Raw genomic sequence first — 144,179 nt, 5'->3', positions numbered from 1 at the left:
TACACGCATACATACATGCACACACGGCATGCCTACACACTCACACACACATAAACACATACCCACACACACACACATACACACAAACACACATACCCACACACTCATGCCTGCACAGAGACGCAAACACACGCCTACACACACGCATGCACACAGACACAAACACACACCTACACATACACATACCCACACACACGCCTGCACACAGACATAAACACACACCTACACACACACACTCACACACATACCCACACAAACACACACATGCCTGTACACACAAAAAAACACGTGATTGCGAAAAACATAATTTGAATTCAAGATGTCTAAATTCAAATTAATTTTTTTTTTTTTTTTGCCCTAACCACTTTTTAGTCCCAATCCCCGCCTCTGACCTGGCGGCATACGATAAATTCAAGGGAGACACGAAAGCTTAAAAACTAAAGTTATTAAGTCAAACTCGCTTAAACTGCTGAATTTTGTGGTCACTATTTTCGGCAGTATCACCCTTTTTTTTTCTTTTTTTTTTCAAGGTTTTTAGTGCCGCTTTCATCTTTATCTATCTCAAAACATGAATTTTCATCATTAGCATATATGAAGACAAAACTTCAACCAAATCTGGATATTGAAATAACCTGAGCTGTGTTTTTTTTCAGTTATAGCCTAAAATTCAAAAACAAAACGGCGGTAGCCCTACCATGGAAGTTGTGAAAGTGACTAGCATGACATGCCAACCTCATTTCATCTGGATCCTAGATTATTGAAATTTAATCTGCATTTAGATCGTTGATTTCATGTACTCTAATAATATTATTTTTTTTTCTTTTTTTTTTCAAGGTTTTTAGTGCCGCTTTCATCTTTATCTATCTCAAAACATGAATTTTCATCATTAGCATATATGAAGACAAAACTTCAACCAAATCTGGATATTGAAATAACCTGAGCTGTGTTTTTTTTCAGTTATAGCCTAAAATTCAAAAACAAAACGGCGGTAGCCCTACCATGGAAGTTGTGAAAGTGACTAGCATGACATGCCAACCTCATTTCATCTGGATCCTAGATTATTGAAATTTAATCTGCATTTAGATCGTTGATTTCATGTACTCTAAAAATATTATTTCAAAGTTATGTGAAGCAATATTAAGTTTTGTATACGAACTTATCTATATTTTCATTTTCTAACTAGCTTCAGCTACCCAAATCAGTTTCAGCTTCAAAACTGATAAAAAAATGATCAAGGTTGCTTTTTTTTTTTTTTTTGGACAGGAAATGAGCACATAGATTTAGTGTAAGATAATTTTTGTAATTTGAGTTGTGAGGGGGGCGGGGGGGACGGCTATGAAGTTCCTTTCAAATTTCAATATTCACTCGAACATCAAACTCATACCGAGATCCAGCCGCAGACAAAAAGTGCACTTAATATAAGTAAGGTGCAGTGCATGAACTTCAACCTTTTCATCAATTTACATTTTGTTTTTACCTTTCAAATTTTTAGAACTAGCGTGACTCTCATTACCATCTTTTCAAACTTACAGGATTCTTAATGCTTTCAGTACATAAAACATATTTTTTCTATCAAAAAAATTTGTTTGAAATTCATATTTGGGCGGCTTCTAGTAAGTTAATTTTCTTTTTGTTTAAAACGTTGTTGTTCTTAGTAATATGTGTTGAGTTTTGATTTTTCCTCAAATTTTTCCCAAAACATTACAAAAATATTTTCAATTTTTAAATTTGAGTATAGGTTCATTTAATGCATCTTTATCTTTATTTATCTTTATTTATTTTGTTTGTTTCTTGGGCCGTTAGTCCCTTTGTGCCCGCGCAGTCTGCGAGTACGTAGATCTCGGCCAAGGGCGCCCATATGGGGGAGGGCAAGTGGGGGCTCAAGCCCCCCCCCCCCCTTGAAATTAGAACTTCCTTGCTTTTAGTACTTTTTTCTTTGCAAAAATATAAAAACATTTCTTCTCCACAGCCATTAATGAATAAGTTAATTCTGTCAAATTTTAATAACTCTAATCTGTACTGAAATCGGTATCTATGGGGAAAATATCCTGCTAAACCCTGGGGAAACTATCTGAGCCCTCTCCCCCCCCCCCCCCTTTAAAATTTTGCATATGGGCGCCCTTGATCTCGGCTAAAACTCACAGGTGTCAGACCAGAGTCAACATAGAACTGACTTTTCGCATCATGTTTTAGTGAATATATACTTCCATAGATGGCGACACTACGTTCAAACAAAGAGGACTTCGACTCTTGGGATGGAAATTGGTCAATATAAAACTTCATTAGATTAATGATTTTCTGGACTGCAATTTCACGAAGTAAACTATATTTAATTAACTATAAATATTGATTTTAAATATTTATTGACAATGTTAAATATTTGATTATCTTTGACGAACCCAACGCCGTGGTATAGTAGCTCTTTATTAAGAAATCCAACACAACAGTCACTAAAAAAAATTCCTTTCAAGTAATTTTACTTCCTCGATCATTGCTTTTATGCCTACAAAGAGACATCATATTGAACTTGGCTTTTCACTTCCTTTTACAAAAAAGGAAATATTGTATTCGCGAAAAAAATTTCATTTAAAAATCGGCCTTAATTTCCATTTTGCTCGCTCCGGAATGAATATATTGAGGTTTTTTTTTTTCTTTTTTTTTTTTTCTTCAACCCGACCACACGTGGATATGTGCCTAAGATCGTATAGCCACCCGAAGTATCCATTTTGACGATCCCCGATTTAATTACAACGAGTTTTCTCGTGATGTCCGTACGTACGTATGTATGTGCGTATGTTGGCGAAAAAACTTGGCGACCAAAAGCTTGGCAATATATCGCCAAGTGTTTGCCACCACTTGGTGTATAACACGACTTGAGTTTGCATTGAAATTAACAATGGTTTCTCCCCAAAAAGTCGTAAGAAACCCCTTTTGGAGCATTTGAATGCAACCAAAAGGGGAGGCACACAACTAGACCCCACTAGAAGTCTACGCACCAAATTTCAACTTTCTAGGAAAGGACATACCATTTTTGAGTTACGCGAGATACATACGCACATACACACATTAGCACATACATACGTGCATACAGACTTCACGAGAAAGTTCGTTGTAATTAATTCGAGGATCGTCAAAATGGATATTTCCTGTGTCTATAGGTTCTTAGGCATATATCCACGTGTGGTCGGGTTGAAAAAAAAAAACTCAATGTTCATTCGAGGGCGAGCAAAATGGAAATCAAGGCCAATTTTTGATGAAAATTTTTTCGTGAATACAATAACTGCTAAAAAAGCATTTTTTCAAAAAAAAAAATCGCATTGTGACTAACGTAACATACATGTAACCCAGAAAAATGATGGTCACATTATGAGGCAAATTTCTCTAAGAGTTCTGCAGGCATTTAAAATTGGCTGCGATATATATTTTAAAAAGGTGAACAATTTACTTCAAAAATATACTACACATTCATTGAAGCTGAAACTTTTTTGTTCCTGAGTGTAACTTTTACTAAAGATTGCGTGTGTTTAACGTGACGATCAAATCACGAACAATTCATAAATATTCATTGAAACTAATTTCCAACACTTAAAGTACTTTTACACTCTTTAAAACTTTCTATAGTGTATTATGGCTCCGTTCTTTTATTTAAATCACTGTAAGAAAGTTGAATAGAAATGAATAGAAGGCTTTCCTTTAGTTAACTGAATTTGGAACGGTCAAAAAAAAAAAAAAAAAAGGCTTTTACAAGTTTAATAACATCAGGTTTGAGTCAATTAAATCCTTAATCTTTTTCTTTTGAAAATTAAACTTTATGCAAGAGACAAGCCTCTTACTCTGCCAATAGACTAAGTACCGTCATAAAATCCTCTGTAATAGTTTTCAATAATCTACACTATTTTTTAAGATTTACTGATTTGTCAAACGAACAGTTATAATACATCTGCGGAGTTAAAATGTAATATTGAACAAGATATTTAAATATTTTTTACACAATGGGCAGACTGAGCGCCATTAAGTGACTGGACACTTGTCATTAATTCTCTGTACTTTGGCTAGTAACAAAGTCAGAGAGTGTAACAAAGTCAAACAATTTTTCGTAATTGTTTGACTTTGTTACACTCTCTTTCTTAACCTTATTTATTCTGTAATTCAAATTCTGAATACAGGCCTTTATTCGATGTATAATAGCGAATGATCGAGTAACGCTCCTGGCGTCACCAACAATGAAACTCGCGCCACGGCGTGATAATTTGATAATATTTTTTGTTAATGTTTGACATGCAGAGGAATGCTTTATTTTTACACTAGTGGTACACCCGCACGGCTTTTCCCGTAGTAGAAAATTAAAAGGTCATTTGGTTCGCCTGTATATTTACAAATAATGGATGATGAATTTCTCGCCAATTGGCCAAGTTTATTCGCACTCCCATGTTACGGTTCCACGTCATGATAATTTCGTAATTTAAACGTCCATCTTATGATAATTTTGCGCTAGTGATCTATACTATTAAACGTGGTAACTACCTTATTCTCTTTTGTGTGTAGAGTGACAAATATAAAGTTTAAAGATCAATATAACATATTAAATTGATTTTAATTGAGAAATCATCTTTAATTGAAAGCAGTAATAAGCATTCACCATTAGTGCACAATTATTTTTTAAAAATCAAAAGAAAAATCAATTATTGAATATTCATGAGACAATACTGAAGTTAACTAAAGATGTGTTAAATAATATATGGGAATATAAAAGTGCTACTCTCAGAGCTTTGGATGTAGCACATTTATTGGACTGGGTTTCGGAAGGAAAAGTCATGCGTTACTTTTATGCAAAGTTACATCAATATTTGCTGGGGCGGGGGGGGGGGGGAGCTCTTTTTTTCTTCACTGCATTGCATGAAACAACTCCAAAAAGAAAAGAATCCTGTTGCACTAACACCATATATTTCAGAGAAAAAGTACAATAAAATTGACGGCTTTAAGTTAGCATATCTTTGTGTTTTAAAATCAAATATAAAAAAGAAAAATTAATTTGAATTTTGTCATCTTGAATTCAAATTATGTTTTTCGCAATCACGAGTGTGTGTTTGTATGTGTGTGTGTGGGGGGGGTATGTGTATGTGTATAGGGGCATGTGTGTTTGTGTCTGTGTGCAGTCATGAGTGTGTGGGTAGTTGTGTGTATGAGTGTTTGTGTGCGTGGGGGCGGGGTATGTGTATGTGTGTGTAAGCATATGTGTTTGTGTCTGTGTGCAGGCATGAATGTGTGGGCAGTTGTGTGTATTTGTGTGTATGTGTAGGTGTCTGTATGCATGCGTGTGTGTATGTGTTTGTGTATGTGTATAGGGGTATGTGTGTGTATGGTGGTGTTTGTGTATGTGTTTGTGTGTGCAAAAACGGCGGGGTATGTGTATGTGGGGGCGGGGTATGTGTATGTGTGTGTGTAAGCATATGTGTTTGTGTCTGTGTGCAGGCATGAATGTGTGGGCAGTTGTGTGTATTTGTGTGTATGTGTAGGTGTCTGTATGCATGCGTGTGTGTATGTGTTTGTGTATGTGTGTGTATGGTGGTGTTTGTGTATGTGTTTGTGTGTGCGTGTGCGTTGGTGCGTGTATGTATGCGTGTGTGTGTAGGATATGGACGCAACCTGGAGTCGGTTTTCGCTAGAGGAGCAGCATCGTGAGGCCGGCCGACGCGACGGGTGGTGCTGGCAGAGGGTGGGAAAAATGATAGCACGCCAAAAACAGTCAAATGAAAGCAATAAGCAATCGTGATTGCTCAAAAAAAAGTTTGAATTTTGACGTCTTGAATTTAAATTATGTTTTTCGCAATCACGAGTGTGTGTGTGTGTAGGCGTGTGTGTTTGTGTCTGTGTGTGTATGTGTTTGTGTGTGCGTGTGTGTTGGTGCGTGTATGTATGCGTGTGTGTGTAGGATATGGACGCAACCTGGAGACGGTTTTCGCTAGAGGAGCAGCTTCGTGAGGCCGGCCGACGCGACGGGTGGTGCTGGCAGAGGGTGGCGCCGCGCCGGTGGGAAAAATGATAGCACGCCAAAAACAGTCAAATGAAAGCAATAAGCAATCGTGATTGCTCAAAAATAAAATTAGATAATCTTAAGCAAAAGTATAATTTTTTATTCCTTTAATCAATTATTTGTTTTATTTTGTTTTTATGTAGAATGCTTGTTTAGCAAAAAAAAAGAAATTGTTTAATGCAGGAATTTCATTATAGCATGTATTGCATATTTTACTCTTAGAAAACTAGTGCCTGGAAAAAATTTAAAAGTATATTTGAAAATATAAATTGTAAAAAAGTGAAGATATGAAATGAATCTTTTGGTAAAATCAATTTAGTATATTTTTTGTTAAATAATTATCTTTGCTTTTTTTGCCCTAAGTTATTATTATTATTATTTCGAAACATGTGTAACATGAAATGAAATAAATGTATAATATACAAACACTTAGAATATTGTTATGATTATGGAGATTTAAGAGAAAAAAAGTTTTTAAATTATGGGTGGGGAAGTTTGGTCCGGTCCAGCGTGCCCCACAAAGAGTGGACCAAAATACCCCGTCTTCTTGGTTTGAAAAAGTGCTGTCGTAATTTTTTTTTTTCTTTTTGACAAAAAATGAAAACATTGCCTATTATTGTGAACTAAAAGAACTTATTATAAGAAAGGAGTTCAATTTTTTCCCCGCAATCTTGATGAAAATCATTAAAAAAAAAAAAAAAAGTTACAGTTTTCCGAAAATTACTCAGGACTACTGAAATAACACTTTCTGGAATAAAATTTGTTCAATATTACTATATCATATGATTTCATTATAGGATTTGTACTACCATAGGTGCTATTTGTTGGTCATAAAATAAAATAAAAAATATTAATAGTATTAAAATAATTGAGACCGGTCCAACGTGCCCCACGGTCCAACGTACCACACCTCCCCATATTCATTTCTAAATTAGTGGAACGATTTTACTTCCTAAGTATTTTTTACTTAATTCAATATGTTTATTTATTCAAATTAGTAAATAAGTTTTAAATAGTAAGTCATTTTTTAATCAAGTCACATCTAAACTGTTACGTTACTCACAGCTCAACTGTTAAGTTAGTCACGCTATTTTTTTATATCTACTTCATATAAAATAAATATCTTGCACTTTTTAAGTAGCTACGAGACGGATGTAGGAAAATATAGTAAGTTTTGTCTGTCTACTTTTTTAGTTTAGCTTTGAAATAGAAAACAGAGTACTTTTGTGACTAACGTAACACAATATCAATCAATCTGATACATTCTAAGCAAAATAAAAAATTAAACTGTAAGACTTGAACGCACTTCATGTCAGTGAACTTTAGAAAAAAATTTGATAACAATATTTTTGAAAATAACGTAGCGATATATAATTGAATTTGTATAGTGTGAAAAAAATCTTTTTTATTCAGCATCTTCCAAATAGTGAACTGACCATAATAAAGTTATAAAGCGAGTCTCTTATTGCTTGACATTTATTCATTTGGCAAAAAATGGAATTGGAAAGATATGATCCAGCATCAATGTTTGCAACTTTTCCTTTTATAATTATGCACAAAAACAAGATTGGTTAATTATTCCTTAATCTTATTTAAATGTACGAGTTCCTACTATTCGTTTTACCTCCCCCCCCCCTTTCCTGCCCTACCCCGGCGAGCACCCCTGCATTGACAGATGAAATTCATTTCCTTTCGCGTAAGTATAGACTATAGAGATAAAAACTTGTTAAACATACCGAATTTATATTTTCAGTGTCAATAAAAGAACATCCTGATTTTTTACACCTTGTTTAGAATACAAAGTTTTCTCTCGGTTACACTTTCACCAAATATCATCGAAGCATTTTCCCAACTAACAGTTGACACGACTAATGAATCTATCTAAAACTCAGCTTAATAATTAGCTAAAGACGATATTTTTCCTCAAACATTAAAGTACTTCAAATAGTTTGAAGCAAAAAATGAGCAAATTACATTAAAGATGCAAGCAATAAAAACCTTAAAAATATTAGTTCATTTTGAAACTGGTTTAACAGTTTTGAACTCGGTTAAACCTCAGCAAAAATAAAGCAGAACGAAACTCCTCTTGTGTTTTACTTTTAAATATATAGAGGACGCCACGACTGTTCCAATAAATCGGATAAAAATCATCGTTTGAAATGACTACTAAAGGAGCGGCAGATTTACAGAGGCGCGTCGAAATGCATTTTTCAGGCCCCAATTGTCTATCACGAAATTTTGTTAAACATTTACCATATGCAGTTCAATTTTGACTCCTACGGGGCTCTATGGTCATGGGGAAACCTCGCTATTTCGACATTTGCGTTAAGGTAAATCCGCTGCTCATAAACCCTTTTAAAGTATAAATTACAAAATACTGATACATAGACTTTTTTTTTTTTTTTTGGAAATGATAAAAATTTAAACTTATCGAGCGTATAGGTAACGTCCTCCCTAGTTCGTAAAAACGTACTTTTAAAATTTAAACTCAAAAAATGAAAACAAAAAGTAAACAACTTTTGATCATTTTGTTAGATATTAATCAAAATGGGTATATGTGTATGACTAAACTGGAGAACCAGGGCTTAATTTGCATAGAAGGGCGGGAGCTCCGCTCCCGCCCTTCTATGCAAATTAAGGTTCAAATTTATTCTATGCAAATTAATTTACTCGATTGTATGCGAGTTTTAACATTTTAGACGAATTTCTAGCCATTCATGAGTGAAAACAATTTCTATAAGGACTTTAGGGCTAGGGCTCCAGCACTAATATTGTTGGAAACTAAGCCCTATAGACTACTCTAATCATGTTCTTAAAAAAATGTTCATTTCAGCAGTAACGATGCCAATAAAGTGCTTGGAAAGCCTTTCTCCAAGAAGATAGTTTGAAGCCAGGATGTTTTGAAAATCCTTTTTGCGGTATTTCAAGCTAGCGAGTTTCCATTAAATATCAAATGTAATAACTTATGAAAGCGTATTCTCGTAAAACTTGCACGAGACCCATATGTACGTTTATTTTGTAACTAGAAAGTTGCCCCTCAAGATATGACGGGAGAAAATTGCTTCTACTCTTCTACATTTGAACTAAACAATTGACTGCTTGGTGATATTTTGAAAGTTGAAATTGTAACCCTATTCCATTGGATTAACCCTAAACTCCAGTAGGTAGCGTTCATTGTTGACCGTATTTTCGTTTCTTTATTCCCCTGAAATGAGTCTCACCAGTAAAACAGTTAAGTTACCAGATCGAGTTCGCCCTTGTCACAATAAAGCCTTTCCCTGCATGTTAAACATTACCGAAACATATTATCAAATGATCATGCCGTGGCGCGAGTTTCCTTGTTGAAACACGCGGGTTACTCGATCATCGGCTATTATTTATATGAGGATGTAATGAAGGAAAAAATGTTATGCAAAGGGCTAAGTAAAAGGGCTTATACTCAAATTTCTGCGGGAAGAGATCCAATTTAATCTAGCTAATCAGAGAACTTGGCGAACAATTTTAGGTGAAAATTAAGTGTAAAAATTTTCATTTCATTGCTGCAGAAATTTTTACAGCAATCAAATGTGTAATTTTCACAAATCTTTCAACTGTAAGTCTTCGATCACACTTTGTCAACTTAGCCGGTTGACCTTTTCTTACCTTGTTTTCGGTCCGTTTCTTTTTTTAAAGCATTTTATCAAGCACTGCACTATAGAATGGAATAAATAAACTAATTTAGAGACATTTCGAACCAATTTACCGATACTGTGAGGAAAAAATTCAAACTTCAAATGGTGTTTGTGGTTTTTACGAATACCAGCCATTTTAAAGTAATAAGCACAATATTACGGTATAAATAAATAAAAAATTAAAGCCAAATGACTTTTAAGGGTCAACACAATGCGAAAATAATAAAAAAACGACGTATGATAAATTTTAATCATGAATTTATTCGAAAATATCTGAGTGTACGAAGACTTTTGTGGCGTATTATTTCTCTGTCTCTTCGTTTTTTGACCCATTTCAAGAAGAAGATCCGTCAATATTTTGAAAAAACTACAGGGTTTTATTTAGAATGACATAGGAATGATGCGAAAAAATATTGGACTTCATATTCGAATTCAGTTTTACGTTATTTCGATTTTACTAAAAATTTTCAAAGTGTACGAACACTTTTGGGAGCCACTGTAAATGCTGCAGTAAAATAAGGTTAGTTAAATTACTTATTTTTGAACTAGGCAAGGATGAAAGTTCTAATTCTTCTGCTAATGTTATCAAATCCTTCTTTCGAGCTTAAAAGATTAAAAAAAATCCATATTGTTACAAATTCACACAAAACAATAAAAATAAATTTACCTGATATAACGTTATCCTCTTTCAAAAAAGAAGAAAAATAAATGCATCGAAAGGACGAGCATATTCGTTGATAATGCGAAGTTTTTTAATCCAGAGTTTTCTTGTGTTTACGCTTTCGCCATTTACGAAAATCAACTCGCTTTTTAGAGGGAAATAATGCAAACTAACATTATTTTGAGACGCTCGAGAATACGATTACGGGACGAAACAATTTCTGTTGCTGAAGGCAATCTAAGATACATCGAATGCGTTAATAACTACTCATAACAAACTGCCTGTGTTTACCAAACAGACACACGTGGAACGCAATGTTTTACCTTCTTTAATTTTGTAAATCACCGCAAGGTAGCGTATTCGAGCGCTGGAGTTGCGAATAACACTAAGCTATCCTACTGTTGCTCTGAGACGACGATATATATATTAGCTGTTAGAACTAAAATGTAGGGCTCGTCACAGATCTTGATTTTAGATCGTATTTTTGCGTGTCAATGGATTTTTATTTTATTTATTAACAAGATATTTTGTTCGTAACTCAAGAGACTGAATACGTTACCTTGCGGTGATTTATGAAACTACCAAAAGAAGTAAAACATTCAGTTAAACAGTCTGCCTTTGTGGTAAAATACAGGCTTCAGGCAGTTTGTGTTGATCCCCCCCCCCTCCCATAAACATAATGAAAAATTTCTATCATTCACTATACTTGAAAGCAGGTTATAAGTTACGGCATTTGTTTGTTTTCCTTCTTCCAACTACCATTAGAGATTACAGCGCCTTCCATAGTTCGTTGAAATTTTGAATCATATTTTTATGTAATCCCGTGAAATTTCGATGATATAAGGGGAAGTAAGGAAGATTAATAGGTAAAAATTCATTTAATTATTTTTTGGCAGTAAAAACTTTTATATTCTGAAAATTCAATCTGCCCCCCCCCCCCCCCCCCAAACGGTGCTTATTGATGCAGCTAGCGGGGAGCACTTAGATACCGATTGAATATGATTGAAACAAAGGATATTATATTTCAACAACAGTTATTAATGCTTATGTTCCAATTGAATCATGCCATAAATCGCGCACAAGGAACAATACGTCTTATTGTAGTAAATTCTTTGTGATGCTTCATAATGACACATTAATAATTTGGTATAGCAAGAAAAAAAAAACATTAAATACGTTAAGACGGGATCCCAAAGTGAGTGCCGCGGCAGTCTGGGTTGGCGGAGAGATAGGCAAAGGGTGCCGCGAAGTGTCCACGGTGTCAATACATGCATATGCAATAGGGTTCGTTGGGGTAATTTGGGTAGTCGGGATAATTTGGGTATAGGTTATATTTTATTGAATAAAATGAAAACTATTCATTTGATACACCTGCAAAAATTCACAGTTATAAATATCATCGTTACCTATGAGTATATGCTGAAAAAAAGTTGTCAACACTCTTTTTGAAATTGATAAAAAATAAATTCAACTTTTTGGAGATGTCAATGCGATGCAAACCAATTACTTCCAAGTAATGCTGCTAATTAACCTGCCACTCTTTGTTTTTCAAGTTTAGGTATGTAGACATTACATATGTTTACTTTAATTTGGCATTGAATTGAAACATTTAACATAATTAGTTTTCATGTAACTAATGATTTAAAAATATGGGGTAATTTGGGTATACATTACATTTTACCTATCAGAAGGACAAATAATAACTTTATTGGACTACAAACATAAGTATGTATGTGCATCCTCACTACTCAAGGTAATATATGTATGTTAAAAATGAATTGGAAGGTTGTTTAAATTTTCTTAAATATTCCTGAAACAAAATACCACTTCCCGTCCATTAACGGCTTGCCATATTGTGCTATTTTCAAGCTAAAATCCATCTTAATACTTAAAAAAATAGTATTCATACTATTACATTATTTCTATTGTACCTACACTCAACCTAAGTTTGAAAACATTGAGTAAGATTGTTATTTAAACCATGCTTTGCCCTTTAACCATTTCTATACCTAAATTCCCTCATCCACGGGGTAATTTGGGTATAGTGAATCTTATGTTTGGCACTTATATATAAATGAGTCTATTAACATGTAATTTGTAGAAAACTATTCTGGAAAGTCATAATGCTAAGCTGAAACAAGAAAAAGAAAAAAAAAATAATTTGAATTTTGACATCTTGAATTCAAATTATGCTTTTCGCAATCACGAGTGTGTGTATGTAGGCATGTGTGTTTGTGTGTGGGGGGTATGTGTGTTTGTGTGTAGGGGTATATGTACAGCCTGAGTAAAAACTTTAAGGCCAGTATAATTTTCTTTGAAAAAAGGAAAATGAAATTAAAGGGTTTTTAATATTATTGTATTATTAATTATTAATGTTCATTGGTAAGAAATAACACAACAGACAGGATTTGTAAAGCATGCAATAACCAGAAAAGCAGTGGTTTATTCAAAGTTAGCATTTCAGCTTGAGTAAAAACTTTAAGGCCACTAGTATTTTTAAAAAACTGCAAGTACTTATCTTTACTAATAATAAAGCTGAAAGTCTCTCTGTCCGGAGGATGTCTGGATGTCTGGATGTCTGTGACGCGCATAGCGCCTAGACCGATCGGCCGATTTTCATGAAATTTGGCACAAAGTTAGTTTGTAGCATGGGGGTGTGCACTAGGGTGGGCCGAAAAAACTTTTTTTGGAAATCTGTTTTTGGATAGTGCGGAAAAGTTGCTATATGGACCCGTTATTACCCATAAAAAATTTCGCTAAATTTGTTTAATATTTAGCCGGCGCTATTTGACCTTGAAAAACTGAAAAAAAGGACAAAAATGCACTTTTTTCAAAAAAAAAAGAGGGGGGGAGGCAAAAATAAAAGTTTGAAGCTAGTTTCAACAAACATTAGAAGTATCTGTCAGTGCATTAGTTGAAATCCTCAATGATTTTTATACATTTCGTAGAATATTTAGCTACAATCCTTTAAGACTAAAACATTGGAAAAATGAAAAAATAAAAAATAAAATAAAAATAAAAGTAGTTTCGAAATAAGTAAGTACTGAAATGTTACGCAATACGTTACCTAGAAAAAACAGTGAAAATTCAATCAATTTCATGCGACATTTGTACGCGAATTTTAAAAAATGCACACACTCAAATAAAAAATAGTTACATAAGATGCTAATTTTTTAATCTTTGGTTCCAGTAGTTTCTTCGGGATAATAAACGGCGCTCAACTACTTCTATTATTCCTAAGATTATTTTATAACTATTTTATATATATTTGACAAATAGAGCCCTTGAGTATTAAAAAAATGTGAATCCTCTGAAGTCCTTTAAACTGATTAATGAATTGAACGCAAGTATTCTTCTTTAAGAAATGCTGTAATTCTACACCTCCACAGCTGGGAGTTAAGCAATTAAAGGGGTCCTCTCTTGCGTCCAATGTCCACAATGAGTTGCCACTGAGGCATCTTATACTGGAATTGGACGGTTGCACAAAGTGGCCACATTCATATTCTGGAGCTATCGAACAACTTCTTAGAGATTGCAAAAAAATCCGGTGGTCAAATATGATAAAATTGACTGCAATCTTCTGGTTTTGGACATAGAAGATGTAAAAAATTTAAGTATTAACAACAATATTTGTATAGAATCTGTCTTGCCGTAAAAGATGGTCAGTTGTCCTTCAAGCGTGGCTGACAGTAGCCCAGGCAAACTCAGTCAGTCGAGCGCGATGGCTGACAACTGCAAACCATTTGTTGCGCTTGTATATAGGCACTCCAACTCCATCAGAAAATCTTACAATACTTGTAAAGTACGTAATGTTAGTTTATGCTCCAATGTGGTTTGAAATAAAAATAAAATCGAACTGCCAGTACGGCGCCCAACATTTTTGGAAAATGATTTCTCTTGGAAGGCAGTTTCCAGACAACGTTAAGGAGATAATTTTCAAAGTTCTCTCAAGTAATGCATATTTCGCTCATCCTGAACAGCTACTGTTGACAATGTTGTTTGACTCAAGAAAATACATTCGGGAATTAGCTGTTAGGCGCATTCTGAACTCTAGAAATAAGAAGACGAAGAGCTCGGATGGTGTACGATTTTTTGAGCGTCCTAAACTCAATTTTGAAGCCGTTGATTATGTTGATTTAGTTGATTGGGCAAACTGTGTTGTAACAGAGCCAACTCTTACAATGCATCTAAAAGACCAACAATGGAAAGAAATTTGCAAAGAACATTCTACAGAGTTTACTGTCGAGAAATTTCCCTGTCACACGCAAGCTGTGAAACGTTGTGTGAAACTAATAACCGAAGCTGCAATAAAAGTTCGTGGTGAAACTGCACGAGATGGATACATTCGTGCAAAACTTCATGCTAGGAAAGAACTTCCATCATTTGATAACAGGGACAATATTATTCCAAAAAATAATATTCATTATGCTTGAGGTATTATAAATCAAATTTGAAGATTTCTTTTTTAAAATTTTATTATCTATATATGTAATTCTAGAAAATGTATGATACTATTGCGTGATAATAATTACTATGATTAAAAGTGCTATTTAATTAATTAATCTATGATTTAATTTTGAAAAATAATTTTCACATTGGTTTTTAAAGAAATTCAATATTTTTTCATTTTTCTCCAATTTTTGATGTCGGAAAGGAGCGGTTAAATGCTCATTAAAATCAATGAAACATTTTATGGCTCGAACTGGCTCATTATATAACATTTTCGGTGCATTCCAGCAAAATATTTGGAATTTAGTTTTTAAAAAAAAATTTCGACAAAAATTCATTTTTCTCTTTTTTTACGGTTTTTCAATGTCAAATAGCGCCGGCTAGATATTTTTTAATATCCAAGAAATTTTTTGTGAGTGCTAACTAGCTCACTACGCAACTTTTGCGCGCTATCCAAAAATTGATTTCGAAAAAAAAAATTTTTCGGCTTATTTCGGCCCACCCTAGTGTGCACCTCGAAGCGATTTTTCGAAAATTCGATGCGGTTCTTTTTTTATTCCAATTTTAAGAAAGAAACTATCATAAATTACGAAATTATCATAACGTGGAACCGTAACATGGGCACAAGCCAATTGGCGAGATACGAAATTATCATAACGTGGAACTGTAACGTCGGTACAAGCCAATTGGCGAGAAAATTCACCATACATTGTTTGTAAATATACAGGCGAACCAAAAGACCTTTAATTTTTCTATTACGGGCGAAGCCGTGCGGGTGCCACTAGTACTGTAATAAATGTCACCTCAGTTAACAAGATTGTGGAAACCCTTCAACTTGCAGTCTTGTGATTAATTTCTTCAAAGTGTTTGTTCTATTTGTGACGATATCGTAAGGTAAAAAAGGTAACTGTTCAAGAAAAAGAGGGCAGATTGAAGCTTTTTCTTCAACAAGGATAAGTAGGCGTACTATTGCGAAAAAACAGGAAGATCGAAGACTGAAATCAACATTTTTGTTTGATTTAAACACAGTTAGGGTAAAAAGAAAATCCGTGAAAACTTAAAGCTTTGTTCTCGCGTCATGGAAGAAGAGTTTGGAAATTATTACATTACCAGAAAAGTACTTAACCAGGAAACTTATTCAGACGATAGGTTTAAATGTTTGTCAAAAACGATATATAACACAAATAGAAGGTGTGGAAATTTTATTAATGCTGCAAAATTGCTTAAACCTCATTTATTGAAAATGCACAATATAGAGCGTTTCAACTTTAGCTAGGAAATCATGACCTGGGGTAACCAATGAATACAAATATTTTTTTCTAACGAAAAGAAGTGGAGTTTGGATGGACCAAACGGACGGAAGTACTATTGGCATGATTTACGAAAAGAAAAAAATAATCTACAAGCGCCAATTAGATGGAGGCTCTGTCAGAACTTGAGAGTGCTTTGCTTACAATGGTGTGTGCTCAGTTGTGTTTGTTTTAGGTAAAATGAACTCACAAGCATATCAAAATGTCCTCCCAAGTCATCTTTTACCAAATGCTGAATTTATTGCTGGAGAAAATTGAAAATATCAGCAAAACAATGCATCTATCCATCCGAGTAACAGTGCAAAAAATAGGCTCCAATTAAACAATGTTGAAACTTTGAAATGACCAACTAAGTCTCCAGATCTTAACCCGATAGAGAACTTGTTGGGTGACTTAGCAAGAAGATTTTATGCAAAGAAGAGACATTTTACTTCATCAATAGTGCTGAAAAATACCATCGAAGATGAATGGTAAAAAATACAATCCCGAATTTTGTCAAAAACTAGTTTCATTCATGAAAACAAGAATATTTGAAGTAATTTGAAGGAATGGCTCCCCCACAAGCTTATAAATATTAGAATTTTTGTCCTCATATGCTTTTTTCTATGTTGGCCTTAAAGATTTTACTCAGGTTCAAATATTGATCTGTAATATTTTCTGATAATGAAACACTTACAATTAATTTGTTTGTCTTTTTTACTTGTATTTAAGGTTAATAATTATCACTCATATGACTTTTTTATCCTAAGTTTAAGGTGTGTCCAATTTCTCAAAAAAGTGCACTGGACTTAAAGTTTTTACTCAGACTGTATGTGTGTGTAGGCATGTGTGTTTGTGTCTGTGTGCTGGCATAAGTGTGTGGGTAGTTGTGTATATGAATGTGTGTGTGGGGGGGGGGTATGTGTATGTGTGTATAGGCATATGTGTTTGTGTCTGTGTGCAGGCATGAATGTGTAGGTAGTTGTGTGTATGTGTTTGTGTATGTGTGTGTAGGTGTTTGTGTGTGTGTGCGCGTGTGTGTGTGTGCGTGCGTGTGTGTGTGTGTGTTTGCGTGTGTGTGTGTGTGTGTGTAGTTGTGTATGTATGCGCGTGTGTGTAGGACATGGATGCAACCTGGAGACGGCTTTCGCTATAGGAGCAGCATCGTGAGGACCCGGTCGACGGTGATGCTGCAGAGGGTGGCGGTGTGAAAATAAAATCAAAGGACATCAAAACAGTCAAGTGAGAACAATAAGCAATCGTGATTGCTCAAAAAATATGTACATATAAATTTATTACAAGACTGGAAAGTTCAAAGTAGGTCACTTTTATACCCAAATTACCCCAACAGACCCTACAGATAAATGGGTGCCGTGAGAAATTCAAATTCTTCAAAGGGTGCCGCTCTGCGGTAAAGTTTAGGAACCCCAGTGTTAAAAGGTAATGACTAATGTACACTACTTGGGAAATTTAAAACACTAATCAAGCCATGGATTCAGACAGGGAGCACATTGAGCATGGTGTTGTCTTGTTGTATCAAATTACCTCGATGTACTTTTCTAAAATATGACCAATTAGTACTAGATACACTGAATTTTTAAGAAAAGTATCGCTCATATTGATTGAAGAATGCATTCAACTTACCTTTGGAATATTTGAACACCACACAGGGCCGTGCCAAGCCTGATCGGCGCCGTCGTGCAAATGTCTTGTGAGCGCCTCTATGCTTTGGCGTTCAGGGAAAATATAGTTAACACCTGAAGGCAGGTTTTGTACACAAATATGAAATGGAAGAAAAAAAATACGTTTGGCATTTAATTTATACAAAAAATAGTGTGTGAATATTAGTTTTGGAAAATGGCGTACATTTTTACTTCGTACCTCGAAATCATTTTGAGTTCAGCAGCTCCTCTGGTATGCTAATAATGCGTTTTGGAAAAGGAAAATATTTTAAATATCAAAGTTAACGCCACTTTGAATATCTATCTAATCTCTAAGTGATGCATAATTAATAAAACTTTTATGCCTGTTAAAACATCACAACAGGACAGGAGCAGTGCACAACTAGAAAATAGTAATAGACGCACATTGAAAAACCATTCTCTTTTAAAAAGAGGGGACCAGGGGTTCTCCTCGGAAAAATTTTGAAACTTGTAGTTTTAATAACGCAATTTTTAAACAGTCTTTGGTGGTGTTATGGGGAAAAAAAGTTCAAGGGGCTACGTGGAAATTTGTAGAAGTAAAAGCCTTAAAACGCGATTACAGGGCATATTTATTGACGTTAGAACAAGGGAGGAAACTCCTGGATTCCACCCGATGGGTTTTTTTTTTTTTTTTGAAAAGTACATAGAAATTAATTAATCCTCTCCCCTCCAATTTTTCGAAATTGAACTTTATAAACGCAATTGCAGACAACTTTGAAGATTTTTACAGGAATGGTATTCTGGAGCTCCTCCCTGGAAAATTTTTCAAAATTAAGCTATACTTTATGCTATAAACAACTTAAGCTATATTTTATGATATTAGTGGAAGATGTTCAGAGCCTATTCCACTTAAATTTCTCGTAAGTCACGTTTAAAAAACCTATTTTTTGATGATATTAAAGGAAAGCGGTTCGGAGGCCCTTGCCCGAATATTTTCTGAAATTGAAATCTTAAAAACACAATTGCAAGACCATATTTGGTAACATTAGGGCCAGGAATCTTTCAAATTGAAGCTCCAAAAACGCAATTTTAGCTGATTTTCGGAAGTAGTTCAGTCTTGTTTGGTATTCAGGGGTTTTCCCTGGAAATTTTGCGATATTGAAGTTCTGGAAACGAAATTTGAGATGATCCGTAATACTTTTGGTGGTGGGGGGGGGGAAGATTAGGACGAATAGCATTTCAAGACTTTCTTACATTCATACGAACTAGAAAAAAGAAAAATAATAAAGAAAAAATAAAAGAAATAGGACGGAGGGGACGAGTAGCTGACCAATTAGCTGTAACTATTGAAAAATTTTAAGTCAAAGATTTCTTTTGAAAAAAAAAGTTTTACCCCAACATCATTATTTTTTTCTTATTAAAATCACTTGGTTTTCCAAAGACGCGTTTTTTTCTCCATCAATAATAAAGCATATTTCTGAAAAACATTTAACTCGGCATTCTGGAGGGGAGTGGGCATGGTGTGCAACCAGAGGGGTGCCCTGTGGATCCCCCCCTCCCTCTGGTTGCGCCACGTAACAGGAGGGTACTGATTATATTTCTAAATTGAAGGATAATATTATAGAGGATATTCCACTTTAAAATCTGAAACTGAAACTTGCCGGTAAAACGAAAAATTCTAAATTATGGAATCGTTAAAAAAGCATTTAATTTAATATCTGAAACAAACATTGTCCAAAAACTCTTTCCTTAACTTAATACACAAATAGTTGAAGAAAAAGGATGGGGGGGGGGGGGGGGGGGGGGGGGAATCGAATAATTATGGTTAAGTTGTTATTTTTCGGAACGAAAAAAATTAACCTAAATTTTTGTCTACAATTTATGGTGTATTATGCACAAGTAAATTATATGCAAACGTGCTTACCGTATTTTTTAACCGACTTCAAAAAGGAAGCGGTTATCAGTTCATACCGTATGTATGTTTTTTTTTTTTTTTGTCCACTCACAGCGTATCACCTAGTGAACCGATTTTGATGATTTTTTTTTAATGGATAGGGGATGGCTCAACTTAGGTCCCATTACTTTGTTTGACCATTTTTGTCCTTTAGAAAAAAAGTTATGGGCAAAAAACAATAAATTTCATGCAACTACCATTAGATTTGCCTCAACTACAGTAGTATTTTTTTCGTTATCATCTATGCCAATAACAAATGATGGGGGCTAAGTAAGAAAATACAGAATTGCATCATGAGCAACTTAAATGCTGTGAAATGTAAATTAGTTAGGAAAAACGTAATACTTAAATGGTTATAGTTAAATTAACTACACATTAATTCTTAAGAGGAACAAAGATAAGTTTTTAGTGCCAATCGCTTAAAATTTAACTCGTGTTTATAGTTTTTTTTTTTTTTTTTTAGCATGGAGCATTTTTATGAAAAAAATAAGTGAAGTTTCGTGATGGTAACTTCTTACTATTTCTGAAATACCTACATTTACACTAAAAAGAATGAAATAAAAAAAAAAATTGAAAAAAAAAAAAATAGAACCGACTTCAAAATTGCTCGAAAAAGTGAAAAATAATTTTAGTCTTTAAACACCATCGATAATGCTTTTAAACATAATTTTTGAAGTTGGCGCAAAAACGATAGATAAAATCATTCACAGCCACAACTCAACTACAACTATAAATTTAACCAGGCCCAGTTTCTTCACTATCACATAAATTATGCATTGATGACAACATATTTGAATAACGATATAAATGTTTCGTTCGTAACTTTGAATGCTTTTCTGAAAAAAATGTGAACAGCATGGTTACACTGGATTTTACGTTTTGTTTTTGCGCCAACTTCAAAAATTATGTTTAAAAGCATTATCGATGGTGTTTAAAGACTAAAATTATTTTGCACTTTTTAAAACAATTTTGAAGTCGGTTCTATTTTTTTTTTTTTTTTTTCAAAATTTTTTTTTATGTATGATAACATAAAAAATGCAGTACAGTGGAATTACCTCGAACAATAGTTAAAAAACACCAAAAGAAATATTGCACAGATTATAATACGTACAACATCTTAAGAAGCAAAATGGGAAATAGCAAATTTCTTGCGCTTCGTAAGCTCAAACTTGTGAAATTCTAGACACACTTAAATAGCAATCATGGCTCCAAATAGGAAGAAAAATGCAAAAGTATGCATTAACTAGTATCATGTGTTTTCACTGTAAACGATTGCGCTTTTGAATAGTATGCTTAGACACAACATGTGAGCAGTATAATTTCACCACCATTATTAGATATAAGGAAAACTTAAATTTTATTTTTCTGGTTGGAGATTTTTTTTCCCTCATTTGGAGCATTTTTGATTGGTAGAGCTCGGCGCCTTTTTGACTCTGGCGCCGCCGTGCGCCGCATGACCTTGCACATAGGGACGGCGCGGCCTTGACATCACCACGACAAAAACCTTAAGTTACGTAAGATATTTAATACTGTTCATCACTTCAACACATTTAGGCTTTACAAGACATCATATAAATAGCTTAATAGCTAAGTATGTGCATATAAAGATAGTATGAAGATTGTTCTTTGTGAAATTGCTCCTTGTCCTATTACTGCGACAAGGCACAGCAGACGATGTAAAAACTTGTTGTTGTTCTGAGTGTTGCCACTAAAGTTCTACTAAGTTCTGAAATATGTTGCAACTTAGAAACAAAAGTTTTGCGCAACCACACTGGAAAAAAAAAAAAAAAAAACTCTCAATGTTGTCCTACGACTGGTTGTTGAAACGCTACAAATATCTACTCCGGTTTCTGAAATTGTAGTTGTGTATAAATATGCTTTCTTGCGTCTATATGCCCCGCCTCCCCTTAATAATCAAAAACCTATTTTGAAAAGATTATTTATAATAATATTTTTACTAATGGATTGCTATTACATTTTCCCAGACAGATGCTATTTTGAATATTTTAGCTATTAGTTTTGCGAAAATCAAAATTTCTGTTTGAAAGTTATTTTTTAATGCTTTTGCTTCCTGTTTTGATTTATTTTTTCATATATCAAGAGCCTTTCCTACAAAATTTTGCAAGAAGCAACTCGAATTTTTATTTCAGAAATTATATAAACTTCACCTTTTCTGTTAGTCGCAAATGTTTCGTTATTGGACTGTTATGAATTATCTTCAAAACAGAATATATATATATATATATATATATATATATATATATATATATATATATCTTTTTTGACCACAATTTTTTTTTTTTTTTTTGCAGTTCATTTTCTATTAATAGTTAAGTTTTTTTTTTTCCTTTGCTTTGTACTATGCTCTGAGTACTTCTGTTTCATTAAAAAATGTTTGAAACGTACGTTTCGACGCCTTTCAGCTGGATAAATTATAATGCAGATTCTTGCATGTTCCGAACGATTATTGAAAGATTTTCTTTTAAAATTTTGTAGAAAAAATACTTTTTCTCACTTTTATTCCATTTGATCGATTATTATTAATGTTTCAATTTTTCAAACTACGCAGGTTTTTTTCTTTTTTTTTTTCTATCATCACTAAAATCAAATTGGCAGCCTCGTTTCTGAAAAACTGGAGGGCGCCCCCCCCCCCTCCCTTGCTTGCAAGAAAGCACTTTCACTGTCTAGCGATCTTGGACCGAAGTTTTCATGTAGCCCCATCAGGACAGGAGTTTTTGGCCGGTCAAGTGATGAGACCGCCCCGACAATCCAGTGCTCTGGAAATGCACCATCTACTGATAAAAACGTACATGCGCGGGGGTAAGGAAGTGGCGCTCCGTCCTTTTGGTACCTCATACGCGCTGGTCACGGAAACATGTTGCAATAACTGTGGAAAAACTTCTCTTGAAAAAATGTGATGAATGTTCGGCCACCCAATCTAAATAGATGGTATTGTCCAATCAAGTGTTCACCAAGGTTTTCAGTCCAATGCAATGGATTTCTAATAGGGTTTCCAATCCCGCACCGAATTCGATCCCGCAGGATTTCGGGATTGTAAGGAGCCAATCCCGCTGGATCCCGGGGGATTGACTTTATTCTTCTAAAAATTAAATTTTTATGTCAAATAGAAAAAAATTTGCTTTTCAGGAAAGGAGTGCTTTTATCACTTAAATCAGTGTTGGGCATCAACTAAAAAAATCAACTAAATTTGTAATTGATTGATTAGTTGACTAAAGTAATCTGACTCCCATTTAGTTCAGACTAATATTTTAAAAATTTAATTCAATTGCAGACGAAGATTAAAGTTAGTTTAAACTAACTCGTTAGTTGACTAAAAAAACTAATTTAGTTCAGATTGATTTAGTTCAGATTAAATTAATCAGATTGAATTTAATCAAACTAAAAGTAATCAGATTAAAAGTAATCAAATTGATTTGATTACTTTTTTAATTCAGATTAAATTCGTTAAATATAAATATCACATGAACAGAGGCACATTTGTATTTCTACGTGTATATATATATTTATGCAAGCATACACGAGTTAATGCGTGTACATACGACTACGTGCGGGTATATACGTATATAAACGTGTTATCCCGCGTATGTTCGTGTACGGAGGTATATTTGAAATTTTAAGTAAATATACATATTTATGTGTGCATACACGAGTAAATACGTGTATATACGAGTATGTACGTGTATACAAGAGAATATGCATATGGATACGTGGAACCCCAAGTATACTCGTGTACAGAGGCAAATTTGCTTTTAATTGTGTATACACATACTTATGCGTGCACACAAGCGAAAATACGTTTATATACGTGTATACATGAGAATATGCTCATAGATACGTGTTACCCCGAGTATACTCGTGTAAAGAGGTACATTTGTATTTCGACGTTTATATACATATTCAAACATGCATATACGAGAAAGTACGTGTACATACAAGTATGTTCGTGTACACACGAGAATATGCGTATAGATATGTGTTACCCCGAGTATACTCGTGTAAAAAGCTACATTTGTATTTGTACGTGTATATAGATATGTATGCGTGCACAAACAAGAAGGTACGTGTATATAAAAGTATGTTCATGTACACACGAGAATATATGTAAACATACGTGTTACCCCGAGCATACTCGTGCACAGAGGTAAATTTCTATTTAAACGTGTATATACACATTGATGCATGCATATACGAGAAAATACGTGTATATACGAGTAAGTACGTGTACACATGACAATAGGTATATAGATACTTGTTTAACCCGAGTATACTCGTGTACGATGGAACATTTGTATTTCTACGTTTATATGCATATTTACGCGTTTATAAACGAGTAAATACGTGTATATACGAGTATGTACGTGTACACATGAGAATATGCGTATAGATACGTGTTACCCCGAGTATACTCGTGTAAAGAGGTACATTTCTATTTCGACGTGTATATACATATTCAAGCATGCATATACGAGAAAACACGTGTACATACAAGTATGTTCTTGTACACACGAGAATATATGTAAACATACGTGTTACCCCGAGTATACTCGTGCACAGAGGTAAATTTCTATTTAAACGTGTATAGATAATTGTTTAACCCGAGTATACTCCTGTAAAGAGGTACATTTGTATTTCTACGTGTTCATGCATATTTAAGCTTGCATATACGAGAAAACACGTGTACATACAAGTATGTTCGTGTACACACGAGAATATGCGTATAGATATGTGTTACCCCGAGTATACTCGTGTGAAAAGCTACATTTGTATTTGTACGTGTATATAGATAATTATGCGTGCATAAACGGGAAGGTACGTGTATATACAAGTATGTTCATGTACACACGAGAATATATGTAAACATACGTGTTACCCCGAGTATATTCGTGCACAGAGGTAAATTTCTATTTAAACGTGTATACACACATTGATGCATGCATATACGAGAAAATACGTGTATATACGAGTAAGTACGTGTACACATGACAATAGGTGTATAGATACTTGTTTAACCCGAGTATACTCGTGTACGATGGAACATTTGTATTTCTACGTTTATATGCATATTTATGCGTTTATAAACGAGTAAATATGTGTATATACGAGTATGTACGTGTACACATGAAAATATGCGTATAGATACGTGTTACCCCGAGTATACCCCGAGTATGTTTATATATATATATGTATAAATATATATGTATATATATATATATATATGTATATATATATATATATATATATATATATATATATATATATATATATATATATATATATATATATATATATATATATATGTGGTGCCGACTCTGGTACACCCTGGTACACTTGCATAGCCATTCTTACATTTTAGCCTTCCTATATGGAAAACTCGCCAATAGATGACGACGTAGAGTCCGGCGACAGAACGAACAGCGCCAAGGGCGGTAAAACTTTTTGATGAGTGAATCACTTTTGATGAGATGAAAGACGTAAGACGTGGTATAAAGACGAGCAGCAAGACGGCTGCACTTCTGCATTGTAATCATTTTTGTAAATATTAGTTATGTGTAGTTTAGTTATCATTAAATGTTTAGTAGCTAAAATTATATTATCAATGAGTGCTTCTATAAGTGAATACAAGCATTTTCATAGTTATTACCAGTAGCTCGGCTCCCACATATGTATATATATATATATATATATATATATATATATATATATATATATACCTCTGTGCACGAGTATACTCTGATTAAAACGTATCCATACGCATATTTTTTGTGTACACGTACATACCCGTGTAATCACGTATTTACTCGTGTATGCACAAATAATATTGTACATACACTTAGAAATTACACATACCTCCGTCCACGAATATACTCGGGATAACAGGTAGAAGTGCAAAAAAAAAAATTGGGTTTACACTTATCTACTCGTATATACACGTATTTACTTGTGTTTTACACGTACTTATAGGTATATACACGTTGAAATACAAAAATTTCCAGTATACACGATATTCGGGATAACGCGTATATATACGGATATGCACAAAACTACTCGTTAATACATGTTTTTTACTCGTAAGTTGTATGCGAGCATAAATATGTTTTTTAACGTACAAATACAAATGTACCTCTGTACACGAGTATACTCGGGTTACACGTATCTGTTCGCATATTCTCTTGTGTACACGAACATACTCGTACATACTTGTCTTTTCTCGAATATGCTCGCATAAAATTGTATGTACAATCTTAAATACAAATTCTCCTCTCTGCACGAGTATACTCGGGTTAACACGCATCTATATGCATATTCTCGTGTGTACACGAACATACTTGTATATACAAATACTTTCTCGTATATGCAAGCTTAAAATATGCATGAACACGTAGAAATACAAATGTACCTCTTTACACGAGTATACTCGGGGTAACACGTATCTATACGCATATTTTCATGTGTACACGTACATACTCGTATATACACGTATTTAGTCGTTTATAAACGCATATATATGCATATACACGTAGAAAATACAAATGTGCCATCGTACACGAGTATACTCGGGTTAAACAAGTATCTATATACCTATTGTCGTGTGTACACGTACTTACTCGTATATACACGTATTTTCTCGTATATGCATGCATCAATGTGTGTATACACGTTTTAAATAGAAATTTACTTCTGTGCACGAATATACTCGGGGTAACACGTATGTTTACATATATTCTCGTGTGTACATGAACATACTTGTATATACACGTACCTTCTCGTTTATGCACGCATAAATATCTATATACACGTACAAATACAAATGTAGCTTTTTACACGAGTATACTCGGGGTAACACATATCTATACGCATATTCTCGTGTGTACACGAACATACTTGCATGTACACGTGCTTTCTCGTATATGCATGCTTGAATATGTATATACACGTCGAAATAGAAATGTGCCTCTTTACACGAGTATACTCGGGGTAACACGTATCTATACGCATATTCTCATGTGTACACGTACATACTCGTATATACACATATTTACTCGTTTATAAAACGCATAAATATGCATATAAACGTAGAAATACAAATGTTCCATCGTACACGAGTATACTCGGGTTAAACAAGTATCTATATACCTATTGTCATGTGTACACGTACTTACTCGTATATACACGTATTTTCTCGTATATGCATGCATCAATGTGTATATACACGTTTAAATAGAAATTTACCTCTGTGCACGAGTATACTCGGGGTAACACGTATGTTTACATATATTCTCGTGTGTACATGAACGTACTTGTATATACACGTACCTTCTCCTATATGCACGCACAAATATGTATATACACGTACAAATACAAATGTACCTCATTACACGAGTATACTCGGGGTAACAAATATCTATACGCATATTCTCGTGTTTACACGAACATACTTGCATATACACATACTTTCTCGTATATGCACGCTTAAATATGCATGAACACGTAGAAATACAAATGTACCTCTTTACACGAGTATACTCGGAGTAACACGTATCTATACGCATATTTTCATGTGTACACGTACATACTCGTATATACACGTATTTTCTCGTATATGCATGCATCTATATGTATATACACGTTTAAATAGAAATTTACCTCTGTACACGAGTATACTCGTTGTAACACGTATGTTTACATATATTCTCGTGTGTACATGAACGTACTTGTATATACACGTACCTTCTCCTATATGCACGCACAAATATGTATATACACGTACAAATACAAATGTACCTCTTTACACGAGTATACTCGGGGTAACAAATATCTATACGCATATTCTCATGTGTACACGTACATACACGTATTTTCGCTTGCGTGCACGCATAAGTATGTGTTTTCACAATTAAAAGCAAATTTACCTCTGTACACGAGTATACTCGGGGTAATACTTATCTATACGCATACTATCGTGTGTACTCGTACATAATCGTATATATGTATTTACTCGTTTATAAACCCATAAATATGCATACACACATAGAAATACAAATGTGCCTTCGTACACGAGTATACTCGGGTTAAACACTTATTTTGTCTTGTTTACATGTACTTACTCGTATATACACGTATTTTCTCTTATATGCATGCATCTATATATTTATACACGTTTAAAATAGAAATTTACCTCTGTACACGAGTATACTCGAGGTAACACGTATGTTTACATATATTCTCGTGTGTACATGAACATACTTGTATATACACGTTCCTTCTCCTTTATGCACGCAGAAATATGTATATACAAGTACAAATACAAATGTACCTCTTTACATGAGTATACTCGGGGTAACAAATATCTATACGCATATTCTCGTGTGTACACGAACATACTTGTATATACACGTACTTTCTCGAATATGCACGCTTCAATATGAATATGCACGTCGAAATACAAATGTTCCTCTTTACACGATTAGACTCGGGATAAAACGTATCGATACGCATATTCTCATGTGTACACGTATATGCACGTATTTTCGCTTGTGTGTACGCATAAGTATGTGTTTTCACAATTAAAAGCAAATTTACCTCTGTACACGAGTATACTCGGGGTAACACATATCCATATGCATATTCTCTTGTGTACACGTACATACTCGTATATACACATATTTACTCGTGTATGCACACATAAATATGTATATTCACTTAAAAATTCAAATATACCTCCGTACACGAACATACGCGGGATAAACACGTTTATAAACACTATATTTACGCACATAGTCGTATATACACGTATTAACTCGTGTATGCTTGCGTAAATATGTACATACACGTAGAAATACAAATGTGTCTCTGTTCATGTGACATTTATATTTTACGAATTTAATCTGAATTAAAAATTTAATCAAATTAATTTGATTACTTTTAAATATGATTACTTTTAATCTGACTAAATTCAATTTGATTAATTTAATCTGAACTAAATCAATCTGAACTAAATTAGTTTTTTTAATCAACTAACGCGTTAGTTTAAACTAACGTTAATCTTCGTCTGCAATTGAATTAAATTTTTAAAATATTAGTCGGAACTAAATGAGAGTCAGATTACTTTAGTCGATTGAGGATTTAGTTGATTAATGCCCAACACTGACTTGAATTAATAGTCTTCTTGAATTCCGTGCAGCAATCGTAAAGCACTACAAAGTCAGATCCTAATACTAGCAATTATTGTTTGGTAAGCTTCTTTGGCGTGCACTCTTTGTAACTTAAAGGTTTTGAGTGTATTACTAAAGTTTACAGAAGTACTCCAACATTGCATTCAGGCTACTCCAGCGGGTTTCGGAATATGTAATACACTTTCTCTATTTTTCTAAAGCATAATTTACTGGATTTTGAGTTTTAGTGATGGTTTTCGAAAATGCTTATAAGTTTTACGCATTTTCTAAATTGCTGAACGTATGAAAACTGAAACTTTATTGTGTTCTCAAATGGGAAATCCATCGTTGGTCAAACGAGACACACAGTTTTTCTTGCTCTTCTTGCATATACGAGGAAGAACTTCGACTTCAGGTGGTGCTTCTGAAAATAGTCGTTTTATGAGCGGCAAAAGCTGGTAAACGTTTGAATATAAAAAAAATTGCGGGATTCAGAGCAAAATCCCGCTAAATATCCTGCGGGATTCGGGATTGGTAACCCTAATTTCTAAATGATTTAGGGACTTATTGATCTGCGACTAATAACTTGAGAACAATTAAAGATGTGTACCTGGGTATCTCAGATAATCTTTACTCCACCATAAACTCTTATATCTGTCCTAAATTATTTAACGAGAGTTTAGAAACCCCCTATATACCAAGTTCTACTGGCATGCGTTTGTTGAACCGAGATCTACGTAGGTCTAAATAAGATGAACTTTAATTACAACCAACTAAATCTCCCAGGAATGTCCTGTGCTCTTATTTGTTCATCTTCAGCCTAATCAAAATGTCAGATCGAACCTACCATTCTTATTGTCAATTTTACCTCAAATAAGTTCATTTGACCCAAGTTTTGAACAATCTATGCTCTTTCTAAAAAAAAAAGTTACCACAGTTAAGTACAGTCGGATCTCGATAACTCGAAGCTTATAACTCAAAAATTCTTTTATCTCGAAGTTTCCCCTTGGGTCCCAAACTCTTAAGACTGTTGTGGAAACTTACCATGCCTCGAACTACCAACAACTCGAACGTTTTAGCCAGTCTCTTCGGACTTCGAGTTATCGAGAGTTAACTGTATACCAAGTGTAGCTTTACAAAAAGTCGATACGGATACAAACAACACATAGCGCGTCAAACAACACAGTGCCAGAAGCATTCATAAAAATCTACAATTACTGGTCTCCAATAACTGATTTCATAATTGAATGTTATCATTTCGGTATCTCTGGAAACTCCGAAACGTGTGTTCCTTTTCAACTAACATCCAGACAGAAAGCCCTAACGGAGGTGAGGCATTCTTTAATAGGACTCCTCATTCATCAGCCAAAAAGAGAATACTCACAGAAAACAAAGAACTTCACCTGCCATACCTAACGAGGTCTCGAAACAAGTAAGCTTCTCACAGACACAGTCAAGGCAAAAAAACGCTTAATCCGTTAATTGACAAGTTATACATCCACTATGAATGGAACAAGCGCTAACGGTTCTCCCTGCCCTTATTCTCAAACAATGCAAAATCTTTTGTATTGGCTCGAGTAATGAATTCGAGAAGGTGGAAAGGAGACGTTGGGGCAGCTGATCCGTACAATTCAACGTTTTGGGCCTTAATTATGGCTTGGCAACGGATTTTGAACTGGTAGTTGCATAATAGGTTAGTTTTGATTGAGTACCGAGTGTTACTTGAACGAAGGCCGAACCGAAGGTTTTTTTTTTATTATTATTATTTATCATAGAGGATTTTTGGAATGCGGCGCTATCTGATGAAGACATTGAACTCTACTCTTTTCAGAAAATGTTACAAATTACCGACCTTTTTCCAATGTGTTACAAGGCGAATGTTTAAGTTTCAACCCTTTTTCGTTCAGCTACGAATCAACTACCATTTTGGGGAGGGTTCATGCTTCAGAATGAGCGTCCCCCCCCCCCCCCCTCCTGAAACAACCTACGGTTTTGACCTTGAAAAATTTCAAAAACTGCTTGGATGTCAAGAAAAAACTCCAAATCCTCCTGGAATAAGGCATTTAGAAGAGCATAAACGTTACTAATTCATTTCATCAACAATGAAAAGAAGTAATATTTCAAATATTTACTTTCAAAAATAATTAAGGAATCGAAAATATTACTGAAATTGTTTATATCTTATTCATAAAGTGTTTGAACGCAATGTGGACGGATTATATTGTCGACGGTTTAGGGAGGGTCCTGATCCCCATCACCCTTCCCTTGCATCCACCCCTGCATTCACATACAACAATAATGGGTAGATAGCATTATCAACTGTTTAGGGGGGAGGGGGGTCATGACCCCCAGGACTCTCCCCCTGAATCCGTTCCTGGTTTCGTTTGTATTTTTTTTATCACCGAGGATTTTCAGAATGTGTCGATATCTGATGAAGTCATTGAACTGTACTGTTTTAAAAAAAGATTATTGAATTGCAGACATTTTCCAATGTGTTACAACTCGAAGGTTTAAGTTTCAGTCTTAGGCAGTTTGGATTTTATGAATTTAATGTTCAGAAATTCTGGCAGTAGTGTAGTTCTGGAGAGAAAAGCGGAAGGATGCCCGCAAGCACAAACATTAGGGCTATTATAGACAAAAAGACACAGAAAACCTTAAGTTAGGGACGTTTTCAGTTCGGTTGTGGATTTTTAAGATGCCCTCCTCTGGCATCCTCCTTCGACTAGATCACTGGATTCTACAGAATTTTAGAATATGCGTATTGCACTAGATCAATGATACTCAACCTTTTATTATACGAGGGCCACGCCGCACATTAAGATGGTTCCCGCCGGCCAGAATACGCATAAAAAGTTGAGCTATTTAAACATTTTTTCTGAATGTTGTGGAAAATTATGAAAAAAAAAAACCTTAAACTGCATGAAATACAGTGCCAGCAGCTCAGTCATTCCAGCCGCGGACTGCAGTTTCGTGCTTATTAGCACTCAGGGCCGGATTTGGAAGTGTGGAGGCCCCGGGGCAACGAAGGAGTGGAGGCCCCTAATCACGGTTCGAAAAGATCATATTTTCGAAAATATCCGATTCTTTGATATATATCCGAATATTTTGATATATATGTATATATCCGATATTTTCAACCCGTGAAAGTTAGGCTATTTTGTAAAAATTCTATTGTGGGGGTCCCTTTGTTGTGGAGGCCTCGGGGCAGTAGCCCCGCCTGCCCTCCCCTAAATCCGGCCCTGTTAGTACTCATCAGCCCGGCATAGGAAGTGACTGAGCTGGAGGTGGAGAACCTCATAAGGAAGCAGAGAGTACCAAACAAACTAGTAGCTAATATAGAATTAGCACTGACCAGACGAGTGACCGAAGCAACGGTTCGGTTCAGCTCGAAGATTGAAGGTAAGGCTGAAACTTACTGAAAAAACCTTAAATTGGTTGTTATCCACACATGCAAAGCTTGCATCTGTTTTCTAGAGGCAAATTCTGAGCATTTGGCTTCAAATTCGAAACTTGTGACTAATCGTGGCTTTCAATTCGTAGCATTGAACACAACAACGGACCACACGGGTCACCTGCGCGGGCTGCAAGTGTCTCATGGGCCGTAGGTTAGGCACCACTGCTCTAAATGGATGAGAATCCGAGTGTCCTAGCTTCAGCTTTAAAAAATGATGAAGTGTTTGGCAAGTAACAATCCTATGCAATTTTGCTGCAGAGCTTCGTTTTTTGCTTTTATAAAAGACTAGTGGTACCCGCACGGCTTTGCCCGTAGTAGAAAATAAAAGGTCTTTTGGTTCACCTGTATATTTACAAATAATGCATGATGAATTTCTCGCCAATTGGCTTGCCTATGTTCCACGTTATGATAACTTGGTAATTTACTCGTTCATCTGATGATAATTTTGCTCGGGAAAATGTTCTTAAAATTGGAATAGAAAAAGAACAAAATCGAATTTTTGGAAAATCGCTTCGAGGTGCACAACCCTATGCTATAAACTAATTTTGTGCCAAATTTCATGAAAATCGGTCGAACGGTCTAGGCGATATGCGCGTCACAGAGATCCTGACAGACAGAGATCCAGACATCCAGACTTTCAGCTTTATTATTAGTAAAGATAAAGACAAGTCTGCTTATTTACGAATGCGTTTTACTTATTATCCGGAATATCCAGATTCTCGTTTATCCGAATTGCCTTTGGTCCCTGTTAGTCCGGATAAACGAGGTTCTACTGTACCAAATAAAATGTTTTTACTGTCGGTGGAAATTCTACAGCTTTTCAAAATGCATTGTCATGAATTTTTGAAAATGAAATTGCGTTTAAGTGTACATTCACTGTTTGTATTATTATCCATTTTTTCCTTATAGTATTACATAATATCGGACTATGACCATTTTTTTAAATGTCTTTAAAAGTTTTCTGAAAAGCAGTCATGCAAAGTTGTCACATGTTGAAAAGTTAAATTTTCAAAATTTAGGGTAACGTAGTGAAATAGAAGATTTTGTTTCCATGGCGCTAGATCAAAAGGTTTGTTCAAAATTTAGAAAACACACACCACACACACTCTTCCATTTTTATTTAGAAATGACACACATAAAAGTAGAAAAATATTCACTTTTGATTTGACATAAATTCATTTCTAAGAAATATTTTATGAAATTAATGCATTTAATTAAATGTTGTCTTACATTTGGCATTTTGAAATACTGCAAAATGGAATATTTTTGGTGCCTTTTCTTTTTTCTTCCAAAGAATTTCAAAAGTGGTTTTTCGTTTTGGGTGGTCTTACATTTTCTTAAGTCTTTCTTAATTCAAATTGAAAAGAGACTTAAAGAAATTTTCTCTATCTTGCATAAGCACTAATTGAATTACACGTAAACTGAGCTGGATCAAAGAAAAAATGAATTAAAACTTTCGGCTTCTTTAAAGATTTTTTTCCTCCCCCGTTTCCTTGGGAGAGTTAGAAAATATTTTCCGAATGCTGTTTTTAATTTATTTTATTTATTATGGTTATTTCTTTTTAATGTAAGGAATCCACATTTTAATAACTATTATGAGTAATGTTTTAGTGCAGAGCTGTGATTAGAGCACGGCTTAACCTGAAATAGACGGCACTGTTTCCCTTTTGTTCGACGACGACACGATTTATAGAAGAGTTGGATTTTCGTTTAGAACTTGCGACATTTTAAAATTCTTATTTATCAAAAGTAGATACTAGTGAAAAAGATAATTATCGATTGCAGGGACGCATCCAAGGGGAAGACGACCTCCTAACTCCCCCCCTACTCAACAGCATGGGAGCCCATATGCAACATTTTAAGGGGGGGGGGGGCAGATATTTCCCTGATAGTTTAGCAGCATATTTTCCCCATGGAAACCGATTTCAGTACAGATTGGAGTTATTAAAATTTGACATTTTTAATAACTTATTCATTAATGACTGGAGAAGAAATGTTTTTGCATTTTTGCAAAGGAAAAATTCTAAAAGCAAGAAAGTTCTATTTTCTAAGCGGGGCTTGAGCCCCCACTTGCCCCCCCCCCCCATGTGGGCGCCCATACTCAACAGTCCTCCTAAGCCCCTATCCCAACCCCAACTCAAAAAGTTTCTCTTGCCACCACAGAAAAGGGCATAAAACTAACCCTTATGCCTTTACGACATTTCTTTATGGGCTAATTTAAAAAGAAAAATAAATTATAAAACATTTTTACTACTGAAATGAGTTAAAAGGGAAAAAAACGAATTGCTCTACGTTTTTGAATCGGAAATCCCTTTTACAGGAATGCCCACCTGGGGGGGGGGGGGTCACTGAGTCAGTGAAATTTTTAGGTGGGATGTTTTGAAGGGTATTTTTACTTTTTCTTTCGGGGGGGAGGGGGGTCGTTGCGGAATGGGCACACCTGCATTTTAACAGTTACGAAACATGTTTGAAAAATAATGCAGTATCGTAAGCAGCTAAAGCGAAAAAACAACGAATCATTCACTATTTCAAAAACAAGCTGCTTTAAAACGTATATTCACGAAATATTCTATCATGAAGACGATCTTTCATTACAAGTCAATTAATTCTCCAGACAAATACAAAACTAGTAGTTTCTGTTTGATTTTTTCTAGTTATAAGTGGGAATACAGTGACGCAACCAGGACTTTTTTCTAGGGGGAGAGTAGTTACTTCACAACAGTCCGAACATGTATTCAGATACATTGCTACACATGGGGGGCCCACATGGGGGGGGGGGGCAAGTGGGGGCCCGAGCCCCCGCCCCCTAGATATTAGAACTTCCTTGCTTTTAGTATTTTTTTCTTCGCAAAAATGTAAAAACATTTCTTCTCCAGCCGTTAATGAATAAGTTATTAAAAATGTCATATTTTAAACAATATTCCATATGGGCGCCCTATATTGCTGGGAGGGGGGGTTAGCCTTACTTTTTTGAGCAATCACGATTGCTTATTGTCCTCACTTGACCCTCTTTGATGTCCGGTTCCTTTTTCAGCTTGGACCAGGGGCTTCTTCAGCACCACCGCCCACCGGTCTCTGCAGGCTTGGCTCCTCCGGTCCTGAGTTATCCGCTTCTCCTGGTCGAGGGCGTCCATGTCCTACACACACGCATGCTCAGACACTCACGACTTCACACACATACGTTCCCGTAAGGGTTTAGGGGGCCCCGGCCGAAAGGTCAGTACTCTGGAAGCCCTAGATGACATAGCAGAGCGGGGTTCCCTGTTGTGTACCTCACACATGCCTACGCGCATACACACAGGACTACGCACACACACAAGCTTGCACACACATAAAACTATGCACGCGTAACCGCCCAGGAGGAGGGGCTGGCTTGGGGGGACAGGAGCCATTTCTAGAAACAATAACGGACAGGAGCCGTTTCTAAAAACAATAACTCCAATGAGTAGGGTCCTGTCGCACTTCGTGATTGCGAAAAACATAATTTGAATTCAAAGTTTCAGAATTCAAATTAATTCTCTCTCTTTTTTTTTCTATTTTATTTATTTCTTTTTTCATCTTATTTTATTTCATTTCTGTTTAATTTATTTTTTTTTCTTAAATTTTTTCTTTTAAATTCTTTCAGAGTGACATAAGGACACATTTCATGAAAAAAAGCTAACTTTCTTAGAATAAAATGGAAGATGGTAGGGAAAGAAGAGTACACAGGACAACCTCGTTTATACAGACTAACTAAAACCAAAGACAATCCGGAGCAACGAAAATTGGGATAATCCAGGTAATATGGCTAATAAGCAAAACACATTCCTTAAAAAAGAAACTTATCTTTTATCACATCAAAAAACAATGCTTTGTAACAAAATTACATAGTATCGTTCCTCGCAAATACTTGATCATTTGAAGTTTGAAGGACAGACGCTCCAAGCACGCCATGTTGTTTGTTAGATTAGTACTATACTTTATTGTACGTTCTAGGCAGGAATTGTACTCCAAATTTTGCCGAGTTATGATAATTTTACGGAATGGAATTCCAAATTTCGCCGAGTGATGATAATTTTGCCGAACTCCAAATTTCACGCAACGATGAAAATTGTGCCAAATCGTCAGACGAAATTTGCCGAATAAGGAAACTTTGGGGTGGTCACGGGCACTTGACCTTCCGCGACCAGCAATGGGGTCGTTTCCAATATTTTAAAAGTATTTTTTTCTGAAAGAGCATGCTTAAAAACATAGGATCTGATCAATTTTAAATAATTTAACTAAGTTTAATATTTTTAAAAAGTTATTTTACTCGGTGCGCTTTCATTGTTTATGCTTCTGCCGATGACATCACAAATGATGAAATGCCATTCACCGTTGGCATTCACGGAGTGTAATATTAAATTCGCTTCATTTTCAAAATGAGACATTTAAAAAAATTAATTAAAAATTATGTGTTGGGAAAATGAAAGTATTTTCTCGCTCCATATTAGTATTATCATTAGCATTATTTTGCTTTTTTTTTATCAATTTCATTGAGTAAAAGTAGCACTTTTGACTGAAGGAAACAACTCCATTACGTGAGCGTCATCGTTTTTTGAAGGTGACACTTTGAAAAAATTTGTTTTCTTTTTTTTTTTTTTTTTTTTAAATCTAGTGATCATTCATTTTCTTCTCCTGTTATCCGTGTGGTTCAACTCCGAAAATATCGCTAGAAATCAAGTTTCCCGACAGAAACGTTCAATATTTTGTAAAATTATGCTGAATAATTACGAGAGAAAAAGTTCTGGACCTAACACTTGAATATTTATTCGAAAATTGAAATTAAATAAAGAATAATACAGTGAAACCTGTGTTAGTTGACCAATCGCGGTGCAGTACTTAGGCGGTCAACTTAGACAGGTAGTCAACTTATAAAGGGCGGTAATGATTTTTTGAGCAATCACGATTGCTTATTGTTCTCACTTGACCGTCCTTGGCGTTGTGGTTCCTTTTTCAGCTTGAACCAGGGACACCAGCACCACCGCCCACCGGCCTCTACAGGTGCGTCGGAATCCCCTTTTCCTGGTCGGAGGCATCCATGTCCTGTACACACACATGCTCACACACATACACACTCACATATACACACACGCCTACGTGCATACACACAGGTCTACGCACACACACACAAACCTACACATGCATGCACGCGCGCCTACGGACACACACACAACTATACACACGTAACCGCTCAGGAGGAGGGGCAAGCTTGGGGGGACAAGAGCCGTTTCTAGAAACAATAACTCCAATGAGTAGGGCCCTGTCGCAACTTGTGATTGCGAAATACATAATTTGAATTTAAAATGTCAGAATTCAAATTAATTTAATTATTTTTATTTTTTGTCATTTATTGCACCATGTATTCATTTTTTGACGAATTCACCCTTACTCTTTCTGTTCAACTCATTTTCATTGTTTAACATTATAAAACACTAATTAAAAATACTATTCAAATATTTTTGTCATTTTTTCCTTGTTTTCAACCATATTAGACACTAATTCTAGAAATTCCACCTGAGCCCAGCTAATTTTCTCTGGCTTTCTCCCTTCTCAATTAATTTTCATATTTCATACTTTTTATTAATCTCAAGTTCAGTTAACTTTCTTTTTGAAGCCTTTTTATATAAAACTATAGCAAAAAGAGCAACAAGCTTGACTCTCGCAGTTAATAAAGGCAAAATTAAAATATCCTATCTCTTAATCCCTTGCACCAGAAATGTGTAACTTTACTCTTTAGCAGGCCCAGATCTGCGTACCCTCAGTGCGGGGGTCCACGTCCTTAAGGGGGCTAATGGCCCTAGAAATTGAAAAAAAACTAGAACTAAGACTTGTTAACTTTACAAATAGACACTGCTGGCTACTAGGGAGAGGCTCTACATATTTTGTTGCCAGGGGGCCCAAAATTGATAGATCCGGGCCTGCTCTTTAGCACAATTCCAGTGTTGCCGCAACATATCACAACTGAAAGAAAAGACATTGTACTTTTGTACTGACATCTATTTTCTTCAAACAGAGAGTAGGCTATCTTAAATGGAACAACGAATGAAAAACAAGTTTCAAGAATAAAAACCAGCATAAGCGTTATGCTGCAGTTTTATTTAGTTAGTAAAATGCTAGTCTGTTTGTAAAAGCATTAAAAAATTTCTTGGAAAGCTATCAAAAAAAAAAAAAAGGATAAATCTATATATATAAAAATGAATGTTTGTCTGTATGTCATCCATGAACTCAAAAACTACCCGGCAGATTTGGCTGAAACTTTCACCGTTTGTTATTTTTAGTACTGGGAATGTTTATAGACCAGTTCGAAAAAAATCCGATCGATAGTTCCTTTTTTATTCCAATTTAAGTCACAATCCATTGGATAAATACGAATAAAATTATCGGCTGCAGAAATTAATTCGCGTGAAAGATCTCATTGATAAGAAGTTAGCTGTTGCCATTTTTCTTGAGTTTGAACAAATAAATTCTTTCTTTATTGTTTTATGGCTTTTCATGCAACGGGGGGATTTAAAACTTTTTCTATTTGATATTTTTAGCGATTGATTGGTCTTGCAAACTGCATGAGTACAAAATTTGAGTATAGTCACGGCTTCACTTGATACCTGGACCGATTATTATGAAAATTGCTATATATATATATATGTATTTTTCCACGGAGAAGGTGCATAATATGCTCATTGAAGCCACTCGCCACCAGGTGGCACTGCAGAGTAGCAACTTCTGCCCCGTTCAACCGATTGTCATGAAAATCAGTATAATGATGTATTTTTTTGTTGGCGTAGCAACGCGCGTCGGATACAGCTAGTAAATAATAAAATATAAAATAATTGCTGAAGAAAGTTTTAAAAAATAAACCAAGTGGTCAACTTACAAAGGGTTTTTTACAATACTCCAAACCAAATTTGGTGTACGTTAGTGGTCAAGATAGAGAGGTGGTCAAGTTACAGAGGTTTTCTTTCAATATATAAGATAGGACTAATTCCGTTCCTGCCAAAAGCGGTCAACATAGATAGGTGGTCAACTTACAAGGGTGGTCAACTTTACAGGTTTTACTGTATTATCTTAGCGAAGCTAGTTATTTCCCCTCTATTATTGAAGCGTCGAGGAACTCGGAACCAATTACATACAAGGAAAATGTAAACATTTTGTTGCTTCACCAAAATATCGTCTGCTCGATTTTCCATGTAAAAGCAATTCTTTTGCAGCGGTAAAGATGGATTTGATGGGTTGCATATTTCATTACAGGGGTAATGGGGGTAATTTAGATTTAGAGGATGAGTTTCGTGAAGAAACGGTTAAAACGCGGTCGAAAATTTGTTTTTACGCTGACAAATGGAATGAATTGAACTGTTGTTAGTTCTATTACTATAGAAAGCATTACAGTTTTTAAACGGCCTAAAAAATTTTGATGGAACAAAGTTAAGTTTCACAAAAAATGCTATGGAACTTCTTATGCGTTTGGTATCCATACATACATAATGTACCTGGAATTAATACTTATGCTATTTTAAAGGTAAGTGCAGCTAATTGACAAATATAGAGTATTGATTTACTATTTGGTTTGCAATGTAGAAAATGTCAAAAACTGTAGTTCTAATGTACAGTTAAATATTACCAAATGTTGAAAATACAAAAATGTTTTTACAAATAAAAACACAATAATTTCAAAGTAAAATGTATGATTATTATAATTTTTTGATGTTATCGTAGCAAAAGCACTGAATATTGATAACAGAAGTATTGTCACAAGTATCTTTTAATTGTTTGTACATTTTCTACCGGATAAATACATTCGTTACGAATTTACGATACACGCAATAAAATGTAAAGTCATTGAGGGTAAAATCTTCAAATCAATGGCATGTACTCTTCCCCTTTCAGGCAGTTCATCCGAAGAGACAATGAAATGAAAAATTAGAGGATAATGTTCATTAAAAAGCGCTGGGTCGCCCGATACGAAGTCCCTAAGACCTGCCCCCTCCCCCCCCCCCCAAAAAAAATCCGTGTTAGGAGTATTTTGTCTGACGATTCGGCAAATTTTGAAACAGCATTGCAGTTTTGGTGCTTGATGAATCTGATGCAGGTAGGAAGCTGTGCATAATTGATATCAGACTTTTTTTTTCTACATTTTTGACCCCTCTTCCCCCCTCTTTTTTTGTCACAATATGTCACACCTCACCTCAACCCCTCCTCCCTTGTCACATGACACGCTGTTTCCCCTAAACATATTCTGAAGAAAAATGCGTGATGTCACACTTGTTACCTTCCTCCCTTGTCACAGTGACATTATTTCACGCCCCCCCCCCCTCCCCCGTGGAAAACCCCTTCCTGTGAGTGCATGTGCTCAAATTTTGTCATTCGGTAAAATTCGAAGTTTCACCCGGCCAACTGAAAATCTCTCTCCCCCCTCCCCCTCCCCCCCCCGAAAATTTAAGTCCGTTGCGCCCTTGAATAAATGTAACAACTGCAAAATTGCGTAGGATTGGGCAGATGATTGATGTTGTATTTCTTTCCTTTTTAACTGTCGGATTTAAGTAATTTATTTCATTAACCATCAGCTTTATGGCAAGAAATAAAACAGATTCATGAGTCCCAAACATCCATCAGTCACTTTTACAGACCAGTAATACAATATGAAGAAGAAGAAAAAAAAAGAGCAATTCTATCTGCAATAGAAAAAATATTTAAAAAAGAAAAAAAAATAGCTGCAAATCCCTTCAGGGAAAAAAGCGAGGGCATATTGATGAGGCATGAAATAAAAGGGGAACGTTAAGAGCTCGAAAATTAAGTACGAAATGACCGCTACATTCGAGCGAAAGGGGGAAAATACCCGTTAAAAAGCAGAAACAGAGGGAAAATGTGAGGGGAAAAATTCAAATTACTCGTTTCACGGATGGTGGTCGAATATGCACCTGGGGAAAGCGCCACCACACATGTTTTCTCTTCATTCTGTTCGAAGTCAGTGCCTGAGAAAGAATGAACGCGTGCTTTGCTCGGTTTTTGTATCGTTTTTTGTTTTGCTTTTGGCAAGGAACTACAACGGACACAACTCCCGCGTAAAATTCTAAACTCTTGCTGGAATTTTATTTTTCCACTGACGCTGGCAACGGTAAGTGTTTGTTTATTTATTTCGAATTTCTTTTGGAAATGATGTTTGTTATGTTGACTGTTTTGCTGAAAAATGTAAAATGTGATTACTTTTTAAACGAAATATGAAGCGCCATTCTTGAACGATGAATTATAACAAATGTTGTTTGAAGCGCTTTTAGAACAAAAAGTTTAAATCAGCAGCGCAGCAATACTTGTTTCAGCCGAACATGATTTTAATTTATTCTAAATTCAAGTCATTGTTATTTTATCTTACTTAAGATAGGCAATGTTTTTTTTAATGCGTTCGGTTGTCATTTTTTTTTTTTTTTTAATGTGTTGTTCTACAGTGTATTAACTTAGTTTTCGCACTTAATTTATGAAGGTGTACGTTTCATTTTACACCGATGTCCTTTTTTTTTAAACCTCACTATCAAGTTTTAGTTTTCAAGTAAACGTTTTGGAAACTTTCCAGTGACAGCTTTTTTAGACAATTCAAGGAAATTCGTAATAAATTTGTATATTCTACGTGTATTTATATGAACTACTAATTAATTAATAATGGACACATACCTTGATTTTCTGACTTTTCCGTTTGGTCACCATTCCGAATAACAAACAAAATGCGTTGCAGTTTATTTGTTTTCAGTCCTTTCTATATTTTTGAGGGCAGTGTTACTTAACGCAAGGTATAGCAGGTTTTCTAACATTGAAAACTTCCACGAGGTGAAAATAACACAACATTCAAAGCTTCAAACGTGGTCCTCTGGCATGTCATGGCGGTATTCGAATGACAACAAATGACGTAAACAATGCTAGTAGTGAAAGTAAAAGTAGAGATGTTTTCATCATCGATGGCAAAACATCGATGATTGAAATGAAACATCGAACTGTTGACACACCTACCAAAAAACATCGATATGATAAAACATTTTTTTTTTTTTTCACTTTTTGTCATTGATTTAAAGTGAAACTTTTATGAAGTAATATGAGAGAGGGTCACGAATTAGGTTTTCGAACCATCAATGCAAACTGAAAAGTAAAAACATTTTTTGAGCAAGAATAAATAAATTTATTTTTCTTGATAACAACATTGTTAGAATTTTTAAAATTATTACAGTATATTTACTTAATTTCTTTTCAATATGAGGCATTGAGAAGCGAAAGGATGCAAGCGAACATTTTCAAGTTTTGCGTTAAAGATAACGTCCTTTTTTTTTTAATCATGCTGTACAGCAGCACCTACCGGGGGGGGGGGGGCTCGTACCATCTCTTGCCCCAAGACATAGGAGAAGCTCCCCTACTATTTGTACTGGTTTTCTCCAAATTTTTAATTTTGCCACTTACATCCCATATCACATATCATTCCTGCTGCCTCATATGATCATGACGCACAAATGCTCGAAAAATATGCATGCGTATTGAGATGATTGATTTTTGAATTAATTAAGTTTTCAGCTGTAATCCATGTTTTATTATAAAAATTAAATTTTTTAGTACATTATCTGGTTTTTGTAATTACTTGGATAAAAGAATCTTTTTTTTTTTTCACTAACTTTTACAACGAGCCCAGTTTTAAGGGAAAATTATTTCAAGTTAAACTTTTTTCTAGTGAAATACATAAAAATTTATTCCTTAAAATATTTAACATCATTTACGATCACGCATTTCCAAATTACAATTTTAGTAAGGCAGAGGATAGACAAGGTAAAACAATTCCCAACATCGTGATAACATGGGGGATAAAACTCCTAATTGGTATTTATTTCAAATGTTATTTTTTTGAGCAATCACGATTGCTTATTGCTTTCATTTGACTGTTTTGAGGTCCTATGATTTTATTTTCCCTTCAGCACCCTCCGCAGCATCACCGTCGACCGGCTCCTCACGATGCTGCTCCTCTAGCGAAAGCCATCTCCAAGTTGCGTCAATATCCTACTCTTACACGCATACATACACGCACGTACAAACAAACACATACACTACACACACATACATACACCTACACACATACACAAACACATACACACACACCTACACACAACTATCCACACACTCATGCCTGCACACAGACACAAACACATATGCCTACACACACATACACATTCCCCCCCCCCCCTACCACAAACACTCATACACACAACTACCCACACACTCATACCTGCACACAGACACAAACACACACGCCTATATATACACACACACACTAGTGATTGCGAAAAACATAATTTGAATTTCAGATGTCAAAATTGTCAGGGAGGTTTATTAATCAGGGGAAAATGATGGAAATATCAGGGAATTTCGAAAGCATAGCAAAAATTCAGAGAAAATTGATTAAATGAAGAAAAAAATATGTCTTTAAGAGTAGTTTTAATAATTTCTTAGACTTCTTATGCTAATTAGTTACTGGAAGCAAAGTATTTATTTGTTTTAGATTTTCTATTATATTTCCCTGCAGATAATTTAATACACTTTTTTTACTAAAAAAGGAGCATCTTTTCAAAATATATTTTTAATTAACAGCTTAAAACGTTTTAAACAATGCATTTTATTTAATATGCAATGGTTTTCAAATAGGGCAAAGCAAGGAAACCATTATCATTGGTAACGTAAATCAGGGAAATTTGGTGAACTTAATCAGGGAAAAGTCAGGGAATTTTTTGTCACAGTTCCTGTCGCCACACTGAGGGTAAAGGTGTTCCCCTGTTTCGTTGACACGAAATAGCCCCGGCCTCGGTTTTTTCACATTCAATCACACCTTTTAATATTTTTAAGGGGGGGGGGGAGGAAATTTGAAATGTCGGCGAAATTGGGGATAAACCACGGTAAATGGCGCTAAAGTTGCTAATTTTTTCGCCCTTTCTTCATATCTAGCCATTTATATTATTGAATACTTAGTACTCGCAACAGACCCTCCAAGACTGGTAGCATGGGCACGTAGAAAGAACCGTGCCCAAGGGGCCGCCTATAATTGGGGCAAACCTAACTTGGCAGCATCGTGAAGGCTACGCAGATCCCAATCCCAGCGTTACGACGAAGGTTAGGTTTACCCCAACTATAGTCACGGCCAATCACTTCTTCAGTTCATTGCTACTGGGCTTTCTTTTTCTTACCTCCAGTAAGTTATAGTTTCCTAAATGCAGACAAATAGTTTCAGTGATACAAATTAGAGGCCTAACGTTCAGAACTTTGTTTTCGAAAAGTCTTAAACTTTACATTGATAATATAAGCATAAGAAGACTGTACTTACAGGGGTGCCCACCTAAGGGGGGGGGGTCATGGTGCAGACTGTGCCATTGAAATTTTTAGGAGGGTTGTTTTGACGGGTATTTTTCTTATATTTTGGGAGCTGTTGCTTCTTTTTAAGGGTGGCCTTTCTGATAATTAGGGGTAGGGGTACCTTTGATTCTTAGTTTAATTTTCTTCCCCTTTCCATGTCATCTGGGAAAAAAATATTTATTTGAATCTTATGTATTTTCTGGCCTACGAGAAAAAGGAGTATGGCCCTCGGGTTAAAAAAAAAAAAAAACGTTGGGTATCCAGTAGCGTAACTATGGGGTTTAGCACCCCTGGCGAACTGAAGAAATTGCGCCCCCCCCCCCCCAAGGTCGCCCACGTGGGAAGTCACCGAAGGTCACTGTGACCTCCCAAAAAAAATTTTTTTTTTTGGAACATTTTTATTTATTGATTCGACAAATAGGAGGCAGCAATGTAATTTTTTTTTCTTATTTACTTTTTAGAATTGTTTTCAATGATGCCTAATGTGTGTGTGTGTGTGTGTTCCTTCTCAGTAGATTATATATACCCCCTCTAACTATTTTTCTTGCGAGTTTTTTTTTTTTTTAAATTTTTTATATAAAAGCATTTTTCAAACTCTATAATAAAAAAAAAACTCTTAATTTTTTTTTTTAATTAGTCGAAATGCCGCCCACCGGCTGCTGCGCCCCTGGCGAGAGCCACTCCTGCCAACCCCTAGTTACGCTACTGTGGATATCACTTCTCTAACGAAATAAGAACGAAGTTGTATTACCACGAGGATCAGGATCACCAGAAATATAGATTTTTGGGCGTGATTGTTAGAAAGTAAATAGTTTTTAGATAGTGTTTTTCAAGAGGTACATACAATGACAATACAATTACTTTTCCACATTATTCGCAACACGAAATTTTTAGTTTTCATACCACGAGATCAGCTTTTGGGTAGATGTGGCGAAAGCTCACTTTTTGGTAAAACTAAGCTGTAAGAAGGGTGGCCCGAAAAGATCGAAATTCTGCAAAGCACTTAGCCTTAATGCGGAAAATTTGTGACTCCCTAACACTAATTACTGTGCAAAATTTCGTGACTCTGAGTTAAATGTCACGGTGGTCTTGTGTAGATTTCTAACGAAAAGAAAACATAATATTGATTGCGTATATATATATATATATATATATATATATATATATATATATATATATATATATATATATATATATATATATATATATATATATTTAAAATTTTTTATGTTTTCTAAGAAAATAAAACTACAATTTGGGCAAACCTAACCACGCCCGCGCAGAGCCTGATCGGCACTGCCGTACAAAAGTCTTTTGAGCGCCTTTATGCAGTGGCGTTCGAGGAATATATAATTCACACCTGGAGTGAAGTTTTGTAGACAAATAATGTATGAAAAATACGTTTCACATTTAATTTATTTAAAAAACAGCGTGTAAATATTTAACTGTCTAATAAGGTGTACGTTTTTACTTCATATCTGAAAGTTATTTCGTGTTCAGTAGCTCCTTTACTATGCCAATGCGTTCAGGAAAAAGAAATATCTTAAATATCAAAGTTAACGCCACTCTAAAATATCTCTATTTGATGAATAATTAATCAAACGTTTATGCCTGTCAAAGCATGACAACGGAATACTGATTATATTTCTAAGTTGAAGTAGAAGATATTCCATCTTAAAATTTGAAACTGAAATCCTTTCCGGTGGAACCAATTATTCTGTACGGAATCGTTAAAAAGGCATTGACTTTAATATCTAAAATAGACATTGTCCAGAGCTCTTTTTTTAATTTAATGCACAAATAGTTGAAGAAAATGGGAGGGGGGAATCGAGTAATTATGGTCTCGTTACTTTTTGAAACTAAAAGTTAACCTAATTATTATCTACAATATATAAATATTACGCACACGTGTGCAAATTGTTATGCAAATGTGCTTACCATTTTTTTAGTGTATAAAAACATGAAGCAACCGAATTACCACCAACGAAAGTTAAAATTACGAAAATACATATTGCAGAAATTATAATACAACATAGTCGCTGCAAGGACAAAATGGGGAATTTTTCCGCCACCTCGTATTGTGCACTATAGATATACCGAAATAGCATTTACAGCTTCACTTCTTAGGAAGAAAACTGCTAATGTATGCATTAATTGGCATCGTTTTTTCAGTGAAAACGATTGCGTTTTTTAATAGTATGTTCAGACACAACAAGGCAATACATAATTTGTTCTGTTAGATGGGCCCCGAGACGGATTGTTTGTTTCAATGAGCAGTATGGTTTCACCGTCACCCTTTGATGTAATGAAAAGCCATTTTTTTTTCTTTCTTTTTTTGGTTGAAGAATTTTTTCCCCCGATTTGGAGCATTTTTGACTGGTAGTGCTCGGCACCTTTTTTTATTCTAGCGCCGTCGTGCTCCGCACGACCTTGCACATAGGGACGGCGCGGCCCTGAACCTAACCTGTTAGTATTGTGAAGGCTACGCAGATCCTAGTCATAGCATTACGACGCTACCAAGTCAAGTTTGCCCCAACCATAGTAAACTGCATTTTAGTTGTAAAAAATTAATTTTTCGAATTCAAATAAATAAATAAATAAACGGACAAAAATTGGATTTTTTCCACCGCTTCAAAACTTTTCGAAATTTTGCAACCCTCATCATGCAACATCTTTACAAAGACGAGTGTTTTTGTGCAACAGAAATATTTGAGCTAAAAGCGATGGAGGAAATTACATGTAAATAAGGGGAGACAAAAAAAAAAGTTCTACACGCTGAAGTTTAAGACCATTCCAATAATTGTAATGCATTTCGTTAGTATGTGCAGGGGCATCCCGATGCGAGTTCACGCAGGTCACCTTGACCCAGGGGAGTGCACAGGGGAGGGGGAAGGGACCCCTTTTGCCACGGGCCCGAGATTTCTAAAATGAAGGGTGAAATATATGTAGGGACGTAATGGTAAACAATATGGAAAGGGGTGAGGCGCAAAAGTCATTTTTGGCGAGCCTCAAAATTTCTGTGCACGATACCTGCCTTGACCTTCAAAAAATTTCGTTATTCGGCAGATTCTGCCTGGCAAATGGGCAAAATTTTCGTCATCGGGCAAAATTTGGAGTTCCATTCGGCAAAATTTTCGTCATTCGGCGAAATGTGGAGTTCCATTCGGCAAATTGAGAATTTCCAGCCTCCCAAAAATTTAAATTCGGGGCGCCCCTGTGTATAGGAACTATCGTCCAAATTTTATTGAATCACATTTTCATGAATTTTTTTCTAAAAACGATTTATTCCTGTTACACGCAAAGAGATTTATTTCTAAAGAACCAACTAATGAGCGTAAGATGAAAAATGAAGGGCGGAAAGAGAATACATATTCCTGTCAGAGTCATCTTTCAACCGAATTACATACATTCAGTGGCTTTAAGATTTTTTAACTCTTCTTTGCTGGCCTTGGAATAAAAGTTTCATTCATGAAACTTATACAAAAATATAATCTCCATAATTTACTATCCGGAAAAAAATAATGGCACGAATTTAAAACGGTTTCTTTTTCGAGGTCAAAAATCGAAACTAGTTCTGGGTGTAAATTACCACTCATTTGCTACGACAGTCGTTGAGTAAAAATTATCCAACAACAATGATTCCTCTATTTTACTGCATAAATGATGCTGTGAATTTGGACAATATTGCTTTTTTTATTTGTGTATTTATTTATTTATTTTTGAGTTAGAGTTAGAAGCATGAGATTCATTTCTACAAAAAATTCAGCCCGATATAATTTATGTTTGTATACGAATCTTACCCATAGGTGTTACAGCAAAAATAATTCAGGCGAGCTTTTATTTAAAGCTTGTATGTTAGTTAAACAACAGACATAAATGGTTTTACTGTGATAGAAATCGAAGTCTATAAACTGTATGTACTTCTAATTCAAGGACGGATCCAGAAAGTATTCAAGGAGGGAGCAATCGATTTCACACATTTTTTTTTTTTTTACCCTTTTACTAATTTCCAAACCTTCACCTCCTAACATCATGGAAGATTGTCTCAAATTAAATTGTTTTTTTTTTTTTTTTTGAACTTCTATTTCTACAAATACCCGGAGGAATGAATCCCATCCTTCCTTTACCTTAACGTCATCGGTGTAGTATAATTTTTTATTTTTAGACTTCAATTTTAAAAAACTTTCCCGAACCCCATTTAGTTACCGCTAAGATCGTCTAAAATTTAAGTTTTTGGAATTTCGAAAAACTTTGTGTACAAAGTTCCGATCCCTATCACTAAAGTGTTACGAGATGTGCTCCAATTGCGCTTTTAAGACTACAATTCGGACAAAATTTCGAGGGAGATCCCTCTCTTTTGTAACATAAACGAAGATCGTATAAAAATTATGCTTTTGGAACTTCAGTATCTAAAATATTCCGAAGTTGAGTTCCTGCATCTTGGCTCAAGGACGGGGCGATCGCCCCTCCTTTGTATCCGTCCTTGTTGTAACTCCATGATTTTAAACTTTCAAGTATAGTAGATTCTCCTTATTTTGACCACTCATGGGGCCGAACTAAAGTTTTCAGAATTATGGTTGGTGTTCATTACTGAGAAAGACTGGATAACGTATATTTGTTCAACGGGAGCAACAAAATGCTTTCAGAATATCGGGATGTTCACACTTTAGGGAGTCTTGTGTTTAGAGATGTGCTCATTGTAGATACTCTGTCAAAGAGCTCATTGTGTTAAAGAAAATAAAAGTCTGTTACAATGAGCGTTTCCTGCAGTCGTTAAATATGAACAAATAATTATGTAGTTAATAAATGCAACTTGTATAAAAATGAAGAAAGCATATACTTGGGCTTTCATATGCAAAATTTTAAGGGGGGCTCGGATATTTCCCCCATCGTTTAGCAGGATATTTTCCCCATGGAAATCGATTTCAGTACAGATTAGAGTTATTAAAATTTGACATTTTCAATGACTTATTCATTAATGGCTGGGTAACAATTGTTTTGACATTTTTACAAAGAAAAAAGTGCTAAAAGCAAGGAAGTTCTCGTATCTAAGGGCGGGGGGGGGGGGGGGGGCTTAGGTCCCCACTTGACCCCCCCCCCCATATGGGCGCCGATGAGCATATAAGCTCGAAAAATAGCGTCAACTGTAATGAAAAGGATTTTTTTTTCTTTTTTTTTTGGTACATATGTTTTGTATATTTTGCCCTTTAAATACGTGAATTTCGTCGATTTCTTGGCCAGCTCCTGTTGTATTCAGCGAATAATTTATAGATTAGAGCTAGACATCATACTGCCTCTCAGAATCAATTGAATTCCGACAGAAACAATCCCCTTCCCTCTTTTTACTTCCTTTTACAAAAAAGGAAGTATTGTAAATTCGCGAAAAAAATTTCACTCAAAAATCGGCCTTAATTTCCATTTTGCTCGCCCCTGAATGAATATTGATTTTTTTTTTCAACCCGACCACACATGAATACATGCCTAAGAACATATAGACACCTGAAGAATCCGATTTGACTATCCCCGAGTTAATTACAACGAGTTTTCTCGTGACGTCCGTATGTATGTGTGTATGTGTGTATGTATCTCGTATAACTCAAGAACGGTATGTCCTAGAAAGTTGAAATTTGGCACATAGACTCCAAGTGGAGTCTAGTTGTGCACCTTCTATTTTGTTTGCATTCGGATGTTCCAAAGGGCGTCTTTTACACCTTTTTGGGGTAAAATCGTTGTTAATTTCAATGTAATCTCAAGCGGTGATATAATTTGGCAAACACTTGGCAATATATCGCCAAGCTTTTGGTCGCCAAGTTTTGTCGCCAACTTGGAGACGAATTTGGCGGGTTTTTTTTTTTTTTAAATCTGGTTTCAATTTGGCCATATTTAGAGAGTTAACCATTGAATCACATTAAAACTGCCACTATTGGGAAAATGTATCTGTATAAAACGCTTTCTTTGCTTCGGTTCGCAACAGACTTGGAATGAAAGTATTTAAAGTGTTTTTTTTTTTTTTTTTTGCTCACTCCGAGGCACTATTATCTTTAAATTGGAGTAAAGGTAAGTCATGTGATGCCCACATCAGTTTGTTTTTTTTTTTTCTCACCAAAATTATTGCAGTGATTTCAATCAACATTTCACATCTTGTGAACAGCGTTTTGTTGAGTCACTCTCAATTCGTGATCATTTCTTTTAGGAACACAGAACCGGGTCGTTTGTTCTTTATGTCCCCCCCCCCTTTTTTGTGATGTTCTATTCTTTTGTCAATTATTTTGAAGGGAGTTATTTTTCCTATGTCTCACTAGTACGCAGTTTCTCAGTGAAAAAAAAAACAACTTTCGCGTGCTCTCAAGAACGAGTAGACACGACTTCAGGTTCACATATCATTTGATTCACCTTTGATGAGGTCTTGTGAAACCGAAGAACACAAGGGTGTCCATAAAAAAGAGAAAGAGAAGTAAAGTGACTATCTTAATAATAAGACAGCCAAAAATGAAGAAGTGTCTACAACAGCGTTTCTTAATTTCTTTGGCAAATGGAATCCTTTTGACTTTCGTTTTTTGAGCAATCACATTGCTTATTGTTCTCATTTGACTGTTTTTTAAATTCCTATGATTTTATTTTCGCCCCGCCTCCCTCTGCACCACCACCGTCGACCGGCCCCTCCCGATCTGCTCCTCCAGCGAAAACCGTCTCCAAGTTCCTATCCTACACATTCGCGCATGCATACACACACCAGCACACACACACACACCGACACACACTCATACCTGCAAACAGACACACACACACTCATGCATGCACACAGACACAAACACAAGCATACATACACACACATGCCTGCACACAGTAGGATTGTCCTATTTTGTCCAACTCGAAAAAAACCGTCCCGGACAAAATGTCATTTTGTCCACTTCGTCAGTAAACTGAAAGTTTTGAGTTAAAAATTTGAAGTTTGAAAATTATAAATAATTATATGGATTTTTCCTATTCAAGTAATATTTTAATATAAAAATAGCATTCATAAATCTGTATATAAACAATTGATTCTAAAATATTTTGAAGTGAAAAAAAAAAAAAAGTAAGATCAGTTTAAGTTTGTGTAAGTGTGTTACAAATTCAAAGGAGTGTTAAAATAAATTATAATGCATGTAATAGCATTTATAAAACAAGCACATCAGCTGTAAATTTTAAGATTTTTATCTGTGATATGGAGGTTTATTGCCCATAATAAGTGCATTTGTAAAATTAGAAAGTAGAAATAAAATGTTTTTAAAGGTTGGAGTTTCAAAACATTAAAAATCATATTTTTTAAAAAAAAGAGGAAAAAGAAAAACTACTTGATATTAAATAAAAGAAATGTTGGCATGAAGTGAAATCTGTTCTTGCAATACAAATACAAATGCTATGATCAGCAACAGGCTCTGACTAGGCTGTTCCTAGTCAATTTATTAGTTCCCAATGAAAATTAATGGCCCTTTTAAAGCTATCTACTCTCTTGCCTATTATAGCCTCTTCCGGTACACTGTTCTGAGTACCCACAACCCTAGTAAAGTAGTATTTTTTCTTAATTTGTATGACATTAACATATCCATAGCTATGCCGACTTCATAAACATTTTACTATGGGGTGACATCAATAAAAACTCGAAAAATATAACCGTTATAAAATATTTTTAGTTTATATATAAATCTTTGTTTCGTATGTATGTCTCCAAGCATTTCATTTGACTTTCCCCATTGAGTTCATTTTCTACTATTGTATATAATAGTCTAATCATGCCCAATAGCTTATTCACATTGTTAAATTTTATTACTTTTAAGTAAATTATGATCTATAATTAGCTACACCAATGTGTAATTAAATTTTTTTTTTAGATTTATGAAATTCTAAAGCTAATGATTCTATTTTAATTAAATGATTAATTCATAATAGAAAATGTATTAGAATAATATACTAATATTTTTACACCATAACAAAAAATTTATTGTATGTATAATCGGTTTATTTTTCATTTCGTCCATTTCGTCCAGTTTTGTCCATTTCGTCCCGTTTCTTCCGGCGTCCCGGACTTTTTACAATAAAGTGGACAAAATAGCCACCCTGGCACACAGACACAAACACACACGCCTACACACACACACACACTCGTGATTGCGAAAAACATAATTTGAATTCAAGACGTCAAAATTCAAATTTTTGAGCTATCACGATTGCTTATTGCTTTCATTTGACTGTTTTTGACGTTCCTATCATTTTTCCCACCGCCACCCTCCGCAGCATCACCGTCGACCGGGTGGGTCTTCACGATGCTGCACCTCTAGCGAAAGCCGTCTCCAGGTTTCGTCAATATCCTACACTTACACGCATACATACACGCACCTACACACATATACATATATACACCTACACACACATACATACACCTACACACATACACAAACACATACACACACACACTCATACACACAACTACCCACACACTCATGCCTGCACACAGACACAAACACATATGCCTACACACATACCCCCCACACATACACACAACTACCCACACATTCATGCCTGCACACAGACACAAACACACATGCCTACACACACACACATACCCCTCACACACAAACACACACGCTTACATATACACACACACTCGTGATTGCGAAAAACATAATTTGAATTCAAGATAACAAAATTCAATTTTTTTTTTTTTTTTTTTTTTTTTTTTTTTTTTTATTGAGCAATCACGAATTGTTCATTGTTTTCACTTGACAGTAGTTGACGTCCTTTGATTTTATTTTTCAATGCTTGATTTTATTTTTTCTATGCTAACTGCTCTGGTGCAAAGGCCTCCACTAGCATGTCCCCGGTGGTGGCGTCCATGTCCTCTGGTCCACGGGCCTTCGCGAGCATGTCCCTTCCCCTGGGCGGTGGCGTCCATGTGCCTCGGAATCGGAATCCATCCACTATAATATTAAAATCTGTTCGCGTCCGTCTGTCTGTCTGTCTGTCTGTCTGTCTGTCTGTCTGAAGATCGATCTTCTCGAGAACCACTGCGAATCGGGAGTCAAACGAGATACGGATCAATTCGAAATTTTCCAAAGAAAACAATAGGACCAATCTCATAATTGTACGACTTTAATTAGCGGAGATATTAATTAAAACGTTAATTAACATAACGCTATTCAGGAATTTTTATTTCTTTCCTGTTGCCATTTTGCATATGGGTGAGCAAATAAAATTCTAATAATTGTGTCAAAAGAGATTCTTTTGGCTGCTGTCCAAATCTTAAAACAACGTTTCCATCTAGAATTTCATTTTTAATTAGTTTAAAATTGGTTGCTCTATTCGGACATTTATCGTCTGTCCTTTCTTATTTTTTCACATTCAACGTTCTTAACTCTTTTCAGCATATGAAAAATGTTTCTTTAGTAATGTTTACTGATTGAAGTGTAAGTTTATCATTCACCGGCCTCATATTTGGGTACATTTAGGATGTGCGACTAATTATGTTTATTTTGTTGGACTTTTTTCCGTCACATGGGTGAGTTTTCGAATTGTAATAAATCTCTTTTTCCTTCCTGTTTCAATTTTTGCAATACAGATTGTATCGTTAAAAGAACACGTTAAATTAAGATTGTTTGGATCTCTTTAAGTGAAACAGAGTTGAACAAAAAAGATTGTTTTTAAGGATTTTAACTAAAGCTTAATTGGAATCTGATGGCTTAATATTAAATTAATACTTATTGGTATTTAATAAGTCTTGGTGCTTTAGTTTCACGTAATCAACAAAAAAGTGTGTGCCATTTTATGTAAAAAGCTGATTGTAATTGTACATAAATATTTCAGATATATTCTATCAGATTTAATTCAGTTTAAAGTGAGCACATATTATAGTTGAGAATGCATATATTTTCATCTTTTGTGCTAATTGAAAATACTCATAACTTGTATTATTGATAAATATGATTAACGTCAAAGAGGTTTTTGCCAAAAATATGCTCTACTGGTGTTTTGCAAACCTTGCATTACGCGTAATTATTTACTCCTTAGCGCTTTAGAAACTGATGTCAGAATAATACAAAAACATCAATTGAACAGCTTTTTCATTTTTTAAGTAGCCCGTGCAACGCCGGGCACGCAGGCTAGTTATTTATAAACGGCGTTCTCTAATTTACATAATCTTTTTTACGTGAAAACGGTATCCATCACACAAAAGCCAGCATCCAGCTCTGACATTCATTTGAATTGTGACGACTTGAATTCATATTATGGTTGCGATAAAAGTCATTAGTGGAAGCGAGAAACCCAACGAGTAGAATCCTATCGCGATTTGTAATAAGTAAAACATAAGTTGAATTCAAGATCTCAAAATTCAAACTTTTTTTTTGTGGAACTCTGGTTTTTCTTCTACAGCATATCTGCCAATTCGTTCTGGAGACTCCCGAATTTTGTTTTACCTTCTCCCGAACTCCCTAACGAAGCAAATAACTCCCGAATTTTCATCAAAACAACCAAGTTCCCTAAAACTGGGATTTTTCTTTCATTAGAATTTGGAAATCCTTACTGTAAAACGATTACGATCACAAAAACGAAACCATTTTCTACACGAGTATGAAAATTCTTTGTATCCAATCATTTTTGAAACATATTTATCTCATTTCGTTCATATACAGTATAACCTCGAAAAAACGATTGTCAAGGAACAGGAAAAAGTTATTGTTATATCAAGGAAATTGTTAAATCGCGGAGCATATTAGACATTCTATGCAGTCAAATCTGGACCAGTGAAATGTATCCTTAAATTGAGGAAATCGTTGAATCGGGTATCTTTAAATCGAAGTTATACTGCATTCTTCTGTTTTAAATTTCAATTACAAAAATTCAAATAATAATTCAAATCTTAAAAAACTGAACAAATGAAAATTGACGTGTTTCAGGATTTTTCTGAAAATACTATTGATAGGGATAAACCATCCTTCGCAATATTAACTAGTGATGTTCCGGATATCCGTATCCGTATCCGCGTATATCCGAGGGAAAATAAAGATCTGTATCCGTAACCGTTACTTTTTTGACGGATCTTAAACGGATCATTTCTATTCTAAAAAATTTTAAATATTTGAATACAAGACTCTTAAATTCCGTTTAAATTAGGTTTTATTCCCTATTTAAATTATAAGGTATCATTTCAGAAGCCAATTTGTCCCCCCCCCCCCCAGTTGCAAAAAGAAAGGGGAAATAAGTTTTAAAAGTGTGTATCAGTATGTCTTTTTGTGGCACCGTAGCTCCTAAACAGATGAACCGATTTTGATAGTTCATTTTCCGTTCAAAAGGTGACTTGATCGAAAGTGTTCTTAGCTTGGTCTCGTTTTTGTAGAACTTTACCGGAGATATTAATTAAAAACCGATTGAACGTTTTTCACAATTATGGTAGTAAAAATTTACCTGTACGTTAAAAATGTTGGCTCTAATTGAAAGAATTAAGTTTTCTGCGTTTGATATTTGTTTGGAACTTCCAAGTTATGTACAGTAGGAGCTATAATCTTGTAAAGTAAATTTTAAATGCAATTCTAAGCCTTTATGCGCGTGATTAGTAGCGATTTCATAGTCGGAAGATAAGGAGAAAAAGCTCAATGATTTAAAATTTTTACCTGCTGTCAGTTCATATTTGTTAACAAATGTATGTTCTGACCCGCGAAATTCATCTTAATATGAGGTCGGCTCTCTGGGACATGTTTTGTTTTTTTAATTTTTAATTTAATATTAGTTTTTTTAATTGATTTGGGGTTTCTGTTATTCTTCATTTTTGTTTTTTTCGGCATCCTTTAAAAAAGTGAGACTAAATTCTCTATTTACTGTTTGTAAAGGTGTTCCCGGCTCTGTATTTCGTCGGTCGGAGGAATGGGTCAGCGCTGCATTTATGCTAAAATAAAATGGGAAAAATTATTTCTAGCCTGTCCAATAGCAGCTTTACACTCTTGCTCCTGTATCCTACATCTACGGATTAAGCTAGAAATATTTTTTCACATTCCATCAGGGCAGCGCTGACCCATTCCTTCCAACTCTCCCTCAATTTTTTACGGAGATTTCTTTTAAAGAGTAAATCATAGTCTTGATTATATTTTTGCCGCAGTTACCTTCCGTAACAAATTGTACACTTGGATAGTTGAATTGGATAAAAAAAATATATCCGTATCCGTACCCGCGGATCTTGACACTAATGATCCGTATCCGTATCCGCGGATCTACTTTTTAGCCTACTTTCCCAGTAAAAGTCAGAAAAAGAAGAAAAAAGCATGAAAGAAGGCTTAATGCATCTTAAAAATGTCTCAAAAAACAAAAAAAGTCCAAAATAAATAAAATAATTAAACAAATATTGAAAAATTAAAAATTGGAAAGTAGAGTATTGAGATGGGGAAAAATGTCTGTCGGTCTGTCTGTCTATCCATCCCGCCTAATAACTTTTGAATGAATAGTCCGATTCGAACAAGCTTTTTTTCGTTCGAAAGATCTCGGCGAGGACACCTCATTCCCATATTTCACTTTTTTATTTGAACTATTTTTTGTTCAATTTTGAACAGTTCAAAAAAACTTAACATTAGCACCTACGGGGAAATTCAAGGCAATTCCGAACTGTGAGGCGAATTTGCTTCAAACAAACTTTGTAGGAAAAAGCGTTTGATGAAAAACTTGTATATAAAATATCTTTTTGATTTCAACAATTTTCCGTTCAATTTTGAACAGTTCAAATCCCTTAACATTAGCGCCTACGAGGAAACTGAAAGTCAATGTAGATTCCGTACTTGAAGGCGGATTTACTTCAAACAAATTTTGTTGGAAATAGCTCTTGACGCCAAACTCCAGACTTCGACTCCGAGAATTGAGGGGCACTTGACTCCGACTCCTTGGCCCGACAATTAACCCCGCGACGGGGTAAAATTGTGAGGAAGGATTTCCCCCAATAAATAGTATTTTCAGAAAATCTTGAAACACATCAACTTTAGTTCGTTTAGTTTTTTCCAAATTTTCAATCATTATATGAATTTTTGTACTTAAATTTGAAATAAAAGAATATATTGCGCCCTTTAATACCCCAATTATCATATATTTAAGGTTATATTTCACATCGTTAATAGTGTTTATATTGCCGATAAAAAAATACGTTTTATCAATGTTTTAAAGCGTTCTATCAATCTGCAAAGTTTTATTCAAATCGCGGCCTGTGATACTTGGGTAGGGTTACTTGTAAGTAAAATAACAGAATGGTTGTTTATGGATATGGATTTGAAATAACTGATTACTTTATTTTCGAATTATTGAATTGTTTATTTGTGGATTAGAAATAACAAACGCAGTAACGCCATCTGCATACTTTTATTAAACGTTCAAGAAACGTAGCACTTTCCTTGACATTTATTAAAATATGTAAATGATTAAAGTGAAGGAGTTGAAAGAGTCAATTTTTTTAAGTGTAAGTCAAATGCCTTTAGGGAGCTTACATCTTGCTCCACTTATTTATTTAATTGCGGTACCCGCACGGCTTTGCCCGTAGTAGGATATTAAAAGGCCATTTGGTTCGATTGTATATTTACAAATAATGGATGATGAATTTCTCGCCAATATGGCTGTGTTAATTACTCGTCCATGTTATGATAATAACCTCGTCCATGTTGTGGTAATTCACTCGGTAAAATGGGCTTAAAATCGGAATAGAAAAACAACAAAATCGAATTTTCGAAAAATCGCTTCGAGTTGCTCACCCATATGCACGAACTAATTTTGTGCCAAATTTCATGAAAAACGGTCTTGGCGCTACGCGCGTTACAGAGATCCAGACACATAGACTTTCGGCTTTATTATTAGTTAAAAGATTGACGGGAAAATTCTATCCAAGTCATCGTATCGGTTCATAAATAACGAACTCCTCCCATTCTGCTGAAAATTAGTTGACCATTAAAGCGAATTTCAGTTCTTATTTACGCGAGCATGTGGTCAAATGAACTCGCAGTAATGGAAATCTTACTGCGATTGAAAGTCTGCCTCCACCATAGATTAACTCCACTTTAATCTTAATCAAAACTTCGTGTTCATTAATATTTATTTCTTTCTTTCTTTTCCGAGATTTCTCCAGCCCTTCCCTTCTCCCGGTGAATAGTTGATTCCAACCAATTAGCAGGCACGCCAAGCCATGATTGATGGATCACGCCTCAAAGCAGTGAAGCGCTTGATGAGATTCGGGAGGAGATGGTTCTTGGGTTTGGCGACAGTTTGGGGATGCCTGGGAGCAATTTCCTGTCGATCCTTTCTCTGTTTCTATAAAAGTTCAAATCGGTCCCATCGAGAATGGCGCCTGCGAAATTTCGTATCTCAGATATCGGGAACCACTTAGTAAATTTGCTTCCTTTATAAGGGGCACATCTAAGGAGGAGATTTGCAGACATACCCCACCCCTTCTCGAAACTAGGGCCACAGAGAGCCAAGGCGAGCCCCCCCCCCCCCCCCCCCGGGGATATGGTTAAATTTTGGAACGGTAAAAAGTCATTTTGAGTCCTTTTCGAAGGCCGCAAAAGTAATTTCTGCGTTTCGAGCAGGGCGGACGAGAGGTCATGTCAGCTTAGTCGGAAACTAGAAGCACGGGCCTTGGGGGGGGGGGGGGGGGCGATGACACTGACGCAAAAAAAAAGAAAGAAATGAAAAAAAAAGAAAGGAAGAAAGTAAATTGGGGAGGGGCAACTCCGAATAAGAGAAAACGTAAAGATTAAGTAAAATTTACTCTTTTGGTGTTTACTGTTGTGGCACTTGAAATATAGTTAATTGCTTTCCAGTAAGCAGTTTTGATTTTTTTCTCCCCTCTTTTTTTCTTCTTTTCTACCTCTTCTCCCTCCCCCCAATTTTCTTCTTTCCCTTCCCCCTTTTTTCTTCTTTTCCCCTTTTTCTTTCTTTCTTTTTTTTTTGGGGGGGGGGGCGGGAGGGGACCGCCCCCCAAGGGTGGAAAATAAGAAAAAAGAGGGGAGAAACAATCAAAACTGCTTACTAGAAAACAATTACAGTCGGACCTCCATATATCGAAGTAGCAAACTGCCGGAAAAAAATTCGATATATAGAAATTTCGATACATAGAAGCAATCTTACTTTATCATAAAAATATCCTAAAACATTAAAATTAAAACTAATTTTCGTACATGAAACCCAACTTCTAATTTAAACGAGCATCGGATTAAATGAAAGTTAATAATTAAAAATTTAACAGAAATTGCATTTTTGCTCCTTCATACACCTTTATTTTTCGGAAATTTAACTTGAACCGCCACATTAGGGAATTTTCGTTTTAACAATGTAATCAAGAGAAAAGTAAAAAATCAATCTACTTAACTTGAATGATTTTTACTGAAGCTAAAAATACTAGGAATGATAATCAACAGACAAAAGGGATAACTTGAAACTGATTTTAGTGTTACTGGTTGCAACTAAGATTTGAAATAAACTTGAGGGAATGTAAGAACTCCAGAACGGAACAACGACCCTGTCTACACACCCCTGAACCCCATATTCCTTATGAGTTTCGTAGCAACATTTAGTGATCATAATTTTCTCCGCTAACCTTCATTTTTCATGAGACAAACAGTCTAAAATGGAAAAAAACCTACGAATGTCTCAAAATTTTTTTAGATACATAGAAACTTTTTCAATATATAGAAGCAATTTTTCTATGTAATGAGCATAGAAATTTGCTGGGATTTCGATATATAGAAAATTTTGATATGTGGAAGTTCGATATATAGAGGTCCGACTGTAACTATACTTCAAGTGCCACAACAGTAAACATCAAAAGAGTAAATTTTACTTAATCTTTACGTTTTCTCTTATTCGGAGTTGCCCCTCCCCAGTTTTCTTTCTTCCTTTCTTTATTTCTCTTTTATTATTTTTTTTTCATTTCTTTCTTTATTTCTTTTTTTTTGCGTCAGTGTCACCGCCCCCCCCCCCCTCCAAGGCCCGGGCCTTTAGTTTCCGACTAAGCTGACATGGCCTCTCGTTTCGCCCTGCTCGAAACGCAGAAATTCCTTTTGCGACCTTAGAAAAGGACTCAAAATAACCTCATCCCGTTCCAAAATTTAGCCATATCCCTCTCCAAAAAAAAAAAAAAAAAAAAAAAAAAAAAAATGGCTGTGCCACTGACCGTATTTCACAAACACTCCATTAACTAGAAAAGAGTCTCATATTAAGCAGGATATTTGTCTTATTAATTAGAACTCATTTAAATATCAAAACTGAAACTTCTCAAAAAAATCGCCATAGTAAAAACAAGATGAGTTACTAAATCATTAGATTAGTGACCCATCACTAATCTAGGAATCTCATAGCAACGAGCCCCTCACTAACTACACGATCTGCTGTGCTACATATTAAAAATGTTATTTCGATATACATAACCTCTTCAAAGGCAATAATTTCGTATACTTGGCTTCATAACTGTCTAAAACTTTATCTTCATTAATAATTTTATGGTAATGTATTTAATTTCCCTAGAAAAAAAAGTAAATAAAAATACATGAATCCAATTTTTTCACAGAGAGCAATAAAACATTTTCAAGAGAGCTCTGAAAGAAAAAAAGCTTTGATGCAAGTCTGGCGGGTCTTTGCATACAACACAATTTCACAACTCTGTAATAATAATGTAAATTTTCTCTACTGCGAAAACTATTTTTTTTTTAACTTGGGGAAAGTAAGGCATTTTTATTTTTTTAAAACAAATAACTGGAAAGATTTTAAAAATATATCTTTTATTAAAACTTCCGCTAGTTTTTTTTATCGCAAATCAAAGAAAGTATGGCAAGAAAATATTGTTAAACAAAATATCGTTTATTGAAAACACTCACTGACGCATTTACAATTTTTTTTATAACGCAGTATATAGTTTTGTTGTCTTTACTAATAATAAAGCTGAAAGTCTCTCTGTCTGGATGTCTGGATCTCTGTGACGCGCATAGCGCATAGCGCCTAGACTGTTCAGCCGATTTTCATGAAATTTGGCACAAAGTTAGTTTGTAGCATGGGGGTGTGCACCTCGAAGCGATTTTTCGAAAATTCGATGTGGTTCTTTTTCTATTCCAATTTTAAGAATAAAACTATCATAAGATGGACGAGTAAATAACGAAATTATCATAACATGGAACCGTAACATGGGCACAAGCCAACTGGCGAGATACGAAATTATCATAACGTGGAACCGTAACATGGGTGCAAGCCAATTGGCGAGAAAATTCACCATACATTATTTGTAAATATACAGGCGAACCAAAAGACCTTTTAATTTTTCTATTACGGGCAAAGCCGTGCGGGTACCACTAGTATAGAATAATCTTTGAGAAGCCATTTGTATGAATGCATTAGATCCTGATGTTCAGTTTTCCCTGTAACTCAACAAATAAAGAAATTTTATTTTGCTTTTTTTTCCCCATATATAAGTTTCCCTATAGACTGATTCTCTTGTTTTGGGTACAATTTTGAGAGTTCAAAGTTTTTCTTCGGGAAAAAGGACTCCACGAGTTGTAACTTAAGAAAATATTGGTTTAAAAAAGAAGAAAATCATAATAAATTTTTTGTTTTGGTTTGCTTTTTTCTTTTTCTTTTTTTTTAATCAAACGACTGATGAACGATTATTTTTTATTTAAAAAAAAAAAGAAATAATTCGTGTGACATTTCGTTATCTACCGAAAAATCAAAATCTTACCAAGGAGTCCGGAAAATGCACTTTGCTTTTAGAATAGCAGTTTCCTGTAATGGTTACTTATATTAATTGACTGAATGTTACCTTACGGCTCGAAAAACTGTTTTCATCTTATAAAAAATTTTAATCTACATTTTTCTTTTCACATCCTGCTTTGAACATAACTGGATATGAGAAACTTTGATCAGTCGCACTCTTTACATTTCAGAATATTGTAAAGAAAATCTTCAATATTGAAAAAATCTTTTTTCTTTCAACACAGAAAAATAAACAAATAAATAAAGCATGAATACATGTAAAGAAATTGATTGGTTTTTTTCTTTCGCTCGGAGTAATATGCAATATTTTGTTCATGAACAGGTTTATTTTCGAACATCGATTGATTGATTGGCCCCTGAGGCAACCTTAGTCAGGTTTGATAACTTTCGATGGATTTTACTTTCGCTTCACCCTTTATCGCTTACTCTTTCACGCTGAAAAATTGTTTGCATTTTCAGTTTCGGTTTTTAAGAAGAGTTTCGAGGCAAACGTGAAGTAGGGGAATATCGGGCAAAGTGAAATGGTGAAATATTTACTCTGCTTTTACTGCCAATTATCTAGTAATATTTTAACTATGTAGTAACATATGAGGCAGTGAGAAGCAAAGGGATGTAAGTGGACATTTTCAAGTTTTGAGTAAAACGCGTTTAAAGAAAAGACCCTAAGTAGGCTTTCATTGATTTTTACTTTCTTCTATATTCTAATATATAGAAGAAAGTATTGGATTCGTGCAAATTTTCGAATTTCGAATTTTGACGGATTTGAACGTTTTGAGGTGTGCTGAGTCCATTTCGACTATTTTTGGAAAATGTCTGTCTGTCTGTGTGTGTGTGTGTGTGTGTATGTGTGTGTGTCACGTCTGTGTGTGACCAGTTTTTTGTGGCCACTCTACAGCAAAAACTACCGCATGAAATCGAACGAAATTTGCTACACATATGTGCCCCTGTGTGAACTTGTGCCCATTGGTTTTTGGCGCGAATCCCTCCAAGGGGGGTGGAGCAATGGGACGTTTTTTGAGTTACGCGTGCTTGCTATTCCCCAGGAAGTAACTGGCGGAATCAAACAAAATTTGGTCCATATGTTGCCATCAACAGGAACAGGTGCCGATTCAATTTTGGTGTCAATAACTCAAACGGGGTTGAGCTATAGAACGTTTTTTGTCGTCAATTGTGACTGCTGTATCTCAAGAAATAATGAACGGAATGAAAGAAAAATTTATCGGCAAGTAGCCCTTAGTGGGTATAAGAGCTGATTTTATTTTGGTGTCAACAGCTAGAAAGGGAGTAGCGCAATCGCCCGTTCTTTTTTTCCATTGTGAGTGCCCTGCCCTATCTCAAGAAGTAATACTACGTTCTGGTTGAAATTTGGAATATATGTTAATCCATATGTAAACAGGCTTTGGTTCAATTTTGACGCCAATCGCTCCAAGAGGTGTTGATTTTTTTTTTTTTTTTTTTTTTTTTTTTTTTTTGCGAATAAAAATAGCTTTATTACTGCAACAATAAGAAAGATAAATCGTAATAGATTGTCGTCTGCGTATTTCTCGTGATTTTAATTGTATGGAAATGATAGGAAATATTATCTCAATGATTTAAAATTTTTAACTGTTGCCATCTTATGTTTGTTAACAAATAAAATATTTGTAATTAATTCAAGCAAGGCTTTTAAAATAACTTTCAATTTTCGCTCTTTGCTTTGCTTTTGCAATAATTTAGACATTGGGACGGTCGTCTAATTTTTGCATGTGTAATTTTGTTTTTGTTGGGAATATTGCATATTGTCAAGCATGGGGAGGGATCAGAAAAAAAAAGAAAAATATAGAAGAAAGTTTCGTGATGGCCACAACATACTAGTTTTTTTCTAAATCATGCTGTATAGCAGCACCTATCAGTTCTACTAGTTCCATCTCTTGCTCCAAGACAGAGGAGGGGTTCACCTACCATGTGTGCTGGTTATCTCCAAATTTTTTATTTTCCACTTACATCCTTTGCTTCTCACTGCCTCATATGTAGTCTATTCCAATTTGGGAAAAAATACCTCTGAAAATCAAAGAATATGATAATACAAGCAATTTTCAAAAATTGATACTCATATTGTAATATTTGTAGTAGGTCAAATTTTTTTTTTTTTTTTGTATTACTAAATGATAAAGTTCTTGTTTGTAACATTTTAAATATTAATTGAGACCTACTAATATTCACTGCAGTATTCTTTTCTTTAAGCTTATTTGTATTTTAAATGCTTTGTACAGTTAAGTGCATGCGAGGTAAAGTGGAGGGGGCAAAGGGAAATAGTTCATTTTACTTTTTTATTCAGTCTTTTATCAAATCACTTACGAATTCGTTTGTTAATTAGTTCATTTACATTGCTACATTTAATAATTCACTTATTTATTCATTCATTCACAATTTTATTTACATTTATTTTTTCTCATATATTGACTAGTTTTTTTTTATTTCTGTGTTCGTTTATTGTTTCGTTTATTCATTAATTCTTTTCTTTACTCATTTAAATCAAAAATAAATTTAATGATTGAAAAGAAGATACTTCATCAGAAAAATATTTCATTCTTCACTTTGCCCTATAAAAAAAGTGAAAATTTTCCATCTTTTTTTTTTTTTTTTGGAGGTAAAAATTGTGTATTAAAAATAAAATAATGATGTTTAAACGGAAGGTTTTTTTGTAAAATACAGTAGGCGCCGCTTAATGTGATCACGGTTAATGTTATCATTCGCTTAATGTTATCAGAATCACGAAGTCCCGGAACACTTGTATGTTAACACACGTTAAAAAAGTTGGATATTGTAATCAGCCTCTTCGTTTATTGTTATCACTTTTTCATAAGCTTTCAATTTTTCCCCGTTATTGTTCCTCAATTAACAGAAATACATAGGCAAACCCTGACTAGACTAACTTTCTTTGTAGCATTTTGTGGTTTTCAATAGCAGTTCAAAATTTGTCTAGGAATGAAGCTACAGAAAGTTCGCCCCCCCCCCCCCAGTGACCACAGACTCCCCCTAAGAAAATTTTCTTTTGCACCTAAAAAAATTCAGTCGCTGGACATAGCATTGATGTAGGACCTCCATTGTTGCTATTGCTTTGTAAACTATTAAAGAATTGTGTCGAGATTGAAAACAAAGCGGAGTGAAATTAAAATTTAAACAACAAGCAAAATTATGCTGGAAAAGATAGAAAAGCTGAATGTGCTTTGAAACTGGTTTACGAATGTCAGGGAAAACGGTCATATTTTACTTCACCTATTACTATGTCATTAAAAATTGCATAATTTAGCTTTAACTTTTTATAATTCAGATATTTCCATTCTGTCAATTTAATAATTTATAATTTGAAAGTACGTTTAGTTGAGTCACTGATTTTAATTTGAGGTTGCCAGAATAAATGCACCTTAATTGGAAAAAATCATTATTTTGTGTCTTCTGGATTCTTTCCGGTTATTGTTATCAGTCGGTTATTGTTATCAAATTATATTTGTTCCAAAGTGATCACATTAAGCGGCGCCTACTGTACATTCTTCTTTCTTTATGTACCGTAATTTTCAGATCAGAATTCCTATTTGTTCATTTTGAAAAAAGTAAGTTATCTTAACCATTTCACTTTCCCCCACATTCCCCTACTGCATGTTTGGGAGGTTTCTCACTTCTGCCCTCAATCCATTATTATCACTTTGTAATTATCTCAAGGGCGTTGTTACCGCAACATGAGTTGATGGATTAAAAAATTATTATACATTCTGTTAAAGTGAACTTCATATTCAATAAAGCTGCAATTTTTATTTTATTTCTTGAGAAAGTGGTAACGTAAAAATATTTTATTTATAAATCTAGGCGTGAAAAAACTCCTTGATATTTTTTGCAGGAGTGAAATTTATTTTGGAATAATATGAAAAGAGTTATCAATCCCATAAAAATTTAACTTTCTAAGGGTGGAGATGGCAGGAAGAGATAAGATGTCTATGCTATTTTGAATTTTTAACGGGGTTCGTGATTTTTTTTAAATTTAAATCGGATTTTTATCAGATTTCTTCAAAAATGTGTAGCCAGTTATTACTTTATTGCAACTCAAGCAGATGACTTCAAATATCCAGCCTAAAAACTTTCAAAATTGCCGTTTACATTGTATTTACCAGCCATCCCAGTCTTATTTAGCTTCTTCACTTGTATATTAGTTCTTTTTATTTAGTTCTTTTTATTGTTTGTTATCTTATTATTGTTATTGGTTTTTGTAATTATCAAAATTGTTCCAGCGAGTGTCGCTCGTGATCTGTTCTGTTCCCCCCCAGTCACCACATCCGGTTAAACCCTCACCGGGGTTGGTACGGTGGTGATTGGTGGTTTTAAATAAATAAATAAATTACTTTATTGCATACAATAGAAATGAATCCATGCAACTTACTTTTAAAAATAGGATAAGTTCTCTAACTATTCAATTCCTATTCCTATTCAGAGTCACTACTGACACTACCCCACTACACTACCCCAGTCACCACATCCGGTTAAACCCTCACCGGGGTTGGTACGGTGGTGATTGGTGGTTTTAAATAAATAAATAAATTACTTTATTGCATACAATAGAAATGAATCCATGCAACTTACTTTTAAAAATAGGATAAGTTCTCTAACTATTCAATTCCTATTCCTATTCAGAGTCACTACTGACACTACCCCACTACACTACCCCAGTCACCACATCCGGTTAAACCCTCACCGGGGTTGGTACGGTGGTGATTGGTGGTTTTAAATAAATAAATAAATTACTTTATTGCATACAATAGAAATGAATCCATGCAACTTACTTTTAAAAATAGGATAAGTTCTCTAACTATTCAATTCCTATTCCTATTCAGAGTCACTACTGACACTACCCCACTACACTACCCCAGTCACCACATCCGGTTAAACCCTCACCGGGGTTGGTACGGTGGTGATTGGTGGTTTTAAATAAATAAATAAATTACTTTATTGCATACAATAGAAATGAATCCATGCAACTTACTTTTAAAAATAGGATAAGTTCTCTAACTATTCAATTCCTATTCCTATTCAGAGTCACTACTGACTACAACTGTATTTATGTCGAGGACTGCATACTAAGTGCCTTGCCTCCATTATTTTATATACCGATAGATGGCAGCACCATCACCGGATCGAACAGTTAATGAGAATTTAGAACTAGTCCAGGAGCTAATATCTACCTGGTGCTAGCACCCCCAGAGGTATCGTTTCACTTGGAGGACATTGAGACAACGAGCATATTTAACGTCGCCCAGTCCCCTTTAATGACGACGGTGGGTCTTCGACCATCGAGGTTCGAACTCAGGACCCTCCGGCCCCGAAACCGACACTCTACCGATCGGGCTACCACGGCCCTAACTATTCAATAAATTTTTAATGTATAAATATCTTCGATAAGATATGATTTTGTTTTATGCTTTGCTTAAAGATAATATTTCCATCATCTTGTACGTTTTTGGTGTAAAATAATATGTTGAACAATTACTTTTCTTAACTACATTAGTCATGATGTATAATAAAAAAAAAAAAAAAAAAAACTAATTTTTTTTTTTTTTTCTGAACTGTAATTTTGGAGGAAAATCTGCTACACACAGAAAGAGGGATCTATGTATTTTGCTAGTTGAAGTAACGATTCTATAATGCAGTGTTGTTAAATTTAGAGCAACACATTCTAAAAATACAAAATTAATTAATAAAAATAAAATCAACTGATTTTAATCAATTATTTTGTTAAAAAAATCACTTGATTTAAATCAATGATTTTTTTTTAAAAAAAATCACTTGATTTAAATTGTGATTTAAATCAACGAATCCTGATTTTTAACCTTTATAATGTTTGTCATTTTGAATTTGGAAAAAGTTTAACATTTAAAATGCTTTCAAAACGTCAATTGTTTTCCTCCTTTTTCCACGATGCATAAATTTTCATCTAAAATACAAAGCGTGAAAATATGCTTGACTAAATTTTTGAGTGTATTTTCGATTTTCAATCTGCGAAATACGTTTGTAAGGGTGTTAAAAATATCTCTGTATTACGTTAAAAATATTGGACCAATTTATTTCTTTCGAAGAATATAATGTTTAACTTTGAACAAATGAAAAGCGTAAAAATACGCGTGACTAAAGTTTTGAAGAGATTTTGATTTTCAATCCATGAAATACGTTTTTAAGAGTGTTAAAAATATTTCTGTATTTGACGTTAAAAACATTGGACCATTTTATTTCTTCATAAGAATATAATGTAAGACCTTGCTTAAATGAAAAGCGTAAAAATATGCTAAATTTTTGAAGCGAATTTTTGGTTTTCAATCCATGAAATACGTTTTTAAGAATGTTAAAAATTTCTCAGTATTTGACGTTAAAAATAACGGACTAATTAATTTCTCTCTAAGAATATATTGTACTAGTGGCACCCGCACGGCTTTGCCCGTAGTAGAAAATTAAAAGGTCTTTTGGTTCGCCTGTATATTTACAAATATTGTATGATGAATTTCTCGCAAATTGGCGTGCCCATGTTACGGTTTCACGTTATGATAACTTGGTAATTTACTCGTCCATCATATGATAATTTTGCTCGGTAAAATGTTCTTAAAATTGGAATAGAAAAAGAACAAAATCGAATTTTCGAAAAATCGCTTCGAGGTGCACACCCGCATGCTACAAACTGATTCTGTGCCAAATTTCATGAAAATCGGCTGAACGGTCTAGGCGCTATGCGCGTCAAAGAGATCCTGACAGACAAAGATCCGGACAGAGATATATCCAGACAGAGAGACTTTCAGCTTTATTAATAATAATAATAATAAAGAAGAAGACTTCATTTGCCCTAAAATATGGTTTTCCTCAAATTCCAACTCAACAAACGAATCTGAAACACGGTTCTTTTGCTTTGTAGTCAAGTAAAAAAAATTTTTAGAAAGAAAATAAATAAACCCTCGCGTTGAGAGTTCTGAACTTACAAGTAGTCCGTCTAATTGCTTGTTCTCATTTATCGACTCTCAGAAAAGTCATATACCAATTCCAGTATTTCTTCCTCAATGTGGAAATTTTATTGATGTCCCGGGTGGATAACACACAGTGTCTTTTAATAAGAACACTACAACAAACGATAGTTTTACGTATAACGTTCGTAGAACAGTTTTATATGCATAAATTGCAGGTGTGCCGCTGGGTTGTATCCAATTAAACGACCAACTGCCAGGCATCCATCCTAATTGGATTCTGTTCTGTGGATTAAATTGCTTTTTCTTTACATTATTCTTTTATTTTTAAATCTGTTTGTAGAAATGGTTTTCCTGAAAAAAACCAGATAAATATTTTCTAGATAGTGCTACTTGTAAAATTTATGCTTTTTTTTTTTTTTTTTTTTGAAGCATAGATAAATATTGCAAAAGAGCAGGATCGCGCGCATAAACATTTGTAGTGCATATATCGCTCACCTAGTACAACACTAACACATCTCAAAAATAAGTTTTTTTTCGTTTGTGGTTGTCTTGCATTTTAATAGAAGTAATAAAAATGCAGTAGGACGGGTATATAACTCAAAATCGACAATTTTTGACTTGTGGCGGTGTTGTATTAGGTCTGCTAATATGCAAGGAATGAGATTTTTCAAACTTTTGTCTAAATTGCAGACTTTTCTTTTCTTTTGAGGGGGAGAGGAAACACTTTTTACCATTTATTGGTTTTTAACTTTCACATATTTTTTTTCTCTTTTTTGCTGGTGCAAAAATTTGAAGCAAGGTGGGCTTTATCAATAATGTACTCTGAATATAACTAATCTTAAGTTGTGCCAGTTTCTTGAAAAGCATCTTCAGTGGACAACTTACGTTTACAGAGTGATGATAGATGATCAGAAATTTCTTGTGATACATTTTTTTAAAATAAATACCTTCAAAAATATTCCGAAATAACTAAATTAGTATGATTTTAATTTTTTAAAAGCATGCCTAAACAATATGTGTGTGTGTGTGTGTTTCTTTTTTTTTCTTTTCTTTTTTTTTAAGTGAAAAATAAGATCTTATGCCCCTTTCTTTGTAAAATTCTTTCTATGTGTATTTTCAGAAATTTTATACGTATGCTACTCTTATGTCTGTATTAGTGATGGGCATATACGAGTTCTCATAATCGAAACAGTCGATTAATCATGATCACTCGAGAACTCGATTACCAAGAGCTCTCGATTATCAGATCTCGAGTTCTTGATTATTACATCTCGAGTTCTGAATTGACACAGCTCGAGTTCTCAATGATCACAGTTCGAATTCTCGATTTCAAAAGATCTCTTATCAATCGCTCGAGTTCTCGATTTGGGAAGATCTCGATTATCAATCACCCGATTATCAGAAGTGCTCGATTCGCGAGATCTCGATTATCAAAAGTTCTTGATTATACCCTGCACTAGCCTGTATATACTGAGTTGCTGCTAATACCTTTTCACTTCAAAAATGAAAACAACTTTGTTTGTCTGGAGACTTTGCCGATTTCTACATCTCTCGACTTTCTATTTAAGCAGACTCTTTTTTTTTCCTCCAGGAAATTTAAATATATTTTGCAATATGAAAAACAAAAAAAAATAAAACTCAAATAAGACACCATTCGTTAAAAGTCTATTTGAACCAAAAGGGGTTGTCATCCAATTGTAGGCACAAAACGCGATCTTCTGCACTAACCTCTCTTTCCAAATCTAGCTGGATGTACATGTGTAGATAGCATTATTGTCTGTATTTATGTTGCTCAGCTAACACGCTATCTTACTTAAATTTCTCGTGATGTATTTCGGTCGGTAATTTTAAACACGCAATGATGCTCTTTCTGCGATAAATTGTGTTAATGATGCACAGGGTGAACACTTTCTGAAATGGAATGAAGTTTAATGGTGTTGGTTCTGAAGCCTTATTGTCTTTCAGTTCAGGAGTTGCATTGTCCCATGGTTGCCCAACTCTTAATTGTCATTACCATCTGGCGAAAATTCTTCCATTTATGATGTTCCATTGAAACATACTGAGCTATAATGGGTTTCAATACTGAAAAGTATACAGTGAAACCCTGATTTTACGTCGCCCGAATCTACGTGTTTTCCGCATTTCACGTTATTTCATTAGGTCACAACGTCACATCTGAACTGAATACATTATTTTGGGCAAAAATATTTTAAAAATTTTAAATTTTTCTCGAGTGAAAATAAAACTTTCCGGAGAAAAACTATTTTTTTTTTCAATAAAAAATTGTTTTTCTTTAAAATGTTTTGTTTTTCTCTAGCCACGCATCAAATAAAATATATTAAAAATTTTACTTAAATCTTTCCACTTATTGATATACTAATTCTGTGTTCTGTACGTAGCAAACAAAACTTAGGTATGCAAGGAAATAAAATTATCTTACAGCTTGCATTGTCAAAATTTGTGTTTTCATGTGGAAAACTAAAACAGGGGTGCCCACAGGGGGGGGAGGGGATGGGGGTTATGACGTAAGTTGCGCCATCAAAGTTTTTGGGTGGATTTTTTAAACTTTATTTATTTATTTATTTAAATTTGTTTATTGATTTATTTTTAATAAAAGAACATTTATTTTATTCTGTTTATATTTTATTTTATTTAATTAGTTAGTTTGTGTGTGTGTGTATGTGTCATTGGCGTAGCGCATAACTTTTCAAATAAAATAATAATAATAATTAAAAGAAAGAGAGCTAAAAAAATAAAAAAGAGAAAGAAAGTGTTGAGAAAATTTGTGTGCGGGGGGGGGGGGGGATTTGCGCCATTGAACTTGAAGGGCGCCGATAGGCACCCTTGCACTGAACTTAAAAAAAAAAAAGGATTGGAATATAAGTATTATAAATTTCTGAATGCATAATTTTGTTCTAGACGTTTCAAAATTTCCGTTTTTTCCCCCCGAGTAGAAATAAATCTCTTCAGAATAAAAGGGGGGAAAAGACGGTCCCCCCCCCCAAGCTTTCGTTTTTTTCCTGAGTATCATCTCTAGTTATGACTAACAACATCTCTCAAACAACTACATGTTTTTATAACTGCATAATATTTTTTCATGACATATTTCTCTAAGGTTTTCTCAACAAAAAAAAATATACTCCAATTCCTATTCACAATCCCCGGAGGAGGGGGGGAGGCTCACAACTATAATTTTATCAACAGAAGAAAGTTATTTCAGCTGCCACACCGAGAGAGCTGCAACTCATGAAACACAAAGGTGATTAATATGCCTTTGAAATTTCAACCATCTGACGGTAACTCGAAGCTGCAGGGCAATCGTGCTCCTCGGTTTGAAATCAGACACCAGATTCGATTCCCGTTGAAGATAAGGAATTAAGTAGCCAAAAGGGAAAAAGAAAGATAGAGAAATGTAGAGAAAAATTTAACTTCGGAGCCCGTTGTGAGATTTTGTGGATGCAGATGCCATTCTCTGCCGATAGGGGTCCTCTTGTTTCGTCAGAAGAAGAAAAGCAAAAACGTGGCTCAGATCGCCTGCCGAAATTTAATACTGTGAATGATAAATGAAAACTAAAGGCGTAGCTTTGGCCCTTTTAAATGAGTTATGAATGAGAAATAAGGGGCCATTCATAAATTACGTAAAGATGATTCTGGCAATTTTTGACCCTCCCCTCCCCCCCCATGCAAGGGTACGTAAGGTTTTTCAACCCCCCCCCCCTCCTATTCTTACGTAAGATTCCATTTTTTTTTTTTTTCAAAATAATAAAATAACGAATCTCACATCACTGGAATCGTTGTTAAAGTCACTATTATTAAATTATTTTCAAGAACCTTTTTGTGGGTTAAAAAATTGGAATATAGACTGAATGTTTTTTTTTTTTTTTTGACTTTTTTTTTTTTTTTTTTTTTGATGCGATACAATTTAAAATAAAACATGCCATACATAGTGCGATTCTTTTATTGTATTTTACACTATTTATTCTTTGTAACACAAATTAAAAACAGCTCATCCTAATAGGTTTTTTGCTTACCAGACGCAAATGAAATATTCAAATGTAAAATATTTCTGAAGTAAAATATCGACTTGGAAACTATTACGTAAGAATAGTTTTGACCCCCCCCCCCCCCTCCGCCCGAATGTAAGGGTATGTAGAGATTTTTCCAACCCCCTCCCCTTCGAGACCCTTACGTAGTTAAGGAATGGCCCCTAAATAAAAAAAAGTTGAGTAATGTTTGTAAGTGTTAGTAAAACGATCTGTCAGCAGTGGAATTAAAAATTAAAAATTTAAATTTATAAATTTAATTGTTGTAGTCAAGAATGCTTGTTGCTCTCACATTACCGTGGTCTTTATCATAGCTTTTTCTTTTCTTTTTTGTGATTGATAGATAGCGAGTCAGAAATCATTACGGTGTGGCCAATGAAATTCATGAAAGCTAAATTGTTTATTCATCTATCGATTTTTTTTTTCTGCGGACGATTTTTTTTTTTTTTTTTGCATCTTATTGTTGAATTTTTTCCCCTCAAACACTCTTTACGGGGCGTTTTGTTGAAGTATACAGTTTAGAAAGCGTTAATTACTTCATATTGCTGTGTTTATTGAAGTATTATGCAGTCGAAATTTAGACGTAAAGTCATTTGTGTGTATTTTTACTACTCCTCGAAGTTTTTCTTTCTTTTTTTTTTTTTTTTTTTTTGAACGGTATTTCAATCATAATTACTAGAGACGTACCGAGTACTCGGTAACTACTCGGTACTCGGCCTACTCGGCCAATTTGCCGAGTACTCGGTACTCGGCCAAATTCTGATCAGATACTCGGCCAATACCGAGTAGTTGCAAAAAGTTGAATGATGTCCAAGACAGATACTAAAATTTATAAAAAAAAAGAGCAAGCATTATATTCTGCAATCATTTACAATTAAAATTTATAAGTCAAATTTAAATTTTGAGATAAATGAAGTTTGTAATGCTTCAATGGAATAAATCTTTATTTTAATGTCCCCAAAGTTAATAAAACTTATTTATTAAAAATTATGCAAAAAAGGTAAGTATAGAAAGTATGGAATTTTTATATTAAGAATGAATTTTTGCTACAAACAAAAATTAGTTATAAAAAATGTAAAAATACCTTTGCTTAAAAAATAAAAGGAAATAAAACAACGTTAAAAGCACACTGCAGGAACACTGCAGACACGTATTTGGTGTTACAAGGAATTTCTTTTTCAATGCACAAAATTGGAGCTCGTGGATTTAAAGACAAAACTCGGATTTTTTTTCGTATGTCTTTACATTCTTTAGCTCACATGTTATGCACTGAAAAAGACGTTCCTTGTAATGGGGGGTCAGAAACACGTGTCTGCAGTGTTCCTGCATATTTGTTTTATCTGTTTTTAAAAATTATTTATGTTGACTAGAACTGTAATTGATTGGTATACAGTGAAACCCCTCCTAACGGACATCCCTCTTATGCGGACAATTTTTAATTCCCCAGTTCCAATGCGAATAACATTATTAACCCCTCTCCTGCGGACACCTCTCTATTGCGGACAAAAAAAAAATTGTCCTGTTAGTGTCTGCATTAGAGGGATTTCACTGTAATTTGTTTTAACTCCAACTTGATAAATCATACTTTTTATTTATTTTTAATTTTAAAAATATTTTTTTTTTTTTTTGTAAAATTTTTGACACAAACAAAATTGTTTATATAATGCGTAATTAAATTTCAGCAGGAATTTAGTTTTAAAAACTATTATATGGACAAGGAGGTCTATACTACTATTCCAATAAGTTCAAAATTCATCACATGTGTGTCGGTGGTTCTTCTTAAAACATAATTGGTACTTGGTAACTCGGCCGAGTAGTGAAAAGCCGAGTACTCGGTAACTCGGTACTCGGCCGAGTAGTGAAAGGCCGAGTACTCGGTACTCGGCTACTCGGCCAAAGTGCTACTCGGTACGTCTTTAATAATTACGAAAAATGTGTTTTGAATTTGTTAGAAGCGAATTCAAGTTACTATTTATTTATTTATGCAATCTTTATTTCAGCTATAAGTTAACATTGAACTTTGACATCTAATGATTTGATAATGTATGGAAAAAGGGAGTTTGCTTGAAAATCATACAAAGAGGAATAATTTCATGATTGAAGTCGAAACTTTTTGTCATATGGCAACTTACACGTGATTAAAAATTCATTATTTTTTACCCGATTTCAAAATCAACTCAATTAGTTCATATTGTTCTTTCAAACCCAATTTCAGACCAGCAACTTACACTTTCTGCAGATTCTGCTTGAAAGGAAAGTATTTTTATCTTTTGTAGGAGTTACCACTGCGTAGGAGCATAAGAGCAGCCAATGTCTTTTGCAGTGATAAGCAATCATCTTAGTCAATAGATCAATAGGTTAACAACCAGCTTTGAATAGAGAATGGTGAACAATTTCAGAGCTAAGCATCCAGATAAAACTTCAGTTGCCCACGCTCTTGCTTGAGGATTTTTTATTTTTTCCTTTCGTTATTCGAACGTTGTCTTTTTTCTTTCTGTCCTTAAACCCTTTTCGTTCTGTCACCTTGAATTACAATCCCACTACAGAAAATGGGTTGACATTATTGCAGTTATCTAAAGTATATTTCATCCACTTTAGGCCTTATTCGACTGTGTGTATACGTCAATAAAGAAATGCATACAGGTGCGAAATGATCAGGAGAACGTTGACGTTTTCTCAATGAGTGATGAGAAAAATAGTAGTAATATTAATAATAGAAAAAATAATAATAATACGTAATAGTAATATTAAAAATAATACAAATATAAATTATAATTATTATTATTTAATAGCAAATCGCCCGTCAAGGTATGACGGGTGAAAATTGCTTCTACATTTCAACGAAGCCTTTGCCAGTTTGGTGATATTTTGATAGTTGAAATTGTAACCCTAACTCCAGTGGGGGTTTATTCCTAAACTTCAGTAGATAGCATTCATTGTTGACCTCTTTTTCGCTTCTTCATTCCCCTGAAAAGACACAGTCTTACCAGTAAAACAGTTAAGTGGCCGGATCCAGTTCAGCCTTGTCACAATAAAGCCTTTCCCTGCATGTTAAACATTACCAAAACATATTGTCAAATTATCATGCCGTGGCGCGAGTTTCATTGTTGATGAGTCAGCGTTACTCGATCAGTGAATTCTCTATTATATATATGTAGTGATGTTCCCAACTCTTTTTCTGAAGGTATACTCCCAGTAATCTATTACGCACAATATCTGTATGTGATCATATACGTAATATGTCATTTTATGAAAATTTTTGAAGCTTGAGGGCATACGCTATGTGTCTAAAAATATGTGAGAGTATACGGCGTATACGGAGTATACCCTATGGGAACAACACTGTACAATCTTTATTTCAGCTATAAGTTAACATTGAACTCTAAATTGATTTGATAATGCATGCAAAAGGGAGTTTGCTTGAAAATCAATACAAAGAGGAATGATTTCATGATGAAGTCCAAACTTTTTGCTATATAACAACTTACACGTGATCAAAAGTTCATTATTTTTTACCTGATTTCAAAATCAACTCAATTAGTTCACATTATTCTTCCTTCATGCCGTAGGCATATTTCAACATGAACTTCATTAACTTCTAATTACAAACATGGTTTCTGTTTCAAACGAACAAAAGCTCAAAACCTAGTTTCAGAACAGCAAAATACACTTTCTGCAGATTCTGCTTGAAAGGAAAGTATTTTTGCCTTTTGTAGGAGTTACCACTGCGTAGGAGCATAAGAGCAGCCAATGTCTTTTGCAGTGATAAGCAATCATCTTAGTCAATAGATTAATAGGTTAACAACCAGCTTTGAATAGAGAATGGTGAACAATTTCAGAGCTAAGCACCCAGATAAAACTTCAGTTGCCTACGCTCTTGCATGAGGATTTTATTTTTTCCTTTCGTTCTTCGAACGTTATCTTCTTTTTTTTTTCTATTCTTAAACCCTTTTCGTTCTGTCACAGTGAATTACAATCGCACTACAGAAAATCGGCTAACATTATTGCACTTATCTAATGTATATTTTATCTAGTTTAGGCTTGATTCCGCTCTGTGTAAATGTCAATAAAGAAATGCATACGGGTGTGAAATAATCAGAAGAACGTTGACGTTTTCTCAATGAGTGATGAGAAAAATAATGTTAATAACAGAAAAAAAAATATATATATAGTGAAACCTGTGTAAGTTGACCACTTGCAGTGCACTACTTTAGTGGTCAACTTAAGCAGGTGGCCACCTTAAAAAGGTTGTTTTATATTTTATATTCCGTGCCTGAAAAAAGCGGTCAACTTAGACAGGTGGTCAACTTACAAGGGTGGTCAACTTCACAGGATTTACTCCACTGTTAAAAATTTTCCGGAAAATTTACGGTAATTGTTACTGGCATCCATGTTGCCAGTAACTATTACCGTAAAAATCAAATGTTACTGTAAAATTTTACGGTTTCCTCGGTAGGCCACAGCAACCAGTTGGCGCTGGGATCGCTTATTTCTCCGGTATAAATTACCGTAAAAATCAGCAATGCGTCGGCGATGCAATTTTACAGTAACAATTACCAGAAAATCTTCCTGAATTTTTAACAGTGTGTAATAGTAATACAAATATAAATAACAATACAAATATCTTACTATTATTATTTGTTACTATTTTAAAAGCATTCTTATAACAGGGAACGAAAAAATTATAAAATTTTTGGATCCAGGAGAAAAAAAAACGTGGCACCTGAAAAATTATTTCTCATACTGTTAAAACAATTCAGTAACGTTCCTGGAAAATAATAGGTAGCAAATGTGCTCAATATCTGCCAGTACCATATCTTGCAAAAATCAGGAACGTTTTTCGTTAAAAGACAGTAACTTTCCTACAGGGTTTGTTGATTTAAATCGGCATGATTTAAATCATGATCTGAATCAAGTGATTTTTTAAAAAAATCATTGATTTAAATCAGTTGATTTGAATCAAGTATATAAACCAGGTTCTATCTCTTCACTGAAACTCAAATGAGCCAGTGAGAAGCAAAGGGATGTAAGTGGACATTTTCAAGTTTTGAGTAAAACGCGTTTAAAGATTAGGTCCTAGGTAGGCTTTCATTGAATTTTTTTATCTAAATCCTGCTGTATAGCAGACCCTACCAGGGCTACTAGTACCATCTCTTGCCACCCAAGGCAGAGGAGGGGTTCACCTACCATGTGTACTGGTTATCTCCAAATTTTTAATTTTGCCACTTACATCCCTTTGCTTCTCACTGCCTCAAATGGGGAAACCAGCCGTGAGAAGTCAAATCAATTGTAACTCGGTTGGGCAATGGGCATGCACTTAGCAATAACAAAAGGAAAAAAAGGAGTGACTTCAATTAAGTCCCCTAAGTGCACGCAGACAGAGCAAAAAAGCGTTATCTAATAGAGACAGACGGACTGCGACACTTTGTAGCAGCTGCGCGCTTTCGATGTGCATGGAATCAATCGTCCGTGCAGTACACGTGACTAACGATGGGAAAGTCATTTAACAACCGCTTGACAATCTCCAAACGATTGAAAAAACGTGCAAAAAAGTGGCTGAAACAGAGAGCAGAACTATAGTAAGTGCGTTGACGATTTTTTTTTTCTTTTGAGATTTCGATCCAGTGCTTGTTTTCTTTGGGAAAAAACGAAATATGATTTTTACAGTGCAGAATAGAGATACATTAAAACTTCTAATAAATTAGTTCAATATTTTTATTTTTACAGTAGACTCCTTCGATGCAAAAGTAGAACTAATTGTATTAAGTACTAGCGGTACCCTCACGGCTTTGCCCGCAGTAGAACATTAAAAGGTCATTTGGTTCGCCTGTATATTTACAAATCATGGATGATGAATTTCTCGCCAATTGGCTATGTTCACTTGCTCGCCCATTTTATGGTAGTTTGCTTGTTCACCTTATGGTAATTTGTTCGTCCACGTTATGATGATTTGCTCGGTAAAACATTCCTAAAATTGGAATAGAAAAAGAATAAAATCGAATTTTCGAAAAATCGCATTGAGGCGGAAACTCCCCATGCTACAAACTAGTTTTGTGCCAAATTTCATGAAAATCGGCCGAAAGGTCTAGGCGCTATGCGCGTCACAGACGTCGGGACAGAGATCCAGACATTCAGCTTTATTATTAGTAAAGAAGTCCCCTTCCCTTTAAATCGCAAGCAGAATGATAGTGTTAGAATCATTATTTCATTTTATGCTTGTTGTTTTGTTATACTCATAGGTGTAGTGTAACTAGATACACAAATCCGAAGTTGCAGCCACTGGCCGCCATTGAACGCGCAAATCTTTACTAATAATAAAGCTGAATGTCTCTCTGTCCGGAGGATGTCTAGATGTCTGGATGTCTGTAGGATATCTGTAGGATGTCTGTAGGATGTCTGTAGGATGTCTGTGACGCGCATAGCGCCTAAACCGTTCGGCCGATTTTCATGAAATTTGGCACGAAGTTAGTATGTAGCATGGGGGTGTGCACCTCGAAGCGATTTTTCGAAAATTCGATGTGGTTCTTTTTCTATTCCAAATTTAAGAACAAAACTATCATAAGATGGTTAAATTATGAAATTACCATAACGTGCAACCGTAACATGGGCACAAGCCAATTGGCGAGATACGAAATTATCATAACGTGTAACCGTAACATGAGTACAAGCCAATTGACGAGAAAATTCACAATACATTATTTGTAAATACAGGCGAACCAAAAGACCTTTTAATTTTTCTGTTACGGGCGAAGCCGTGCGGGTACCACTAGTCTTGAATAAACGGGCAAAAGTGTAGCCAAGAGCCAACCCAGGATGCAACAACAATGACTGGCCTCCAGTGGATGCAACGCTGATTGCATCCTCGGCAAAAGTTGTTTACACGCATGCGCGGTTCGGACGCCTGCCCATCTATTCAGTTGCCCATGAAACCGGTTTTTTGTTGTGCATCTAGTTAATACTACATCTATGGTAAAACTGACTCCGTAACAGAATGGTCAAAATAGTTTTAATCTCTTCATAAATGTATGTAAATATTTGTAATTTATGTTTTATAATTTACGTTGTATGTTCTAAGGGGTCACAGTACCTTTTGAACATTTTTTTTTTAAATTTATGAATATTGTGTTTTCCTTTGAAACCATAACATACACACTCATTTCGCAACCAATAATTTATTTTCAAAATCTTAAAATATTGCCCACATTTTTAAAAAATTCAAAAAATTTAGGAAAATTTCAATTTTTTAAAATCCTTAAAGCTTTTTTGATTTTGAACTTATTTAAAAAAAGATTTTTGCTAAGCAATCACAATATTCATCTCTAAAAATCTGTGCATTCATTTGTTTATATATGTATTGGAACATTTTCTGTGATTAATTATGTAAAAAAATCGTTTTTTTTTTTTTTAAATTTGTTTTTAAAGGTATAACATGCTCTAAACATTTGAGTAATTTATAAAATGCTTATCCAATGCACAGTTTTGTTAAATATATTATCCCGACTGCAAAAAGTATTACTTTAAAGCTGTATCTTTAATAGAAAAAATCCTTTGGGATTCTAAATGACATGAAAACACACAAAAAAAAAAAAAAAAAAAAAACGATCACCGAGAAAACGCAATTTAAAATTTTTCTTTAGCATAAGAACACATAGCGAGCATGACCTAAAACTACTCATAACTTTTTAAATGTTTGAACTAAAGCAATGAAACTTTTCCCCTGCGTTTGGAATAATTTGTACTTTTGAAATAATCAATAAAATATTTTTTGATCGTTTGATCACTTTTGAGGTAATGTGACCCCTTAACTTTACTTTATTTAATTTTGCTTTAAAAAAAAAATTGTTTGTGTAAACACCATTGATATTTTATACATAAATAAATGGAGTGTCAATAAATAATATATGATTAATTGGTAAAAATCATTAAAATTGAAAAAATTCAAGTTTTCAAAGTATTTTATTTTAGGCCTGTTAACTGTAACTTCTTTATGGTTGGAACCAGGAGTGCCCACCTCGAGGGGGGGGGGTTCATGGCGCAGACTGCGCTATTGAAATTTTTCGGGGGGTTGTTTTAAGGGGTATTTTTTCACTTTGGGCGGGGGGGGGGGGTCATCACGATATTTATAGAGGGTGCGCCCTTGCTCTTTGGGGGGGGGGTACCCCTGATTGGAACAATTTGTTCAAAGCTTAGTTGTTCACTTTTTTCTATTACATTCCATTTGCAACAGAGTGGTCAAAATATTTTTTTTAAATCTTCATACATTGCTTGTGTAAAAACCATTATTGTTTTATACCTGGCTGCATACACAAATAAATGCAGCATCAATTAAAAAGTATATGATTAACAGGTAGAAATTATTAAAATTGATAAACAAAATTTAAAAGTGTCAGACATGATTTGAACTGCTTTCGGGAGAAGGCGGTTGTTTCCATCAGTCAAATGTACTAATTTTAGTCACTGAAATTGATAGAATAAGGAAAAAAAAAAACATGGCGCAAGGAAAAACTTTTATCTTCAAAATGTTTAATTAAAAAAATAATAATAAATAAATATCCGATTTTTCAAACAAGAGGCGTAGTCTTTTACGACGTCACAAATGATGAACTTTGGCACGCTACCCCACTGGCTCACTGAATGCTTAAGCTTGCTGTCTACCGCGTTTCCACGATTTCATAATCAAGAAGCGAATTTAATATTCCGCTCTACACTTGTTATCAACCTTATCGTTGCCAGGACATGTGAGTAAAGAAGCAAATTAAATATTGCGCTCTGGGCTAATGTCATCAGTGAATGACATTTCAGCACTTGTGATGTCGTGTGCGGAAGCGTAAAAAATGAAATTGAATCTTCGCAACGATCAAAATAGTTGTTAAAAAATATTAAACTTTGCCATATTATTTTTAAAACGGTTAAATGCTGTTTTTAAGCATGTTCTTTCAGAAGAAAAAAAAAACTCTTAAAATTTCGGAAACGACCTCATTGCCCGAATACTTTTCAAAAGTTATTTATGAATTGTTTCCAGTATACAAATCAATTGCTCACAAGTTTTTTTGGAAAAATTATAACAAAAAATATGGAGGTACACATTTAATCTTCTGTTTGATTATGGAATCGTGTGTCCTTGCAAATACCATAAACACATTGATCTACAAATGCCAGCTGTTTATGTTGTCTCAGCAATATTTACCAATTAGCATGTAGGTTAAGTAAACACTCTTGGAGAAAGCAAGTTACCTGGAAATAAAGTGCTTGGTACTTGGATTTCGTGCAGGTGGAACACATCATGCTTTTTTTGCTTTCTCAATCTCGACCGCAAAAGTTTTATAATAAACGCATGTATGCTTTGTTTAAAAGAGTTATAGCGGCATACTCAACCTGTGGTTCACGCAGGCCCGTCATTTACAGAGAAGAGGGGTCAATCCCCCTCCTCAGGCCCAGATGAAGGCGTAGGCACATGGGGCACGAGCCCCGGGCACCATCATTTGGGGGCACTAAATCTGTATGTAAAATTTTGATTTTGGACTCATTCCATATCGCACTATAACAAGATGTAAGTATTAAATCTAGAAGAAAAAAAATCTATGTAAAAATTTCATCTCTTATGCAAATCCCAAAGCCATCGTTCTATATTTACAACACTTTTTAAAGTTATACCATAGATAATTTTATAGGCTTTACCAACGGGAAGTTTGACGACACCTTATATTATCATTTTTAGTTATCGTAAATGTAATCGTAATGTTATCGTTAATCTATGTCATTTCTATTTTTTGTAATATAAGGTACCACCAAATTTAGAACAGATATGTTAATACGCAAGTATTAAGATAATTCACTGCTTCTGCATATAAAATAATCTCATGTTGGGGGAAGGGGGGGCACCAAATAAATTTCGTGCCCAGTGTCTTCAAAAACTTTAGTCGGGCCCTGCCCCTCCCTCCCGAGTTTTAAAAATAATTGCTTTTGCATGTCAGTGGGAGTGGGTTTTGTTGTTTTCCGATAAAATTTGAAATAATTGTACACCCTTAACCCCTCCCCACCACCCCCTCCATTCCTCCTCGAAAAAAAATTCAAAATGACGGGCATGGGCTCACGGACCGACAAGTTTTTGTGCTTTACCACTGTAAAGGCGGTTTGAAAACGAGACAAACTGTAGTATTAATTTTGGCGCAGGCACACTGTAAAATGACTTTTTAAAAGCTTTTACTGTAACTGCACTGTCTTGGGGCCAGCTTGAGTGGGATAAGCTTTATGCATTAAAAATACATTATACTAATACAAGAGTAAGCTTTTGATAAAAAATTTACGCATTAATAATCATTTATATCAAAAATAAGATCGTTTGCAGTTTTTTACGCTTTGAATCTACTTCGCTTTGATTCAATAAATTAATCTCTAACTTTCGTTTGCATTTTTTGAATATGTCAAATGGTGATTAACTTAATACATTTAACTCTCGATCACTCGAAGTCTCAAGGGGAAACTTTAGAGTAATAGGTAGTTCGAGTTATCGAAAGATCCTTTCCCCAGTCTTCTCAAGATTTTTTTTTTTCAGAAATAGTGCATAATGGTAGCCTATAACACTTATAATTTGGATAAAATTAATTATTTGCACTCGGAAAAAATATTCTTATAAATTTTATTAAGATTCTTCGAAAAAGAAAGTTATTTTTTTTACTGCTTGCATTTTTTTTTTTTTTTTCAATCGCGTTTTAAAACTTCATTAAGTTTGTATGTCGTAGTAGGGTCATTCTCCACAAAAGGTAACTTTTGAAGGAAAATATTTTTCAATTTCCAAACTTTTTTTTTTTTAATTCTTACATGAAAATGTTACCTACTAGAAGTAACCATAAACAATGGCCCAGCTAAATTCCAATTATTTTACTCATAGATAAAAAATAATAATAATAAATACCTTGTTTACGGAAATTTAAAAAAAAAGGAAGCAACTTTTTGTGTTTGAAAATAGAGGCCGATTCAATGTCAAAGTATAGTAATGTCGTTAACTGGGCAAAAAATGGTACATTTATTAAAACCATAGAGTAGTAATTTCGTGTATGCTGTAAAAATTTACCGTCGCAGTAGCTGTATATATATATATATATATATATATATATATATATATATATATATATATATATATATATTTTTTTTTTTAAATCATTTCCTTGATTACACACACAAGTTTTTTTTTTTTTTTTTTTTTACTCATTTTTAAAATGACCTTTCCATGTCTAATTAATTATGTACTTTCATAAGTTTTTTTTTTTTTTTTTTTTTCAAAATGCCTCGAGCTATTATTGGATGATATTTTGTCTCATTTACGTGAAAGGGACAGCTTATTAATACGCAGCTGCAATCATAGATGTAATATTAACTAGATATAAAATGAGAAACCGGTTTCATGGGAAACCGATACCACCTATTAGACGGGCAAGCATCCGAAAAGCGCATGCTCGCAAACTACTTTTGCCATTAGTTTGATAGGATGCCAACATTGTTGCACCCTCGTAGGCTACGCTTTTAGCAGTTTATTTAAAGATTCGTGCTTTCAATGACGGCCAGTGCTTGCCGCTGTGAAGTTGTGCATCTAGTTTTTCTACATCTATGGTTGTAATACGATTGAAACAAATTTCCGACCAAAAGCCACTATTCCAACTAGACTTTCATTTCGATTAACTAATACAGTCAAACTTGCTTATAACGAGCGCAAAGGGACCGCAATATTTTCTCGTTATAACCGAGTGCTCGTAAAAAACGAGTTCGTGAAAAAAATCATAAAAATTTATCATAGTTGCTTTTTTCTCTTCTTTTTAGTCACACACACTTTTAATAATACACACATTTGTAATTTCAAAATATTTCTTTGCCCCACAATTTAAGAAAGTGCTGTCATCGCTTATTTTCGGGATTTATGATTTATCACTAACTTTGGAATGTCCAATGAAATTTACCAAAAAAAAAAAAAACATTGCTGAGCTGGAAGTCAACAGAAATTTTATGAATCGCGAAAATAATGCTCGCTTTTAGCTGGGTTTGTTCGTTGAAAGCGAGTTATGCTCTCATAGACTTAACATTGAACCAACCAAGTTTTTCTGATTTTCTCGCTACAGCCGGGTTTTCGTTAAATCAGGGCTCGTTATAAGCGAGTTCGACTGTGGTAGATGCTTCTTCAATGTTCATTAGAAGAAATTGTTTATAAGAGGAGTGCGTACTATGAGCCTTGTCTCTGTTCCACTTAATAGCTACGACTATTTTTACAAATTTTTGCTTACAAACAAAAAAATACAAGAAAGATTTCCAGCACTAAGAAAAGAAAGCACAACCAGGGCACCCGGCGGGAATCAAACCCACGACCTTCTGGTACTGAGCATCGGTAAACGCGACCACGTAGACCTCAGTGGAATCTTCTTTCTGTAAAACATTCTTTCAGGTCAGCTTCACGGGTTGAGTTGTTCGAATGAATGAATACAACTTAATTCACCATGAACTAGCTCTGCTGTCATCTTCATTCTGAAATCAATGGATGTCCGTCCATCAAATCGTTCTAAAACTCCAATAATCCCGGAGACGATTACATATTTTTTTATTATGCTTCAACTAGGATGTTTTCCAACATTAAAGACTTTTTTAGGAACATGACACAACACCATCGGAAAACAATAAATACAAGCAATTTGCCGGCATTTTGCTGAGGAATGCAATTGTCACACTTCAATCTGGCAGCGGTTATTGTTTTTAAAACAATAACCACAGCGCTTAAAGGTTTGACAGTTCAGCTGAAACACCCTGTTCCACGAATGTCAACAATGAAAAACAAAAATCGATACGTCAGAAGTGAAGTGAAAAGTGTTGCGTGACTCGCAACTTTATGAGCTCGCGGTTCCGTAGGGAATATTTCCTTTCTCCCTCTTATTTTTACTCTCTTTAGAGTTTGTTTATTTATTTTTGTCCTTCCGTATAGTTTGATTCGATGTGATGGCAACCTTTTTCCGGTGTCGACTTTACTTGAGGCGAAGTAGGGTCAGTGGTTTCAATGTCACTGAACTATTACTGGCGAATATTATCGAGCTAAGACAGCGACAGGTAGATTCTCAGAAACTGATAATTGATGACTTTCGCTTCCTTCCGTATTTTATCAATTCAGCTCGGAATCGGGGAAAGATTTGAAAACTGATCAATTCTTTTACGGTTCAAGCTTCTTATCATTCATTTCCCATGCATTTTAAAAACATTTCCAGAAAATATGCAATTCTCAATTTACTATTCGTAATAACTCGAAGTCCGATAACTCAAATATAACGATAACTCGAAGTTTTTTTCAAGTCCTAATCTTTTTGTCTTTAATTCCATGCTAATTATTCTCAATATCTCAAAGTTAACTTCCTTTAACTCGAAGTTTTTTTAAAGAAGACTTGAAATTTATTTCGAAAGAACGAAAAAAAGAAAAAAGTAATTCTATGAGAGAAAAATTCCTTCACCTTCACTTGCAATTAATGCACAATAGACCTCTAAAGCAAAGAGAACACATGTAGAGCCAATGTGCCATAAAGGAGTTACAAGTGCAGAAGCGAGTATAGCTTGTTTCTTTTCTTTCTTTTTTTTTTTTTTTTTTTTTTTGTGTGTGTGTGTGTGTGTTCTGTACTGTTTACACTTAGACAAGTTGCTGGACTACGAATCTGCTTGGTGTTTTCCCATTTGGTTCAAAAATTTCTCCACGGGAAGCTTCCGCCCCACTGACCGGAAACACGATTGACCAATCCGGTGTCTTCCAACTCTACGTAAGGTCTGAAGGGAGGGGTTTAGGTGCTCAGACATTCAAGGCTGTTTTCAAGAGTAAATTTCTAAGCTTAACAATCTGGCGCCCTAGCTTGGCGCAATTTTTAGCACCATTCGGGGTTCAGGGCAGTGGTTGCCATTGAAAAGTTCAACGTGGTAGAGAAGAGAGCAACTGAGCCACCATTCGGGATTCCGGGGGGGGGGGGGGTCCTCCTAAGAATTTCCACGTGGTGAAACTGGTTGCACGTGCCTCTGCAAATTAGGGGCAAGTTCATTGAGAGCAACCGTCAAGGTAGTAGACTGGAAATAACATTCAGCTCAAGCATCCAGTTCCAGGGAAAACCGTCGCCTCCAATTAATTTAAAAAAAACTCCTTAGTAATAAAATATTTAATTAATTTTAAGGAAAATAATAAACATTTATAGTTTATTTTCGACTGAAAAATTAATTATAATGACTTGATTAATTATTTGTTTAAACTAAAAAATCAAATGCTAATTTAAATGACAATCTACTTTATCAAAACCAATAAATAATATTTTATCACAAAAATATCTACTTTTAGCGTTCATTGAATGATTAATCAGGAACTTGGAAGCTATTTTTTCTAAATTTTATTGAATAACAGATGTAATAATTGATAATTATGCACATTATCAGATGTACATTTAAACAAAATTCAGCCGGAGGGGGGGGGGGGGAGGTCGTATTTGACGACTTTGCTAACTAACTTTAAAATATATTATCATCTCAAAAACCACGTTTATGGGTCTCATATGCTTCTAAGTTCTCAATATAAATTCAGTGTTATTAGACGATCGGATCAAAATATTCACTTTTGAATGTAGCAGAGAATACTTGTGCATTTAGAGATGGACACACCTGCAAAAGTCCCTCATTTGTGTTTGACTTTTTTGAAAATTTCAGTAAAAAGAAAAAAATGATCTTAAAAAAAATGTATTGTACTTTTTTGTAGAATGTGCAGACAGAAGTTTACAACTCGTATTAATTCATAAACACAAGCGTTTAGTAAGCCGCACTTACATTGTACCTCAATAATTTTATTTATATTTTAGCGCAAGGGCAAAAATTGGTGGAATGCATGGGTTTACAAATGCCATTCTTTTTTTTTTTTTTTTCAAACATATAGTAACTTTTTTCAAACAAAACACTCTCTCTCTCCCACACACCAAAGCAGTTCCAGCTTCCACTTTCGGAGAGGTCATTATTAACTTATAATAGACAAAATAAAAATGAAAAAATCAGGAGAATTGCGTTACATTAAATGACTAACTATGGGCATGGTTTAGGGTTTTTTTTAAATTTAGATTGTTTTTGAACTGTGATGTTGCAGTTCTGGTTCTTGGGAAAAACTGATTATCAGAGTGTTAGAGCTTAGAAATTACAGTCTTATAGCTGTGAAATTTACATTAATTTTCAACAACGGTTCATACATTTTTCTGACATAAATTGAAATGCACTGGTTTGAGCAGTTATGGTCCCTCTAGTTTAGTAATGGCTGAGGCATACACAGAAATTTCGGAACCTGCCTAGAGATGTAAAATTTCCGGAAATTTTGAAGTGGTTTAAAAAAAAAACGGTTTTTTACCGTTTTTTTTCGGGAAAAATTGGAAAAAATGGCCTCCCTCCATGCATGCCTCTGAGTTATGGGCCAGGGCCATACTAAAAACTAAAACTGGTCATGCTAGCTGAGTTCAATTATTTTCATGAAATACACAAAACAGTATGTTAAAACTTTTATTTTTCTTGCAACATCATCAAATTTCAAGTAACCAATTCCAGCGTATTTAAATTAAAAATTGGATAAATAACCCCTATTTTTCTTAAGCACTTTTATACTTGGCCTGGTTGTCACAGAAAAATCTGAGGTCTGCTTTCGCTTATATCTCAGCAACTAAACGACTTGGAGATTTTGGGATTTCACTTAATGATTTGCTTAATTTTAAGGTACAATTTAACGCTGAAAAATTAAAATTCTAAAATAAAATTATTTTTTCGGTTAGGATGAAAAACAATCAATTTTCATGTAATACCCATTAAATGTTGAATATAAAACCCATTCTTACAAATTTTGTTGCCTTGCAACAGTGTTATTAATAGTAATCATAATGTCAATTTTCAATCAAAGCTTCTCTGGAGCAGGAATGAAATTTATTCATTGTCATTGCTTTTTTGGGGTTTTTATCCTCATCTATGCCAATAATCGATAACGAGTTTAAGTAAAAATGACATATTAGGATCTTTATCACAAAACTTGTATGTTGTGAACCATTCTTTTGCTTCTCAGCAACTAGACCACTTGGAGACTTCGAAATTTCATTAATGATTTGTTTAATTGTAAGATACAACTTAAAGCTAAATAAAGACTTCGTTTAAAAATGAAAATCTTCAATATAACAGAATTTTTTAAAGAATACTAAGCAGAAAGGACAATTATATCAGAAAGGACAAAGTATTCCTGTAGTTTTCAATTATTCCAAGAAAAAGACTTCAGTAACGAAAAAAAGTGCGCTCAAGTCATTTCAAACCAAACTTTCCCATTAAGAAAAATATGCTTGTTTCAACACTCAAATTTATCATTAAAAGCTAGATAATGATAAAACATTCTCTACGTGACTTGAGCCGTACTTTTCTTCGTTTTTGAAGCCTTTTTCTCGAAATGAAAACTACATGGATACTTAAATTGACCTTTCTGACCCAGAATAGTTATTTTGTCCTTTTGAGGGGCACTATGAAAAGTGCTTAGTATTAAAAAAAAATCCTGTTATTAATCGCATTTTGCAAAAGCGATTTTTGACAAATTGCTTTCAAAAGGTTCATTTAACCAGGGCTGCGGAGTCGGACGGAAAATGGCAGACACCGACTCCTAGATTTTTTTTTATCTATTTATTTATTATGTTTTTCAATCCCCTCCCCCTAATGGGAAGGGGTTAAACCTCAAAACATAGATTGAAATACTAATTCCTTTTTATGAAAATTTAGCGTTGTACCTAAGATTCTAACCTAAGATGCATACAGCGTTAGAAATTAAACTTGAATATCAAATTTTCCAATAGTTAGGATTTTAGAAGTAAGATTACTTTGAAATCCCATGCTTTAAAATAATTGAAAAGGATTAATTTGCTCTCACTATCAGCGCATAACATATAGATGTTGATCAAATCGTTTGCCTTTAATTTATGAAAGCTGTAACTTGAGAGAAAAAAAAAAAAAACCTTTTTGCTAAGTCAAAAAACCTTTCTTGAGAGGGTGTGATCAGCCCCGGGTGACATCCATCTGGTGGGTGACGCCCTAAATTCATTTCAGAGTTCATAAAACAATAAATACTTTTTTTCTGAAAAAATTCCCCCATAAACCTTAAATTATACTTCATCTATAAAATTTTAACAAAAATAGGGCATTATACTGCGGGGAGAGGCAGGGTACATGGTACATATACGTCTGGAGCAAGTCGTACACAAAATGTGAAGGTAACATATTGTGTCATAAATAATCCTGCATTTATCTTACTCACAAATACAAACCCCAGTTGCTTAAAATATCATTACAAATTAGAATTTATTGATGTGATTTGCTGCTACTCATTGCTAACTTATAAACAATTATATCAATAAAATTGTGAAATGAAATTTGAAGCATTGTCAGATGCTTTCATTTTTTGTTATTAAGTGCAAATTGAACTTTGATTACAAAGACTGATTTTTAATAGGTTGTTTTTACAATCAATATTTAATATTTCAATAGGTGTAAAAATTAGAAATTAAAGTGCTGCAAAATTTAAAATGCAATTGCTTTTCTTAAAAAAAAAAAAAACTTTAGCTGGACATTTTATGCATGGAGGTATGTTACTACATCCGTGATTTTAAGTAAAAAAAAATTAGCAGTTAATGTAAACTCGCAATAAATTAAGGTTTTACATTGATTACTAATTAACATTATGGATTTTTTTCTGGTTATAGTGTCATTTGTTATAATAGTAAAACTAATTTAATGTTTCAGAAGATTTAATAAACATTTAAAAGCAACAAGATTTAAATTTATGGTCTATGAATTTTTTTTAAATATTTAAATTAATTTAAATGCGAAAAAAATAATAAATAAGAATTTTAATTAATATTGTGACATGGTATTATCCTGATACTTTCATTCATTGCATAAAAAATGTTTCTTTGGGAATTTTCAAAGTTTTAAATTTGTTTACTATGCGGTTGTTGAATGTTGAAGTAAGGGAATGTGGGACAAAAAGTGAATAAGCAAAGTGAAATGGTGAAATATTTACTCTGCTTTTAGCACCACCTTTCTAGTAATATTTTAACTATATAGTAAAAAAAAATGTAGCCTATTCCAGCTAAGAAAAAATAAACTCTGAAAATCATAGAATATGATAACACAAGCAATTTTCAAAATATGATTCTTATATTGTAATATTTTATTGTAAGTCGAAAATTATTTTTGGTATTATTAAATGATAAATTTCTTGTAATTAACATTTGAAATATTAATTGAGACCTAAAATTCAGTGCAACATTCATTTGGTTGATATTAAGCCTATTAGTATTTTAATTATTTTATACAGTTAGACAAGTATATGCGGGGAAAGTGAAAAGTTAATTTTGTTTAATTATTGAATCATTCATTGAATCTTTTACGTATTTTTTATTAATTACGTTATTAACATACCTTAATATAGTAATTCACTTATTTTTCATTCATACACTTATTTTCTCATTCATTTACTGTTTATTCATCACTCGTTTATTTGTTCTCATACATTAGTTAATTTAATTATTTATTCGTTTATTTCCTTTAGCACCTCTTCATTTATTCATTCAATCTTTTATTTACTGATTCCTTTGATCAAAAATATTTTTTTATAATCGAATAGAAAACTTTTCATTTCAAAAGTATTTCAATTTTCACTCTGTCCCTTGAAAAAATAAAGCGAAAATTCTTTCTTGAAAGCGAAAATTCGCCGCCGAAAATGAAAAATACTATTACAATGCAAGTTTTATTATAAAATACAATGTTCTTCCATGTACTGTAATTTTCAAAACAAATTTCCAATTCGTTCATTTTGAAAAAGCTCAGTCAGCTTAACCATTTCACTTTGCCCCACATTTCCCTACTCTGCCAAAACAAATAATCGGTTTGTCTGCCGATATACAGTATACGAATACCAAGTATTCCGTGCATCTCTAAAAAAAAATAAAGAAAGAAAGAATACGGGATTGCTTTTTTAAAAACTAATGTAAAGTTTGTTACAGTTTTATTTTATTTTTATCCTCATTCCGGCAACTTTATCAAAATAAGTTTTTCATTTATGTTTTTCCTTTATTTATCCTTGTTGATTTCTAGCTGCTTTTTTTCATTGTGCTGTACTCTAATTTTATAATCTGTACACAGGCTGCAAAGTTTTGATAATTTCGATAATTTTGTAACCTTCTCTAGGGGAAAATCATTGTGTTTTATTAAAAATAAAATGGTATTTATAACCAGTTGATCATTCATTTGTCACTAAAATAATTTTAATTCACTTAAGACATTAATTATGCAATTACTTCATTATTATTTGGAAATTTAAAGCTTAAAATATAATTGTGTCGATTTTTTTTTTTTTAATTTCCTAGGTTGGCAATAAATACTTTCATTGTCAATTTGAGCGAGAAAAGTAAAACACGTGAAATTTTCGCCACAGTAATACGAGTCTTTTCCACCTTTCTCAGCACCCAACATGGCCGCCATTTACTCACAGTGTACTTCTGACGCGACATTAGGAGTAGATAACGCCATGTTCCCACCTGTATTCCTACCTCCTTGTCAATCAATCCTTCTACCATGTATTGGCATTTATCGATATTTAGGGATCGCCAAAACAGTTTATTTTCGACAGTGGGCAAAGATGGCGATGGCGTGGCTCAGACTTTCAGATCTCTTTGTTAAGAAGGAGGTGTTGGCCACTTGGTTTCGATTGACAAGCTTATCTTGATGTGTTTGACAGTTTGGGCCAGTTGGAACCTCACCGAGACTGCTTTTAAGCTGTCAAGTGTAGTCAAGTTATCTGATAGTACCTTTATTCAAAGGCTGACCTATTTGCAGCCTTAAAAGCTGACCTATGCGTTCCCCTTCATTTTTAAGTTTGATCATTTGCTGATAAGTTCCCGAGGGACAGAGCGAGAGTGTTCTTTACTATAAAAAATGTCTAAGCGAAAGCTAAAAATCTTGAATTTAGAAAATAAAGTAAATCTTATTTATGACTTTGAAGGAATCCAACAATGAAAAAGAAAGATATTGCACTGAAATATGGAATACCTCTAAATTGCTCTGCCAACGATATTAAAAGAAAAAGAGAAGCTTCAAAAAACGGTATTACTCCATGAATCCGAATTTGAAACGAATGGAGATGTGCACCTTTCCTGATATAGAATCAGCACTTTTCAAGTGGTTCCAGCAGTATCGAAATCAAGACCATGCCATTCCTGTAAGTGGGTCTTTGCTGCGTGTGAAAGCAACGAATGTTGCTATATTACTGAACATTGAGAATTTCCAAGTCAGTGCTGGATGACTGGAGAAGTTCGAGACCAGACACAACCTCGTCTTCAGAACTCTTCAAGGAGAAACTGTGCATATTGTGCTTAAAAGCTTTTAAGTTCTGTAATTTTGTCTGTTATGTGCACATATAAATTAAAATATTCGATTGTTTTTAATATTAAAATGTCAGAAACCAAAACTAGCGGTAAGTCGAACTTCCGATAATTCGAAGATTTTAGCCGGTCTTTTTAGATTCGAGTTATTGCGAATTCACTGTATTATGTATATGATCGCATACACATATTGTGCATAACTGATTACTGAGAGTATACCCTCAGAAAAATTGATGGGAACATCACTGACTGGGAGCCCTGGAATCCTATTTTTTCAAAGATAAACCTTGAAGTGGCTACTACTGAAGCACTGGCCACAACTGGTGTGTTTACCTTACTATCATTCGTCCGATCCATCCGCAAATTCGACATTACAAGTACCACATGTTGCTCTGCTGAGCAAACTGGCTCGTATCGGAATAGAAAGGAAAACTATTTGAAATTTTTTGGGAGAAGGCACATAGCAGTTGTTTGGGGTAAATATTCCCAATGGACCGGTGTTTTAAGTGGGCTTCCACAAGGATCAGTTTTAGGGCCATTGCTGTTCATTATTTTTATCAGTGATATGACTGAAAGGCTTTCTGGGCACATTAATATCTTTGTCGGTGATGTCAAAATTTTGGTGGTTGTTGCCATTGAAGAACAAGTGAAAAAGCTTCAAGATGATTTAGATCCGATGTCGAAATGAGCAATTAAGTGGAGCACATCGTTCAATGTCGGAAAATGTCAAGTGCTTCATTTCGATCGTGGAAATAAGCATTCAAGCTGCACTTGAATGCAACAACAATGCATGCAGTATAGCAAGTAACAAAGTCAACAGAATGTTGGATTTTATCCGTATGTCTATTTCACAAAATTCTAAGGAAGTTCTTGTACCTTTATACAGAAAGTTTGGTAAGACCACATTTAAAGTCCGTCGATACTTTTTATCGAGCTGGCATTTGAAATTTGTTCATAAAAGAGCAAAAGGTTGTTGACTACGACCGTAACTACACATCATTGATTATAAATAAATATTAATAAAAAGTTATTTGTTTGAAAAAAATAACGACATTACTTTCCGGTCATCTAATAATGTGTGTGTGTGTTTACATACAGAGGTATAGCATGCGTAGCATTTGGGGGGGGGGGGGGGAACGTGCGAAAACAAACTTATCTCAGAGGTGAATAAATGAATAAATAAAATAAATCAAACGTCGAATGTGCTTTCTAATTCAGAATTATTTCACAGAAAGATGTCATTCGTTTCATTTTTCCCGGAGTATTTCTTTCACGTGAGAAACTCTCAAACAGCTAGATTTGTTATTTCAAAATGGGGGCAGAAAAAAAAATAGATTTCTGTCTCCCTCGCAAGTTATTTTTAGTAAGCATCGTAAAAATAAAAAGAGGTATACAGTCGAGTCCCGACTTACGCGAGGGATGCGTTCCAAGACTCCTAGCATAAGTCGAAATTTCGCGTTGTGGAAAAATATATGCATACAATTTTTTTAAAGCATACCAAATTCTTTTAGACACTTATAAACACCTCTCAAACTGCTCTAAAGCATTCCTCAACTATACACTATATTTTTCTCCATATAGAACTGAACATTTACTGTATTTAAAATATAAAAGTTGTTTTATTCAACACGAATTACTTTAAGATGCACAAAATGAATGACCAATTGGAGGGAAAGACACATGGAGGTAAAACACGGTACGCGTAGCAAGTAGTAATACTAAAATGATGGGCCATAACAGTACTGGACAGTAAATACAGTAACACTATTTAAGAGTTAAAAAATGAAGATAGTGATGATTTATGCTCTATGATCACATCGTTATTCTTATCTAATACATACGGTTGCTTCGCCTTTTCTTTTATAACGTTTAAATTTGTGTCAACATCTCCTCTTCCTGATCTCTTTATTTATACACATTGTAATGACATTCATGAAATTAATATTTAGTAGCCAATAATGACGCTGATACTTCCTTCCGAAAAACATCGTGTTGTGGGCGAAAAATTAGGGTTTGCTCTAAAATTCGTTACTCGTGAAAAATTCGCGTTGTAGCCATTTCGCGTAAGTCGAATCGCGTTGTAGCGGGAATCGACTGTAGACTGTTTTTGGATCTGTTAAAGTTTTCTTCTCCATGTAGAAAAAAGTGCACTAACATCCCTTTGCTTCTCCCTACCTCAAATATGCTTTTATATGTCTGCAGAAATTTCCAAGTTATTTTACATCATAGGGCAGCAGCTTTGCTCGTTGTTCTTTTTGTTCGAAACATGATAATCGATTACTCCTGCCTCAAGGTCGATTAGGCTCAAGTTGACTTGGCTTACGGTCAGTGGCGGCGCTAGGCGTCGGCGACGTCGGCGACTGCCGACGGCCTCGCGCAGATAGGGCCTCGCAAAATTCTCAGAAGTTTTAAGAAATTTCCATGTTTTCAATTGAAGCTCTTATTAAATACAACAGACACAAAATTAATCAAAATAGTGCGTGCAGGGGAGACTACACAGAGCCAGCCGTAGTAAATGCGGGGTCCAATTCTGTCGGGGCCTGAATTAAAAATATAAAATTGATACAGCTTATTGATCAGCTAACTTTATTCTCCCCCACCTCCGTCCTATTTCTTTTCTTTTTTCTCTTGTTTCCTCCGTTCATCTAAAAATAAGAAAATATTCAAAATGCTACTCCTCCGAACTCCCCCCCCCCCCTCCACACACACACCGAAAGCATTATGGAGCATCTGAAATTTCGTTTCCAGGTCTTAGATTTCGTAATATTTCCAGCTTAAAGCCCACAAATACTCAACAACATCGAAAATCGCTTAAAATTGCGTTTTTGTTGCTTGAATTACAGAGTCTAATATTGCAAAATATGGCCTTACAATTGCATTTTGAAGGCTTGAATTTCAGAAAATATTCGGGCAAGGGTCCCCATACCGCCTTTCTTTTATATCATAAGCAATTGGGTTTTTTAAACTACATTAACAAAAGGTTTAAGTGGAATGGCTCCTGAATGTAAAATATTGCTAAAGTTTTTAGGGCTATAATTTTTCAAGGGAAGAGCTCCCTTCCTTGTCTAAAATTCTGTTTTTGAAACTTCAATTTCGAGAATTTGCAGGAGATTGATTTTGACCTTTAAAAAAAAAGAATCGATCTGGGACAGTCTCTGACCCCAGCTCTATAATTGCGTTTTTAATGCTTCAATTTCTAGAAATTTCCACCGAGACCTCTGTACCTTTTTTCCTCTAACATCAGCAAAGAAAGCTTTAAACGGCGTTTTTAGACTACAAATTTCAAAATTCTTCCGGGGGAGAACCCCCGGACCCCCCTTTGTATCACGTCACTTCCCCCCTTCAATGTGCCGCCCCCGCCCCACACCACCAAAAAAACTTTTTTTTGATTGCGTTACTTGTCACGAATTGTTTTTGACCTAGCAATTAAGTAAATTGAGAACTCTAAGTGCCACTAGTTAGTACAAAAATTGATTCCATGAATTCAATTATTTGTCTGAGAATATTTTATGATTAAAAGGGCCTCGCAAAACTGCATCGCCGACGTCTGTTTTTGCTCTTGCGCCGCCACTGCTTACGGTAGAAGTTCTTCTGTCGCGTGACTAGCAACTTGTGTTTCCTGTCCTCATTTGAATCTCCCGCCAGATCGTCTCGCAACTTGACTTTGGATACGGTCGAAAAATCTACCGATCTTAACTTGTTCACGTTCATGGAGGTAGGAGATCAGAACCTTAGAGTGTTGGGAACGAAAATTTTGAAACTGTTTGGGTGTAAATTAAAAGCACCAAATTGGTGTGTATTAAGGCATAAACTTCGGTATTTTTTCTTTTCTACAACAAGGACGTATTTTACAAATAATTCCTTTAAAAAGTTTTAAGAATGACTAAAAGATTACTCCAATCACATACTTTACCTCCATCCATCTTATGTGCAGAAAAATACCATTAAAACATGATTTTCAGTACTATAGGAAAATCTAATTACCGATTGACTGATGATTAGACATTGATTAATACTCACCGGCAGATTTTTTTTTTTTTTTTTTTCAACCATAGAAAAATTTTGTAGGAACATAGACATAGCAATAAACTAGGTCAGGGCTGTCCAACTGGCGGCCCGCCAACTTCTTATTCAGCATATTTCTTTTTTCGACATTTTATTGGTATCAAGAAGCATCCGAGACTACCCTTCTTGGTCAAGCCGAGGTCCCCTAAATTTCCTCTTGATCGCCATTTTATACTCTTTTCATTGTTTTGAGAGAAAAAGGTACAGGACATCTATAGGTCAAGGCCAATTAGTCCTATCCTGCACGCTGGTGTTCAAACGAATTCCTAGAAATAGTATTGCCTCGAGTTGGCGGAGGGAGACAGGGAGGGAAGAGAGAAACATTTCAAATAAGCAAAACCTGCGTGCCATTGGTTAAAAATAAAGACCCCCCTCACTGATTCTACGGCCTTGGTTGATTTCGAAAAAGAAATTGAGAATTTGCTCTCGTCGCTTCTTTGTTTGGGAGCACATATTTATGCCGAAGTGCTTCTTCGACAATGAACTTTATCAAGAATCGTCACAGGAGCTCTCTCCGACAGTTCATTGATAGAACTTCTTCTGTTGGCAACGAAAAACATTGAGGTTGGCATTCCTGCCCTTGTAAAGAAGGCGGATCTGCCTCAATTTTCCCATTAAAGTTTTATTAAATCGTTTTATAATTGTTTTATACTGTTTCATTGTTTTATAATTAATTACCTCTTTTACATTAAGAATTATTATTAATTGTTATTGTATAAGAGGTAAGAACTTATTGTTCAAATTTTTCCAAACTGCGGCCCGCCAAGTGATCAGTGACCGGAATTCTGGCCCGTGGGCTCTTTGCAGTTGGACATCCCTGAACTAGGCCAATGTCAGATGCAAAATCTCTGAATGGGTTTTCATCTGTTCTGATTTCCTTGTTCGTCTTACTACTGTTTTTCAAACTATTTATTGTTTTTTAACAATTAACAATGTTTAAAATAAAACCAATCATGTTTTATCATCTGAACGTTTCATTGTTCTTGTATTAGTTTTTGTTATGAGAAGCCCTCCTGAAACATTGCTTCGAACAATATAATTTCGTCTTGCGCTGAGTTGCGGGAACTCGTATATGACAAGGCTTTGCTATAATGCGATCGAAAGTCTTGAAGCATTTTGCACCACACTGCAACGAATCATTGAAAGAACATAACGTATCTCTAATCCACTTATTATATTCCTCTACAAGTATGCATAGCAGTTTAAAATATATTGGTCAAATGAAAATGCAAGTTTGATTTCTTTCCCCAAAGTGCTTTAGAAATGCTCGTATTCAACTTGAAAAATAGGTACATTTATTGAAGATTCATTCTCAAAGAATCTTCTCTGGATTTCAAAGGGAAACAGATGGCATGAAATAATTCAAGCACCGCGCCAATGGCCTAAACAAAACTCTTTAAGATAATCAAAAGTAAAGAACAGACCTCTTGAACCAAGAAACATTTGTTATATCGTCTGCTTTCATGCATCAGTGGATTCCGTGATGAATCTTTCGCGGGTTTCCCTCGTTCTTTATGTTCCCTTGCCCTTGTGACTGTCTCATCAGCAGGTTCCCACCTTTCTTGTTGCCATTCCAATCTTTGTAATTGCGTTCAGAGTAGAAAAGGATTGGAGTGGGTGGATTATGGCTTACAGAAGGCTCTGAAAAGTAGATATTCTTGATGATGGGTTTGGTACAGAGTGACTATAAATATTTTATTTTTGGACATTCAGATTGCTTTTGGAAGAATTGCCGAGGAGTACTTGGCGTTAAAAGGCAGGAAATATTACCAGTCCAATCTATTTTTATTTTCTTTTTGTAAGAGATGAGTACTTTAGGTATGAGCCGAATCTCCTTCCCTTTGATAATTGGAATTCTACTACATGAACAAACTCGTTGACTAAGATGCAACGGAATAAATACGCAAATTAATTTTTCTTAAACTTACTTCATATTATCGATGTTACCGCTAAAGTGCGTTTACAGTTGAACCTCGGAAAAACGAACTCAAAAGGATCTGTAAAATTAATTCGTATTAACCGTAGTACGTCAAATCCGGAAAAAAAAATACAAAAGCGTTATTTGTAAATAAAATAACGCGGGGAACATAAATACAGTTTATCTTCTTAGTAGTAATTCGTTTTAAGCATGTTCGAATTAACGAGCTTCTACTGTATCAGTTATTCTGCAGTATCTGAGTGTTGTGCAAATTAACTTGGGTGATTCGTTTAACGTACCGAAAAGTGTTTCATTTCTCGAACCACTTATAGGATAGGTAATCTGCTCTTGAAAACACCGGCTAGGCACTCATTAGAATTTAAAAAAAGGTCTCGGTTGGAGCAACAGCAAGGTTTACGTAGGTTTAGATCAGCAACGTTTCTGTACGATTAAATGAGCAAAATGTTATTTATCTATTTATTTACTAGTGGCACCCGCACGGCTTCGCCCGTAATAGAAAAAATTAAAGGTCTTTTGGTTCGCTTGTATATTTACAAATAATGTATGGTGAATTTTCTCGCCAATTGGCTTGTACCGACGTTACAGTTCCACGTTATGATAATTTCGTATCTCGCCAATTGGCTTGTGCCCATGTTACGGTTCCACGTTATGATAATTTCGTAATTTATGATAGTTTTTTTTCTTAAAATTGGAATAGAAAAAGAACCACATCGAATTTTCGAAAAATCGCTTCGAGGTGCACACCCCCATGCTACATACTAACTTTGTGCCAAATTTCATGAAAATCGGCCGAACGGTTTAGGCGCTATGCGCGTCACAGACATCCAGACATCCTCCGGACTGAGAGACTTTCTGCTTTATTATTAGTAAAGATTAGTAAAGAAAATTGGAATAGAAAAAGAACCACAACGAATTTTCGAAAAATCGCTTCGAGGTGCACACCCCCATGCTACATACTAACTTTGTGCCAAATTTCATGAAAATCGGCCGAACGGTTTTAGGCACTATGCGCGTCACAGACATCCAGACAGCCTACAGACATCCTACAGACATCCAGACATCCTCCGGACAGAGAGACTTTCTGCTTTATTATTAGTAAAGATTGAATAGCAAAAGGATGACAAGTTAATACTATCAGACAATCAACAAATTAGTTGATAGTATCAATCACCAATCAACTAAAAACCTGTTACAAAAAAATCAAGCGGTATAAATTGTGATTAGAATTTAGGAAATTAAATTATCAAGTTAATAAAATCATGCAATTAACAAATTAGTTGATTTTTCATATTTCATCGATCGTTGCATAAATAAAAGGCAGAATTTAACATGCCTAGAGATGCCTCCTCTGTAAGGTTCCGATGAAGTCGAGTATTTCACTTACAAATGATTCAAATCGTAAATCATGTTTTCCTGCTTATCACCACTAACATGGCAGATAAATGGAAAAGCAGGGGAAGATAGCCAATTGCGGGAAATATCTATTTCAATCGTAGGGAATACGATAGTTGAAATACTTATTTCCAGATAATTATCTTCATATATATATATATATATATATATATATATATATATATATATATATATATATATATATATATATATATATATATATATATATATATATATATATATATATATATATATTGTAACGGATTCGGTGCGACTTCCACTTTCTTGAAATGAAGACACAGTTCTTGATAAAAACACAGGAAATTTATTTACACTATGTACAGGAAAGATCTTCAACAACTGCTAAATTATTCATCAGCAATTAAGCAATTATCACACAACACCGTAAACTCAACGTTTACACACGTATTTACTTCCAAATACGAAAACAACACAGCGAAATGCCTCGCAATAAACAGAGCAAAATGCTCTCAGTTCGAAATATCAATCGAAACTAACTGTTTATCCATCGCTAACGGCTTAAATACACCGAAAAGAAATTTCTCAAATATTCCACACGCTTCTGTAAAGTAGTAGACCGTTATCAATGAAAAGAAAGAAAATAGGGGTCGTATATTTTAGCCGAATGAAAAAAAGGGGTTGTATATTCATAACGGGAAACTATTTACAGGTTACGTTCCTACAATAATTACTATTTACAGAATTTGTAACATTGCCCCCTTCCTAAGGACTGCACGTCCCGGGCAGTACAATCCCCAGAAAGGGTGCCAAACTTCTATCACAAGTTTACAAATATACACATTAATTAATAACTAACAGATACAGAAAACACAATAATAACAAGAAATATTACTAAACATTAAAAGCAAAAATTATCTACAACTTTTATGTTTATCAACCATGGTTGTTTACGTAATACTCATGAACTATGGCCATAGTATGGGGCTAACCGATCATAATGTACAACCCTAGGTTTTGCATTAGGTGATTTTTGGATCCTCACTACGACGTCATTTAGTCGGTTAACGACTTTGTAGGGTCCATCCCAATGCGACTGCAATTTGGGTGAAAGACCTTTCCGTCGGATGGGATTCCATAACCAAACCTTGTCGCCTTCGTTGAATTCATGTCCAGTAGACCTTGTGTCGTATCGGGTCTTCATCTTCTCCGCCGCGATGTTGATTCGCTCTCGTGCGAAGTTATGAACGTCTTCCAACCGGGCCTGGAGATCCTGGATGTACTCCTCAGGCGATGAAGGCGCATCCGGAGGACGACCGAAGACGAGATCACAAGGTAGCCGAAGCTCTCGTCCGAAGAGCATCTGAGATGGGGCATATCCGGTAGTCTCGTGGACAGCACTGCGGTAGGCCAGCAAGAACAAAGGTAGCTTCTTGTCCCAATCCTGTTGATTTCTGGATACCATAAGTGAGAGATTATTCAGGATTGTGCGGTTAAATCTCTCCACCATGCCGTCCGATTGTGGGTGCAGTGGTGTTGTCCTAGTTTTCTCAATTCCGAAAATTTGACATAGGCCCTTAAACACAGCAGAGATGAAATTCCTCCCTTGATCGGAATGAATCTGCAAAGGTGTTCCGTATCTCGAGATCCAATGTTGGACTAGAGTCTCTGCTACGGTGGTAGCCTCTTGATCTGGAATGGGATATGCTTCCGGCCATTTGGTGAAGTAGTCGATGGAAACAAGAATGTATTTGTTCCCATCAGCAGTTCTTGGTAGAGGACCCAGGATGTCGATCCCAATTCGTTCGAAAGGAGCTCCAACGTTGTACAGATGTAGCTTCCCTCTGCTTCTCTTCTTCGGTCCTTTACGAGCAGCACAGGCGTCACAAGAATGGCACCACTTCTCCACGTCATCCTTCGCCTTGCTCCAGAAGAAGCGCTCCCGAACTTTATTGAGAGTTTTCAAGACACCAAAATGTCCTCCAGTCGCACTACTATGTATTTCTTTCAGAACATCTGAAATCCTGGATCGAGGAAGTAGTAACTGCCACCTAGATGTCTTGCCGTCGTCAGATTCCCATTTCCGGTGTAGCACGCCGTTCCGTAAATGGAGTGAGTTCCATAAAGCCCAGTATCTTTTTGCTGCAGGACTGAAGATGGAAACGTCCTGCCAGCTAGGGCGTCGACTGTCACTTTCCATGAACTCTAAAATTGGTTTTATGTCGGGGTCTTCAAGTTGATCTTTTCGAACTAGGTCATCACTCCATGGATCAGGTTCTGATGATGTTGGAGTCACTGTCACCTGATAGGCGGTAGGGCTAGTCGTTCCATACTGTTTCTCGATTCGGGAACAATAGTGGCAGTTCTCAGGACAGGGTCTTCTTGATAAAGCGTCAGCATTACCGTGAGATAACCCTTTTCGTTGCTTGATCTCCATGTCATATTCCTGGAGCCGCTGTATCCATCTGGCTATCTGGCCTTCTGGATTCTTGAAGTTCAAAAGCCAAGTTAACGAGGCATGATCTGTCCGAAGCAGAAATTTTCGGCCGTAGAGGTAATGATGGAAGTGTTCTACAGCTTTCACTATGGCCAGTAACTCCTTTCTGGTGACGCAGTAATTTCGCTCCGACTTTGATAAGCATTTGCTCCAGTAAGCGATGACATGTTCATTTCCGTCAATTTCTAGGGATAAAACAGCTCCGATGCCCTCGTTGCTCGCATCAGTGTCCAGGATGAAGGATTTTTCAGGCTGAGGATAGGCGAGGATAGGCGTTGATGTTAAAGCCTCCTTCAGTCGTAGAAATGCATCTTCGCATTCTTTGGACCATTCAAACTTTTGCTTGCTCTCCGTCAGCTTATGCAAAGGTCGTGCAATGTTGGAAAAACCCTTCACAAACTTCCTGTAGTACGTGCAGAGCCCCAGGAAACTTCGCAACTGATGGATGTTTTCGGGACGACTCCAACTCCTGACCGCAGATACCTTCTCTGGATCGGTTTGTACACCCTCAGAAGAGATGATGTGACCAAGGTAGTTCACTTCCCGGCGGAACAAATTACATTTGGACGGGCTTAACTTCAGATTGGCTTCCTTAAGCTTTTGCAGCACCTTCCTAAGATTTGCCAGATGTTCTTCGAAGCTGCGTCCCACGATGATGATATCGTCTAAGTAGACCAGACAGGATTCGTAAGAGAGTCCTCTTAACACTGTCTCCATAAGACGCTCGAACGTAGCTGGTGCATTGCAGAGGCCGAAGGGCATCACTTTAAACTGCCATAAGCCTTGTCCAGTTGTAAACGCTGTCTTCTCTCGGTCGTCAGGGTGTATTTCAACCTGCCAGTAGCCGCTCTTCAAGTCCAGGGTCGAAAACCACTTGTGTCCGGAAAGAGTGTCCAAGGTGTCGTCTATCCGTGGAAGAGGGTAATTGTCTTTCTTGGTGATTTCATTCAGCCGTCGGTAATCGACACAAAATCTGGTGGAGCCATCTTTCTTTCGGACCAAGACGATGGGAGAGGCCCAAGGACTGGATGAAGGTTCGATGACATCATTCTCCTTCATCTCTTTCAGGAGGGTTTCAACCTCTTCCTTCTTGGCGAACGGTAGTCGTCTTGGATGCTGTTTAATAGGGGGGTGTTCTCCAGTGTAGATCCTATGCTGCGTTAAATTCGTACGGCCAACATCCTCCGATGTAGATGAAAACAGATGCTTGAAGTCATCCACCAATTGTTCCGCAGCAGCTCTTTGATCTTTCGATAAGGGTGCACTCCCAATTAACTTCGATGTCAAGGACTCAGAAGACACAGTCTCAGGGAAATTGATTCTTCTAATGATGCAGTTTACTGGAGTACAAGTTGCCAACACTTCACCTTTTCGGATATTCCTTGGCCTTTCACTCACGTTGGCGACTCTCACAGGAATTACATCCTTAGAAAGGTCCACAAGCGTAGATGCTACCAGTACTCCTTTTAGGCTATTGCTTAGGTTAGGGTATTCAATGAGTCCAAATCGAAAACTATTGCTTTCTTCAAGGGAGCCAGGTATTAATGATTCTGACCTTGAGGGAATCGATAAATCTGTTTGAGCTATTATTTGGTGAGCGGATTTTACATCACTCTCTGCTGGGAAAACGGCTATGTCCTCTCTCATCGAGTGCAGCTCATTAGTCTTGAAGTCGAGAGTGAAGTCATATTTCTTCAAAAAGTCCAATCCGAGAATGAAGGGGTCCGTGATATTAGCGACGAATGCCGTATGATGGTAGGTGGCATTCCCAAACACTATTTCCAAGTCCACTTTACCGTCAATCTCAATTTTGTCACCTGTCACAGTCTGGAGACTTACGCGTGGCGAGGTCCACAGCAGTTTCAATCCAAATTCACGAGCCACATCTGTCCTAATGATTGTCACATTGGCTCCAGTGTCAACAATCAGTCTGCAGGGGTTCCCATTTACATGTGCGTAAATGAAAAGTCCATCACTGCCACTACTAGAAGAGGAAATCTGCAGAGCTTTAGTGGTGGTGATTTCCTTCCCTCGCGTAGCTTGGCGAGCCGGACAACTCCTTCGCAGGTGTCCTTCACTACCGCATTTCCAGCACTTCTGCTCTTGTTTCTTTTGGGCTGTTATGCTGCTCAAATGTCTTGTCAAGTCACCGAGTTGTCTCTCAAGTTCAGCGAGGTGGGACGACCTGGAATCAGACTCATCAGCTTCCTGAGTCCGGATTAGATGGCGATCCACACGGGTTGCTTCTTGGGCGGCCTCGTATCTCATCGCATACACAACGGCAGAATTCAGGTCTTTGACATCCGCCATCCGTAGAGCTTTCTGGATTTCCGGATCTCGAACCCCGTCGATGTAGTAGTTGAGTGCCAGGTTGTCTCGAACATCCGCAGGGCAGTCGTAAAAAGCAAGATGAGACAGTCTCTCGATGTCCGCCGCAAGCTCTTGCAGGGTTTCCCCGGTTTTCTGGAAACGGGACTTCAACTGGAGTCGGCTGAAATCTTTCTGGCACTTCTCGCCGAAGCGAAGCTCCAACGCAGATGTGAGGGCTGCGAAATCCAGGCGCTGGCTGTCCGGAAGGGTCTGAAGAATGTCCGCTGCGTCACCTCTCAGGGATGCTGCAAGATGGCAGGCCTTGGTAGCAGAGTCCCATCCGTTCGCTTCCGCCACTATCATGAATTGAGTTTTGTAAACCTGCCACGAAGTTTTCCCATCAAATGTGGCAAGTTTAATGGACGGTCGAGCAACCGGTGTGGGAGCGCTAAACTGTACAGAGCTGCTTTCCGCGGTCGCCAATCTCCTTTCCAGGTCTTTAAAGATGTCTTCTTTAAGTTGATGAAATTTTCTATCTTCTTCTTCCAGTTTATTTTCTACAGCATTGCATCAGCCTTCAACAAAACTTAATTTTTCTTCAAATTTCTCTTCGATTTTATTTTCCACTGCGATGAATCGGCCTTCAACTGCCTCAAACTTTCCTTCAATAGCATCAACTCGATGCTCTATCTCATTAAATTTATTTTCCATCACAGTCTTTACCGAAGTAAGATCGTTTTTAATTTCCTCTTGGTTAGAAACTAGGTCATTTTTCAGCACCGTTAAATCACTTTTCAATTGGTTTTGATTAGCCGCCATATCATTTTTTAATTGTTCTTGATTAGCTGCCATATCATTTTTTACAGAGGTGATTGCGTCAAGAAGTTGTTTTAATTGTTCATCCATTGCGCGAGTAATCACCATAAAAACAAAGTCCAAATTTAAAAAGTCTTTATGAAAAAATGTCCAAAGTCACACTTACTGCAAGAAAGTCCTGAAGTAGCCCCACGTTGGGCGCCAAATTGTAACGGATTCGGTGCGACTTCCACTTTCTTGAAAGGAAGACACAGTTCTTGATAAAAACACAGGAAATTTATTTACACTATGTACAGGAAAGATCTTCAACAACTGCTAAATTATTCATCAGCAATTAAGCAATTATCACACAACACCGTAAACTCAACGTTTACACACGTATTTACTTCCAAATACGAAAACAACACAGCGAAATGCCTCGCAATAAACAGAGCAAAATGCTCTCAGTTCGAAATATCAATCGAAACTAACTGTTTATCCATCGCTAACGGCTTAAATACACCGAAAAGAAATTTCTCAAATATTCCACACGCTTCTGTAAAGTAGTAGACCGTTATCAATGAAAAGAAAGAAAATAGGGGTCGTATATTTTAGCCGAATGAAAAAAAGGGGTTGTATATTCATTACGGGAAACTATTTACAGGTTACGTTCCTACAATAATTACTATTTACAGAATTTGTAACAATATATATATTTATTTATTTATTTATTTATTTATTTATACTAGCTGCACCCGACGCGCGTTGCTATGCCAACAAAAAAAATAAATCATTATACTGATTTTCATGACAATCGGTTGAACGGGGCAGAAGTTGCTACTCTGCAGTGCCACCTGGTGGCGAGTGGCTTCAATGAGCATATTATGCACCTTCTCCGTGGAAAAATACATATATATAGCAATTTTCATAATAATCGGTCCAGGTATCAAGTAAAGCCGTGACTATACTCAAATTTTGTACTAACGCAGTTTGCAAGATCAATCAATCGCTAAAAATATCAAATAGAAAAAGTTTTAAATCCCCCCGTTGCATGAAAAGCCATAAAACAATAAATAAAGAATTTGTTTGTTCAAACTCAAGAAAAATGGCAACAGCTAACTTCTTATCAATGAGATCTTTCACGCGAATTAAGTACCAATTACTTAACGCTTTTGTACAACTAAAAGGATTTTTTTTTTTTTTGAGGTGCCGATTCTCAGAGGATTTTTTAACCCCCCCCCCCCCCCTTTTTCCCCCATTTAGTCGCTTTGTGGCCGTTGGTGGCAGCCAATTTTTTCCTTTAAGAACAGAATGGTGAGGCCCACCATATCGTTTAACAGAAAGCATTGGTTTTTTAACTGGTATACGTTTTTTATTTGTTTTGTTTAAATTATTTATGTATTATTATTTTGTGTCATTTCTTAACCTTTAATTTAAAATGGAAGAAATATTTTCTCTTAGCTATAGTCAAAGAAATATCCCTAGCTTTTGTATACACATTTTTTTCATGCCGTGAAAGAACAGTTTTTATTTTACTTTAACAGCCATTTGAGGAGAAAAAAAAAATCCGCGTTCAGTCATTATGAAACAGCACACTATTTCTTGCGCGAGAGTTCAAGTTTACAGTACATTATTCTCCCATAAAAAATTTAATTACTGTTCTGAAGATTTTTCAAAATGTGTCTAGTTCGCAATTAGCTGTTAAATAGCTAACAATAAATTTGAACCATGATGAAAGTTAGCAATTCCAACTTTTTCTGTTATTTTTATCTGCTGCAATAAATTCCAAGCAGGTTCTTTTCTTCCTGCAGAAAAAAGTTTAGAGCTTTACAAAATGTGATATAAGTGACGTGCAGTAATTTTTTACCAGCAAATGGCAACACGAAAAAAATGGGCGGTAATGAAGCTGCATTATTAGAAAAAATGCTTCGTGACCCAAACAATTGTTTAAAACTGGCTATACTCTTGTCGTTTAAAAACAGCCATGAGTTTTTTTTTTTTTTTTCTTCTTCTTCTTCTTTTTTTTAAAAATTATTTATAACCTTCTGGTCATATTTCTTAGAAATCTTTTTCACTTGAAATGAACAAAAGATTTTCCTTTTTCTGGTTAGAATTTAAATTGCATTTTTAGTATTTTGCTGTGAAAGCCGTTGTTGAACAAATTTGAAGTTTTCAATCATTTGTGTTCCTAATATTACCATTACTTTCTCTCCTAATACTGTGATGTGATATTAAAATCAAAGCGAAATAATATGTAATTAATTTATAATTTTTAAAATCTTGTACATAAAGAGCTCAGCTTGGGAAATTATTTAGTGTCCAGTGGCCTGTAGTATCAATTTCATTAGTAGACACTTTTTTTTTTACTACTGTGTTATAGAAAGTGTTTTTTTTTTTTTTACTGTGTTTTCAAAGTGGTTTTTTTTTCTTTCTTTTTTTTTTAAGTTTACTGTAGTTACAAAATCTAAATACAAATAGGAATTCCTGACTGCGCTTCGGGTTTCATTGCTTTGTGAGAATCTTTGCTGATTGTTGTACTGAAAAGCTTGAAAAGTATATATTTTACAAATTGATAAGTTGTTGATGAACTGTTTTGAAAAGGATTTTTAATTTATATGTTGGCAGTGTATTTTTTACATGCGGAATAGAAATGATTGCTTTTTATGCGTGGAAAATACTACAATGTTCCTATGATAAATATACCCTACTACTTTCTAGTTTGACATTCTGAGCAAAATGAAGAGAAATTTTCATTCATTAATGTTAGAAACGTACCGAATACTCGGTAACTACTCGGTACTCGGCCTACTCGGCCAAATTCTGATCAGATACTCGGCCCATACCGAGTAGTTGCAAAAAATTGAATATTGTCCAAGATAGATACTAAAATTTATGTTTAAAAAAAGAACAAGCATTATATTCTGCAATCATTTACAATTAAAATTTATAAGTCAAATTTAAATTTTGAGAATAATGAAGTTTGTAATGCTTTAATGGAATAAATCTTTATTTTAATGTCCCCAAAGTTAATAAAACTTATTTATTAAAAATTATGCAAAAAAGGTAAGTATAGAAAGTATGGACTTTTTACATTAAAAATGGATTTTTGCTACAAACAAAAATTAGTTATAAAAAATATAAAAATACCTTTGCTTAAAAAATTAAAGGAAATAAAACAACACTAAAAGCACAGTGCAGGAACACTGTAGACACGTGTTTTGGCGTTACAAAGAATTCCTTTTTCAATGCACAAAATGGGAGCTCGTGGATTTAAAGGCATCCGACAAAAGTCGGATTGTTTCGTCGAATGTTTTTACATTCTTTAGCTCACATGTTATGCACTGAAAAATACGTTCTTTGTAACGGGGAGAGTGGGAGCAGAAAGATGTGTCTGCAGTGTTCCTGAAACATTTGTTTTATCTACTTTTAATATTATTTATGTTTGGCGGACTAGAACTATAATTGATTGGTATACAGTGAAACCCCTCCTAACGGACACCCCTCAAAGGCGGACAGTTTTTAATTCCCCAGTTCCAATGCAAATAACATTATTAAACCCCTGTCCTGCAGACACCTCTCTATTGCGGACAAAAAAAATTGTCCTGTTAGTGTCCGCATTAGACGGATTTTACTGTAATTTGTTTTAATTCCAACTTGATTAATCATACCTTTTATTTATTTATTTTTAATTTTAAAAATATTTTTTTTGTAAAATTTTTGACACAAACAAAATTGTTTATATAATGCGTAATTAAATTTGAGCAGGAATTTAGTTTTAAAAACTATTATATGGACAAGGAGGTCTCTACTACTATTCCAATAAGTTCAAAATTCATCACATGTGTGTCGTTGGTTCTTCTTAAAACATTATTGGTGCATGGTAACTTGGCCGAGTAATAAAAGGTCGAGTACTCGGTAACTCGGTACTCGACCGAGTAGTGAAAGGTCGAGTACTCGGCTATTCGGCCAAAGTGCTACTCGGTACGTCTCTAATTAATGTACATGAGGAGGGATAAAAACATGAAAAAACTCATTGTCATTATTCAATTGACAAATAATTCAATAGTGCAATAGATTCTCGATTATCCGAATCTCTTTCAACCAGAGCCTCGTTTCACCGACGTCAGTTTCCCTGAATTTTATTTATTTTACTTAGTAATGGTTTTGAATACTGTCCGAAATTCTAGTTTTTTAAGTGGTATTACATGCAAAAGCAATTGAATCTAAAAGTATTTTTTACAGCTTGTTTATGCTTAAAATTAAAGAACAAAGCATGAAATTAATATCAAAAGTCAGGTTCAAGTTAACTACAGGCAGGGTGAGCAGATATGTTGGACCCGATTTTAAAAAATCTTATTTTTGAAATTACTGCATGTAGTTCCGTAAGTAATACATGAATTTAAAGAGAAATATACCAAGTTTTTTTTAGTTACAAATGTTCGACGTTTGAGCCTTTTGTAACAATGCAAACATATAACTTGCATTCCAGCTAGTTCCACACGACGTGTGATTTCTTTTCGTGGGATTAAGTTAAAGACACTGTTTATCAACTCCCGATGCCGAAAACACTAAAAAACGCATTTGTACGAACGCATTGTGGAACATTACGAACCATTGACAGTGTGATACTCCAAAATGTGTTTTACGAACATGGTAGTAAGTTAGATGATGTAGTTGATGTAGATGAGATGATGTTGATGTAGAAATGATCCAACCAGGGTTCGTACGGGTTATGGAAATCCTGCAAAGTCATGGAAAAAAATAAACAAATTTCAGACCTGGAAAAGTCATGGAAAATTAATATTTTCAATATCAGTCATGGAAATTAATTTTAAGTCATGGAAAAATGTCTTGGGCAGTAAAAAAGTAACAATAGCTAAAAGAGCGCTAGACATATTGAGTGATTTAGTAATATTGCATATAAATTGAACGATCTCAAAAACAAATCCGAGTTTTGAAATCCAATTTCATCTGCTTCTGTAACAGCCGCTTGCCTTTTTTTGTAATGTGATTTTACTACTGGGGTGTCACTAATTTTGAATCCATCATTATTTTCAGCACTTCTTATATTTTGTATTCTGTAGTAGTGGACTTGCACATTCTTGATTTTGCCGCGCCCCCTCAAAAAGAGTAATTCAATTGCATCCAAGTTTGTTTCAACTACTTGTAAAAAATTCATTATTAAATTTACCAGAGTTTATCTTAATATGTTGAAGGCTTTAGAAAATGAAGACTTTAGACAGGCAATAGAACATAGAAATAGTGGAATTCTAATACTCTAAAACAGTAGTGCCCTACATACAGCTCGCAAAACTGATAATAGCCGCCAGCTGAATTATCTGGTTTAGGAAAAGGAATTTACTGAAAAACGTGGCTTTATTTTAATGAACGCATATACTGTCAAGTCACATGGATGATTAGATGCACTATTGACACCAAAGGACAATGTTTTTAGAATTAAATTTATTTTTTGAAACTTAGTAATGACTCATTCAATTTTTGCCCCATGCATTACTATATGGCCCTATTTTGTTAAATATTTGTTAGACATTTAAACATCAGTGTGTTGCATTCACTATTTTTTATTTTGCTTGAATTTCTTTACTAATAATAAAGCAGAAAGTCTCTCTGTCCGGAGGATGTCTGGATGTCTGGATGTCTGTAGGATGTCTGTAGGATGTCCGTAGGATGTCTGTGACGGGCATAGCGCTTAAACCGTTCGGCCGATTTTCATGAAATTTGGCACAAAGTTAGTATGTAGCATGGGGGTGTGCACCTCGAAGCGATTTTTCGAAAATTCGATGTGGTTCTTTTTTTATTCCAATTTTAAGAAAAAAAGTATCATAAATTACGAAATTATCGTAACGTGGAACCGTAACATGGGCACAAGCCAATTGGCGAGATACGAAATTATCATAACGTAGAACCGTAATGTCGGTACAAGCCAACTGGCGAGAAAATTCACTATACATTATTTGTAAATATACAGGCGAACCAAAAGACCTTTTGATTTTTCTATTGCGGGCGAAGCCGTGCGGGTATCACTAGTGTATAATAAAGACAAATAAGAATAATTAGTTTCTGCAGTGTGCACTGATATTTTTTCAGTCACAAGTAAGTGCTCCAATGAGGTAGTGGCACTCACTTAACAATTTTTTTAATGCCCATTTCCGGAAATTGTTAAGTTTTACATTAAATAGTACTATTCTCTTCGTATGACAAGGTCATGAAAAACTTTATGAAGTCCTGAAAAAGTCTTGGAAAAGTCATGGAAATTTTTTATCCAAATTGAGTATGAACCCTGTCCAACATTCAGCATTTATAATCTAATGTTTGGTAGAATCAGGGGCGGATTTATAGTCGCTAATATAACGTTCCCTTTATCTCCAAATGAAAATATTGGCTATAAAACTGTCGAAAACTGAAAACAAATGGGGGCCATTTTGGGGGAAACGGCAGTAATATTTGGATTCAGGGGTTCACTTTACATAAGAATCAGCAAGAATTATGTCAAAAGCATTTTGAAGGGTTTTTTTTTTTTTTTTTTTTTTTTTTTTTTTTTTTTTTTGCCGCACAGTGTTATTAAAGTTTAAAAAAAGGGGGGAGGAGTCGAGCTTGGGTTAAAATTAAAAAGTAGGTAACGCCATCCATCCTCGACTACACTATTGTCTAAAGCTAATTAAAAGCAAATTTATGGAATTAACTTGATTATAATAGTAGCTACTGCTAGTAAATTTCTTCAATTTCATATTATTGTTTTCAGAAAATGATGGTTACTGAGGGGGCGGTCGCCTCCATCACCCCCCTTGTAAATCCGCCACTGGGTAGAATGTGCTCACTCATTGCACATTTGTGTAATTGTACTTTTTTAGGGGAAAAGTTGGATTATTTCTTCTAAAATTCAAATATCACTGCTTGTAGTATATGCAGTAGTTTCGAAAATATGATTTTTTGAAATCGGTTACATCATTTTGTACTCACTCCCCTGTATATTATGTCTCATTAAATTTGCATTGCATTTTCTGACTTTTGGGACTATTATTGAACAAATTTGTTGTTTATAATGATATAACTAAAAACATCACATTTGGCAGTTGTTTTGTAGATTTTCACTTATATAAATCCAGAATTAAAATTTCCACCTTCTCCGGACAGCCATTTTCAAATGCCCCATTTTACCCGGTATTTTTGATTTTCCAAAGTGGGTTCAGTCCCGACGCTTCTTTTGATGGTTCTATTGGTTTTAATGGCTCAAGAGCCGTAATAGGCTATACTGCACCGATTAATCGAGGCTCTACTGTAGTTAGCGACATTTGATTAGTGAACTAAAGTAATTTTTAAAATTACTTACTGTAAAAATAATAACCGTCAAGTAGTAATTCTAAGATGGATGCGCTAAATATAAGGCCATTTAGACCAACCAATAAAGCAATCTTCCTTTTTTGGTTTAGTATAACGAAAGTGTCGAAAGTTCAACAAATCGTGACTTTATCGTCATCAGAAAACCTAACTGATGATAAAGTATTATCAATAAGAAGGGCGGTGGGGACCCATAGGGATCCATGTTCCTTACAAGGACAAATTGTCTTACTTCGGTAAAAATGCTGACAAACGTGATTGAAACTTAAATTTTCACTTGAAACTATTTTTTTTTTTTTTTTTTTTTTGAATCAGCTGATGAATGTGCAAAAGTTGGAGCCAATTGAATCATAAATAAAGAAGATTTTGCGCCAAGAGTTTGAGGGTGGCCTTATTTGGCGCACTTACTTATTTAAATACACCATTTCAACTGAAATTGTTTGATTCACTTCTTTTTTATGTTTATCCCCCCTTCCGTACATTACACAAACGTATGGTGTAAACACTTCCGTGTATATCAAAAATATCGCGTGCAATATCGCTTATATGCGTTATCGTGATGAGTAATGACCAGAAAAAGTTTAAATGGATTTTTTATGAGCTCCGCCATAAAAATAACTGCTGAATAAATAACAATACAATGCCGTTTGTTTTTCTTGCTGGAAAGATAATTGAGTCTTAATGTAGTATTGTGTAAAGTAATTCATAGCTTAATAATGCCAAAGATAACACCATGAAATAGAAAAAAATGTATTGTATTTATTTGCTTTGGGGAAAAAAAAAAGTAAGATGCAGTCAGTTATATCCAAATTCAAATACATTGAAATATTTCTTCTCTTTTTTCTAAGCACAACGGCGCACAGTGGAGTATTTGACTGAAAATCCTGGCCAAAAGTCCAAAATTAAAAATTTACCCGATTTTTATGAAAATTTATTCTATGATAGTTGACTAACTGGTGCATCGATCGGCACCTGTTTTGGAAACTTGAGTCACATACAATTGCTCATAGCCTCGTTGAAAGATGAGATTTCTATAATAATTTTCGCTTTTTTGTTACGTTTCAGCTTAATTATTACGTTTCTATGTAGATTTTTTTGTGGCTTTCTAAATGAATGGAATTGAACCAAACCAATTTTACGATATAAAGAAATGTCAGGGCTTAGTGCTAATTACAAATCAAAGTAAATATTTTTATTTTATTTTTGTGAAAAAAAATAAAGAAAACTTGGTACGTGAGATTTTTAAAGGCTTTTGGCCTTAATTTATAACTAGAGAAAGCTTTTTAAATGGGTGTCGGGCTTGGTCGGGCTGTTTTGAAAGTTGCATCGTATTTGGCAAAGTCTCTAGTGCTAATTTCAGCGAAAAAATCTTCCGCCTACAACTGCCCTTTTTTTAAATGATTTTTTTTAAAAAAGTGCATAATCCGATCTTTTTGTGACAAGTCATGATTTTAAACTGAATTTACCTACAAAGATTTAATAAATTTGCAAAAAAGTTATCATAAGTACTACTGAATGAAAATATCGACATATTTGAGCGCACAAACAACAATAAAATTTCAGACACGAGTTTCATGGTTACGAGAAACCGCTTCATCAATGGGTAAAGATGTAAGTTATGGAATGAGAATCCTCCAATTAATTTCGAAACGCTTACCTTTATGCATCGCTAAAGAGATTCATTGCACCCCTAAAACATATGTTTGCGTTCAGTTATGTTAATTTTCTCATGTACGTTAATGAGTTAATAAATTAAATTATTTTGTGATCTCGCTAAGAAAATTTGCTCTTCCTTAAAATTGAGATTTTAGATGAAATAAATAAATATTTATATTTTTTCAGATCATTGCTGCAAATAATGTGCCGGGGAAGGGGGTCTTTTCCCCCTTATACGTAGCAAAAGGAGGAACCCCCCCCCCCCCCACTTGCTAGCGTTAGGAGACCATTGTAATTGTCTCCTAACGTTCCTACGCTAGCGAGCTATCCATATTTAAGACATTTTACCTACTCATTGTGAAATTAAAGTTATATAAAATTTAAGTTCCAAGTTTGTTCGTACAATTTTTAGCGGACACATCACGCTATGTCAAACTAAGAATCGACCCAAGGTACGAGTGCAATATATACAATTCAAAAACAAAGAGCTTTTGAATATCCATTTTCGAGTGTTTTTACAGTTATAATATCCTAGTTCATTTATTTATTTATTTTTTTTTAATAGAAAAAAGGTTCTTTGTAACCCCGAAACCCTTGTCTTTAATTCTTTTTGTGCATGATTAACTCAGGGTTTTAATGATTGAAACCAAACGAAAAGAATTAAATTGATTATTTTTTTGGTTTCAAATTAGTGTTTTGTACAGAATACTAGGATTTTTTAACCGCTTTTTGCTTCCCCCCCCCCTCCCCCCGAACAGTGCATTTAATTACATATCTTCAAAGGAAAACAGCCATTCGCATCGAACATGTTTACTTATCACTTGTCTAAGCATTTTGGCAAAGAGCCAACAGTGGCATCCATTTCGGATCGAGTGAAAATTATTGAAAATTTTTATTTCAACTCATTGAAAAAAAATTCATTATAAATCAGTGAAAGAACATAACTTCACCGTTTTCGCTGTAAATGAAGGTAAGATGTTTATATTATTTCCTTAAAAAGTTTCAGAGCCATAACATTATTAGAATATTGGATGCAAGAATTTTAGTTTACATTGATTGAATAATTGAAAAAAGTCGAAAAAGTGACCTTCCTTTGTAAATTCTTAGAAATTCGGTTAATTACGTTAGAACATCAAACAAACCATAATCTTGAAGAAAATTATTTTTCCTATCTAGTGATGCATTGGGTTTTTTTCTACGTTTACTAGGATCGTTTTTACGGTCGTAAACATGCAAAAGTCTAAAACGTGGATAAAATATTAAATATTTCATTTTCTAATTCAAATTTTAAAAATCGAGTTTCAAATTGTAACATCAGACATTTCAGACAACTTGTATACTAAGTTTTGTGTCTATAAGTGGGATAGCTTTGCCGTACAGCGCACAAACGCACACAAGGGTGTCGCCTTCAGAAGAGTGAAAATTTCAAACTAGTTTTGGCCAGGATTTTCAGTCAAATACTCCACTGTGCGGCGGCGGTACCGCCCCCCCCCCCGCCTCGGTGTGAATATTGTTTGGGGCAGCCGGGGGGGGGGGGCGGTTGACATGTTTTGCGCTGTAAGGGTGCAGTGGGCACATTTTGGGCTGTCGGGACAGAAGCCTGTCGGGACAGAAGCCTGTTTTGGACAGTAACGAGTCCCCATTCTCTAACCTTATTCCTTAATTCGGCGAAACATATAAGGAAAAATTGCAATTCTTAAAAATGTAACAAGAACTAAACTTCAGTACAACATATGAGTCAAACGTAAATTTAACGTCACTTATTATTAGATCTTAGACAAAGATTGTTCCATTGTATTTTCATTACTACTTCCATTTCAATCTCGACTAACGAACTTTCTACAACATTATAATTTGAAATTAAAAATATTTTCTTGAAAACTTGATAATGTTTGCAACATTTTGCTTTTTATATATCAAAATATATTTCTGTGTTTAATTCGTTCAAGTATAAGCAATAAATGAATACCTTTGTGCCGAGGAATAACGGGAAATATCCAACGTTGTTTAGCACAAACAAACAGATTACAGAATACACGTGTTTCGGGATTTCAAGGAACCCCATTTTCAATTCAAAGGAGTGAGCTTCTAGATGTAAAGACACCACGTATAGAAGCTCGCACTTTTGAATTGAAAAAGGGGTTCCTTGAAACCCCGAAACACGTGTATTTTGTAATCTGTTTATTTGTGCTAAACAACGTGGGATATATCCTGTTTTCGTTCAAGTATGTCTAAAATTTTCGAATTCTTCTAGATGTTTGCGACACTTAATTTTTTAAATGATAAAATTTTTTCGTATTATTTTTGGAGTGGTTTTTACTTTGAACTCTTTTAAACACTGCTTTAGTTTTTAAAATTCCGTCAATTATATTCAAACTATGCGAATTCTCTCAACTATATTTCTTTACCTTGGATTATTAGGAGATTTTTTTGCTAATTTTAAAAATTGCTTTTTCATTAAAAAAAAAACATTTATGCAATTTTTTCGACTTAAAATTGCTTTTAAGGAGAAAAAACGTACCAAAATCATTACCTTCCTATTTAAGGCACGTCTTAAAAGTACCCTTCGTTTATGATACATTAGCGAGCATTTAAACTCTTAATAGAAGAGAGACGAACCAGTAGCACGAAATGAGTATCAAACATTTATAGATCATTACAAGTCATTAATCCACACAGAATCTTATTCTCTTTTATTATGAGGCGATAAAGTTCCATCACAGTTGTGGCAATTCATTTTTTGCTCATTAAATAGGCAATAGTGTATCGGTCTTGGGACTTTTCTCGGACTCTCTTCGCTTAATTTTGATAAATTGCTCTTTATTAATTGCAAATAAAACCATTTGGGACCTTATCTCTCGCATGGAACAAGTTTATAACATGTATTTATTTTAAATAGCAGTAGAAATGGATATTCATTTCGTTTTTCCTTGTTCGCTGAGACATGAGATTAGTCGTGGAAACAAAATATTTGAAGTAAAGTGTGTTTGCATTTTTGTAAACTACAGGTTTTCCCTCAACGAGTGTATCTACTGTAGGAGACTGATGAATTTACCACGTGAGGGTAGTTAATCTAATATGAGGCCATTGAACCATGAGTCTGTTACATGATGAGATTAAAAAATGGTTAATTTCCTGCATGAGGCTTAAAAAATTCACTACATGAAACATGAGGCTGTTGAACCATGAGTCTGTTGCATAAGGAGATTAAGGAAACGTGAATTTCCTGCATGAGGCTTATGAAATTCACTACATGAGGCTGTTGAACCATGCGTCTGTTACATGGTGATATTAAAGAATCGCGAATTTCCTGCATGAGGCTTAAAAAATTCACTATATGAGGCTGTTGAACCATGAGTCCGTTACATGATGAGATGAAAAAATAGTGAATTTCCTGCATGAGGCTTAAAAAATACACTAAATAAGGCTATTGAACCATGAATCAGTCACATGATGAGACTAAAGAATTGTAAATTTACTGCATGAGACTTAAGAAATTTGCAACATGAGGCTATTGAACCATGAGTTTGTTACATGAGGAGATTAAAGAATCATGAATTTTTTGCATGAGGCTTAAGAAATTTACTACATGACGCTATTGAACCATAAATCTGTTACATGATGAAAATAAAGAACTGAATTTACTGCATGAGACTTAAGAAATTCCCTACATGAGGCTATTGAACCATAAGTCTGTTACATGATGAGATTAAAGAATCGTGAATTTCCTGCATGAGGTTTTAAAAATTCCTCACATGAGGCTTATTGAATCTGTTACTTTGCACTTCTCGTTAGACATATTTATTTTTTACTATATTTTGAGTACATTTTGATGAAGGCTGGTTCATAAAATATAACTGAAAAACTACAAAACGTGAACCAAAATTATAATTATTACTGTTCATCCTACTCCTAGCTGATTAATTTATTTATGTGTGTTGATGAAATCAATGTCCAGTTTCTCTGATACACCAAAGATGAACAACACAGATATTTCAAAAGAAAGTTGACTAAAAGAGGGGGGGGGGGGGACTGAAACACAAGAATTATAATAATCATAGTACTGAAGATGATGATAGTAATAATGATGAGTATGATGATAAAAATAATAATAATAGAAGAGAAATAAAAAGAATAGTTATAGAAAGGAAATAATAATTATATAATAATAAAAAAGAAATAATAATAATGACAACAACAATAATAGTAGAAACTTCATGAGTGCCCACCTAGGGGGGAGGGGGTCATGGCACAGACTGCGCCATTGAAATTTTCAGGGCGGTTGGGATTTTTCACTTTTTGGTGGGGCTCTTGCTTTGGGGGGGGGGGGGTCTTCATGATATTTAAGGGGGTGCGCCCTTGCTCTTAGGGAGGTGGGCACCCCTGTAGAAACTGCAACCACTACAATAATAACGATGATAGTGAGAGAAAAAACTTTACTTTCTGAAAAAAAAAAAAGAAAATGAAAAAGGTTCCACTCTAAACAGTATGTTACTTGCATCTAGCCATCCGCATAATTAAATGATTATATTACATCCATCCTTCCAATCCATTGACCTTTCTTTAGTCGAGAGAAATAGCGTGGACGCCTTTTATTTCACCGTCGTAAAAGAAAGTGATACTACCTGGATATGCAAAACAGGTGGACATAATCTCTGAAGAAAATGGCTGCGTCCTGATAGAATTTCTCGCCACGCCCTTGGCATTCATTGGCGAGCATTATGTGGGGAAATCCGATGCTCCATGTTTCACTGTTGCTCACTTCAGTATGCTAATGATAATATTGTTTTGGATTGTACTTTATCAATTGTTGTCAAAACCATTCTGAAGTAAAAGGAATGCAATAGTTTAAAACGTTATTAAAAAAAACTGAAGACGACGTTATTTTTTCAGTTAAAGTAACGAATAGTCGTGACCCTGATAATTGTTGGTACACCGTCAGGTGGCGCATCGTTAGCCTGACTTTAAGGTTCAGAATTATTCTTATTATACTGGTTTTTGCAGAATTATTCTGTATCTCAAAGCCAGACTAATGTAAGTCACAATACCATTACTTCACAGGAGAGCGTAAAAACGTTTGTCTGGTGTAAACAAAGATTGGGACTCGCGCTCTTTTAACACTTTCAAATAATGGGGTTGTTTCCGAAATTTTAAAAGAATTTTTTTGCTGAAAGAGATCCTGTGTTTTTTCTTAAAAACATAGGATCTGACCATTTTTTAAATAATTTGACTAAGTTTAGTATTTAAAAAAAAATGGTGCGCTTTCATTGTTTACGCTTCTGCACATGACGTCACAAATGATGAAATGCCATTCACTGATGACATTCGCCGAGCGCAATATTTAATTCCCATCTTTACTCACGCGTACCGGCAACGGTATGGTTGATAGCAAGCGTAGAGCACAATATTTAATTCGCTTCTTGATTATCATAACGTGGAAACGCGGTAGACAGATGCGCCGAAGTACATCACTTATGACGTCATAGAGACCACGCCTTATTTACGAAATCGGACGTTTTAAAAAACTGATTTAAAATTAAGCGTCGGGAAAATGAAAGTTTTTTCTCGCTCCATGTTGTCTTTTCTGTTTATTCTATCAATTTCAGAGACTAAAAGTAATACTTTTGACTCAAGTAAAAAACCCCATTGTGAAACCATTCTGAAGTAAAATGAATGCAATAGTTTAAAACGTTATAAAAACTGAAGACGACGTTAAATATATCAGTGACAAATTATGGTGATCCTGATTTTGTTGGCACACCGTCAGGTGGCGCATCGTTAGCCTAACTTTGAGGTACAGAATTATTCAGTACCTCAAAGCCAGACTAACGTAAGTCACATTATCACTACTTCGCAGGAGAGCGTAAAAACGTTTGTCTGGTGTAAGCAAATATTAGGACTCGCGCTTTTTTAACACTGTAAATAATTGTGGATGAATTCCTTGCAGAATTACGTTGTTATGGCTCAATGCGAAATAAAATTTTGCGTACAATGCAGTAACAACCTGACCAATCGCCATTTTTGGTCTCATGTTAGTCTGGCTCTAAGGTACAGAGAGGGGATGAGGTGAAAAGTGAGTAACTTAAATATATTGTTTCACGAATTGATATTTGATCACTCTTGGCTATAAAACGTGTTCGCTACTTTTGCATTTCATAAAGTTTCGTGTAATTTTCAAATAACGCATTCATGTTTTATTCACAAAAGTGTAAAAGATCCGGAAATTAAAAAGATAACAATAAGTGTATTATTTTAACACAATTTATTGTTGAGAGGAAAATCTATCTTTTACTTTCTTGAAAAAAACTGTAATGGCTCATTTTATACTTTAGGTTTTTGTTTCAAAAGACATCAATTATTATTATTACACTAAATGTAATAATATAAAACAACAAATTTTGTTATTTTATTTTATGTTTGTTTTTCATCAACTTTTTCATACTTTGGTTGTTCATATTTATTTGTAAAAATTATGAAGTATGGCAACGAAACTATTTTATTATTTTTATTTTTTACTTTTATTTTATTTATTTATTTATTTTTAAATTCTAATACCGGGATTTCATTTTTAGCCTGGTATGGCAGTCACTAGACCTTGTAGTAGAACTTGAAGTTTTGTAACGAGGATCAAATTCACACTTCGAATGTTTCGAACATCTAACTTTTAATATTTAAAATAGACGTTCAATACCGAAATATTTTCGCTTAAGTTTGTGTGTGGAGAAATGAATGACACATATCTCATTTAGTGTATTAAAAAAAAAAAGAAACATAGGAAACCAATATCATTTTTTTTTTTAATTTTTTTAATTTTTTGTAAGAGAAAGTAAGCTTTTCTGTTAAAACTAATTTGGTTTTATTTTTATAACAAATATTTTGTATATTTTAATTAGATGTAAGTTTGTATATTCCAAAAAATTACATTTCTCTATTTTCTAAGGTTTTGCAAGAACGTGGAAAATCTTTGAGCAAACTCTTCCACTAAAGTAAGACAAAACAACGTTAGAAGAAGCACAAATTTGTAAATTACAGCAGACACGTGTTTCGGCGTTACAGGGAACGCCTTTTTCAATGCAAAAAATAATGAGCTTATGGATGAAAAGACATCCGACTCTTTACACTTAGTAAAAATTGTTGCTTTTCTGGCTGTTGAACCACAATGATTCAAATCAGATAAACAAATACCATCAACAGATAAAACGACTAAGACATATTGGCAACAAAAATTAATATGCAGCATTTATATTTCGTACACAAGACATCTTTTCTCTGCCATATAATAATCATCGATATAATTCACTTTCGAGAAATGTTAACTATCTCTTTCCCAACCTGTACAATTACTGGTGATTCTTCATACGAAAATTGACCATGTTGAAACATATTTTAGCATATATATTAAGTACTCAAGGAATAAAACGCAAGCATTTCTCATTCCAGGCCGTGGAATATCAGATGTGCGATAGCAGAGGAACAGCAGAACTCGTTGACGCACACACAACACACCCACTAAGTTACATCTAATTCTTGGCCAAGAAGAAACATGACGTGAAGAAAAAAAATGCCGCAGAAAGTGTTCAAGCAGCAGACAAGCATCTTTCCCGCTGGCCTCTGACCCGACCGCACCTTTCTGGGAGAACCCTCCCTTTCGAACGCTGTTTGGAATCCATAGAACCCGTGGACGATCCTCCTCACCACCCATGGCGGCGGTGCGTTGGGCCCTCTGTCGAGGATGGCTGCTGTAGCAGGCCATGGAGATGGTTCTGTAATAAGTGGGATGGATTGCCGCGCGCTCATAAGTACCTGATGAGTTCGGGCCTTCACTTATTTTGGTGAGTTGATGAGTCATTGACGCCTCCTACGGCAACTGAAACCAGTCGTAAAAAATGATCCAGTTGGGTCTTAGTGGTCATGTAACTGGCAAGGTCGTGTTCTCATCTTCTGAATCAACACTATATATGAGGCAATGAGAAGCAAAGGGATGTAAGTGGATATTATCAAGTTTTGAGTAAAACGCGTTTAAAGATAACATCCTAGGTAGGCTTTCATTGAAATTTTTTTCTAAATCCTGCTGTATAGCAGACCCTACCAGGGATACTAGTACCATCTCTTGCCCCAATACAGAGGAGAGGTTCACCTACCATGTGTACTGGTTCAATGGCGCCCATATGGGGTGCAAGTGGGGGCTCAAGCCCCCCCCCCCCTTTTTGAAAATAGAACTTTCTTGCTTTTAATACTTTTTTTCTTTGCAAAAATGTAAAACCATTTCTTCTCGAGCAACTAATGAATAAGTTATTAAAAATGTCAAAATTTAATAACTTTAATCTGTACTGAAATCGGTTTCTATGGGGGAAAATATCCTGCTAAACCATGGGGAAAATATCTGAGCCCTAAAATTTTGCATATAGGTTGTACTGGTTTTTAATTTCGCCACTTGCATTCCTTTGCTTCTCACTGCCTCATATCTGTTCACTCTAATCCAGCGGTTGCCAACCAGTGGTCCAGCGGACCGGCACCGGTCCACAGAGATATTTGCTCGTCCATGTTGAAAACAGTTTTTTACTCAAAAGAAAAAAAAAAGAGAGAAACGAAAATACCATTATAATAATATCCTATGCGACATCTTTCACGTGAATTTTGAAATTACTTTTCGTTCATGGTTTTTCAGCAATGTTTATTACTTACGTATTATCGTTACAAGAAACACTTAACTCATTCTTAACATTTTAGTATTTTTTGTAATAAACCTTTTACACCAAGTAAAGTTTTATATATATATATATATATATATAAATTCATTTATTATTATTATTTTATAAAGATGGGAGAAAACTCTCATCCGTTTGCAAAAATCTTTTCACTAGTGTTTAATGGTAATGCGAATGCAAGGTTTCTTTTTTTGTCTTTTTTGCAAAAAAAAAAAAAAAAAAATAGAAAATAAAAGAATGAGCGATCAAAAAAAAAAAAAAGGTGAAACAGACGCAGAAAAGGACGAAAAATGTATGTTGTGAGCAGGGTCAAGGAGACCCTACTCATAAAAAAGTTCCACCCATTTTAAGTACGATAGTAAATCATTTGAATATCAAAGTTCTACATTAAAACACTCAAATAGTAACCAATGAAAAACGAAACCAGAAGTCAAACTAACTCTAGACCAATGATGTCCAACCTACGTCCCGCGAGGCTGATTCGTGTGGCCCGTTGTTTTGTTCCATGTTGCCAATCAAAAACCACCATTAGTCCCAATTTCACAAATTTCGAACCAAATGTTCAAAAATTGGTTTCTGTAAAGCGGATGCAATTAATAAAATAAGCATCGTGTAATGATAACAACAATTATTAATTTGTAATTAAGCACTTTTATTATACTTGGCCTGATTGTTACGGAAAAACCTTAGGTTTGCTTTTGCTTATATCTCAGCAACTAGACCACTTAGAGACTTCGAGATTTTACTAAATGATTTGCTTAACCTTAAGGTGTACGGCTTAACGCTGAAAAATTAAAATTATAAAATAAAATTATTATTTCGGTTAGGATGGAAAACATCAAATATCATGTTCAATTTCCCCATTAAATGATTAAATATAAAACCGATTATTACAAATATTCGTTGCCTTACAATATTAATAGTAATCATAATGAAAATTTTGAATGATGGCTTCTCTGAAGCAAGCATGAAATGTATTCACTATTAGTGCTCTCGTAGGATTTTTATCCTCATATGCCAATAATCGATAACGGGGTTATGTAAAGAAACATATTAGGATCTTTATCTCGAGTAACTTGTATGTTGTGAAACATAAATTAGTTTGAGAAACCTTTAATATTCAAATGGTTCTAATTAAATTAGGACACAAAAAAATCCTAGAGAGGAACAAGGATTAATTTTTAGCGCAATTGATAAAAGTTTTAGACGCGTATATATTTTTTTTTTTAGTATGGATCATTTATATGAAACAAGAAGTTCCGTCTATAACTATACGAGCCTACTTTCCCGTATACACATACTACTTTCTAGTACCTGATCAATATTCTCAAAAATAGCTAAAATCGCAAATTGTTTCAAACATATTTTTGCTAATTTCTAGGAATAAAGTATTCCTCACACATCTAAAAAAAATTAGATGCGTAAAAAAAAAGCAGCTCTTTTTAAACAAAGCAGCTAATACACTTTTTTCCCTTAAAAAATTCTTTAACAGCTTTCAAAACGAAAAAATAATAATTAAAATTAATAAGCTTATTAAAATAAATACATCACATCAAAAAAAAAATCGTTTCTTTTTCCCCTGTTGCCAAAAATAATTTTTTAAATGAATTAATGCACTCACCAAAAACAATAAAATGTCAACTTAAAGAAATACTTTTCATTGTAAAAAAAAAATCGTCTGCGCATATCGTTATGTAGAAAACTGAATACCTAAATTAAAACTTTAGCGTGAAAATAAAAACAAATCATATCAACAATAATTATTTCACAGTGAAAACCATAGCTGCGGAGTCGGAGTCAATCTCCTTTTGGGATAAAGGAGTCGGAGACGAATATCCAAGAATCGGAGTCAGTCATTTGTCCTCCGTGTATAAATTTTTGCCAAAGCTACCAAGTCAGAGTCGAAGTCGGGGAGTCGGAGTCCGATTAATTATCGGGCACAGGAGTCGGAGTCAGGTGCCTCTAAATTCTCGGAGTCAGAGTCTGGAGTTTGTGTGGCGTCAAGAGCTATTTCCAACAAAATTTGTTTGAAATAAATCCGCCTTCAAGTACGAAATCTACATTGACTTTCAGTTTCCCCGTAGGCGCTAATGTTAAGTTTTTTTGAACTGTTTAAAATTGAACAAAAAATAGTTCAAATCAAAAAGTGAAATATGGGAATGAGGTGTCCTCGCCGAGATCTTTCGAACAAAAAAAGTTTTTTCTAATCGGACTATTCATTCAAAAGTTATTAGGGGGGGGGGGACAGACCGACGGACCGACAGACAGACCGACAGACATTTTTTCCCATCTCAATACCCTACTTTCCAATTTTTAATTTTTCGATATTTATTTAATTATTTTATTTATTTTTGATTTTTTTTTTTTGTTTTTCGCGACATTTTTAAGATGCATTAAGCCTTCTTTCATGCTTTTTTTTTTCTTTTTTTGATTTTTACTGGGAAAGTAGGCTAAAAATACGGGGAAGTTTCTTGATAGTAACATTATTATATTTCTGAAATACATTTACATTAAAAAGAAAAAAATAACTGAAGTTAGTAAAAAAATATTAAGCACATTTCATGATGCACACAAAAGGACAAAATAACTTTTCTGGATCAGAAAGGGCAGTTTCAGTACTCCTGTAGTTTTCAATTATTCCCAGAAAATGACACCACAAACGAAGAAAAGTGCGGCTCAAGTCATTTCATACCAAACTTTCCTATTTTGAAAAATATGCATGTTTTAACACTCCAATTTATGGTTGAAAACTAGATAAATAATAACAAATTCAGTACATGACTTGAACCGTACTTTTCTTCGTTTGTGGTGTCATTTTCTTGGAACAATTGAAAATTACAGGAGTACCGAAATTGCCCTTTCTGACCCAGAAAAGGGATTCTGTCCTTTTGTGTGCATTATGAAAAGTGCTTAGTATTTAAAAAAAAATCTGTTATTTTCTTTCTTTTTCCATGCTTTTCCATGTTATTTGGTAAAATTTCAAATACAGTTGAACTCTCTTAATACGATCACGTTTAATACGAAATCACGGCTAAAGCGAACATTTTTTTCGTTAAGTTTGGTTTGCTATCTAATTACATTAAAAATTTCACGTATAATACGTAAATTAAATTGAAAGTCTCGGCTAAGACGAACAAAAATTTCTGACCTCTTTACTTAAAATGTTCGGGGTTGAATATTATAATTTTCTTTTTCAGAAATTATTCATTTTGTTAGGTAGTAGAAGTCCCAGTGTGTAAAGAGAAGAAAATATTAAATATTTTATACAGAAAATAAAGCCCGTACATTTGTTTACCTGTGGGCAACATATTCCGCGGTTGTCGATTATCATTTTTTTTTTTTTAATCTTTTCCAAAAACATTCATTTATAAGAAATGAGTGATTAATTTTCTGAATGTACTAATAGATTACAATGTGTGAATTAGTAGTAATGGTTATAGGTAAGCATTTCTTCGTTTTTTCACAGTATCACTTATTTACGGTTGTTACTAATAACGGCTAATACGAACAAATTCGTTGATTTTTGACGTTTCGTATTAACCGAGTTCAACTGTATTTTGAAGCTTTATGTGTGTTCTGGTTCGCGAGAATCATTTCAGTATGAAGTGCGGCCTTCGGGTTAAAAAAAAAGGTTGGGCATTTATGCTGTAGACGAAAAATGAAATATGACTTCCAGCCAGGAATTAGCTTAAATAAAATGTTTACATCTTTATCTTTACTAATAATAAAGCTGAAAGTCTGTGTCTGAATCTCTGGATGTCTGTTACGCGAATAGCGTCTAGACTGATCGACCGATTTTCATGAAATTGGGCACAAAATTAGTAGCCTAAGAGTGAGCACCTCGAAGCGATTTTTCGAAAATTTCTTTATTACTCCAATTTTAAGCCCATTTTACCGAGCGAATTACCATTACATGGACGAGCAAATTACCATAAAATGGACGAGCAAATTACCATAACATGGACGAGCAAATTAACATAGCATATTGGCGAGAAATTAGTCATCCATTATTTGTAAATATATAGGCGAACCAAATGACATTTTAATTTTCTACTACGGGCAAAGCCGTGCGGGTACCGCTTGAAATTTATAAAGGAACAATAACATTATAAAGTTGAACCATTAGGAATAAACATGATTTTATTATGTGTATTTTGTACATAATCAATGAATTTTTAATTTCGGTTTGAAATTAATTACGATTCATTGAAAGTAATACATAAAATACAAAAATGTGTTGCAAGCTTTACAAAATAACATCCAAATACAGCTTTTAAAAGGCCACTGTGTGTTTATACACATAGCTATGAAAAAGAACATAAAATTTCCAACCCAGCAACTCGACTTACTCCATTATTTCCCCTACAGCTATTTTTACTGTCGCACCCTCAAGGCTATTTTTAACGTTATTATCTTTTCACCCCCGCCTTTGGGATTTAAGACTTTAGGGTGGTTACGTTAGATATTTTCTCATGTGGAAATGGCGCTCTTTTTCCATGCTACTCAAGTTGAGGTGTGTGATAAATCGCATAAAAAGGGTCTGGTAATTTTAGAAAATGGCTTTTCACGAAGATTTAAGCTCGGTCTTTACCCAATCTTTTGATGTATTTTAGAAGCCGTGGCCTAGTTTCCATTGAAACTGATAATATATCTTACCTTTTTCACTAATGAATGGTTTGAAGGGTGATAAAAAAAATTATGGTATTAAAATTTCGAAGGGCAGATCTTCAGACACTTTTTGAACACGGACACTCGTCAGAGCACTTTGAAGCACACTTTTTGGGACAACTTTCAAATCACTTCTGAGAACACGTTTCAAAGCACTTATTTGGTTCAGCACACTTTCTTAACATTTATGCGAACGCTTTTGAGAACATTTTTTAAAACACTAACACATTTTTCTTCCTTTGGAACACTTTGTAGCACACTTTTTGTGACGCATTTTACAGCACATATGAAATGCACTCAAACCTGTTTTTGTGCAGCAGATAGGGACCGCATAAAAAAATCGCGCAAATTAATTGCTCAAAATGACAATATTAAGCACTTGTTTTGAGGTTAGTCAATTGTGTCCCAATTTTCATAGACCGCACAAAAACAGGTTTGGGTATACTTCTTTGATTATACATGTAGATATTGCTGTTAATTTCACAGCTTGTCTGGTGGTTAAAGAAAGCTGATGAAATTATATTTGCATGAAGCAAAGCTATGATTTCACGATTGTGCCCAATCTATTCTCAAATGTGCCCCCAAACCGTTCTCAAATGTGTTCCCAAAGGAAAATTTAGCAAATATCCTGAGCGAGACACATTCGGAATAGATTCGTTAGACATTTCAGGACACTTTCTTTTTAACGAAACACATTTTAGTTCACTGTCAGGCAACTGGAACGCTTTTTCTGTATTAAAGTGTTCGAAACGTTTTTCCAATGTGTACTGGCAGTTTACAGTGAATGGTTTATTTGCTACTAGCAAATTTTCGAAATCTACCAACTTTATTGTCCCAAGGGGAAGCAAGGAGAAGCCATTATCTTTCCTTTGTAAATTCTGTTGTATGTTTTTCCTAGCATTTACCAATGACACAAAGTAATTTAAAAATTAATGAATAACATTTAAAACTAATTATTTCAATTATCTTATCGGTTATTAGTATGTCCATGAAAACTAATTTTAAACAATATTTTTTAAAGTCGTTTCATAAAATCGTCTTTTAATCTTGAAAACATTTGAAGCACAAAAGAGTGTAAGTGCCAAAATTAAAAATTAAAAATAAATGGTACATATAAGGCAGTGAGAAGCAAAGGGATGTAAGTGGACATTTTCAAGTTTCGAGTAAAACGCTTTTAAAGATAACATCCTAGGTAGGCTTTCATTGATTTTTTTTCTAAATCATGCTGTATAGCAGCACCTACCAGGGCTACTAGTACCATCTCTTGTCCCAAGACAGAGGAGAGGTTCACCCACCATGTGTACTGGTTATCTCCAAATTTTTAATTTTGCCACTTGCATCCCTTTGCTTCTCACTGCCTCATATGGAGGGAGAAACTCTTCTCTGTTTTGTGGCAAGAGATGGTACTAGTAGCTCTGGTAAGTGTTGTCATACAGCATTATTTAGAAAAACCATGGACTAATAATAAGAATAGACCGAGCTATGGCAACCCTTTTGCTGCTCATAAATCAAACCATGTGACTGGTGGATATCCTAGCAACAGCGGGACGATCAACGCCCGCGAGAAATAAAATAAATAGAATTGATGGAACACGGAAGAATGATCTTTTATGGAGTCCGATTTGTAAATTTGTTATTCTAAGTTGTAAATATTTTGTTAATATAGTGAGTTTTTCGTTTAGATAGTATTGTGCATTTTCTTTAGTCAATTTCAATAACTCTCTAAGCAATTAAAGATGCAAGCGCCCAAAAAGAATCGGTAAACGGAAAGATTTTTACCTACAATTTCAATTTAAGATACCGATTAGTACATGTTTGCGTTAACGCAAAACGTTTACGCCATTACGTTCACGCCAACGCTGACGTAGCAGTTCCAAATGAAATAAAAGTTACTGAAAACTGTGATCAAAAACTAATTATGTACTAATGTCAAAATAATGCATAACTAAAAGAAAAACGGTTCAATCTCTGCACCTGGAAAAAAATTATAATGAAAACACATTACGTCTTAAAATACATGTCGAGTGCCAAACTACAGATAATGTTGCCATCTAGCAACCATGCCGCCAAAGTTTTCGCCAAGCCTTCCACCAGTCACATGATGTATCCATGAACCAATTTTTTCATCAGCAAGTCCGAGAAAGCTCGGTCTACTCTTATTATTAGTCTATGAGAAAAACGTTTCAATGAAAGACCTACCTAAGGTTTGAGCTTTGCACGAGTATTACTCTAAAAAGTTCACTTACGTCCATTTGCTTCTCACTGCCTCATTCAGAGGAGTTTACTTTTAATGTTTACTAATATCAAATGTCATTTCACAAATGCAATGCATTATTAGAAAAATTAGTGAACTATCGACAGTTAAATTTAGAACAGGTTCGACGAACTCCATGTAAAACCCGAGTCAATCCGTATCTTCAGGGCCGACGAGAGGCCATGTTTGCCTAATCGTAAATTAGGGGCGCGAATCGGAGCCGGAGTACTTATAAGTTTGATAAGCTTTCTACGAGAAGGGGGCCCGGAGACCAAATTGACAAGGAGCCCGCCTTGGCTGTAGGCGGCCCAGCTTGCCTTTAAATCTTCCTCACGAAGTTATTCTTATGTTTTCCGATTCTTATTTGAAGTACAATATGAAGTAGTACTAAACATTAGGCCGAACTAAAGGTGTAATAGGATGCCTTATGTAGCAGTATTGGCTCCCATTTGCCTAATCCGAAATTTTCAAATGTATTAGATAGGCCTAAATTGCTCGAAAGAAAAAAATATGTATAAAACAATTCAGGAAAAACTGTCTTCTTATCACAAGCACATTTAAAGAGTTTTGGAATCGATTTAAAATTGTTTCAAATATTTTTTTGCAATATAAGAAGAAAATGTAGTTTAAAGCCAATCACAAAAAAATATGCAGTTAGGCAATAAAGCAATTGGAGAAATCTATATAGCTCTCTATAAATTACTAATTCAATATGTTATTTAGTGAGAATAATTTATTGATTCGCTTCTTTAATTATGTCAACTCGAGTTATACAAAGCATTTCTCGCCCAAAAAAAAGGCAAATAGAATTATAACTCTATTGAAATTCGGCTGCGTTACGGAATGTCACGTGACAACCAAACAAAAGCCTGTTTTATGTCGGCGGCTGAAGTGGCAATCTTGAACCCTATGTACTAAATATCTGCTCTATGTGTCAGACGCGCTAAAATATATTATACGTGAAGTATGTGCATATGTAATGGTTACGTTATCAAATTTACTCCAATTTTGAAAAGAACGAAATTAAAAAGACGAATGAAAGAAGCGAAAAAAAAACAATTGTTTTTTGTGAATATTTCCTTGTACTGAAAGTTAGATTCTGCAACTCCAACATTTTCATTATTTCCCTGCAGAAGATATACATTGAAAGGAAAGAGTCAGCTAACTTTTTTCTGCGTGCAAACTTAAGAGCTTTGAGATTCTTTTATATGACTTAAATAGCAAAAAGCTCTAAAGAGAAAAAAATAGAACTGCGATGAGCTCATCGTTTGAAGGGAAGGAATTTTTTTTACATCATCAGCAAAGAACAGAAAACTTCCCTTCTGTTAAAATTGAACAAATAATGTCAGTGTTCGAGTGTTTCTTTTTTTGAAAAGAATCCTTCTTAATGGCTTTTTTTTTCTTCAAACAAGAATACGAAAATAACTCACTTTAAATGTTTATGTTTTCCTTGAGCGCAAAGAATTGTCGTGCCTTTTTCGACTAAGAGAAAAATGCGTTTAAGGGTTCTGTTACACTTATTTAATCACAGGTACATCTTTGTATTCTTCGAAAAGTATTCTTTAAATTTCACTAAAGTATCCTTGAAACATAGTTACTGTAAGAGAGAAAAAGAGCAATCGCTTTACGACTTAAACCGTTTTTTATTCGTTGCATACCTAGGTAAAATTATGTTCGTGTGCTCATTTACTTTTATTAACGTACTAGTGGTACCCGCACGGCTTCGCCCGTAATAGAAAAATTAAAAGGTCTTTTGGTTCGCCTGTATTTACAAATAATGTATTGTGAATTTTCTCGTCAATTGGCTTGTACTCATGTTACGGTTACACGTTATGATAATTTCGTATCTCGCCAATTGGCTTGCACCCATGGTACGATTCCACGTTATGATAATTTCGTAATTTATGAGAGTTTTTTTTCTTAAAATTGGAATAAAAAAAGAACCACATCGAATTTTCAAAAAATCGCTTCGAGGTGCACACCCCCATGCTACATACTAACTTTGTGCCAAATTTCATGAAAATCGGCCGAACGGTTTAGGCGCTATGCGCGTCACAGACATCCTACAGATATCCTACAGACATCCAGACATCCTCCGGACAGAGAGACATTCAGCTTTATTATTAGTAAAGATGTCAAACTAGTTATTTTACTTGGAAACTAATTTTAAAGAATTAATAAGCATTTGTAGTGTACAGTAGTAGCGTGTATGCAAAAACGTGATACATATTTGTTCCAAATACTAAAACATGAAAAGTGAAAAATTAAGAAAGTGATAAATGCACACAGGGTTCGTACGCTCCTTCAAAACTCCTCCAATACTCCTTCATTCAGGAAATTTTTTTGAAGGGCCCTTCAAACTCCTTTATTTTGCTTTTAACTCCATCAAAACTCCTTCTTTTTTAGTTCAAGACTACATACTTTTCCTCTATGACAGTAACTAAAAATACTTTGATCGACAACTTAATATCGTCACAAGGGAAAAGGTATAATGACAATTTTGATGTAGTAATTTCGTGTTTGATTTTTTTTTTTTTTTTTTCATAAAGATATGTTCTACAAATTGATCATAGAAGTCGTAGAAGTTGAAGGTGAAAATTTCTATTAGATGACTAAGACATTTTTAAGTGTAGTAAATCGTGCTTAAATGGTGCTTGGCTATTTTTTCAAGTTTTATGATTATTGCTTTTCCCTTCACCACTCTCAGCTGCAAAAGTCAGTTTATCTAATTATTATTTAAAGATTTAAAAATTACATAAGTAGATTTACTGTAATAAGTGATTGTGGTCATTATAACAATCTTTACTAATAATAAAGCAGAAAGTCTCTCTGTCCGGAGGATGTCTGGATGTCTGTAGGATGTCTGTGACGCGCATAGCGCCTAAACCGTTCGGCCGATTTTCATGAAATTCGGCACAAAGTTAGTATGTAGCATGGGGGTGTGCACCTCTAAGCGATTTTTCGAAAATTCGATGTGGTTCTTTTTTTATTCCAATTTTAAGAAAAAAAACTATCATAAATTACGAAATTAACGTGGAACCGTAACATGGGCACAAGCCAATTGGCGAGATACGAAATTATCATAACGTGGAACTGTAACGTCGGTACAAGCCAATTGGTGAGAAAATTCACCATACATTATTTGTAAATATACAAGCGAACCAAAAGACCTTTAATTTTTCTATTACGGGCGAAGCCGTGCGGGTGCCACTAGTATGTTTATAAAAAAATATGGCATGTGACAAGAGGAGGAGTAAGGTGAAGTGTGACACTTTGTGACAAAGGGGCTGAATATGTTAAAAAATAATAGTTTAAGAAACTAAAAAAACACGCTTTCGTAGCAAAATGAACTAAAAAGTGAAAAATACTCTTTGGACGATAGTAGTTGACCAATCACTTAATTTTAATGTAATACAAAAAAGCGTGGGGTGCTGTCTATTTACATTTTTGCTTGGACAACAAATGGAAGAAATTCAAGACAACTGATAAGAAGCCCCCCACGCTTTTTTGTATTACATTAAAATTAAGTGATTAATCAACTACTATCATCCAAAGATTATTTTTCACTTTTTAGTTCATTTTGCTACGAAAGTGTGTTTTTTAAACTATATTTTATTTTTCTGTTTTTACTTTCTTCTATATCTAATATATAGAAGAAAGTATTGGATTCGTGCAAATTTTCGAATTTCGAATTTTGACGGATTCGAACGTTTTGAGGTGTGCTGAGTCCATTTCGACTATTTTTGGAAAATGTCTGTCTGTCTGTGTGTGTGTATGTATGTGTGTGTGTATGTATGTGTGTATGTGTGTGTGTCACGTCTGTGTGTGACCAGTTTTTTGTGGCCGCTCTACAGCAAAAACTACCGCACGAAATCGAACGAAATTTGGTACACATATGTGCCCCTATGTGAACTTGTGCCCATTGGTTTTTGGCGCGAATTCCTCCAAGGGGGGTGGAGCAATGGGACGTTTTTTGAGTTACGCGTGCTTGCTATTCCTCAGGAAGTAACTGGCGGAATCAAACAAAATTTGGACCATATGTTGCCATTAACAGGAACAGGTGCTGATTCAATTTTGGTGGCAATAACTCAAACGGGGGTTGAGCTATAGAACGTTTTTTGTCGTCAATTGTGACTGCTGTATCTCAAGAAATAATGAACGGAATGAAAGAAAAATTTATCGGCAAGTAGACCTTAGTGGGTATAAGAGCTGATTTTATTTTGGTGTCAAAAACTGAAAAGGGGGTGGCGCAATCGAATGTTCTTTTTTTTTCATTGTGAGTGCCATTTCTCAAGAAGTAATGCTACGTTCTGGATGAAATTTGGAATAAATGTGAATCTATTTGTAAATAGGCGTTGTTTCAATTTTGGCGCCAATCGCTCCATGGGGGTCTGATTTTTTTTTTGTGTTAATAAAAATAGCTTTATAAATGCAACAATAAGAAAGATAAATTACAATATTCTCGTCTGCTTATTTCACGTGATTTTAATTTTCGGGAGATAATCGGAAATGTTATCGCAATGATTTAAAATTAATAACTGTTGCCATTTTATGTTTGTTAACAAATAAAACATCTAATTAATTCAAGCAAAGCTTTTAAAATAACTTTCAAGTCGTTCTTTGCTTTGCTTTTGCGGGAATTCAGGAATTCGGACGGTCGTCAAGTTTTTTTTTTTTTTTTTTTTGCTGGGAATATTGCATTCTTTTCAAGCATAGGGATTGATCAGAATTCACAAGAAAGATATAGAAGAAAGTTTCGTGATGGCCACAACATACTAGTTTAGTCTTATGTTGGAGAATTATCAGGCTAAGTTTTTTTTTTTTTTTTTTTTTTTTTTTTTTTGTGCGGTATATGAAAATTTGAATCAGATTGGGACTTAATTGACGAAATTATTTATGAAACGAGTGCGAGGTAATATCGTAAAGTTAAGACAAGGGCACCCCGATGGGAAGCTACTGTGAGTCATCGATGTATGTTTGCGGAAATCATATTTATATTACTTTGAAAATTTGAGATGCATTGGAATAAAAGTTTTGATCAGCAATGAATTTCCAATTGAAGGCTCACCTAAATTTTGGCATGAAATTAGTTAAAAACAATTATATTTCATGTTCTAATTACCTTGGAACATTGGAACAAATTTTCTCTGATGCAGAAAAATTAAAGGTTTTTGTAGATATTTTTAAATAATTTTTGCGAGCATTTTTTAATGTATTTTTTTAATTTTTTCTTTTTTCACATTGTTGGATTTATGCCAAAATATTGATTAAAATTTGAGGAAACTAACAATTAAAAGAGTTAATTAATTAATTTGATTATAGAATATTGCATTGTCATCGGGTCTGAGGTCGCGTGCCGAATTTCAAAACAATCCGATCGCAGGAAGTGGGCGAAATTTGAGCTGCAAGATTCTGTTACAAGATACATACATACATACATACATACATACAGGTGAAGCTAATAAAAGCGTGTTTAAAAAAAAGTGCAACATCATTTATATATAAGGACAGCCCATTAGTACTCCTTCAAAATCTCACTTTACTCCTTCAAAACTCCTCCAAAACTCCTTAATTTTATTTCTGAAATTGAGTACGAACCCTGTGCACAAACTTACAAAAAGATGCAAGCTTATGGATGTAGAGTCCTTACATTTATAGGCTCACATTTTTCTTGCTGAAAAAGGGGTTCCTCGTTAACTCGAAAAAAGTAAACAGAGGAATGGCCGAAATATGGGGGACTTGATGTACTTATACAGTAAGTAGGACTTTAATTATCCAAATCGCTTTCAGAGTTTCTAGGAAAAAAAAGCGGGACACACTGCAATTCTCGAAACAATGATTGTGTACAGGGGCGCCCCGATGGGAGGTCACAAGAGGTCGTTGTGACCTCCCAAAGGTGTCCTTATTAGGCAAATTTTGTCTGACGATTCGGCGAAATTTGGAGTTTTATTCGGCAAAATTTGAAGTCCCATTCGGCAAATTGAGAATTTCTGCCCTCCAGAAAATTGAGATTCATGTCCCCCTCCATTGTGTCTGCACGAAGTATTATCCTTCCCTCTCCAAAGTTAGTCAAACCGCTTACTTTGACCGAGATATTTTAGCAAGCAATGACGTTCATTTACAGCACTAGTAAGTACGCTTAGTATGGAAAGTGTTGCCTTCCTATTTTGTTTATTAAATGGATTTTTCTTTAAAAAATTTTTTTTCTCCCATTTGAAACGTACATACATTAATAGATAAAAATAGTCCTCTTTTTCAGAAAAATCCAACTGTCCGATGTTTTGATTATCCGAATCTGTTCCCAATTGATTCGGACAGTTGGATTCTACTGTATATCCTTTACAGTCGAGTCCCGACTTACGCGAGGGATGAGTCCCAAGACCCTTCGCGTAAGTTGAAATTTCGCGTTATGGAAAAGGGTATGTGTAAAAACTTTTACAAACATACCCATACAATTAAAGACTTTTGTAAACACCACCTCAAACTTTCTTAACAATACATTACTGTTTCTCAAATAAAAAATTGAATTTTTATTGTATTTAAAAAAAAAACGCTTTATTTAACATAAAAAACTTACGATGCACAAAATCAATTATCAATGGGAAAGGAAGACGTAAAATAAACCACTACGGGATATGTACATTATGTAGTAAGAAAAACAAATGCACTATAGTTGTTGAAACTTTCTCTTTTTCTTTCTATCTTCACAAACTTTAGATGAAACAGCGCTCTTAGGGTGTCATTATATTTCATCAACTTTCCCATATAGAGTGAAAAAAATAAATGGAAAATGAGAAGTAGTTATTTGTATAAGCGATGTTTAGACTAGTACGGTGTGGGAACTTCCGCCCTCAGCGATGCCAAAGGGATGAAGGTCCATTCACGAAAAAACCGCGATTCCCTTCGGAACATTTTCATGTTGCGGGTGAAGAATTCGCGTTAGGAATAAAATTCTTTACCGGGGAAAAAATCGCGTTATAGCCATTTCGCTTAAGTCGGATCGCGTTGTAGCGGGAGTCGACTGTATTATGGTTTAGAACTCAGGAAAAAGTGAAGTTTCCGGTTTTGAAAGTACAGTATAACTTTGATTTTACAATCCTCGATTTAACGATTTCCTCAATTTAATGATTAATTTCACTGATCCGGGTTTGACTGTATTAAATGTCTATGCACCTCGATTCAACGATATCCTTGATTTAACGATAACTTTTTCCACTCCCTTGACAATCGTTAAATCGAGATTATACTGTAGTCATTAAAATGAGTTTAATTTGATGTATCACCTTACATTTTTGCAACTTTTTAGGATTTGAAACTTTCCACCCTCAATATTTGAGCCTTGAGCGTGATTTTGTGCATAATGGCTGTTTTTAGCTGTATAGTTTGAATTTTATCGTTTTTTTTTACTTGTTATTCATTGTATTATTTTTTTATTTTAGGCATAAAGAATGACAGATTTCTGGATTCCAAAGAAAAAGTTGAACTTTATCTGAAATGTTGCTTATTTATTTAATATTCGGGGACATTATTTTGTGCGCTTTCGTAAAAAACTACAGGTATTCATTTTCGCTCTAAGTCTTCACTTATCAAACACCACATCTCATTTAGTCATCAATGTGCATTACAAAGAAAAAAAATATTTACAAAACTCGATGCAGTATTTTTTTTTACTGAATCCTTACTAGTCATTCTGTGTATTCGAAACAACGCACTTGCAGGCATAAACACTGGAGCTCAATTTGCGCTTCAGTGCCAATGTGTTCACTCTCCTGCAGACTTGCTGTCCGAAAGATAAGCCTTGATACAAGGAATCCTTAGAGTACAATGCACAAACTTAGTAAAGCTTCAGAGACGAATTATAAAAGGAAGCCTTAGAAAGAGACAAAAGGTTACGCGCGTGCATCGGCGCTTTTCGGTGGAACGCATATAAAGACAAACGTGCGATTCACTTAAGTATCCACGTCGTGACTTTTATGAAACGTGATCTAATCTGCCTTTGCAGAGTTTTTATCCAACTGGAGTATCAGCTCGTGGTTTTGATGTGTTTATATCCAGGTTTTTAACCTCCACGAGAGAAAGTTGCGACGTTAAAGCGCAGTGTGCAAAAATTTGGAAACAATAAGTTTTCAGCAGAGGAAATATTTTCGTTAGATGTGTGATAAAAAATATTTAATAATGTTCTGTCTGGTTACATTTGAGTTTAACAGCTGGTTGAGGAACAAAACTTGTGAATTTATGCTCCAAAAGATGACTTTTTTTTCCTCAAATATGTCCCATTGCGTCTAAATGTTTCATCATGTCATCAGCTAGCGTCGAGCCATCTACTTCACCAACACCATCAAGCCATAAACTAAATGGTGGCATCAACCAAAGACTTAACATAAGTAGCCTCCTTGCACCACCACCAGGGAAGCATTTGCATGGCAGCTCTGCCATGACATCACCTGTTGCTGTGATAGGACAACACAGCTCAACCCCAGTGCATGGACAAGGATCCAACACCACACGTCCTCCTTCATCGAGCGGCGTGGCAAATATTACCTTAAACAGCAATGCAACGACGAAACCTCTTCTGGATATATCCAGGACATCCATTCATCCAGGTTCGGTGTTCGAAACTTCGAGAAGAACTCCAAACGTTACTCTTAAGGACGTGACAGAATCTGAAGACGACAGTCGGAGTGGGATTTATCAGATGCTAACTTCCCTCGCGTTGCTTTGTATTCTGAGTCTTCTGATGTCCTTTCTGGCGCTGAATTTCTTGCAGAAACTTGGACCTATGATGAGTGTTGTGCAGACACTAGATTCGAATTCGGTGGATAAATCTGCTGCAAAATCGGTTGCTGCAAGTAAAGCTCCACCCAAAAAAATTGTGGTAACGTCCGAAGAGTATATGACAGTTTACCAAGTTTCGGTGGCGCTTAGTACTTTAACAATATCTTTGGATTTGTGTTGCCTTTTCGTCTGTTGTATACAGTTCCTCTTTGCCATCAAGTTGATGAAGACACCCCAAGGGGATGAACGGTAAGTTTTAGAAATTACATTACTATTAAATTTTTTCTTGTCTCATCGACATTTCAGCCATGAAAAATGTATTTTTGTATTGTATGAAAGATAATATTTTTCGCCATATAATTTCAATTTAAAACAGAAAAACAACAAAAAATTGAGATGTTCTCTTCTTACATGGAAGTCTTCAATTTAAGTTTCGCTGATATATCAAAAATATTTCTGTAGCATTTAGTTTTATACAATCAGTCAAGCATCATGATATGCAAACGAAATTTTTTTCAGTTGATCCATTATAGTTTCATTGCGTGTTTCTTCCAAGGAAATTCTGAGGGTTACTAGTAGCGAGCTCGGTTGTTTCTACAGTAAAATCCTCATTATCTGCGTAATTGAGAGGCACAAGTGTCGGGGATAATAAAAATTGTGGTGAACCGCAAAAAGGTTAAAATGAGGGACTAATAATGTGAAAATTGTTGTTCCTCCAAAACTTGGTTGTATTGATGCATAATACTTTCTACTAACAGTAAAAATATATACACTATACAGTACAGTAAAAATGCTTTGTATTTTTACTCAACAGAACTTAACATCAATATAGAGCAAGTGAATGTACGATGAAGAAAGCGCAGCAAATAAATGTAAATAAATAAGCAAATGAATAAATAAAACAAAAACAACTGAGTTTAAACTTACAATTTTCTACAAAAAAAAAAGTCTTTTTTTTTTAGCAATCACGATTGCTTATTGTTCTCATTTGACTGTTTTGAATTCCTATCATTTTATTTTCCTTCACGCACCCTCTGCCAGCACTACCGTCGCGTCGACCGGCCTCACGATGCTGCTCCTCTTGCGAAAACCGTCTCCAGGTTACGTCTACATCCTACACACGCACGCATACACACACTCATGTCTGCGCACAGACACAAACACATACACACACTCATGCCTGCACACTGACACAAACACATATGCCTACATACACACACACACACGAACGCCTACACACACACGCGCGCGCGTACACACACAGCACTGCATACACAGCACGCATACACATGCATATATACACACATACACACGCACCCACACACATGCACCTATACAAACACACACGCGCATTCATACGCACATACGCTCGTGATTGCGAAAAACATAATTTGAATTCAAGATGCCAAAAATTCAAATTAATATAATTTTTTGTTCTCATTTGACCTGTTTTGAATTCCTATGATTTTATTTTCCCACCAGCACCCTCTGCCAGCACCACCGTTGCGTCGACCGGCCTCACGATGCTGTTCCTCTTGCGAAAACCGTCTCCAGGTGGCATCCATATCCTACACACACACGCATACACACACACGCCTACACACACATACACACACTCATGCCTGCGCACAGACACAAACACACACTCCTACACACACACATGCCTGCACACAGACACAAACACATATGCCTACATACACACACACGAACGCCTACACACACACGCGCGCGTACACACACAGCACTGCATACACAACACGCGCACACATGCATACAAACACACACGCGCATTCATACACACACACGCTCGTGATTGCGAAAAAAAGCATAATTTGAATTCAAGATGCCAAAAATTCAAATTTATATATATATATATATATATATATATATATATATATATATATATATATATATATATATATATATATATATATATATATATATATATATATATTGCTACGAAAATACATGTTCCTGATTGTTAAATGACTCGTGAATGATCAGGAATTTAACTGTACTGAAAAAACATTTAAGCGTCAAATTTGCGATGAAAACATCTGTTTTCTGTTTCCAAAGCCAATTGGGACTAGTAAAACTGACAAAACGTTCAGTCGTACGTATGCTCTGAAACTACTTTCACTGCATCGAGAAGAACATTGTAAAATAAACAAATGTACAGGGTTCAATGTGAGGATAGGTTCCTAGATTGCGTGAAATCTTAACGCCTCATCAACTTTGTATAGTTTAAAGATTTTGCTCCTCTTTCTCAAGGCGATGTTTTGAGAAGTTTTATTGCAGGTTCTTATTTCTTTCACTACATTCCGCTCCCTCTCTTTTGAAACTTATATCTCAAACTGTATCGAACAGTGCTATAGATGTAAAGTAGCCGAAAGCGTAATACGTACAAATTAAAAACAGCAGATGAACATAGCAATTGGCGAGAAATTCATCATCCGTTATTTGTAAATATACAGGCGAACCAAATGACCTTTTAATTTTTCTACTACGGGCAAAGCCGTGCGGGTACCACTAGTTCGTCTATAAACTTTGATAAACTTATAATACGTAAATAAATGAAAATAAATGATAATAAATAGAAAAGGAAAATAGACATTATGTCTAATAGCTATAGCTGGACGATTTCTTATATTTTTTTTTTTTTTTACTTTTTTTAAAGTCACTGAAATAAAAGATTAAATATCAAACTGCTATTGAGTCCCAACTCATTGACAGCGATCTATGGTTTGGAGAGTTGGAGTTTGACAATTCCTTTGTATTTCATGTGCTCGTGTCTTGCTATCGTCTTATTATTTTTTATATTAATTTGCACTTTTGTGTTTTTCTGCGAAGTTGATAGATTTTGTTTCCTAATATTTCAGGTCCACAAATTAAATTCATGATGTTAGCAACATGGTGTTAGTCCAACGAAGAATAGAAATACGAAACTAAGATCCAATCTTGTTTATCCGGACTAAATGGGACCAGAAACAATCCGGATGATTGAAAATCCGGATTATCCGCGTAGCATGAGTAAAAATCAAGCAAAAACCTTAAATAAGCCAACTTACCGTTCATTGCGACAAAAAAAAAAAAAACATATTTTGTAGCAAAAATCTGGGGTGCCCACACGTGGGGGTGTCAAGATTTGGGGACGATTTTTAATTTTTTAATATTTTTTCATTTAAATTTATTAATTGATATACTTTTAATTATACTATTTATTTTATTTTCATTTTATTTTGTTTTATTTTAATTTCACTATATATGTGTACATATATTTCCATTTTTATTAATTTAATTATTTTGTGTGTGTATGTGTGTGTATATTATTGGTGTAGCACAGAACTTTTCTAGTGAAACAATAATAATTAAAAATAAATAAATGAAGAAATAAATAAATAATTAAAAAATGAAAAAAAGAGGGCTTAAAATAAAATAATAAAAGAGGACGAAAGGGTTGAGCAAAATTTGGGGGGGGGGGGGCACCCCTAGCAAAACTTACTCAGAATTGTAGAAAAGACATTTTTGAAAAATCAAAACAATTTCGCACATAATTTTTAACAAAGAATTAGTTCTCTGTCTTCTGGTTCAAGCACGTGCGTCGTATCAATAAAGCACAGTCAATCTAACTCTGTATCATTACAGTTCAGTTCAACGGCAGTGCTGTTCGTTAGATTACCATAACTTATTGTACAATGTATATGAGCTGTACATTTAATCAAAATACAAAGCGAATGTTGGCGTACGTTCTAGCTAAAATTTGAATTTAAAATGATCTTACGTGAACATAATTTTTCATGAAAAGCTGCAAAGTTGATCCGGAGATTCGGATAAACGAGAGCC

The 144,179-nt window shown here is 34.8% G+C and overlaps 1 protein-coding gene across 1 annotated transcript; it reads left to right on the top strand.

Moving 5' to 3' along the window:
* The first annotated feature begins 41,295 nt into the window (after positions 1-41,295).
* Positions 41,296-140,589, top strand: LOC129225051 (uncharacterized). The gene is made up of 3 exons (XM_054859597.1): positions 41,296-41,458; positions 123,372-123,763; positions 139,001-140,589. The coding sequence occupies exon 3, from the start codon at positions 139,858-139,860 to the stop codon at positions 140,587-140,589; it is 732 nt and encodes a 243-aa protein (XP_054715572.1). The 5' UTR covers positions 41,296-41,458; positions 123,372-123,763; positions 139,001-139,857.
* Positions 140,590-144,179: the final 3,590 nt, after the last annotated feature.

This window comes from Uloborus diversus, chromosome 6 (genome assembly GCF_026930045.1).
Source record: "Uloborus diversus isolate 005 chromosome 6, Udiv.v.3.1, whole genome shotgun sequence".
NCBI lineage: Eukaryota > Metazoa > Arthropoda > Arachnida > Araneae > Uloboridae > Uloborus > Uloborus diversus.
Note: the sequence above shows the minus strand (reverse complement) of the source record. Positions and strands in the feature narration are given on the sequence as shown.

Excerpts from the sequence above, each read along its gene's own strand:
- LOC129225051 (XM_054859597.1), top strand. The coding sequence starts at position 139,858 with ATGTCATCAGCTAGCGTCGAGCCATCTACTTCACCAACACCATCAAGC.